Raw genomic sequence first — 144,179 nt, forward strand, 5'->3', positions numbered from 1 at the left:
AATTCTTTTCAGGCTGTAAGTTTCCAACTAACATTTTCACATTTTTCTCCCGTTTTTCTGACTTGGACTCAATGAAATTGCTACTACCTTTTTTCTGACTCCCTGAAAGCTGAAACATTCCTTATGATATGGATAAGGGAAAACAAACAAAAAAAAGGCCTGTCAGATTATTAGTGCCTTTTTCCTCTTTGATTAAGATGCTTTGAGTCTAATGTCTGAATACTTCAAATGGCTGCCATCCAGACTTTAAGGGAACTGGTTTAGAGATTGTTCTTAATCTTAATCTTTGTTTTTCTTCTGTGTCCATAGAAATGGCTCTTATTAAAAATATGTTTGTCTTCATTGTATATAGAGGCCTAGGCCATCTGCAGTGCCACTTCTTGGAATGTGACACAGCTGTTTAACTGAAACGCTTTATTCTCAATACTAAGAAGCTGACTAAAGAAGAGGTATGGGATAACATTTTTAAGTTTGCCTTTTTCTGTTTAGCTCAATTTGTCTTTCCAACAACCCCTAATCTAAATCTGTCTCTACTATGCCAACAAGATCTACAGCTTGGATATCACATACGTGGATTCTGGAGAGCCTGTAAAAAGGATTAACGGCTCACTTCCATTTTGTCTATGCTCTCCATGAAGGAGTCCATCAGTAGACTTATCCCGGGAGGGTATTACCTGTGCACGCAAGGAGTATACCTTTTTGTGGCATAAGTACAAGAATGGGCTCATTCTTGTCTCAACAGTCTCTTTTAAGGATAATGGTTCCTAGTTATGGAGTATATGCCATCAGAGACATTATCAGAAACCTATCTTCTACCTTAGGGATAATTGTTTTAGGGCTCAGCAAAGTTTCCTTATTACTCCAGGTAGTCTTTAGACAATTGGGACATGCTAGATTTCCTGTTGGCTAAACAGGAGGGAGTCTGTGCAGTGTTAACACCACTTGCTTCACCTATTTAAACACCTCAGGAAAAGTTAAAACCTGAGTAGAAAAAATCTCCCGACAAGTGACATGGTTATCTCCACTAATAGCCCCATGCCTGATTGTTTTTTGGGGTTATTAACCTGGATTCCTCAAGCTTTAGATCATTTTTACAGGGATCTCTGAAACTCAGATTTTCACTCCTTTCATTAGGGCTTATTATTTACCTTATACTCTGCTATTCTCTTAGGTGTTATGCTAAAACTCTGGATGAAAGTAGTAATGTCTTGTTATGTAAACCTTGGGAACTCAACCAGATACCTGTGAGTACATGCAGATAACTGATGTTTCAGTCCTCATATGGGTACAATTGCAACCTCAACTGTGCTGTCAGCAAGAAGATGCCAGAGAGATCATCGACCCTGTTTCATCTCATTAGCCCACACTTCAGGAATGAGATATGCCCCAAAGACGGGGCAGGGGAGCTGAAACCACCTTAGCAGAATGGTAATTCATGAGAGAAATCTAACATGACTGACACCGTTTTGCTTCTAACTCCACAGGCTAACTTGATTCTTGCTTATTCTAGCTGGAGGTCAAATTAAATATTAGAGGAATTTATAGTTAAACTTTGAGGAAAGAAAAACTAACCTCCCTCTTTTTTTGAAAAAAAAAAAAAGAAAAGCTCATTCATAAGAAAACGTTAGAATTATGTTAGGGGCTTGAGCTTTGCTAAAGAATAGGCATAGTTAAATAATACCCCACTTTTATTTAGTTTGCTTTTCTGTAAGTTGCTTACTGCCCCAGAGTCATGTAAATAGAGATTGCAAGATTTATAACTTCCCCAACTATTCCTAAAGATATCGCCACTATTGTGAAACCTAAAGAACTGTTCTTTGAGGTGTTTTTCAGACTTAACATTTTTTTAAACCATGAGATGACACCTGGTCCTGAGACCCCGTGCCCATGAACTGACTCAGCTACATGATTTCATTTCCTTTCAATCAATTGCTTCAGTTCCCCAGCCCCCTGACTACCAAAGTACCCTTAAAGAACCCGGAATTCTCCAGGAGGCAGTGTTGACAAATACCTTCTGTCCTTCCATTGGGCTAGCCCTGCAATTATAAAACTCTTTCTTTGCTGCAATGCCTCCTGTTCTCTGTGCATTAGCTTTTCTGGGCGGTGGGCAAGACTCATCCATCAGGCTGTAACAATAATACCAATTGCACTTTTTTAAATGGCTCATTTTTTATTGCTTGAGGACAAACATCTAGTTTGTGTTGATTGTTGTGGTTTCATGAGTGTTTCACACAAAGTGGAGGATCTAGTTGGTGCTCCATAAACATTTATAAAGTAAGCAAGTAGATGAATGTCTCCTAGTTACAATTTCAGAAGTGCTATTTTGTTTCTTTAGAATTTATTTTCAGAAAATTCAACATAAGATACGTGGCTGACAATACAGAGAAATGCTGACATTCCTAATTTTCAATAAACTAATAATGTCTATGAAACTACAAGTAAATATTTTTACCACTATCCTCATATGTAAAAATTCTAAATTTAACCAATGCATTTTAATGTTGTTATTCAGTTGAATGCCCACTCATAGTCAAACATGGCTTTAGTTTCTGAGGATTGAAAGATGAGATAATTACTTTCTTTTTCCTTAAGGAGCTCACAGTCTATCTACAGTGATGTGTACATGAATTAATTCCAAGAATTCAGGAACACAGAAAGTGGTGCAGGAACACATAGAAGGAAATAACATTTGCTATATTGTTGAAGAAGCTAAGGGCAACTCACAGGAAAGATGATGCTTGAGAGCTAGATCTTAAAGAAAAGCAGTTTACATCTGGACAATTAGGAAAAGACATCTAGTTAGTATAAACAATATATTTAGAAGATAAAACCAAAGAAAGAATCAGGAGTGGCTAAAAAATAAATTGTTTTTTTTTGTTGGGGGGGTGGATTTGTGTGTGTGTTTGTGTGTGTGTGTGTGTGTGTAACAGAATAAGGATGAGTCTGCAAAGACAGTTGGGGCACTGATTATGGACAGTGGAATTTCAGTTTCATTCAGTGGGCAATAGGAAGTGATTAGTAGTCTTAAACTTACGTCATTTATTTTCATTCTAGAATTGTAGTTTCTTGACTCATGAACTTTTTGGCTTATGGAAAAGCATCATTCAAACTTGATTGGAAAAGTGACAGATAAGTCATACATCAACAACATTTTTTGACCATATGTTAGCACTGGGATTTGGCTTATAGATATAATTTATTCTAAAACACTATTTTAAAGTTCATATTCTTGGGTGGGGTTAAACATGCTAGGGCCACAGTATTTGCTGAATCGGGAATATAACTAAACTATCAATACCTCAACTTGACAAAATCCGTATCTACCAACTTGTATTCTGCTTCAGACATTAAAATTCTCTGTTGAAAATGGAAATTTGTTGCACACATATACAGTAGAGTAAATTAAATAAAGAGTAATGTAAGGCTGCAGACTCAGATAAATGGTGCATAAATCCAGGTATTAAATTAAATGTTTCACTGGACAATGATGAAGTGTTATACATTTGCTCTTTCTTGATGTATAAAAAATTGATTGGCTAAATTTAAAATCCACAACAAAATTGAATGTTACTCCTTTTGCATAATCCCTGAAACGGTGCTTAAGATACATGACAAAAGTCAGTTGTGATCCTAACTCAAAAAGTAATTTCTCATCTGTGTATTTTACACATGAGCTGTGAGGATGTAAGATGTATGGAAAGGCAGCAAGAACATTTCCAATGCCATAACTGTTTCAATAACGATGTGCTTATTTTCATTGTTATGTCCACTCTGCTGACATGCATGTTATAGGCAATATGGGCCTGGGCAGTCAGTATTTTTGGTATCTTTTTATTTTACAAGAAATATGTGGTAATTATGGGGGTATCCAGTATTTCTTACTGTAAATCTCTAAGAGGTCTCCATAAGTAAGATGCTGACACTAAAGTGAGTACCACAGAACAAAGAACTTGGAGACTTTGATGGGGTGAAGACATAGGCAACCATGGGTCTTCTTGCTCTCCTAGCAACAGGGATCTAAAGTTTGGGTGTAGATAGGACATTTACTTCCTTTCAGTAAAGCAATTTGAGCTCATTTAATAACTTTTTTTTCAAGTTTCTTGTGAAATGAGTAAAAAATATATTAAATAAACATGGAGACAGATGTACTTCTAATAGTAAAGGGTTTCAGACGTCAAAAAATATAAGCCAAATGCCAGAATTAAGTGTTAAGTGTTAGCCCACTACACTACATAACAGAACAAGATCATGTAGATAGGAAACTAACAAGTCTCCATGGGTCTACATTCACAGGAACATACATAAAACAGGACATCAGAAGTAGCAGTGATTGAGAATCATGGGAAACGGGCGTGATGACCTGAGAGTAACTTGAGTAAATTGAACAGTTCCTGGCTGTGTCATATCAACAGAAAACCCATTTACCTTGACACACGTACCAATCAATTTTTTTAACACAGACAACTAGGTAATAAACCTTGAAGATTGCTGTAATCCACGGTGAAGGAAGGCTTCAAGAATCAGGAGCAGCCCCTCAGCTAACTCAGGCATGGTTAGCAAAGCAGTTACTTCCCAGTTGTATGTACCACCCTCTATGTTCTTCACAGCCACCTAGAATAACCACAGACTAGCCAAATAAAACTATGATAAATACCAGATCTTCCTTGTGTCCATTTACAATGGGGCAAGCTGAGTAAAAGCATCAAATGTATAATGCAATTTAGGAGAAAAGGGGAGAATCTTATGAGGATTTAAAGGAAATATCCCATTATAAAATGGTTTTAGTCTGAAAAGCAGAATAAAATATAAACAACTCTAATTGCATTTTTTTAAGATTGACAAATACTTGGCATTTTTAAGCACAATATGACAAAATCAGCAAAGAAATCTTACAGACCAAAAATGGGATTTCAAATTCTGAAACTTTAAGGATTATAAATAAGGAGAAACTAAAAATATGCTAGGGAATCTCTGTGGACCCTGTGGCTCATTTCCTCACATCTTCACTTCCTTCAGATGTGAGCTCCAAGATCATCTCACCTTTGTGGCCTTCCCAAACTCCTTCATAAACCTGGACTCTACTCTGAAGCTGCTTTTTTGTTTTTCCCATCACTTTCTAACATGCAATATACGTATTTGTTTACTTGTATGTTGTTTGTCTTCCCCAAAAGAAGTCGGGGCCTTTTGTGGCCTGTTTACCATTTTTTTTACTCCACCATCAGAACCCTCCATCATGCACTACTGCTGCTCAAAAATTATCTGTAGAATAAAGAAATGAGGGCTAATGAGAGAGAGCCTCTGACCACAGAGGCATTCCTAACTAAAACCATCAGATCTGCAAAGGGGCTAATCTCTGCTTCCAGAGATAAAATAACTTTGCTTGTTTTAAGAAGTCTATTTCAAGAAAGACTGGATTGCAAACAGTCATCTCTCCTACCCCAGTTCTTTAGGAATTACATTTTCATATTAAATTATCTTGAGTCTTTTCTGTGAAATCACATAAACCACACTGAGTTTTTAGTGCATAAAGCCCTAAACTTCATGTCCCTCCAATGAATCTAGGTTTGCTTTTAGAATCTTTACCATAGTAATCTTTACCCGGGATGTACAACATAATCACAATATCTGACAAAATTACAAAAACCTAGAACCACCTTATACCAATTGAAACCAAATCTCTAAGGTAGGAACTGGCTATTTGTAAGCTTTAAGAGTTTAAAAAATTTTTATCTTAGTTGACACATAATAATTGTACATATTTATGGCATACAATGTAATCTTTTGATGCTTGTATACATTGTATAATGAACAAATCAGGTAATTAGCGTAGCCATAACCTAAAACATTTATCATTAATTTGTAGTGAAAACATTCAAAATCTTCTTTTCTAGCTATTTTGAAATATTCATTGCATTATTTTTAACAACAGTCATCCTAGTATGCAACAGGACACCAGGGTTTATTCCTCCTAAGTATAATTTCATATCCATTGACTAATCTCTCATTTTTGTCCCCTATACCCCCTTCCCCAGTCCCTAGTAACTACTGTTCTATTCTCTACTTCTATAATATCAACTTTTTATGTTCCACATGTAACTAAGATCATGCAGTATTTGTCTTTCTGTGTCTGGCTTATTTCAACTAACATTGTGTTTTCCAGGTTCCTCCATTGTAACTTTTCAAAGTTCCACTGGAGCTCCTGATACGAAGTTAGTGTTGGAATCCATTGCCTACCATTTTTTCTTTCCCTCAAAACAGCTAATATTTTTCTGTAACACTCACAAAAGATGGGTTGATCTCCATTCCCTTGTACAGATTTTCCATTATCAGTTTTCTAACATGATTGCTAGGAGGCAATGGAGATGTGATTGCATATACCACAGAAATGTTATTATGTTCATGAAACATCTGGCTTATACAGAGATGCTGTTTAAACAATCTCTGACCTTTCTAACAAGCTTAGAGTGATTCCATATGCTCTAATCTCTCTCCAAAACAGTAGCAATTAAGGTTCTCTTTCATACCAGGTAAAGTGCTCAGTGGAAAGCGTACAACCTGGCTTATAATTTTAATGAAGCTGACATCTCAGGCTATGGCTAGATGACTAGAAGGCAAGGACAGAGAAGATCACATTTCCATGGATACTGAAAGATATATTTCGCATAGTATGGGTACTATGCGAAAGCTGAGAAAGGCAATGGCCCTACTCATCTGGAGGCCATATAGGGGATGAAATCCCTCAGGTGAGGATTCACTCTGTGTGAGATGGTGAGTTCTGCTCTTGCATGGGGCCTCTCTTGCCACCTAGTGAGGCTATCATAGGTAATCACAGATGTAAAACTTCTGTTTTCCCTTCTTATTTTCTCTTTAGGACCCTAGCATGCTCTCCTCAACATGGAAAATATAAAATGATCCCTTCATTTCTTTTCTTCAATAACAGAATCTCATTGTGGATATGTCCTAGATCATCTGAGACACTCAAACACCCATTTTTCCCATTTCTACCTCAGTGGAAGGGAAGGGGTAGTGAGCAAATTTGAGTGTCCTCATTTTACTCCTTAAAAGCCCCTATACTCACCATGTTAAATTCTCAGAGAGTCAAGCTTTGGGCAGTAGATCCTGCTAAGTGTCTAATAATTTATTTTGCAATTCAGTCATATGTTGGCTTACATATTTTGTTTCTTAAGGAGGAATGACCTAATCAGGAAATTCAATAATGCTCTTTAAATCCCTGCCTACTAAAAATGCAGATTCTTGGGCCCAAAATTCAGACAAATTGGAATATCTGGGAATAGAGGCTAAGATTCTCCATCTGTATGAATTCTAATGCACATAAATCTGAACTTCACTGAACTAAGGAAACAGACAAGTGAGACAGCAGAGTATAAGTATACATATAGTTAAATGTGCTCGAAAATAATGTGCTTTTTCAATCTACAAATTCAATGCAATTCCCATGAAAATACCACCATCATTCCTCACAGAACTATAAAAAAAATCCTAAAATTCATATGGAACCAGAAAAGAGCCCACATAGCCAAAAAAAGACTAAGCAAAAGGTACAAATCTGGAGGCATCACATTACCTGACTTCAAACTGTAGTATAAGGCCATAGTCACCAAAACAGCATGGTACTTGAATAAAAATAGGCACATAGACAAATAGAACAGCATAAATAGCCAAGAAATAAAGCCAAATACGTACTGTCAACTGATCTGTGAAGCAAACAAAAACATAAAGTGGGGAAAGGACACCCTATTCAACAAATGGTGCTGGGATAATTGGCTAGCCATATTTAGAGGAATGAAACTGGATCCTCATCTCTCACCTTACACAAAACTCAACTCAAGATGGATCAAAGACTTAAATTTAAGACCTGAAACCATAAAAATTCTAGAACATTGGAAAAACTCTTCTAGACATTGGCTCAGGCAAGGACTTAATGACCAAGAACTCAAAAGCAAATGGAACTAAAACAAAGATAAATAGATGGGACTTAATTAAACTAAAAAGCTTCTGTGCAAAAGAAATAATCAGCAGAGTTAACAGACAACCCACAAAGTGGGGGAAAATCTTCAAAGTCTATACATCCAAAAAGGACCAATATCCATAATCTACAAAGAGTTCAAACAAATCAGCAAGAAAAAAAACAATCCTATCAAAAAGTGAGCTAAGGGTGAGGTGCAGTGATTCACACCTGTAATCGCAGCACCTTAGGAGGCCAAGGCAGGTGGATCTTTTGAGGCCAGGAGTTCAAGAGAAGCCTGGCCAAAATGGCAAAACCCCATCTCTATAAAAAACACAAAAGTTAACTGGGCATGGTAGTGGGTGCCTGTAATCCCAGCTACTCAGGAGGCTGAGGCAGGAGAATTGCTTGACCCCAGGAGGCCAAGGTTGCAGTAAGCTGAAATCACACCACTGCACTCCAGCCTGGGTGAGAGAGCAAGACTCCATCTCAAAAAAAAAAAAAAAAAAAAAGGGCTAATGACATCAAAGGACAATTCTCAAAAGAATATATACAAATGGCCAACAAGCATATGGAAAAATGCTCTACATCACTATTACCAGGGAAACGCAAATCAAAACCACAATGTGATACCACTTTACTCCTGCAAGAATGGCCATAATCAAAAATAAAAAAATAATAGATGTTGGTATGGATGTGGTGAAAAGGAACACTTTCACACTGCTGGCAAGAATGTAAACTAGTAAAATCACTATGGAAAACAGTGTGGCAATTCCTTAAAGAACTAAGGAATCTCCATTTGATCCAGCAATCCCACTACTAGGTGTCTACCCAGATGAAAATAAGTCATTATACAAAAAAATACTTGCACACACGTTTATAGCAACACAATTCACAATTGCAAAACTATGGAACCAGCCCAAATGCCCATCAACTGATGAGTGGATAAAGAAAATGTGGTATATATATACCATGGAATACTACTCAGCCATAAAAAGGAACAAAATAATAGCATTCACAGCAACCGAGATGGGATTGGAGACTATTTTTCTAAGTGAAGTAACTCAGGAATGGAAAACCAAACATTGTATATTCTCACTCATAATTGGGAGCTAAGCTATGAGGACACAAAGGCACAAGAATGATACTGTGTCTGGTGTTGGCTCCTTCTGGTGGATTCTTGGTCTAGCTGACTTCAAGAACAAAGCTGCAGACCTTTGTGGTGAGTGTTACAGCTCTTAAAGGTGGCACAGACCAAAAGAGTGAGCAGCAACAAGATTTATTGTGAAGATCAAAAGAACAAAGCTTCCACAGCATGGAAGGGGACCCAAGTGGGTTGCCACTGCTGGCTGCGGTGGCCAGCTTTTAGTCCCTTATTTGTCCCTGCCCACATCCTGCTGATTGGTCCATTTTACAGAGCGTTGACTGGTCCATTTTACAGAGTGCTGATTGGTGCATTTACAATCCTTTAGCTAGACAGAAATGTTCTCCAAGTCCCCACTCGACCCAGGAAGTCCAGCTGGCTTCATCTGTCAATACAATGGACTTTGGGGACTTGGGGGAAAGGGTGGGAAGGGGGTGAGGGATAAAAGATGACACAGTGGGTACAGTGTACACTGCTTGGGTGATGGGTGCACCCAAATCTCAGAAATCACCTCTAAAGAACTTATTCATGTAATCAAACACCACCTTTTCCACAAAAATCTATTTAAATAAAAAATAATAATAATGTGCTTTTCATAATTGTTGGCAGGACTGGCTATTTGACTTGTGGGCCCAGTGAAAAATTAAAATGTGGAGCCACTTGCTCAAAAACTAAGAATTTCAACACAGTGGTGCTAGAGCATTAAAACAAGTATGTGGCCCTTCTAGGAATGGGGCTCAGTGTGACTGCACAGGTCATACAGCCATGAGCTGGCTCTAATTGTTCTACACTTGCCATTTAGGTTAATTTTGTTAACTGTCTTGTTCAAATCCTTAGCATCCTTACCACATGTTTTGCTGCTTGTTTTATCAGTTGTTAAGAGATGTATGCTACTCCCATCATAATTAGATTGTCTATTTCACCATTTAATTCATTAGTTATCCTGTTAGAGTTTATTAGGTGCAAACAAATTTAAAATTGTTATAAATTTCTTGTGTATTCACCATTTTATCATTATGAAATATTCCTCTTTATCTCTTGTAATATGTTTTGCATTTCACGAATGCATACCTCTGAGATTATTGTCAGTTCAGTTCTAGACCACTGTAATAAAGTGATTATTGCACTAACGGAAGCCACACATTTTCTTTTCATTTCCCAGTGCATATAAAAGTAATAATTAAAGTATACTATAGTATATTCAGTGTGCAATAGCATTATGTCTAAAACAACAATGCACATACCTTAATTTTAAAAAATATTTCATTGCTTAAAAAATGCTAATAATCATCTGAGCCTTAGGAGAGTAATAATATTTTTTGCCAGTGGAGAGTCTTATTTTAAGATGTTGATTGCTGCTGACTGATTAGGGTGGTGGTTGCTGACGGTGGTGGTGGCTGCAGCAATTTCTTAAAATAGAACAAAAATGAAGACTGCCACATCAGTTGACTTTTCTTTTCACAAAAGATTTTTCTGTAGCACATGATGCTCTGTGATAGCATTTTACCCACAGTAAATTTTGTTACAAAATTGGATTCAATCCCCTCAAATTCTGCTGCTCCTTTATCTAAGTATATGTATTACTATAAATCTGTTTTTATCATTTCAACAATGTTCACAGCGTCTTTGTTAGAAGTAGATTCCTTCTCAAGAAACCACTTTCTTTGCTCATTCATAAAAAATAACTCCTCATCCATTTGAGTTTTATTGTGATACTGTAGCAATTCAGTCACATGTTCAGGCTCCACTTGTAGCTCTCTTGTTATTTCCACCACATCTGCAGTTACTTTCTCCATTGAAGGCTTGAACCTCTCAAAGTCATCCATGAGAGTTGGAATCAACTTCTTCCAAATTTGTGTTAATGTTGATATTTTGACCTCCTTCCCTGAAACATACATATTCTTAACAGTATCTAGAATGGTAAGTCATCTCCAGAAGATTTTTAATTTGCTTTACCCACATCCTCAAGAGGAATCACCATATATGGTAGCTACAGCCTTACGAAATGTATTTCTTAAATACTAAGTCTTGACGGTTCAAATTACCCCTTGATTCACAGGTTGTAGAACGGATGTTGGCAGGCATGAAAACAATAACTTTCCTGTACGTCTCCATCAGAGCTCTTGGAAGACCAGGTGCATTATCAATGAGCAATAATACTTTAAAAGGAATCTTTTTTTTCTGAGCTGTAGATCTCAACAGTGGGCCTAAAATATTCAGTAAACCTTGCTATAAACAGACATATTGCCATTCAGACTTGTTATTCTATTTATAGAGCACAGGCAAAGTAGATTTTGCATAATTCTTAAAAGCTCCAAGGTTTTATGGTAAATAAGCATTGGCTTAGATGTAAAGTCACCTACTGCATTAGCCCCTAATGAGAGAGTCAGGTTAAGCTTTGATGTTTTGAAGCCAGGCATTGACTTTTCTTCTCTAGCTATGCAAGTCCAAGATGAGATCCCCTTCCAATAGAAGATCATTTCATCTACATTGAAAATCTGTTGTTCAGTGTAACTACTTTCATCAATTACCTTAGCAAGATATTCTGGATAGCTTGCTACAAATTCTACAAAAGCACATGCTGCTTCACCCTACACTTTTATATTACGGTGACAGCTTCTTTACTTAAACCTCCTGAACCAATCTCTGCCTGCTAGCTTCAAATTTTTATTCTGCTGCTTTCTCAGCTGTCTCAACCTTCACAGAACTTAAGAAATTTGAAGGCTTGCTCTGGATTAGGTTTTGGCTTAAGGAAATATTGTGCCTGGTTTGATGTTCTTTCTATCCAGACCACTGAAACTTTCTCCATATTAGCAATAAGGCTGTTTTGTTTTCTTTTCACTGGAGTTGCACTTTTAATTTCCTTCAAGAACTTTTCCTTTGTATTCATGCTTGGGTAATTGTTTGGCAAAAGAGGCCTGGCTTTGGGCCTGTCTTGCCTTTCAACTTGCCTTCCTCACAAGCTTTATCATTTCTAGTTTTTGATTTAAAGTGAGAGACACGCAACTCTTCCTTTTACTTAGACATGTAAAGCCCATTGGAGGGCTGTTAATTGGCCTAATTTTAATATTGTTGTGCGTCAGGGAATAGGGAAGCCTAAGGGGGGAGGGGGAGAGAGAGAGATGTGGAATGGTTGGTGGGTGGAGCAGTCAGAACACACACAGCATTATAGATTAAGTTTATCATCTAATATGGTCATGGTTCATGGTGCCCCAGAAAAATTCCAATAGGCAACATCAAAGATCACTGCTCATAGATCACCATAACAGACGTAAAATCATGAAAAGACTTGAAATATTGTGAGAATTACCAAAATGTGACACAGAGACATGAAGTTAGTATATGCTGTTGGAAAAATAACACCAATAGATTTGCTGGGCTCTGAGTTACTATAAATCTTCAATTTGTAAAAAAATATACAATATAATATAATAAAAATTTTAAAATGGAGTATCTGTGAAGTACAGTAAAGTGAAGTATCTGTGAAGCACAATAAAATGAGGTATGCTTATACTGGTGATATGGTTTGGAATTGTGTTCCCACCAAATCTCATATCGAACTGTAATCCCCAACACTGGAGGGGGGGCTTGGTGGTAGGTGATTGGATCACAGGGGCCGTTTGTCATGAATGGTTTAGCACCATCCCCTTGGTGCTATTCTTGTGATGGTGAATGAGTTCTGGTGAGATCTGGTCATTTAAAAGTGTGTAGCTCCTCCGCCTTCTCTCTTTCTTTCTCCTACTCCGGCCATGTGAAGTGTGTGCTCTTGCTTTGCCTTCCACCATTATTGGAAGCTTCCTGAGGCCTCCCCAGAAGCAGAAGCTGCTGTTTTCTGTACAGCCTGCAGATCCATGAGCCAATTAAGCCTGTTTTCCTTATAAATTACCCAGTCTCAGGCATTTCTTTATAGCAATAGGAATGGTATAATACAACTGATTTTACTTTGGGCTGCATGTTCATGAAAAATGTTTTCTATGGCCCTATTTTCAACCAATCTATTACCTTATATTTAAGGTGTGTCTACTTAGGAACACAAAAGTTTATTTTACACAAACAGACACCCACCTCCCCCACCCCCACCCCCCATATAGATATATGTGTGTGTATATATATATGTTTATATATATATCTCCAGTCTGACTATACTTGTTCTTAATTGTAGTATTTAGTCTACCCACATCAGATGTAATCATTGATGAATTTGGTTAAAAAATCTAATAGTTTATCACACATTCTATATTACCTTACATGTTCTGTGCTTCTTTTCTTGCCTTTCATTAGATAAATTAAGTACAGTCATTTCCATTTATCCCTTCTATTGGCCTGTTGATTTACTAATTTTTTTTTGTTCAGTGTCTCCCACCCAATATATTAACCATATATTAACCCATATATATTAACCCTATACTCAATCTTCCCTGGGAAGTTGTAAATGCTCACTCTTCCCTGTCTGATTGTTACATTTGGAGGAATAATTTGTCATGCCTGATTTATCTGTCATGGTTCTTTCTGAGTATACAGGATACTTAGAAAGTATAGAACTTGAATAAACACAAGTTCTCCTCTTGTCCTCCAGACTTTCATTTGTCTAGGAGCCTCCTCTTTCCTGATGGGGAAGGCCTGCCCAGTCACTGGTGGAATTCTTGGGAGAGTAAATTGAATTAATAGATTTCTGTGTTAAAGGTATTATTAACAAGAATATTTAACCTTGTCTTTCAGCTTACATTTTATCAGTAATAAAGTTCATATTTTTGACTCATTTAAAAAATATGTTTCAAATTATATGCAACCCAGATTGGGAAGATTAATGATACTGAGAGATAGACACCTCCATAAAGAGTGAATTTACTGTGATCTTCATATGAGCCATTGAATCCAGATTTCAGAAGAAAAGCAAAGAAGGTAGAAGGAATTCCACTACAATGTGGACGTCTGATAGCAGTGACTCTTTGACTCTTCCTCAGGAAGAGCAGCTGTGAATTTTAAGTTTTATTGAGGTGGTATCAATGCTCCATGATGCTATTGCATCTTGTTAGATTTAGACATCACTTCTATGGAAAGAATAGTGTTTATCCTGTCAAACCCAGGTGAATCATAAAGTAGAAACTTCTTGAGTTATTTTTTCAGACTGCTTGTTTCTCCTATACAGACAGCTCATCTCGGTCATGTTACTCCTGCATAATACTTCACAGAGACCATATCCTTTACCTCCCCACATAATTTTGAATGATGAAAGGACAGAGCAACTGTTAGTTTTTGAGAGGTGAGTTAAGTCAGGGAAAATTCTAGAGGGAAAATGACCTAGTTCTAAATGTTGGGGATCATTGTTCTAATATTCCTTCAGACATTCTTTCCCATTTTTATTTGTATTATAATACTCTTTCTAAGGCATTCATTCCTCTCTCTCCCCTTTTCCCTAGGCCAGCTCAGGTTAACAGCCAATAATGTAGAAATACTGGATAGTTTTATATCTAATGTTGTTTTCAGCTATGATGGAAAGCATGCTGTACCAACCACAGTGTAACATATATAACATTTGCATAGACTTAGGACACACCAGAAACTTATGAACACTGCCTAGGATATTTAAAACATCTGATTTTACATTATCCCTGTAAATACATTACCCCTGTAAATACATTACTTTATATATACATAAAGAAAAAATGGCATATTTTAAAGGGTTCTAGGCTCTATGTTTTTGAATTGGATGAATTTTTTAATGAGTTAAATTATAGTAACTTCCAATTGATACATATTCAAATATGTACTTGTCTTTTACCATGTATCTATATCTATTTCATTATCTCTCTATCCCTCTCTCTCTGTATGTTTGCCTGTGTGTATGTGTCAGTTTGTGTTTACGTGTGTGTATACACACATGATGTATATATAATCTAACAATGAATGTGAGAAATAAGAGAATGTTAAATAAGAAACAGATTTTATATATTAGGTATGTGCATAATCCCTTAAGAATGAAGCAGCCACTTGTATGCAGGTATGATACCCATAGTATCATCAGATGTTACTATCAATTGTTTAAATAATGGGAATTGCTTTTCTAGATTTTGAATATATATTTACAGATACTAAAAGTAGATGAAGACAAGTAATTAACAGCACTCTGATAGCTTTAATGATAGAAACAGATGTTCACATTTAAGGCATCAAATCTGAGTGGTTATCATGGAACTGCTGTTTGTGACGGTGTTATGGTCGTCTTTTTCATAGGAGAGAATATTGTAATGCAGATTATTGTGATTGTCTGAAATTATCTCCATGGCTGACAATAGTTATTTTTTTTTCCTTTTTCTACTCTCTTATTTGACAGTTAAATGGAGACTGCATTTAACAAGCACAATTATGTCCTCTCTTGTCTATTATGCAGCATTTAATCAGAATTGCTTAAAGAAAGCCTACAGAGTCATATTCAAGCTCAAGTTCCTCATTTCCACCAAAACCAAAGAAAAACATTCTACCGATTATGTTTCATAACATTTCATGACTAAAAGGTGAGCTGTATGATCACTCTATAAAATGCAATTAGGATTAAGTTTTGTAAAAATAGAATGTAGGAACTTAATCTGAACATTCTGACTCAGGCTTACTTAGTTTGATTTTTTTTTTCCAAATAAAACCCAAAAATCCACTCCATAGAATAGCTTGCTTACTTTTAGGAAATAATAACTTGGTTATATCCAATCTTACACATTTTCAATTTTCACTGGGCCAGAGTATCCCTCCTATAAGTGACCTAAGCATTTTTTTCCATTCCTGAGTTCATGTTTCTAGCAGCAATGGATTTGGGGACTCTATTGTGTGACAGTTCGATTTTAGTTGTCAAGCTTTGAATATACATGTAGATATATGTTTTTGGAAATGCAGAAAAAAAATATAATAAATTTACCAAAATTTAAATTTTGAAGTATTTTTTCATATTAATTATTCATCAACAACCTATTACTTAAAGTTTCATATTATATCTGTATAAACATTGTAAAGTTTGTTTAGACAGTTTCCCCCCTTGCTAGACATTCAATTTGTTTCTAATTTTTCTCTATTATTAATTACACTAAGATTTAATTTTATGCAGAATTTTTCTCTAGCTTTGATTATTCCTTCAGAGGGGAGTTTTACCATTGTTTTAGTGAATTAAAGATTAATAATTCTAAAATCTTATAAGAATTTAATTATAAATTCTTATATCAATTATAAATATAATTTAATCATAAATATAATTTCTTATGTAAATATAAATTCTATTTAATTATAAAAATCTTATAAGAATTTTAGTTTCAAGAACTAAAAATTGTTCTTGAAGAAGTTTTTGAAATCTAGTCTTCCAAATTGTGGGGAAGGGGGCAGAATCAGCAATTTAAAACAGAGGCAATATCTCGTTATTTGAATGTACATTTCCATTCAGTATACTCAATATATTAATTAGCTATTTAAATTTTTCTCTCAGTTATTGCTTTCTCTCTTTTGACAATTGATTATTTCCCATTATAGGTAAAAGGACTTATTTTATAAAAAACATTGACACTACTAATTAAGAGATATTTGTAAATATTTCTCACTGGTAAGTTTGTCTTTTTATTGTACCTTAATATGTGTACTTGTATTTATGGATATTTTCCATTTTTAGTTAGCCAGTTCTACTAAATTTGTATTATGTACTTATTCCATGTTTTCCATTATTAAGTATTCATGCTTTACTGTGTTTTTCTAGAAACATTAAAAATTTTACACTTCATTCATTAAAAAATTTTTAAACTGAGACAAGTATTTCTGCCCACTCTTCCAACCTATTAAAAACAAGCTTTTTATTATAAAAATAAAGATATTGTCACCCAATCTGACTTTGGTAGTTTCAGAAAACACCCCTGACAATATTTCTAATGGTAGATATTTTTAAAATTTCACCCTTCAATATTGTCTGTCACAGATTTAACCACCCATATTATGTCTATAAGCCCCCATGTTTCTATTATAATGGTAAAATACATACTTGTTCCTTACTTAGTTATCTAGGTTTAGAAACAGATGCCACTTTGTGTGAAAAAACAGATGCACCAAACAAATAGATTTTATTCAGACTATTGCAATAAGGTAAATGTTCATTAATGAGAAATATCTGAAAGAAAAGAAACGGGAGCCTGGAGATTAATCGAAGCAGGCATATAAGGGAGGCATTCAGCAATCTTATAGAAGGCATGAGATAAGATGGAAACAGGTTTTATCTTGGACAATATTAGGGCATGGTGGTCTTTTGCAGTGATTAGCTGGTTTCTAAGCACAAAAGCTTTGGGTGATGGGAAGTATTTTTAACTGTTTCTGTTTTCCAAGAACATGGAACTCAGGTGAAGCCCAACACTGGCAGTTACTATATAATGTCATGTGTATAAAAGATGCTTTCAAGTTTTGACTGCTGAATTCTGTAATCATTTGTTCTGTTGAGGTAGAGACATAGACAAACCTGATGATTAATTACAAATAACCCATTTTGATATTTTCATGATTAAAAGATTCACTATTTTTTCTACCCACAAGGTGATAGCCTGCAGAAGTTGTTTTTCAATGAACTATAGCTATTCAGAAAACATCTAAAAATCTTCAAACATCAGGAAATTATTTCCATTGCACTAGTCCAAGAAATTCCCTAGGGGATGCTAAGTACTTTGTTGAAGTACTCAAGTGAAGAAAGTATGTTCAGAATACAGGCTCATTAGTAGGCAAATTGTAAAAGGAGCAGCTAACACACATTTTTTGTTTGTTTGTTTCTCATCATAATGAAATCGTGCCTGAAAAATATAGCCAAGTGACTAATTGTGGCTGAAATTGGGCAATTACTCCTCAAATTAGCCAAATGTAGGTATAATTATTATTTTAATAATACTGATTCTCAGTGGTAATTTGCAAAGGAGGGCCTACATTTGCTGGAGACACAAGAACTCCAGCTACTTAGAGCAAATATAATTTGATGTGTATACACGTGTATATGTATAGACATGTACATAGTATATATATGTGTGTGTGTGTATATATATAGAGAGAGAGAGACAGAGCGAAAGAGAGAGAGAGACAGAGAGAGAGAGAAAGAGAGAGGGAGAGTAGAAAAATAATGGTGTAAAGGGAAGATAATATTTATATGGGATAGGGAAACAATGAAGTAAAGACAAGATCAAGTGCTAACATTATAACATTAAATTTTTTATGAAAATGCCCATGGAAATTGTCAAATAGGGGAAAATAACACTTAAAGTTAAAACAAGTAGTCAGCATATATGAGAATCCAAGTGGATTTCTGAAACCAATCACACCTCTAACAAATTATTTTAAAAAGTCACGTCATTGAAAAATCACTACTCTATTTTCTTATAACTTCTTATGCTTCTAAGTTATCATTATCTCTCACCTAGATTATTAAAATAGCTTTCTAATTAGTCTGCTTTTCCTGTACTTTTGCCTCACAGTAGCCAACGTGATTTTTAAAAACTGTACATCAGAGCAGATCACTTCTTTGCTCAATACTTTAAGAGTAGCCTACCACACTTAGAAAAAACATAAAGACCTTTTCATAGCTTATGAGGTCCTCCGAATTGATCCTTGTTGATCTCAATACCGACACACCGCACTACCTGTAAGTCTCATAACTCCTTGACTTGTTCCTTTTAAGCAGATTAGCCTGCTTTCCCATAATCACATGAAGAAATTTTCTACCCCGGAAAGTTGGCAATCACTATTTGTTTTATAGATAACCTAGTGATTTTCTTCTCTCTTTTATTCAAATGTCATCTTACAATAGAAGCAGAACCTAAAGAGGATATGTTCATGTTCTGAAGATGTCCTTAACGATCTCTTTAGATCAGGGCTCAGCAATCTCAAAACCCTTTCAATGGCTCCCCATTACTTATTACAGGACAAATTCTAAATTTAGCATAATACCTAAAGTCTTCCATTATCTGGTCTGGCCACTTTTGCAACTTCTATGTTTTACCACTCTGTGCTTTGTGCTGTTGGTTATGGATGATATGGAATTACTTTTACTTTATACTTTCACCCACAGCCTTGACCCACCTTCACCCACAGCCTTGTCCCACCTTCCTCCCAATGCCCCACCATTCTATTGTTCAGTGCCTGTTTTTGTAAGGCTGGCAAGCTAAATGTCCACACAAAAAAAACAGTTTCATCGGAACAGCAGACATGCTCACTCACTTACTATTATCTATGACTGCTTTTGCACTACAACAGCAGAGTTGAGTAGTTGCTGCAGAGACTGTATGGTTCACAAAGCCTAAACTATTTACTGTCTGGCCCTTGGCAGACAAATTTGTTGATATATGCTTTAGGTTAGATACAAGAGCCCTCAGACCCAAGTTAGCATATAACATAAATTATAGCAAATTTATTTAGCAATTATAGCCCTTATTGCATACATCACAGGCATCTTGTAAATGTCCTACATGCATTTTTTTTCATTTGACTGAGATAGCAACTCTCTTGGGTAAATATAATAATAATTATTATTATTATTATTTTAAGATGGAGTCTTGCTCTGTCGCCCGGGCTGGAGTGCAGTGGCATGATCTCGGCTCACTGCAAGCTCCGTCTCCCGGGTTCACGCCATTCTCCTGCCTCAGCCTCCCGAGTAGCTGGGACTACAGGCGCCCGCCACCGCGCCCGGCTAATTTTTTTTGTATTTTTAGTAGAGACGGGGTTTCACCGTGGTCTCGATCTCCTGACCTCGTGATCCACCCGCCTCGGCCTCCCAAAGTGCTGGGATTACAGGTGTGAGCCACCGCGCCCAGCCAATTATTTTTATTTTAGAAGTTATGGAACTGAGTTTTAGAAAGACTGTTGTTTTAGTGAACTAAAGATTAAGAATTCTAAATATTATAATATATACTAAAAATTGTTCTTGAAGAAGTTTTTGAAATCTAGTCTTGAATAACTAGATTGAGGTCTGAATAGCAGCTTTCCCACCCTCTGCCCCAAATTAGAATCTAGCTTCATCAGATTAAAACTCTTCACATTATCATATAAGATACTTTATTCAGGAAAATGTGCTTTTGTTTTTGTATTAGATTTTTATTTTGAAATAATTGTAGAGTCACAGGACATTGTACAGGGATATACAGCAGGATGTAATTGAATGTATAGGAAGGCCACATGGATTCACACCACATCTTCCTCAATATAACTCTGAACCCTAAAACTATGCTACAGATACTTTTGAGATTTCAAGATGGCTGGGTTAAAGAGCAAAGCAAAGCAGTATGTCTGGATAACGGGACCTTCTGGAGGCCAGGCTGTAGTGTGCTCTTGGCTACCACTCTCCTAGTGGGCAAACCTGGTACATACAGACCTAACAGACCATTTTAGTGTCTGCCACATTCCTTAAATGGGTGTTGAATGAGAATTACTAGGGTCAGGAACATTTCAGGTCATGTAATCTGCCATTACTATAGCACTATAAGTACCTATTGAGGCCACTGATAGACTCAGGTGCACTATGTTAAGTAAAAACCAAGGTTCTGACACTCAATACCTGACACTTTCTACAGGAAAATTCATTAGTTTTTCTTAAATTATTTTACATGCTCCTGATAAAAGTAATGTTTAATTTTTATTTTGAAATAATTATTGATTCATAGGGCATTGCAGAAAATGTATAGGGAAGTCCCATGTCAACTTCATTCAGTCTTCCCCAAAGTTAATACTTTCTACAACTATACAACTGTACAATATCAAAGCCAACAAGACAATATTAGTGTAATCCATAGTACTTATTCAGATTTTACCAGTACACAGGCACCCCTGTGTTTAGGGGTGTGTACAGTTTATCATATGTGCAGCCTTGTGTCCCACCAACAAAATCAAGATACTCAACTGTACATTTCCACAAGGCTCTCTTGTTTTACCCTTTGTAGACACACCTATCCCCTCCCACCTCACTCCTATCACTTGGCAGCCACTGATCAGTTTTTCTTCTCTATAATTATGTTATTGTATTTCACAAATATTACAAAAATGGAGCCATGCAGTACGCATGTTTTTAAGACTGGGTTCTTTTATTCTCTAAGCATAATTTCCTTTAGGTTTATGCAAGTTCTTAGGTGTGTGATTAGCTCATCCCTTTTTTATTACTGAGTAGTGTTTCATGGTATGTATCAATGTATCATTGTTTAGCCATTCATCCACTGAAGGACATTTGGGTAGTTTCCTTTTTATAGATATTATAAATTAAGCTACTAAGAACATTTATTTACAAGGCCCTGGGTGAAAATTATTTGTCATTTCTCTGCTACAAATGCCCAAGAATGCAATTGCCAGGTCATATGGTAAGTCCATTTTTAGTTTCAAAAGAAACTGACCATTTGTTTCCCAGAGTGACTGTGCTATTTTATTCCCCAAATCAATATATGAGTGACCCACTTGCTCCAAATCCTCACCACTATTTGATATTTTTTATTTTTGCCATTTTGATAAAGTTTTAACAATATTTCATTATGGTTTTAATTTGCTTTTCTTTAATTTCTAAGGAAGTTAAATGTCTCTCATATTTTTATTTGCCATATAATCTTCAGAAAGTGTCTGAGCATGTATTTTATCCACCTTCTGCCTGGATTGTTTTGTTTGTTTCACTGTTGAGTTTTAAGAGTCCTTTGTATTTTATATCTATTGTCAGATATGTGATTTGAAAATATTTCTTGCACCATGCAGCTTATCTTTCCATCTTTTTCTTAAGGTAAAAGGTTTTAATTTTGATAAGTTCCAATTTATCAATCATTCCACTATGGTTCTTGCTTTTGATGCTGAGTCTAAGAACTCATTGCTAAGTTCCGGTTCCCAAACATTTTCTACTATATTATTTTCTTAGAAGTTTTATAGTTTTACACTTTAATCTACAATCCATTTTTGCTTAGCACCATTTAATAAAATTAAAATTGTTTTGGATATTTTGGGGCTTTGCGTTTCTATATAAATTTTAGAATAAGCTTTTCTATGTATACAATAAATATACTGAGATATTGTACTTCTGTAATTCATAAAGTAATTTAGGGAAAATTGACAACTTTACTATGTTGAGTCTTCCAAATCACATCCATATCATGTCTCTTCAAGTAGTTATTTAATTTCTTCCATCAGCATTTTATTATTTTTATCATACAGAATCTGTACATGCCATGTTAGGCTTATATCTCATATATCATTTTTTGGAAAAACTGTAAATGGTATTGTGGGTTTAATTTCTGTTTATACTTGTTCATTTTTGCTATCTAAAAATATGATTGATTTTTGTTGATCATATGTCTTGTGACTTTATTTAACTCACATAAATATATTTGGTTTTCACTTGTGTAGATTCCTCGGGGTTTCCTACATAGAAAATCATGTTGTCTGCCAAGAGAGACCATTTTCTTTCTTTCTTTCTAATCTGCCATGCATTTTTTTTTCTTTCTTATTGTAGTTCCTGAATTTCCAGTACCATGCCAAAAAGAGTGGAGAGAGAGAATAACCATGCCTTGTTCCTGATTTTCAAGAAATGTATTCAGTCTTTCACCATTAAATTCCTCTCTATTCCAGTATAATGAAAACTTTTAATCATAAATGAGTACCGAACTTTGTGAAATGCCTTTTCTGCTTCAGTTGGTATGATCATGTGACTTTTCTACTTTTACCTGTTGTAATGGTGGATTGCAATGATTGATTTTTGAATATAGAACCAGCTTTGCATACCGGGAATAAATGACCCAATATAGTTATGGTGTATTATTGTTTTTATACACTGTTGGATTCAATTTGCTAAAATTTTGTTAATGTTTTGTGTATGCATGTTCATGAGTGATTTTGTTTGCTTGTTTTTTATGCTGAGGTTGGTTTTTTTATTAGAGAACCACTGGCCTCATAAAATGGATTGGAAGTTTTCTCTTTTTCTATATTTTAGAAAAGGTAGTAGGCATTTGTGTTCATTTCTTTCCTAAATGTTTGCTAAATTGATCTGCTAAAACCATCAGGGCATAAAGATTTCCTTTTTTGGAACTCTTTAATTAAAAATTCAATTTTTAAATGGCTATAGAACTACTCACATTATATTACCTTGGGTGACTTTTGATATCATATTTTTTCAAGGAATTCTAAGTTGTTGAATATTAAAATTTAATTTTACATATAATATTTCTTTAGTACCTTTGTGATGGTTGCAGGCTCTGTTTGGATATTCCCTAATTCATTCCTCACATTGTTGAGTTGTATCTCTTTTTTTATCCTTATTGATTTTTCTAGATTTTATGAGCAGCCGTATCTGATGCAAGCAGCCAGTTAGTGTGTATGTTAAGATCACCTAAAACAGGACTTTAGCCTTCAATGAGGATGGTTCTATATAGTTTTGTACCCTATCTGACTGAAAATATGTTACATATGTATGTGTGCGGGTGTGTGTGTGCGCGTATGTGTGTGTGTGTGCGTGTGTGTGTGTGTGCGCGTGTGTGTGTGTGTGTGTTTATGCTGGTAGCTTGAATACGGTTCTTATTTTTCCTATGAACTTTTCTGTTGTGTTTGAATGACTGTATAATGAACACATGTTAATTTCACATTAATAAGGTAATGTTTATTAAAAACAATAGGAATTTTTATTACCTTGAAATGATATATGGTCAAAACTTTTAAAATTAAATGTTCTAAAATAAGGGCTTTAAAAATGTTGAATGCATTGTATTTTTAAGCTGGCATAGGCTTTTCAGTTTCAAAAACACTCTGGCTAACATTTGGGACCTTTTAGCAATCAGGCAGTATGTAATTTGGAAGTGCAATCCTGCTGTATTAAATTCTGATCCTTTTTAATAAGATGCTTCTAGATCAGCTCAATTGTAAATTGTCAAAAAGGTCAGTATTCATTACGTAAGAGAAATATGTGATGTGGTTCAAGGAAGCCAAATGCCAACCTGACCAAGAATCTATTTACCAGTCAAAACCTTAAATCCGCAACATGAGAATCTCTCTGAAGAATTAAGACTTTCTCCCCCAGATGAGATGCCTTCAGGCAAAGCATGAATCAATGATGTGGAATGAATTAAAAATTATCTATGTGACACTTATGAGCATTAGCTAATACAAAAATGTAAGGTCTTTTAATTATCGTGCAGGGCAGTACCAACCTTGCAACTGCCCCATCTTTTGACATTAAATAGCAGATATTTGCCCAAAGATCTTCTTTGTCTCTAAAAAAACCTATAAAACCTCACAATTGTGTATCATAACATCCCTTCTAGACTTCCACAAGGGGTCTCTGTATTGGACTGTATCTGACAATGTTAGAAGAGATTGTGACTCACATAATCCAACTGTACAATAGTTCTATGGTGGAAAATACTAATTATCTTTTTCAAAAATTCTACCCCAGTTAGACTTCAATGTACCATGCTTTGATAATTGAGGGTCATTTTCTAAATTTTATTTTTCATCATAACATACACTAAAGTATACTCTGACTGACTTTTCTCTCTTTTTTTCAGATGGGTGGGGATGATACCACTTCTATAAGTTTTAACACAGTTATAGATTACCACCATTCACCACCACAATCAGCATAAAAATTTTCCATCACCCTCAAAAATCTATGTTATGAGAACATTTTGTAGTCACAAACTCCCCAACCTTTAGCAATCACTGATATGTTCACACCATATTTTGTCTATTTGAAAATGTCATACAAATGAATCACACAGTATGTAATTTTTTAAAAAATTTCTAACTTTTGTGGGTATCACAAATAGTATGTGTATATATTTATGGGTTACATGAGATATTTTGATACAGGCATGCAATGTATAATGAGGGTAAATGGGGTATCCTTCACCTCAAGCATTTATCTTTATGTTACAAACAATCCAATTATACTGTTTTAGTTATTTTAAAATGTATAATTAAGCTATTTTTAACTATAGTCACCCTGTTGTGCTAGCAAATACTAGGTCTTATTCATTCTTTCAATTTTTTGTACCCACTAACCATCACCACTACTCACCCCACACTCCTTTCCAGCCTCTGGTAATTTTCCTTCATTCTCTATCTCAATGATTTCAACTATTTTAATTTTTAGCTCCCACATATAAGTGAAAACAAGCAAAGTTTGTCTTTCTGTGCCTGGCTTATTTCACTTAACATAATGACCTCCAGTTTTATCCATGTTGCTGCAAATGACAGACTTTCACTCCTTTTTATGGCAGAATGGTACTCCTTTGTGTATATATACCACATTTTATTTATTTATTCTTTTGTTCATGGGCACTTAAGATGCTAATATATAGAAGCATAATTGATTTTCATGTGTTGTCTACATTCCTAAACCCACTCATTAGTTCAAGGAATTTAAGGATTCCTGGAGAATTTCTCAATAGGTAATCATGCCATTTTCAAATAAATGTGGTTTTATTTCTTTTTTTCTGATCTATAAATTTTGTAGATATTTTTCTTTCTTTAATCCACTGGATAAACTTTCCTCTACAAAGTTAAATAGGAGTGGTGACAATGACATCCTTTCTTTGTTCCCTATCTTAGGGGGAAAACATTCAGTCTTTCACTATTAAGTACAATACTAGTGACATAAGATCCTGGGGTGTTGCTTCAGCAGCCAGAAACCTCTGTGACCAGTGGTGCCTTTGCCCAAGTTTTGCTTGGGCCCACTGGGCTTGTTCCGCCCACTCAGCCTGGTAGGCTGCACTAGGTTGATGCTCCTAGCTCTGATTTTATGGCTGTCAAGGGTGAGCCAGATGCGGAGCAGTGAGGGATGTGTGAGTGAGCAAGGGCAGAGTCTGACCACTATGCACAGCCAGGTACACCGGCTGCGGTGGGGCAGGAAGCTCCAAGAGCTGACATGGGTGTGGGCTCCCTGTGAGTCTGAAGATGGACCAGGCATACTGCAAGCAGCTGCTACTGTGGGCACCAGGGAACACAGGGCCACCCAGAAGCTTGGTGATGCCAGGAACTATAGAGACCCAAAGAGGGTGTCACAGCTTGGGGAGCTCCTAAGTCCTCAAAGGGCCACAGCTCTTCTCTCCTTCTCATCGCCCCCAGTGTGGCTAGCATGGGGGCATGTTGCAGCCCTGTTTGTGTTACAGCACTTTCAGTCTCACCATTTGGCAGTTCCCGAGTTCTTGTCCCACATCCAGGAAGAATTAGGTAGGCAGACATCTGGAGGGTGCACAAGGCAAAGAGGTGCTTTATTGAGTGACAGCGCAGCTCTCAGGAGACAAAAAGTGGGTACATCCTCTCTGCAGGCAGGTCATCCTATCTGCCTGAACCTGGCTGAGTCTGGGTTTTTAATGGGCTTCAGAAGGGAAGAAGTGTAGGCTGATTGGTCCATGAGCGGCCATGGGTGGGCCTGGAAATAAAGCATCTAAGTTCTAGCTCCAGGCCACAGAACTGGCAGTCTGGCCCACAGGATTCAGCCTTCCCCGGCTTGAAGGTGGGGCTTCACCATGGACACGCCCCTTTCTGCCCAGAGCCTGACTGCCTCTTTCTGCCCTCTAAATGTCATCTATGGTCCCCAGGTTGTTTGTGCCAAGGAGCACCTGCAGGTCCATGCTAAGTTGCCCTCAGCCCCTCCTTGGCCTCCGTCCCATGCTTATCAGTGCCCAAAGTCCAGAAGGAGGTGCGGCGGCAGGGTGCCGGCGTGTCAGTGCTGCCCAGAGCGCATGAACACCCAGCTGGGTTGTGACAGTGCCTGTGCTCAGCCTCAACTTTGCTCTGAAATTCAAACGCGCACTGGGAGCATGGAGGCCAGGCAGCCAGAGCAGGCACTTTCAAGCTTGCAGGGGTCCACTCACGGGTCCACACCCACCGCTGGGTGGCTGCAGCTGTGCCTGGGAGCATGGGCTCCCGCCTCATCAACTTGGAAGGGGGCAGGACGTCCACCTGTTCCTGGTTTCTTCTGGCTCCAAGGAACATGCAGCAGCCCAGGTCTAGCCTCCCCTGCAGCAGCAGCTCCAGATGGGCTGCTGCTGCATCATTAGCTGTAGATTTTCTTGTGAGCACTGCTTTTCAAGTTGATCAAGTTGTCTTCCATTCCCAGTTGGATACCCAGTTTTATCAGAAATGCATGTTGAATTTTGACAAGTTATTTTTCTGATAAATTAACATAATCATGGGCTTTTTAAAAATTTTAGACTGTTAATATGGCAGATAGAATTGGTTGATTTTCAAATATAGAACCAGCCTTACATTCCCAGAATAATCTCTATTTGTCTTTTAAAAATATATTTCTGGAATTGAGTTGTTTCTTGTACTATGTTGTTTTGGTATCAAGGCAATAATAGGCTCATAAATGAGTTGAGAAGTATTCTTGTCTTCTATTTTCTGGACGAGATTTTATAAAGTTTGTTTTTTTCAATAGACAAAGAGATTTCTCTTTTTGGATGTTTCTGCTACAAATGTAATTTCCTTAATAGTTATAGAATGGTTCAGGTTTTTAATTTTATTATTGATCAGTTATGCTAGTTTTGGTTTTTAGCAAATGGTTCCTTTCATCTAAGTTGATGAAGTATATGCTTAAGGTTGTCTGTTGTATTGTCTTATTACTCTTTAATGTTTCCAAAGTATGTAGTGTATCCTCTCCTTTAATACTAATATTTGTTTATCAATTGTGGGACTGCTTTTAATGATAGCTAATTTACAACATCCCTAGGTGATAATCTTCCTGCATTTTGTAAGAGAATCAATATAGAACATTTTGGTAGTACACAATACAACTTCACCCTGCAAAAATGAAACAGAATACAGCCAAACGCTATAAACCAGACTTTGGGGGCAATGAATATTACCAAACCTAAATGTTTTTCTATAATAGTGTATGGTACAAACCAGTGCCAGTTGAAAACTGTGACTGGTACACAAGAAGATCAGGACAGAAGGTAGGAATGAGCATTTGGAAAGCGATTATAGCAATATGATGGTAATTTTATATGTTTTGAATAAATAATAAAATTAGGTTATACTTTAAATGCCTTTTTATATTTTTAGTAATGTTTAAATATTTTATAAAAATATCTATTCAATGCAAAACAATAAAACTATCTTTCAATATATATTCTTTGAGGTAACCACTCCAGAGAAATAGTCCACCAATGTATCACTGTCTTTCTTTAAAAAAAAAAAAAAAAAAACACACAGAAAAGCCAAGCACGGTGGCTCACGCCTATAATCCCAGCACTTTGGGAGGCCGAGGCGGGCGGATCACAAGGTCAGGAAATCGAGACCATCCTGACTAACACGGTGAAACCCTGTCTCTACTAAAAATACAAAAAAAATTAGCTGGGTGAGGTGGTGGACCCCTGTAGTCCCAGCTACTCGGGAGGCTGAGGCAGGAGAATGGCATGAACCTGGGAGGCAGAGCTTGCAGTGAGCCAAGATCGTGTCACTGCCACTCCATCCTGGGTGACAGAGTGAGACTCCATCAAAAAAAACACACACACACACACACACACAGAAAAGTTTCCTGTTTATTCCTCTGCTAGGAAGTCATTTCCATAGTCATAATGGAAATGCTCTCTCTCAGTATCTATAATTTATTCAAAATATTTTTTCTTTCTTACAAAGGTGGACTCCAAATATATTCATTCCTGTCTTAACATATCCTTGTATTGCTAAGCAAATAATGAGGTCTCTGTGTTGTTTGCCTATTGATTTTTAGGAATTGAGCTTCAGTTCAACCATTTTTATCTTCTTTCAGCCATGTTACATCATTTCTGCATCTACCAAATTTTCCTCATATTGATGTCTATCTAGGTCATTGACAATCTTTGCAAATACTAGCATTGATGCTTTCTTTTTATTTAACTTTGGTATTTTTAATTGTAAGCCTGAAATGTGAATATTTGATTCTTCTGCTACCATCTCACCAACTCCACCTATAATTTTCTAATGGCTTGTGTGTGTGTGTGTGTGTGTGTAATCATTGACAATTATTGATTTTTTCATTGCCTTCTGAATTTTTATACTAATGAGAGATTAAAATAAGAATATGGTATCTCTCAGCCAGACAACTTCCAATTTAGAAAAGTTTTAAAACATGCAGTAAACAGGGAGGCATAGAGGCAAGTAATCAGAAATATTAAGCGAAATTGAGAATTTTTTCTTGAAAAGAAGAGTGAATATGATTAATGGTACATAGAATTGATGGAGAGTAAATAGGTAAGAAGCCTATTGAGATTTTGGGGTAATTTCAGTGCCAAAGAAACAATAAACCTTGTCTAACAAGCATCTGACTGATGAGCTTCAAAAGAGAAGCAATATAGAAAAACTGGACAAACTGTAAGGATGGCATAGCCAGGCATGACACTTTAGATGTGACTGAGGAAGATGATAGACCTGGAAGAGTAGCCCAGAAGTTGAAGCCATAGTCGTAAAGAATAATGTACAAGAGGAAAAAGAATCAAAGTCTTTAAACCAACAAAGATCAAAAAAGAAAAAGAAGGACATACTGTAATGGTAAAGGGTTCAATTCAACAAGAAGACCTAGCTATCCTAAACATATGTGCACCCAACATGGGAGCACCCAGATGCACAAAGCAAGTTCTTAGAGACCTTCAAAGAGACTTAGGCTCCCACACAATAATAGTGAGAGACTTCAACACCCCACTGATAGTATTAGACAGGTGATTAAGGCAGGAAATTAACAAATATATTTAGGACCTGAATTCATATTGGACCAAATGGACCTCATAAATACCTACAGAACTCTCCGCCCCAAAACAACAGCATATACATTCTTCTCATTGCCACATATTCTAAAATCAACCACACACTCAGACATAAAATAATCCTCAGCAAATGCAAAAGAACCAAAATCATACCAGCCACTCTCTTGGACCACAGGACAATAAAAATAGAATTCCCAACTAAAAATTGCTCAAAAACATACAATTACATGGACATTAAACTTGCTCCTAAATGACTTTTGAGTAAACAATTAAGCAGAAATCAAGAAGTTTTTGAAACTAATGAGAGCAAATATACAATGTATCAGAATCTCTAGGACACAGCTAAGGGCATATTAAGAGGGAAATTAAACACATACATTAAAAGGTTAGGATGATATCAAGCTAACAAACTAACATCAAAACAAAAATAACTAGAGAAGTAAGAGTAAACCAACCCGAAAGCTGGCAAAAGACAAGAAATAAGCAAAATCAAAACTGAATGGAAGGAGATTGAGACATGAAAAACCATTCAAAAGATCAATGAATTCAGGAGTCTGCTTTTTTAAAAAAATAAAATAAAAAAGAACACTCTTTAAAATAATAAAGAAGCCAAGAAAGAAGATCCAAATACAATTAGAAATAACAAAGAGGATGTTACCACTGACCCGACAGAAATAAAAATAACCATTAGTGACTACGATGCACACCTCTGTGTATACACACTGGAAAATATAGAAGATGTAGATAATTCCTGGACACATACACCATCCCAAGACTGAAATAGAAAAAAAAATTGAATTCCTGAATGATCAATAACACACTTTGAATTTGAATCAGTAATAAATAGCCTACTAAACAAAAAAAAAGTTCTGTGCCAGATGGATGTGTAGCCAAATTCTAACTGATGTCCAAAGAAGAGTTAATACCATTCCTACTGAAAACATTCCAAAAAATGAGGAGTAAGGACTTATTTCTAACTCAGTCTATGAGGCCAGCATCATCCTGATAACAAAATCTGGCAGAGACACAACCAAAAAAAGAAAACTTCAGGCCACTATTCTTGATGAACATTGATGCAAAAATCTTCAACAAAATACTAACGAACCGAATCCAGCAGCATATCAAAAAGCTTATCCACCATGATCATTGGCTTTATCCCTGGGATGCAAGGTTGGTCCAACATATGCAAATTAATAAATGTGATCCATCACATAAACAGAACTAAAGACAAAAATCACATGATTATTTCAATAGATGAAGAAAAGGCTTTCAATAAAATTTAACACACTTCATGTTAAAACAGTAAATTGGAAAAAAGTACCTCAAAATAATAAGAGCCATCTATGACAAATCCACAGCCAACATCATACTGAATAGGCAAAAGCCAGAAGCATTCCCGTTGAAAACCCACACAAGACAAGGATGCCCTCTCTCATCTATTTTACTCAACATCATATTGGAAGTCCTGGCCAGAGCAATCAGGCAAGAGAAATAAATAAAGGGCATCCAAATAGGAAGAGAGGAAGTAAAAATATCCCCATTTACAGATGACATGATTCTACATCTAGAAAACCCCATAGTCTCAGCCCAAAATCTCCTTAAGTTGATGCACAACTTCAGCAAAGTTTCAGGATACAAACTCAATGTACAAATACCACTAACATTCCCATATACCACACATTAAAGCCAATAGCCAAATTAGGAAGGCAATCTCATTCACTATTGCCACAAAAAGAAAAAAAATACCTAGGAATACATTTAACCAGGGAGGTGAAATATCTGTACAATAAGAATTACAAAGCATTGCTCAAAGAAACCAGAGGTGACACAAACAAATGGAAAACCATCCTATGCTCATGGATAGGAAGAATCAACATTGTTAAAATGGCCATACTGCCCAAAGCAATTTATAGAATCAGTGCTATTCCTATCAAACTGCCAATGACATTCTTTATAAAACCAGAAAAAAATTATTTAAAAATGTATATGGAACCAAAAAAGAGCCTAAATAGTTAAGGCAATCCTAAGCAAAAAAATAAACCAGGAGCCACCATGCTACCTGAATTCATAGTACACTACAGTGCTACGGTAACCAAAACAGCATAGCATTGGTGAAAAAAAAACAGACATATGGACCAATGGAACATAATAGAGAGTTCAAAAATAAGACTGCACACATAGAACTATCTGATCTTTGAAAAAGTAAACAAAAACAAGCAATGGGGAAAGGACTCCCTGCTCAATAAATCGTGCTGAGATAACTGCCTGGCCAAACGCAGAAGATTGAAACTGGACCTCTTCCTTACACCGTATACAAAAATCAACTCAACATGGATTAAAGACATAAATGTAAAACCCAAAACTGTAAGAACCCTGGAAGACAACTTAGTCAATACCATTCTGAATATAGAAACTGGCAAAGATTTTATGGCAAAGATTTTATGATGAAGATGCCAAAAGCAATTGCAACAAAAGCAAAAATTGTCAAATGGGATCTGATTAAACTAAGAAGCTGCTACATAGCAAAAGAAACTATCATCAGAGTAAAAAAAACCTACAGAATAGGAGAAAATATTTGCAAACTATGCATCTGACAAAAGTCTAATATCTAGCATCTATAAGGAATGTATACAAATTTACACACACACAAAATAAACAACCTCTTTAAAAAGTAGTCAAAGGACATGGATAGCCACTTTTCAAAAGAAGTCATACATGTGGCCAACAAGCATATGAAAAAAAAACTCAGTATCAGTGATCATTAGAGTCATGCAAATCAAAACCACAATGAGATACCATCTCACACCATTCAGTATGTCTATTACTAAAAACTCAAAAAATAACATACTGGAGAGGTTGCTGAGAAAACAGAATGCTTATACACTGTTGGTGGAAGTATAGATTAGTTTAATCATTCTGGAAGACAGTGTGGCAATTCCTCAAAGAGCTAAAAACAGAACTACCATTCGACCCAGCAATCCCATTACTTGGTATATACCCACACAAATATAAATTGTTCTATCATAAAGACACATGCACACAAATGTTCAGTGCAGCACTGTTCACAATAGCAAAGGCAAGGAATCAACATACATGCTCATCGATGACAGAATGGATAAAGAAAATGTTGTGTATATATACACCATGGAATACTACCCAGGAATAAAAACACATGAGATCATGTCCTTTCCAGGAAAATGGATGGAGCTGGAGGCCATTGTTCTTTTTTTGTTGTTGTTATGTCTTTTTTATTATTATTATTATTATTGTACTTTAAGTTTTAGGGTACATGTGCACAATGTGCAGGTTAGTTACATATGTATACATGTGCCATGCTGGTGTGCTGCACCCATTAACTCCTCATTTAGCATTAGGTATATCTCCTAATGCTATCCCTCCCTCCTCCCCCTACCCCACAACAGTCCCCAGAGTGCGATGTTCCCCTTCCTGTGTCCATGTGTTCTCATTGTTCAATTCCCACCTATGAGTGAGAACATGCGGTGTTTGGTTTTTTGTCCTTGTGATAGTTTGCTGAGAATGATGATTTCCAGTTTCATCCATGTCCCTACAGAGGGCAAGAACTCATCATTTTTTATGGCTGCATAGTATTCCATGGTGTATATGTGCCACATTTTCTTAATCCAGTCTATCATTGTTGGACATTTGGATTGGTTCCAAGGCTTTGCTATTGTGAATAGTGCCGCAATAAACATACATGTGCATGTGTCTTTATAGCAGCATGATTTATAGTCCTTTAGGTATATACCCAGTAATGGGATGGCTGGGTCGAATGGTATTTCTAGTTCTAGATCCCTGAGGAATCGCCACACTGACTTCCACAACGGCTGAACTAGTTTACAGTCCCACCAACAGTGTAAAAGTGTTCCTATTTCTCCACATCCTCTCCAGCACCTGTTGTTTCCTGACTTTTTAATGATTGCCATTCTAACTGGTGTGAGATGCTATCTCATTGTGGTTTTGATTTGCATTTCTCTGATGGCCAGTGATGGTGAGCATTTTTTCATGTGCTTTTTGGCTGCATAAATGTCTTCTTTTGAGAAGTATCTGTTCATGTCCTTTGCCAACTTTTTGATGGGGTTGTTTGTTTTTTTCTTGTAAATTTGTTTGAGTTCATTGCAGATTCTGGATATTAGCCCTTTGTCAGATGAGTAGATTGCAAAAATTTTCTCCCATTTTGTAGGTTGCCTGTTCACTCTGATGGTAGTTTCTTTTGCTGTGCAGAAGCTCTTGAGTTTAATTAGATCCCATTTGTCAATTTTGGCTTTTGTTGCCATTGCTTTTGGTGTTTTAGACATGAAGTCCTTGCCCATGCCTATGTCCTGAATGGTATGCCTAGGTTTTCTTCTAGGGTTTTTATGGTTTTAGGTCTAACATTTAAGTCTTTAATCCATCTTGAATTGATTTTTGTATAAGGTGTAAGGAAGGGATCCAGTCTCAGCTTTCTACATATGGCTAGCCAGTTTTCCCAGTGCCATTTATTAAATAGGGAATCCTTTCCCCATTGTTTGTTTTTGTCAGGTTTGTCAAAGATCAGACAGTTGTAGATATGCGGCATTATTTCTGAGGGCTCTGTTCTGTTCCATTGATCTATATCTCTGTTTTGGTACCAGTACCATGCTGTTTTGGTTACTGTAGCCTTGTAGTATAGTTTGAAGTCAGGTAGCGTGATCTCTCCAGCTTTGTTCTTTTGGCTTAGGATTGACTTGGCGATGCAGGCTCTTTTTTGGTTCCATATGAACTTTAAAGTAGTTTTTTCCAATTCTGTGAAGAAAGTCCTTGGTAGCTTGATGGGCATGGCATTGAATCTATCAATTACCTTGGGCAGTATGGCCATTTTCACGATATTGATTCTTCCTACCCATGAGCATGGAATGTTTCATCCTGATACCAAAGCCAGGCAGAGACACAAACAAAAAAGCAAATTTTAGACCAACATCCTTGATGAACATTGATGCAAAAATCCTCAATAAAATACTGGCAAACTGAATCCAGCAGCACATGAAAAAGCTTATCCACCATGATCAAGTGGACTTCATCCCTGGAATGCAAGGTTGGTTCAATATGCGCAAATCAATAAATGTAATCCAGCATATAAACAGAACGAAAGACAAAAACCACATGATTATCTCAATAGATGCAGAAAAGGCCTTTGACAAAATTCAACAACCCTTCATGCTAAAAACTCTCAATAAATTAGGTATTGATGGGACATATCTCAAAATAATAAGAGCTACCTATGACAAACCCACAGCCAATATCATACTGAATGGGCAAAAACTGGAAGCATTCCCTTTGAAAACTGGCACAAGACAGGGATGCCCTCTCTCACCACTCCTATTCAACATAGTGCTGGAAGTTCTGGCCAGGGCAATTAGGCAGGAGAAGGAAATAATGGGTATTCAATTAGGAAAAGAGGAAGTCAAATTGTCCCTGTTTGCAGACAACATGACTGTATATCTAGAAAACCCCATTGTCTCAGCCCAAAATCTCCTTAAGCTGATAAGCAACTTCAGCAAAGTCTCAGGATACAAAATCAATGTACAAAAATCACAAGCATTCTTATACACCAATAACAGACAGAGAGCCAAATCATGAATGAACTCCCATTCACAATTGCTTCAAAGAGAATAAAATACCTAGGAATCCAACTTACAAGGGACGTGAAGGACCTCTTCAAGGAGAACTACAAACCACTGCTCAATGAAATAAAAAAGGATACAAACAAATGGAAGAACATTCCAGGCCATTGTTCTTAACAAACTAATTCAGGAAGAGAAAACCAAACACCAGATGTTCTCACCTTTAAGTGGGAGCTAAATGATGAAATCACATGAACACAAAGAGGGGAACAATAGACACAAGGGCTTACCTGAGGCTGGATGATGGGAGGAAGGAGAGGATCATAAACAAAATAACTATGGGGGTACTGGGCTTAGAACCCCCATACTGAGTGACAAAATGATTTGTACAACAAACCCCCATGGCACTACTTTACCTATATAAAAAACCTGCACATGTATCCCTGAACCCAAAATAAATGTTTTAGAAAACCAAAAAGCAAAACAAAGTCTAATCAAAAACTTTTCCCCATATCATTCACTGTTATTTTCAACAATCTACGATCTGTGTTTCCCATTCTTCTCCTTTTCAAATGAATTATTTATTAGTTAAGCTGTCTCTGTTCTGCTACTGTATATTAGTTGGGGGAGGGTGGGCAGAACAAGCAATGTCTTTTGAATTCAAAGGTTATTGGACTATGAAGGCACTTTTATGCCTGATGCAGAATAATGTGTATTATTTACAGAACCAGGACCTGAGCTGGATGCTGTTAGTAACAAAATTTTAAGTGCCTCCTTTGTAAACAGAGTATGTTCAATGTGTGAGAGGAAAAGAGAGTGAAATTGGTAGTTGATCACCAGAAAGGCAGATTTTGGCAAAAAACAAAACAAAAACAAACAAACAAAAAAAACACAGTCATTTGCTTACCGAACTTCATTTCATTCTTCTCTTTGAAAAAATATAATTACTAGATTTCCTGGAGGTATGGGAAAATTTGACTTATTTACCAGCCAAACCTCTCACCTCCCAAAAAATCCAGTGAAGTCTTTGGGTCTGTAGTGAATGCTATAGTTTCTGTATCAATGATTCCCAATGACATAATTTCCCTTTTCCACCCAGAGATCACCTGACCACATCTGGAGAAATTTGTGTTTATGAAAACTGGGATGATACTATTGTATTCTAATGGAAAGAATCTTGGGACCCTCATAAACATCATGCAATATACAGGACAGTTGCCACAATAGCATTAGGAGAAATACCTAATGTAAATGATGAGTTAATGGGTGCAGCACTCCAACATGGTATATGTATACATATGTAACAAACCTGCACGTTGTGCACATGTACTAGAACTTAAAGTACAATAAAATAAATAATAAAAAAATAAAGTGAACAATTCCATGGTTTTAGTATATTTACAGAGCTGTGCAGCCATCACCATAATCTAATTTTAAAACATTTTCATCATCCCAAAGAAAGTCCTCTCCCATCACCCCCATCCCCATCCAAAAAAAAAAAAATTATCCATTCAAATGTCAATGGCACCAAGGTTGAGAAACCCTTTACTGAAAAGATGGCATCTTGGTTTGCATGGCTATATGAAACAAAGCACCTCTGCTCACTTGCGTTAGATGTTAAATGTGACACAAGCCTTTCTAGTATTAATATAGCAAAATGTGTTTTTTGAATTATTTTTGCAATACTCTTTCATATGAACAGAATGTTAAATCACTGATCTAAAGCCTTAGAACTTACTACCTCATAGGATTGGTAAGAAGATTAATTATTTTGCTTAGAAAGCATTTAGGACAGTAACTGGTACAAGGTGCAATCTCAGTATGTTTGGTTAAAAATAATGTTTTTGTCTTCCCATTACTTTCTCTTTTGTATGATATAAGTACAGTCATGCACCACATAATAGCATTTCCCTCAACAAATAACGGAACATACAATGGTGGTCCTATAAAGTTACAATAGAGCTGAAAAATTCCTATTGTCTAGTAATGTCATAGCCATTGTAATGTTGTAGCACACTCATTATTCACATATATGTGGTGATGTTGGTGTAAACAAACCTGCTGTACTGCCAGACCTATAAAAGTGTAGCACATTCAGTTAGGATCACTATATAATACTTGGTAATAATAATAAATGACTATGCTATTGGTTTAGGCATTTACTATATTATACTTTTTATCACTATTTTGGAGTGTACTCTTACTTATTTAAAAAAAAAAAAAGTTAACAGTAAAACAGCCTCAGGCAGGGTCTTCAGGAGTTATTCCAGAAGAAGGCATTGAAATTACAGGAGAAGTGCTGTTGCTTCCAAAGAGATTCCAGTAAGACAAGATGTGGAGGTAGAAGACAGTAATATTAATGATATAGGCCTAAGCCAATGTAGGTGTTTATGTCTTAGCTTTTAACAAAAATGTTTAAAAAGTAGAAACAAATTAAAAATATAAAAAGTATATAAAATAAGTATATAAAAATATTTTTGTGCAGCTGTACAATAAATTTGTGTTTTAGTGACATGAGTCACAAATTTTTCAAAATTAAAAATTGTATAAAGTAAAAATGTTACTATAAGCTCAGGTTTATTTACGATTGAAGAAAGAAAATATTTTTATAAATTTAGTGAGTCCTATATATATAGTGTTTATGAAGTCTATAGTAGTGTACAGTAATGCACTGGGCCTTTATATTCACTCACCACTCACTCACTGACTCACCCAGTGTAACTTTCAGTCCTGCAAGCTCTATTCACAGTATGTGCCCTACGTAGTTATACTATTTTTAATCTTCTATACCAATTTTTACTGTATTTTCCTATGTTTATATACATTTAATATACAAATACATAACCATTGTGTTACAGTTGCTTATAGTATTGATACAGTAACATATTGTATAGGATTGTAGCCTAGGAGAAAGAGGCTATACAATAATATGTGTATAGTAGGTATAGCCTCTGCATAGGATAGGTAGGTGCGTAGTAGGCTATACCATCTAGATTTGTGTAAGTACATTCCATGTTGTTCACACAAAGACAAAATCCCCTAAGGATGCATTTCTCAGAATGTATCTCCATCATTAAGCAACATATGACTGGATGGTTATTTTACAATTTCCTTTTGTAGATGAGGAAAATTAGGATACGAAGAGGTTAAATTGGCTATATTTGCAGAGATAGTAAATAATAAAACAGATATAGACCTAGAAAATCTGATTCCCAAGTTCAGGTCTTTGATGCCACACTACAACTTCCTTTCATTGGAAAAGGCAAAGAAGTCCCACAGATGCAGAAATTTTCACTTAAATTAAAAATCTTTTCTTCTCTGTGTCTCAACTGATTATAGAATCGGTTGCCTTTGGAAGCTCAACATTAATGAGAGGTATATTATACATCAATTCAGGTAATTGTAGAAGGGCTCCATGCTATATCCATGCTTCCCATGGAGTGGTAGCCAGAGTAAGCAGAATATAAGATACTGAAATCTCATATTTCATGTAAAGGCTTTCCTGAATAAAATAAGTAACTAAGCTGAGATATAGTTCACCTGCAGGGACTGCTCAGATTCCAGCCTGCTGGGTCACACCAAATGAGTGATTGAAATTTATAGCAAACAGCCTTGTAGCTGAAAATCTGAGAAAAATATCCTGACAGATTCCGTCTTTAGAGTGAGAAAATAAAAAGAGTATATATTCACTGAATTTAGGGAAAAATACCTGTATATAAATCTCTATTCAGTAAAATGTTTGAGAAAATAATGGATCACAGAAAAAATATGACATATAAGAAGAGGAGATCTTTTATGTGTGAGAGGAGTGTGATCTGCCTATAGTGTGAGGCTCTCCATTCTTCCACTCTGTGTCACATGTGCTCAATCCTTTTGATTAGGAAGTGAAGAACTGATACAGAATGTCAGTCATAACTCAGAATAATGAGTTCAGGGAAGAGATGCCTGATACAAAATGGCCAGTCAGAGCCTTTGGATGTTAAGAAATAGACATCACATTTACATAAGGGTTGTTGATTTAGAACCATTTGACTATAGACCTGAAGGAAGCCATCTTGACAGTCATATAGAGAAAGCCTGCATTCATTTAATTTTGTGTTTTGAATGTTGGCTATGTGCAAGGACACTAATCTAGTTCCAGGAGATGGCACAATAGACAAAACAGATTAAATCCAGGCCCCTTTAAAAGCTAACTTTCTAGCAAGGGAGGGAGATTTAAATAAATAACAACTATATAATGTGAAGCCAGTTTGAGATAAATGTCATTTTTTAAACTAAAATATAGCTGAGGTGTCAAGTATAAATTGAGGGAACATAGGTTGGTTAGCATTATCAGGAAAAGACTTCCTGAAGAAGGGGCATCTGAAGAACTAAAGAAACAAAATAGGACAGCAAGCAAGGAAAACATCTGGGGGAAGGCAGAAGGAATCGTGAATGCAAAACTTGAAATGGAAGCATTTGCATTTTTACAGTGTTTGATGAAAAGAATGACAGAGAGTGTGGTTGAAGCACAATGAATAATAATACAGTTGGCTGTCCATATTCATGGGTTCCACATCCATGGATTCGACCAGCCATAAATTAAAAAAAAAATTGTATCTGTACTGAACATATACAGGCTGTTTTCTTGTTATTTTACCCTAAACAATATGTCATCACAACTACTTACAGAGAAGCTACATTGTATTAGATATAAGTAATCTAAAGATGATTTTAAGTATACAGGAAGATGTACATAGGCTATATGCAAATAATAAACCATTTTATATCAGGGACACAAGCATCTGTGAGTTTTGGTATCCATGGCAGATCCTGGAACCAATCTTCCACAGATACTGAGGGATGACTGCATTTGAAGGAAATGAGGTTGTAGAGTAAGCCAAGAGCAAGAGCATGTATGGCCTTTTAGGCTAAATAAGCACTTCCAAGTGAATTATAATGAAAGGCCATGTAATCATTTGGCTGAGTAGGTAATGTGATGAAATTTACAGTTGTGCATAGGGCAAAAGTTTTGATAGGCAAGAATAGAAGCAAAGATGTTAGAAGAGAGGCTCTAAACATGTTAGAAGGCTAATAAAGATTATAGGAGAAAGATGGCCCTGCTTGTATCTAGGGTGGTGGCAGTGGCGATGGAAATAATGCAAAGAATATATTTGGAAAATAAAGATAAAAGAATTTAGCAAAAAATAATAGGAAAAAGAGGAGCAAAGGCAGATCATAAAAGCTGAAAAGAAATAACAATGTGGTACATTTAAATCCAAATATATCAATAACCACATTAAATATTAATGATTTAAACACCCTAATTTAAAAGGCAGAAGTTGTCAGATTGTCTAAGAAAGCAACACACTACTATATGCTATGTATAAGACAATATAAAGACACAGATTAAAAGCAAACAGATGTAAAAATAATATGTACCATGCTAACACAAATAAAAAGAAAGTTGAAGTAGCTATATTACTATAAGACAAAGTAAATTGCAGAACAAGAATGCTGTCAGGAAACAAAGGGAGTCTTTTTATCTAAAAGGCCAATTCAATAGAAGATATAATAATCCAAAATTCATATGAGTCTAAACACAATCTGTATGTTAAATGTAAAGGAGAAAAATTCACTATTGTAATATGAAATGTAAACATCCTTAACTATCTCAATACTTCATAGACAATTAGACTGAAAATAAATGAGAATATAGAAAACTTCAACACAATCAACCTGACAAACTGATATTTATAAAACATTTTATCTAATAGCAGCAGAAAACACATTCTCTTCAAGTAGACACTGAACCTTTACCAAGATGCACCATAAAGTCTATCAAACACAAGCCAATAAATGCCAATGCATTCAAATCACACAGACTATATTATCTGACCACAATAAAATTAAATGAAAATTTAGTCAGTCAATAATCATCATTAACATTATTGTCATCATCACCAACATCATTGTTATCATGACCATTTCTAATATTTGGGGAATTCAATGGGAAATTGTATATTTTAAAACTTGGTAAGCTATATATACCATTATCATAAACCCAGTATATTACTTAATGGAAAAACATTAGAGTCATTTCCATCATCCTGAGAAACATTGCAAAGATGCCTACTATCTTAGCTGCTCCTCAGCACTGTAATAGAGGTATTAGCCAATGCAATTAGACAAGACAAATTGGACACGTAAGAATGCTAAAGAATGCATAAAGCTATCTCTTTTACAAGAGTATAATTGTCTTCTTGGGAAACTCTACATCAACGATTTAAAAAATACTAAATGATATGAGGATGACGTAAAATGACGAGATATAAAAATACCACACTTTGGGAAGTCAAGGCGCAGGGATTGACTGAGCTCAGGAGTTCAAGACCAGACTGGGCAACATGGCAAAACCTTGCCTCTACCAAAAATACAAGAAATTAACCGAGCGTAGTGGGTCATGCCTGTGGTCCCAGCTACTTGGGAGGCTGAGGTGGGAGGATCGTTTGCACCAGGGAGGTAGAGGTTGCAGTCAGCCAAGATTGCACTACTTCACTCCAACCTGGGTGACAGAATGAAGCACCATCTTGTTACCAGGGGTCCTTGCTCCCAGAGCTCCCAAGATGGTGGCAGGCCACTTCAAAAATGGCAGCGGGCCACTTCCAAGATGGTGGCAAGCCTCATGTTCTCTGACCTGGGGTTCTTGGCCTCACGGATTCCAAGGAATGGAATCTTGGGTCATGTGGTGAGTGTTGTAGCTCTATTAGAAGCCCTGGGTCACGGAAGAGAACTGTGGAATCCAGTGACTAGTGTTCAGCTCAATTAAGACGAACCCGGGCATTTAGCCATGCAGGAACAATGGCAAGCCTTTAGCCTGATTGGGAGCAGCAATGGGCACCTTGCTGGATCAGGAGCACAGCAGAGACCCTGCTGGATCCGGAGGGATGGAAGTCAGCTGCGGGTCTGCTACAGCGGCAAATGGCACTGGTGGAGGGCAAACGGCACTGGTGGACAGCAAACGAAAGCTCAGCTTGAGCCATAAAAACACGGACCAGAAGAGAGTGCAGTTGCAAGATTTAATAGAATAAAAACAGAGCTCCCATACAAAGGGAGGGGACCCAAAGAGGGTAGCCGTTGCCGGCTCAAATGCCTGGGTTTATATCCTGATCATTGTTGTCCCTCTGCTGTGCTCTCATGAGATACTGATTGGCTATTTCTTTACCTCCTGTTTTTGCCTAATTAGCATTTCAGTGAGCTCTCTTTACTACCTGATTGGTGAGCTCTCTTTACTAACTGATTGGTCGGGAGTGAGCTAAGTTGCAAGCTCCATGTTTAAAGGTGGATGTGGTCACCTTCCCAGCTAGGCTTAGGGATTCTTAGTGAGCCTAGGAAATCCAGCTAGTCCTGTCTCTCAATCTCAAAAAAAAAAAAATCAGTAAAAATCAATGGCCATAGATCAACTTCCTGCATGACAGGGTGAGCTCTGCTGGTTGACTCCCCAGTGAATTTTGGAAATTTTGGAAACATTTACTTTAAAATTGTTATACAACTGAACTGGTGTCCACTCTCTAAGCACAGTAAGACCAGATAGCCACAGTGAGAATTTGCAGAGTAGGAAGGACACGCTTATTTGTAAGGCACCAAGCAAGGAGGACCAGGCAGCTAATGCTCAAATTCTGACCTCCCAGTGGCTTGCAGGTAAAGGTTTTCAAATGCAGGAGTAAATTTCAGGCAAGAAAAAGTTACAGACAAAATGGTAAATCAATACAGGGAGGTTACAAATTGATTCGGGCCTAAAAAGTGGGATATCTTTCAGCAGGTGCTTATAGATTATAAGTAGATTCAAACATTTTCTTATTTGTAATTGGTAAAGGAAGAGAAACATGGTTTAAAAATTTAGAATCAGCAGAAAACCATTATTAGCTCTGGCTCATGGGTGTGACTCCCTCTAGGGCTCTCAGGAAGAAATTCAGAACAAATAATAGTTCAGAGTTCAGTCCTCCCTTCTTTCTTATCTGAAGTTTATTTGTTGACAGATCCATTTAGTGGGAGTCTAGCTTTCTGAAAAACAGCACAGAGGTGTATGTTCAGATGTTATCATGAGCACATCTCCTGACTCTAACTTTGCTATTGTTTTAGACTACTATTGCTTTCTTGCTTATCAAGTCACTTTACTTCTCATGGCTAACTAGGTGCCTGGAATTTCTCTTGAAGATACTGAAGATTTTCCTTTATTTCCATGCCTTGGGGCAGGAGTACAGGCCCCTAAGAAGGAATCTCCGCTCTGTCTCAAAATAGTCACTTGAAATAGTCCTAAGGGCAAATAACAAATGAACAAACACATATTCAAGAAACTATGAAAATTTGGTAGAGTATGTGAGGGTCTGCCCTCTCCTCTCCTACATCCTCTGCTTCTCTCCCCCATGCTTTTCTTCCCTCCTACATCCCAGCTAGTTAAGGGAGAGAATCAACTCTAGACTGCTGCAACCCAAAAAACAGGGCTCCTTCTACCCTCAGCTCTCAGCCAAAAGGTTTTCTTACTAGGGGCAGGACTTCACATTTTTCATCTTGCCCCTTGTTTTCTGTTGCTGAAACTAAGTCCTGGGTGAGTGTAGTCAAGAGGTGGTGGCTCCCTTCTGCCCAGCCCATGCTCATGGAACAGAAGCTCTGCCTTGGGCTTGGCTCACAGGCAATACTGGCGACACAATTTCCTTCCCTTAGCTCTGTAGACAGAGGTTCCATCCCCAAAGAAGCAAGCCAAAAGGATCCTGTTGCTAAATGTGCAGCTACTACAAGGGGGTGTCACTCAAAAAGAAGCTTGCCATTGTCTCTCCTCCCACTCCCTGCTACAAAGCCCTGGTTCAGAGATTTTAGCTAGAGTGCAGGGAGAACCAGTCAGTAAAACAGCTCCTAACTTATCTTTTAAATAACATATTTCATTTGCAATGAGTGTAGAAAAGTTTAAATCTAAGAAGTTTCTCAAAACAGTGAAGGTTATGGTGAAGAAAATTGGGAGGAAATTTGAGGATCTAATAAAGATGTGGCCTAGACTGTAGGCTAGGTAGTTTGCAAAAAAAAAAAAAAAAAAAAAAATCAGACAGCTAGAAGAGCTCTTCTGAAGTAAGAACAAAATATCAAACACTGACTCAGAAACTATTCCTTGGAAAGAGCCTCCAATTTGAATAGGCTAGTTCATACAGAAATTTTTGCTGCAGGACAGTGTTGTAAATAATACAGCAATTGGCCCATAATGAGTAGAGTTTAACAGCTGGATATGACTAGAAAAAGAGTGGGTGAGAGAGCTCTACCACAGTCATCACAGAGTAATCACGGGTATACTCAAAACTGTACATTTTTGAGGAGCAACATCAGAGACTTAACACTGTGCGAGGGAATTAGTTTTACTAAAATAATTTGGTAGTCACTGAAAAATGAGAAAACTAATAACAAAGACAAGCTTGGGGTGGGGGGAATATACCCAAAGATTTTACAATATGTTATTAAAAATGTCCAGTGTCCAAGAAGATATTATCGGGCATGCAAATAGTAAGACAGCAAATAATGCTTGTGAGATCATTCAGATTTTGGATTTAAAAGGAAAAGATTTCAAAGTAGCTATTATAATTATGTTCACAGAAGTAAAGGAAATCTCGATTAAAGAAGTAAAGGAAGGTATAATTACGATGTCACATCAAATAGAGAATTTCACTAAAGAGAGAAAAATACAATATATAAGCAATCAAACAACTCTAAGGAAAGAAACTAAATAATCCAATTAAAAAATAGGCAAGGGATCTAAATAAATGTGTCAAAAGAAGACATAAAAATGACAATCAAATACATGAAAAAACTGCTTAACCTCACAAATCACTAGGAAAATACAAATTAAAACCACAATGAGGCATCACATCACACCTGTCAGAATGGCTATTATCAAAAAGACAAATGTTAGCAAGTATTAGCAAGGATGTGGAATAAAGGGAACCCTTGTACATTGTGGAAATGTAAATTAGTACAGCCATTGTGGAAAATAGTAGACAGTATGGAGTTTGCTCATAAAACTAAAAATAGAATTACCATGTGATTCAGTAATCCCACCTCTGGATATTTACCTCCCAAATTTAAAATCAGTATGTCAAAAAGTAGTCTGCACTCCCATGTTCACTGCAGGGTATACCATGTACACACACACACACACACACAAACACACACACACACATAAATATATACTGAACATCACAACGGCCAAGTTATGGAATAAACTGAAGTGTCCATCAACAGATAAATGGATAAAGAAAAGATGGTAAAAATACACAGTGAGATATTATTTAGCCTTAGAAAAGAAAGAAATGTTGTCTTTTGTGACAACCTTGATGGAATTGGAGAATATTGTGCTAAATGAAATAATACAGGCACAGAAAGGAAAATAATGCATATTCTCACTTATATGTGAAATCTCAAGCATCAAACTAAAAGGAGGAGAGAATAGAATGGTGATGACCAGAAGATGATGGTCAAAGTGTATAAGATCTCAATTAAACAGAAGGAATAAATTTTATTATTATTTTTTACTCCAAGATCTATTACATAGTATGGTGAGTATAGTAAATAATGATGTATTGTACATTTCAAAACATCTAAGAGAATAAATTTTAAATGTTTTTACCACAAAAAGAAGTATTTTAAAAAGGTGGATATTTTAATTAACTTGATGCAATTATTCCATATTATATTTATAAATCATAAAATTCTTTTTTACCCCAGAAAAAATACAACTATATTCTGTCAATTTACAAGTAAAAAATAAAAATTAAAAAAATGCACAAGAATAAACAATCTCTCAAAAAGAAAAATTACAATAACTGAAATTATAAAAATACATTAGAGTGGCTCAATAATAGATAAGAACTAGCAAAAGTAAAAATTAGCAAACTTGAAGATAGAATGAAAAAGGTTATGTGAGTTGAGAACAAAGAGAAAAAATAATGAAGGAAATAAAGACAGCCTCAGAGAAATATGGGAAATATGGACAACATTAAGCACACCAACATACACATAATATGAATATCAGAGGACTGGAAAGAAAAAAAAGTTATTCAAAGATATGCTAGCTGAAAAGTTCCCCAATTTATTGAAAAAACAATAAATTTAGATATTTAATAAATAATATAAATAATATAAACAAATTTAGATATTTCAAGAAACTCCAAGTAGGATAAGCACATAGAGTCCCACAGACACACCATAGTAAAAATACTCAAAGTTTTACAGATAGCAATCTAAAACAACAAGAGAAAATGCTTCTCACAAGAGATCCCCAGTAAAACTAATGGCTGTCTTCTCAGTAAAAATAGTGGATGCCCAAAGAGAATCAGATAACCTATTCAAAATTCTCAAAGAAAAAAGTATCAATAAAGAACCCTATATCAAGCAAAGCTATTGTTCAAAAATAAAGGTAAGATAAAGGTGTTCCCAAATGAATAAAACTGACAGAATATGGTGCTAATAGACATATCTTACAAGAAGTAGTAAAGGAAGTTCTTCAGGCTGAAAGCAAGTAACTACAAATGGTCACTTGAATTCATATAAACAGCAAAAGCATTGATAAAGTTACTCACATAACTATAATATATACTATTAATACAGATCCTTTTCTTTCTTTTATTAACTAACAGAATTAGCAATTGAATAGAATTATGTTTATAATGCATTTTAGGCTCATAACACATACAAATGTAATGTATACGTAATATGTTTGTGAATAATGGCACAAAGAAGGTGGGCTGGAGAAAAGCCATAATGGGCTAAGGTAATAATGACAGGTTATAATATAATAATTATGAAAATGTATTGTTTGGTTTGTAAAATTAATAGATGTAGTAAGTAGAACAATAATACCCCAAAAGGAGGGTAAAAAGAAATGGAGCTACATAGAAATAATGTTTCTATATATTACTGGAATTAGGATAGCATGAATCTGAAGCTAATTTTGCTAAGTGTATATGGTAAACCCTAGAGAACCTACTCTCAAAATAACTTAAAATACTGTGAAAAATTTACTAATAAAATAAAATTTTATGTTATAAAACATTTACTCAATCAAAAAGAAAGCAGTAAATGAGGAAAAGAAGAAAAACAGACATAGACATATGGAAAACAAAAAAGAAAAATGGGAGATGCAAATTTAACCACATCAATAGTAACATTAAATGTGAATAAACAAGCAAAAAAAAACCCCACAGATTATCAGGTTGGTTAAAAACAGGACTTAACTAAATGTTGTCTACAGGAGACAAACTTTAGATTCAAAGACACAAATAGGTTGAAAATAAAAGAATGAAAAAAGATATTCCAGGCAATAGTAATCACAGATCACAGTAAATGTAGATTAGCTATACTAACATCCAATAAACTTGGACAAAAAATGTTTACTAGAGATAAAGAGAGATATTTTATAACAATGAAAAGTTTAATTCATTAGGAAAATATAATAAATATAAATATGTATGCAATCAATAATGTAACACCAAAATATATGCAACAAAGAAGACAGAAATGAAGGAAGAAACAGACAATTCAACAATAATAGGCTGATGCATCAGTATTCTACTTTCAATGACAAAGTAACAACTAGACAGGAGATTAACAACAAAATAGACTTAAGCCACACTATAAACTATCTAGACCTACTAGACATCAAAAGAACACTCCTTCCTAAATAAACAACAGAATATAAATTCTTCCTCCCCACACACAGAGAACATTCTTTATAATAGATCATATGCTAGGACATAAAACAAATCTTAATAAATTTAAAGAATTGAAATAGTTAAAATATGTACTTCAACTACCAAAGCATGAAGTTAGAAATCAATAGCAAGACAAATTTGGAAAGTTTACAAATATGTGGGAATTAAACAAAACACTCCTGGATAACCAACAGATCAAAAAACAAAATCAAGGCTGGGCATGGTGGCTCATGCCTGTAATCCCAGCACTTTTGAACGCCGAGGAGGGAGGATCATGAAGTCAGGAGTTTGAGACCAGCCTGACCAACATAGTGAAACCCTGTCTCTACTAAAAATACAAAAAATTAGCCGGGCATGTTGGCAGGCACCTGTAATCCCAGCTACTTAGGAGGCTGAGGCAGGAAAATCGCATGAACCTGGGAGGCGTTGGTTGCAGTGAGCTGAGATCACATCATTGCACTCCACCCTGGGCAACAATGCAAGACTCCATCTCAAAAATAAAATAAAATAAAATAAATAAATAAAATAAAATAAACTATAAAAAGGAAAATAAAAAAATTTTTGAAAGAGTAAAAAGACATGACATCAGAATTTATGGGATATTGCTAAAGCAGTGCTGAGGGTTAAGTGTATAGCTTCAATAGCCTTAAAAACTTAAAAAGAGCTGAAAAAGAAAAAAATCTGAAATCTAACTTTCCACCTTAGACAGTAGTAAAAGCTAACTTTCCACCTTAGACAGTAGTAAAAGATGGCAAACTAAACCTTAAGCAGAAAGAATGAAGACAATTAATAAACATTAGAGTGGATATTAATGAACTAGGGAATAAAAAAAGAATAGATAAAATATATAAAACCAAAAGGTGGTTTTTGGAAAGTTTGACCAAATTAACAAGGCTTTACCTATGTGACCAAGGAAAACAAGATAGAAGATGCAAATTAATACAATAAGAAAATGAAAAAGGAGACAGTACTACAGACTTTATAGAAATAGAAAGGATTATAAACACTATGAACAACTGTATACCAACATATTAGATAACTTAGATGAAATAGATAATTTCTAAAAGACACACTCTACCCAAATTGATTCAAGTAGGCAGACAATCTGAATAAACCTATAACAAAAGAAGAAATTGAATCAGTGATCCAATGACTATGAATAAAATTTCAAACACAAAAGCCTTCATTGCTTAATTCTACCAAACATTCAAAAAGAAAGTAATACCAATTCTTTACCAACTTTTCCAGAAATATTGAAGAAGGCACTTCTCAATTCATTCTATAAGGCCAATATTAACCTGATACCAAAACCAGACAGAGGCATCATATGTGTCATATAAGTAAAGCAAACTACAAGCCAATATTTCTTATAAATATATACACAGAAATCCTCAAAACAAACACAAAGCACTACCAAACCAAATTCAGTAACATACAAAAAGAACAATATAACATAGACAAGTAGGACTTAACCCAGAGATGCAAGCTTGGTGTAACATGAAAATTAATTAATGTAATACATCTTATCAACAGACTAAAAAGCCAGAATTGCATGATAGTATCAATAGGTAAAGAAAAAAATGTCTCATAAAATCCAACACCCTTACTTTTTCATGATAAAACCACAAAAAAACTAGGAATAGAACTTGTTTTAGTCAGGGCTTTCCATGGAAACAGAATAGAAAATATAAATTAATTAGTTTGTATTTAATTTCTTTATATATACAGATTATAAACCATATTCATATAAATATAAGCCAAGACCATAAGAAATCTGTTTTGTTTTTTCAAAAAATAATGCTAGGAAAACTGGATGCTCACATGCAAAAAAATTAATATAAACCCATACCTTATGCCACATACAAAAATTAACTCAAGATAATTTAAATATCCAAATATCAGAGCTAAAACTATTTTTAAAAAGCATATGGGTAAACCTCCATAACTTTGTATTTGGCAAAGAATTATTCGATGTAATCCAATATGCCCAAACAATAAAATAAAAAATAGCCTAATTGGATTTTTTTAAAAATTAAAAACTTCTATGCTTCAAAGCATATCATCAAGACAGTGAAAAGAGAGATGGGCACTGTTTCTCATGCTTGAAATCCAAGTGACTCAGATGACTGAGGTGGGAGGCTTGGTTGAGGCCAGGAGTTTAAGGCTGCAGTGAGCCATGATCCAGCCACTGCATTCCAGCCTGGGTGACAGAGGAAGACCCTGTCTCTGAACAGAAAACAAAACAAAACAAAAATAATGTGAAGACAACTCACAGAATGAAATGTCTTTGCAATTATGTATCTGGTGAAGGACTTGTTTCTAGAATACATAAAGAACACTTACAACTCAATGATAAAAATACAAATGAACTAATTTAAAAATACACAAAAGCTCTTAATATATTTTTTCCAAAGAAAATATACAAATGACCAAGATAACTGAAAATATATGTCCACACAAAAACTTGTTCACAAATGTTGATAGTAATATAATTCATGATAGCCTAAAAGTGGAAAAAATTCAGTTGTTCATCACTGGAAAAATGGATAAACAAATCGTGGTATATCTATACAATGGAATATTGTTTGGTCATAAAAATGAAATACTGATACATGCTATAACATCAATGCATTTTGAAAGCATCATGCTAAGTGAAAGTATACAGTTACAAAATTTCTCGTATATGATTTTATTAATTTGAAAGTTCACAATAGAGAAATTTATAGAGATAGAAAGTAGATTAATAATTTCTTAGAGCTGAGTAGGAGATCTAAGGGTTAGGGGAAATAGTTTAAAAATATAAACTTTTTCTGGAGATGATGAAAGTGTTTTAAAATTGTGGCAGTAGTCACATATATCTGTCAATATACAAAAAACACTGAACTACGCATTTTAAAGGGGAAAATTTTATGTTATATAAAGTATAGCTCAATATATCTGTTTCAAAATTACATTCATGGGAGGAAGGGTAGAGCAAGATGGAGGAATAGAAGGCTCCCCACTGATTGTTCCACTGGCAAGCACACCAATTTAACAAATGTCTACACAAAAAAGTACCTCATTTGAACCAAAAACCAGGTAAATGCTCACAGTACCTAGTTTTAATTTTATATCACTGAAATGGGCAGTTATAGGTAGAAAAATAAACAGTCTTGAATTGCCAATGCTAACCCTTCCTCATACCCCAGCAGCATGGTGCAGACAGTGTGCTGGGGAGAGGGAGAGCACAGTAAATGTGAGGCAGTGAACTCAGGACTGCCCTGTAATAGCAGAAAACAAAACTGAACCAAACTTAGCTGATGCCTGCCCATGGAGGCAGAATTTGAATCATCCGTAGCCAGAGGGGAATAGTCATCATAGTGGTCCAAACTTCATTTACACCAAGCTTCCCCACTATTTTCTAAAGTGCTCTGGGACTCTAAATTAACTTGGAAGACAGTCTAGGCCAAAAGACTGCAACTCCTAGGCAAGTCCTAGTGCTAAACTGGGCCAAGAGCCAGTAAACTGGGAAGGCAAACAGCTTACTGAGACACCAGCTGGAGCAGCTAAGGTAATACTGGCATCGCCCTTTCATAGCCCCAGGCTTCACAACTGGTAGCTCCTCTTGAGGAGATGAGAAGAAAGAGTGGGGAGGACTTTGTCTTGCATCTTGGATACCAGCTCAGCCTTAACAAGATAGGGCACCAGTCAAAGTCATGAGCCCCCTGTCCAAGCCCTAGCTCCTGGGCAACATTTTGAGACATGCTCTGGACCAGAAGAGAACCTGCTTCCTTGAAGAGAAAAACCCAGTTCTGGCAGGATTCATCACCAGCTAACTGAAGAGCCCTTGAGCCCTGAATCACTAGCAGCAATAACCACCTAATACCTCAAGGGCCTTAGGTGAGACTCTAAGAGACTTGCTGGCTTGACATAAGACTCAGCAAATTCCCAGCTGTGGTGTCAATAGGGCAAGACTTCTTCCACTTGAGAAAAATGAAGGAAAAAGTAAAGAGTACTCTGTCTTGTACCTCAGATACCAGCTTGGCCATAGGGTTGTAAAACATTAAGTGGGCTCTTGGGATCCCCAATTCCAGGACTTCATTCTTTGATGGCATTTCTGGACCTGCTCTGAGCCAGACAGGAGCCCACAAACCTGAAAGTTGAGACTCAGCCCAGGCAGTATTCACCACAAGCTCACCGAAGAGCCATTGAGTCTTAACGGAATATTGGCAGGAGACTGGTAGTACTTCTCAAAGGCCTGTGGTGGTGGTGGCCACAGGATGAGTCCCCTCTGCCTTCAAAAAAGGAGAGAAGGATGAGAAGGATTGCACCTTGCAGTGTGAGTGCCAGCTCAGCTGCAGTACAATAGAACACCAGGTAGAGTTTTTAGGTTTTTGACTTTAGTCTCTGGCTCCCAGATGACACCTCTGGATGTGGCCAGACCCTGGGTACACATTGCCCTGAAAAGAAGGACACAGGCCTGGCTGGCTTCACCATTTACTGATTGCAGAGCCCTAGGGCCTACAGCAAACATAGGTGACAGCCAGGGAGTTGTTAAAGCAGGCTTTGGATAAAACACAGCGCTGTGTGGACTTCAGGTCTGACTCAGCACAGTCTGAGTTGTGGTGTCCGTAGGAATGCTTGTGTCAGTCCACCACAGCTCTAGTGCCTAAGAAAGACAGAGAAACTCCGCCAGGCATGGTGGCTTATGCCTGTAATCCCAGCACTTTGGGAGGCCGAGGAGGGTGGATCACCTGAGGTTGAGAGTTCAAGACCAGCCTGACCAACATGGAGAAACCCCATCTCTATTAAATATACAAAATTAGCCAAGTGTGGCAGCACATGCCTATAATCCCAGCTACTCAGGAGGCTGAGGCAGGAAAATTGCTTGAACCCAGAAGGCAGAGGTTGTGGTGAGCTGAGATCACGCCATTGCACTCCAGCCTGAGCAAAAAGAGCAAAACTCCATCTCAAAAAAAAAAAAAAAAAAAAATTGAAGGGGAGAGACATTCCATTTGTTTGGGAAAAAAAATAAGAATAAGAAAAGAGAACAAGAGTCTCTGCCTGGCAATCTAGAGTATTCTTCTGAATCTTTTCCAAGACCATCAAGAAGGTGCCTCTATGAATCTGCAAGAACCACAGAATTACTGGGCTTGGGTGCCCCTTAGAGCAGATATAGCTTAAATCACAACACCCAAATCATCTCAAATATCTGGAAAACCTTCCCAAGAAGGACAGGTACAAATAAGCCCAAACTGAGAAGACAACAATAAATACCTCACTCTTCAATTCACAGGCACAGACGAATATCAACAAGTGTAAAAGCCATTCAGGAAAACATGACCTCAGCAAATGAACTAAATTAGGTACCAGGGACCAATCCTGGAGAAACAGAGGTATGTGACCTTTCAGATAGAGAATTTAAAAGTCACTGTTTTGAGGAAAATCAAAGAAATGCAAGATAACACAGAGAAGAAAGAATTTTATCTGACAAATTTAACACAGACATTGAAATAAATGAAAAGAATCAAGCAGATACTCAAGCTGAAAAATGCAATTGACATACTGAAGAATGCATCAGTCTTTTAATAGCAGAATTCATCAAGCAGAAGAAAGAATTAGTGAGCGTGAAGACAGGTTATTTGAAAATACACAGTCAGAGAAGAAAAATTGATAAGAATAAAATCAATACAACACACCTACAGGATCTAGATAATAGCCTCAAAAGGGCAAATCTAAAAGTTAATAGCCTTATCAAGGAGGTAGAGAAAGAGATAGGGGTGGAAGGTTTATTCAAAAGGATAATAACAGATAATTTTCTATGCCTAGAGAAAGTTATCAATATACAAGTACAAAAAGGTTAGGGTAACCTAAACCCAAAGGCTCATGGTAACCTCAAACCAAAAAACATTCGACAAATATACAAAAGCTAAAAAGCAAGAAATTAAATCACATCACCAGAGAAAGTCACCTTCACTAAAAAGAAGGCAAGAAGGAAAGAAGGAAGAAGAGACCAAAAAAAAAAAAAAAGAAAACAAATAACAACATGGCAGAAGTAAGCCCTTACTTAACAATATAACATTGAATGTAAATTGATTAAATTTTTCAATAAAAAGGCATAGAGTGGGTGACTGGATTTTATAAAAATGATCCAATGAACTGTTGCCTATAAGAAACACACTTTAGGCCAGCATGGTGGCTGACACCTATAATCCCAGTTCTTTGGGAGGCCGAGGTGGGTGGATCTCCTGAGGTCAGCAGTTCAAGACCAACTATGGCCAATATGGTGAAACCCCATCTATACTAAAAATACAAAATTAGCTGGGCATGGTGGCACTTGCCTGTAATCCCAGCTACTCAGGAGGCTGAGGCAGAAGAATCACTTGAACCCGGAGGCAGAAGTTGGAGTGAGCAGGGATCACGCTACTGCACTCCAGCCTGGTGGACTGAGCAAAAGTCTGTCTCAAAAAACAAACAAACAATCAAACAAAAAAAGCACACTTTGCCTATAAAGACACACATAGACTAAAAACAAAAGGATGGAAAAGATATTCTATGCCAATGTAAAACAAAGAACAACAGGAGTAGCTATACTTATATTAGACAAAATTGATTTCAAGACAAAAACTATAAGAAGAGATGACGAAGGTCACTATATAACAATAAAGGGGTTAATTCAGCAAAAGGATTTAACAAATTTACATGTAATTGCACCCAACACTAGATCACCCAGATATATAAGCAAATATTGTTAGAGCTAAAGAGAGAGATCAGCCTCCATATAATAATAGCAAGAGACTTCAATATCTCACTTTCAGCATTGGATAGATCTTGCAGACATAAAATCAACAAAGAAACATTGGACTTACTCTGCACTATAGGCCAAATGGACCTAATATATATTTACAGAACATTTCATCTAACGGTGGAAGAACACATACTCTTTTCCTCAGCACATGGATCATTCTCAAAGATAGACCACATTTTAGTTCACAAAATGCCTTAAAACTTTCAAAAAATTTGAAATAATATCAAGCATCTTCTCTGACCACAATGGCATAAAACTATAAAACAATATCAAGAGGAATTTGGGAAACTACACAAACACATGAAAACAAAGCAAGAGACTCTTTCATGACCAGTAGGTTAATGACAAAATTAAGAAAGAAATTGAAAAGTTTCTTGAAACAAATAAAAATTGGAACACAACATACCAAAACCTATGGGATACAGTGAAAGCAGTACTAATAGGGAAGTTAATAGTTGTAAGAGCCTATGTCAAAAAAGAAAAACTTCAAATAAACAACCTAGTGTTCCATCTTAATGAACTAGTGAAGCAAGAGCAAACTAAACCCCCTATTAATAGAAAAAAAGAAATAATACAGATCAGAGAAGAAATAAATACATTTGAAATAAAGAAAGCAATGGAAAAGATTAATGAAATGAAAAGTTGGCTTTTTGAAAAGATAAAAAAAACTGAGAAAACTTTAGTCAGACTAAGAAAAACAGAGAGAAAACCCAAGTAAATCAAAATTACAGATGAAAAAGGAGACATTACAACCAGTAATTACAATTAATATTACAAGTAATAGTGAAGAAATTTAAAGAATCATTAGTTGCTACTATGAGAAACTTTATGCCAATAAATTGGAAACTCTAGAAGAAATGGACAAATTCCTAGATATACATAACCTGCCAAGATTGAACAATACAGAAATTTAAAACCTGAACAAGATTGAAGCCATAATGAAAAGTCTCCCAGTAAAATAAAGTCTGGGGCCTGATGGCTTCACTGCTGACTTCTAAGAAACATTTAAGGAAAAACAAATACCAATACTATTCAAATTGTTTCAAAAAACAGAGGAAGAGGGAATGCTTCCAAAATCATTCTACAAGGCTAGTATTATCCTATAGTAAAACCAGACAAAGACACATCAAAAGAAGAAGAAGGAGAGTAAAAGAAAGAAGAAAAGAAAGAAAGAAAGAGGGAGACGGAGAGAGAGAGAGAGAGAGAGAGGAGAGAGAAAGAAAGAAAGAAAGAAAGAAAGAAAGAAAGAAAGAAAGAAAGAAAGAAAGAAAGAAAGAAAGGAAAGAAAGAAAGAAAAAAAAGAAAGAAAGGGAGAGGAAAGAAAGAAAGGCAGAGAGAAAGAAAAAGAAACAAAGAAGGAAAGAAAGAGAAAGAAAAAAGAAAGAAAGACTACAAGCCAATATTTCTGATGGATTTTGATGTAAAATCATCAATGAAATACTAGCAAACCAAATTCAACAATATATTAAGAAGATTACTCATCATGAACAAGTGGGATTTCTCTCTGGGATGCAAAGATGGTTCAACATGGGGAAATCAATCATTGTGATACATTGTAGCAACAGAATGAAGGACAAAAAACATATGATAATTTCAATTGATGCTAAAAAGGCATTTGATTAAATTCAATATCACTTTATAATAAGAATCTTCAAAAAACTGTTTATAGAAGAAACATACCTCAGCATAACAACATCCAGATATGACAGAGCAAAAGCTGGTTTCATGCTGAATGAGGAAAAATGGAAAGCCTTTCCTCTAAGATCTGGAACACAACAAGGATGCCTAATATTACCACTGTTACTCAACAGAATTTGGAAGTCCCAGCTAGAGCAATCAAATAAGAGAAATAAATAAATTGCATCCAAATTAGAAAGGAAGAATTCAAATTCTCCTTGTTGGCAGGTGATATGATCTTATATTTGTAAAAACTAAAGACTCCATCAAAAAACTATTAAAACTGATAAATTCAGTAAAGTAGCAAAATACAAAATCAACATACAGGATACAGTAGTGTTTCTATATGTCAACAGTGAACAATCTGAAAAAGACATAAAAAATTAATCTCATTTATGGTAGCCACAAATAAAATTAAATATCATGGAATTAACTTAATTCCAAGATAAGTTGAAAATTCTCTATAATTAAAACTATAAAACAGTGATCAACAAAATTGAAGAGGACTCAAAGAAATGGAAATATATTATTCTATGTTTATGGTTTGGAAGAATCCATCTTGTTAAAATGTCCATACTACCCAAAGCAAGCCATAGATTCAATGCAATCCCTATCAATATATCAATGATAATTTCCACAGAAATAGAAAAAAATGATCCCAATATTTATATGGAACCACAAAAGACCCAAAATAGCTAAAACTATCTTAAGCCAAAAGAGTAAAACTGGAGGAATCTCACTACCTGACTTCATATATACTACAGAGCTATAGTGACCCAAACAGCATAGTATTGGCATAGAAATAGACACATAGACCAATGGAACAGCAGAGAGAACCTAGAAGCAAATCCACACACCTACAGTGAACTGATTTTTTAACAAAGGTGCCAAAAGCATACACTGAGGAAAAGAGAATCTTTTCAATAAATGGTACTAAGAAAACTGGATATCCATATGCAGAAGAATGAAACTAGATCCCTATCTCTTGCCATGTACAAAAATAAAATCTAAATGGATTAACGACTTAAATCTAAGACTTCAAACTATGAAATTACTACAACAAAACATTGGGAAATATTCCCAGGACATTGGTCAGGGCAAAAATTTCTTGAATGTGTAAGTAAATGTGGTACTTATACACAATGGAGTCCTTATTTTTCAGCCATAAAAACAAATGAAATCCTGTCATTTGCAACATGGGTGGAACTGAAGATCATTATGCTAAGCGAAATAACCCAGGCGCAGAAAGACGAGCAAAGGCAACAAAAGGAAAAATGAACAAATAGGATCACGTTGATGTGGGATTTTTTTGTCCCTTAGTTCAGCTAAAATCCAGGTTCTTGTCACATGACCAGGAAAAATTAGGCATGCAGACACATGGAAATGTGAGGAGAGCTGAATCTATTAAAAGAAAACTCTCAGCAATAAAAAGGGGGGATCGGTCAACAAGCTCCCACCTCACAGACTGAGTACCAGGCCATCACACACACCAGCTGAAGAGGTCAGGCTCCTTCCCACCTGCATAAGGCAAGTATTTCTGGTAGCTCCACAACATTCTCCCAGGGCACAGGCAGGCCCCCAGTCTATTGTGGGCATGTCCAGACAAGACCCTGGGCAGTTTCCCTCATTTGCACAAAATCAACTGATACAAACACTTGTGGGGTGGATTGGAGATTCTCTGGGGATCCTCCCTTATCTGCCTCCTGCGTCTATCAACATCAAGTTAAAAAGCTTCTGCACAAGCAAAGAAAACAACCAACAAAGACACAACCCACAAAATGGGAGAAAATATTTGAAAACTAACCTTCTGACAAGGAATTAATAACCACGATATATACAAAGCTAAACAACTGTATGGAAAAAAATCTAATAATCCGATTAAAAATGGACAAATGATTTGAATAGACATTTTTCAAAAGAACACATACTATTGGCAAACAGGCATATGAGAAGGTGCTCAATCTCATTGATCATCAGAAGAATGCAAATCAAAACTACAATGCAATATTATCTCACCCAGTTAAAATGGCTTATATCCAAAAGATAAGCAATAACAAATGCTGTCGATGTAGCAAAAAGGGAACCCTCTTACACTGTTAATGGGAGTGTAAATTAGTACTTCCAACATGAAGAACAGTTAGGAGATTCCTTGAAAAACTAAAAATAGGACTGTTATATGATTCAGCAATCCCACTGCTGGGTATATACCCAAAATAAAGGAAATCTGTATATCGAAGAGACAGCTGCATTGCTGTTTGTTGCAGCACTTTTTGCAATAGCAAAATGTGGATACAATCTAAGTGACCATAACAGAAGAATGGATAAAGAAAATGTGGTACTTATACACAATAGAGTACTATTCAGCCATAAAAACAAATGAAATCCTGTCATTTGCAACATGTATGGAACCGAAGGTCACTATGCTAAGTGAAATAAGCCAGGCACAGAAAGTCAAGCATCACACGCTCTCACTTATTTGTGGGATCTAAAAAGTCAAAATAACTGAACTCATGGAGATAGGAGTAGAAGTATAGTTACCAGAAGCTGGGAAGGGTAGTGTGGGCTAGAGGTTGGAGGAGTGGTGTGGTGGTGGTAGGAATGGTTAATGCTTTAAAAAAAGAGTAGAAGAATGAATAAGACCTAATATTTGTTAGCACAACAGGGTGACTATACTCAATAATAATTTAATTGTACATTTTAAAATAACTAAAAGAGTATAACTGGATTATCTGTAACACAAAGGATAAATGCTTGAGTGGTGGGTACCCCATGTTCAATGTTCACATGACATAATTATTATGCATTGCATGCCTGTATTAAACAACTCATGTATCCCATAAACAGATACATCTGCTATGTGTCCACAAAAATTGAAATAAAAAATTAAAATGACATATATAGGAACACAAAATAATAAATTAGAGAACACTTTACAATAGCAACAAATGTGTTGCATTTTCAACATATGCAAATCAATCATTATGATACATCATATTAACAGAAGGAAGGACAAAAACCATATGATCATTTCAATTGATGCTGAAAAAGCATTTGATTAAATTCAACATCACTTTGTGAGAAAAATCCTCAAAAAACTGGGTATGGAAGGAATGTACCATAAAATATTAAACACTTAGCAATTATCTCAAGAAAATTTTTTATAAACTTATCATAACATTTTGAAAACATTTTTTAAACGTATAGCTAGGCTTCAATAAATGAAAGGTAACCCCTGTTCTTGGATAGGATAATTCAATATTATTAAGATATAACTGCTCCCTAAAATAATTAATAAATATTACACAATATCATTCAAAATATCAAAATGATTTATTATGAAATTAGACAAGTTGATGCCATAATTCACATAGAAAAAAATCTAAGTATATCCAATAAAACCTTTAAAAATAAATGGAGGCAGACTAATTTTGCAAGATATTAAAATATACTCTAAAGCCTCTGTAATTAAAAACCTGTGAAGCCGGGTGTGGTGGCTGATGCCTGTAATCCCAGCACTTTGGGAGGCCGAGGCAGGTGAATCATGAGGTCAGGAGATGGAGACCAGCCTGACCAACATGGTGAAACCCCAATCTCTACTAAAAATACAAAAGTTTGCCAGGTGTGATAGCGCATGCCTGTAATCCCAGCTACTCAGAGAGCTGAGGCAGGAGAATCACTTGAACCCGGGAGTCTGAGATTGCAGTGAGCCGAGATTGTACCACTACCCTCCAGCCTGGGCAATAGAGCAAGAGTCCGTCTCAAAAAACAAACAAACAAACAAAAAAGTGTGATACTGGTTCATGAATAAAAGATATATTATTGAAATAGAATAGAAAAAAAAACAGAAACACAGCTGTGTGAATATGAAATTTAGTATATGAATACAGTGGCATCATAAATCACTGTAGCAAAGATAGACTATTTTAGTGAATAAAAATACAAGGACAAGAGTGTATTACATTTGGAAATAAAAAAGATAAAATTAGATTTATACCTTACACCATTTTCAAAAATAAATTTCAACTGAATCAATGATCTAAATGTAAAACATCCAATTCTACAAGTATTAGAAGTATACCTGTCTTAATTACTTTCTAAACTTAGTATAGGGAAAGGCTCTCTAAATATGGCTCAAAATCTGGGGCAATTTTTCAAAAAAACTGCTGATTTTATATTCATAAAATTTCTAAAAATTCATGGCAAAAACACTTTATAAAAAAGTAAAACAAAGTAAAAGACAGTTGATAAACTGGCATAAAATATTCTACAGACAAAGGACTAGTATCTCCAATATGTTAAAAAATACTTTTTAAATTGAGAAAAAGGGATTCAAATACCCAATAGAAAAAGAGAGAAAAATGATAAAAATTCCCTCAGAAGAGTATTAAAATGACTACCAAAACATATGAAAAATTTTCCAACTCTTACAGTGAGATAAATGCAAACTAAAATTCTGTATCAGATTGACATTTAATAAATGTATGTCATCATATTCTGCTGCCAAAGCTAGAGCAAGCAAATCCTTTCATAGAATCCTGGTGGGAATTTAAACTTGTACAATCCTTCTGGAAGGAAATTTGGAAAAACCTAACAAAACTACATATACTACTTTATTTTGGTCCTCCAATTCCACTTACAAGAACCTTCTCTGGGGCTAGACTTCCAATAATATGAACTATATAAGCACAATGCTCATAGCAGCACTGGTTTGTAATTGCAAAACAATGGGGGTAAACTAAATGTCCATAGATAAGATAGCAATTTAATAAAATATGGTTAGTTTATACATTGAAGTACTAAGCAGTTGTAAAAAAAATAAGAAACTCTTTGAACTAATATTAAGGATCATATTAAAAGTTGTATTTTAGTATTAACTTATACTAAGGATGGCTACTGACTGGAAGCAATCCTTAGGTTCTAGAGACTACTGGATATCACTGTGTATTCACTGAGAAAAGTTGAGAGCCTGAGTCATACATGCAAATAAAGTGTAAATGAAGTCTTCCAACAACTGGAATAAGCTTGCAAGAGGATTATTCTGCAATCAAGCCCACAGATGAGATGTGGCCTGCATCTTGACTACAGCTTTATGCAACCTTAAGCAGAGGAGCCAGATAAGCAGAGAAAAGTCTCGCCATCTCTCACAACTGTGAGATATAATGGGTGTTGTTTTAAGTCTCTATACTTGTGGTAATTTGTTTCATAGCCATAAAAAACCAATACAGTGATATAATGAAAAAGTTGCAACTTTACACAGGATATCACCTGAAACAAGTGATCAACATTTATACCAGCAGTTATGAGATGTGGATATCATGTACACTCTGTTCTACCGGGAAGGAAACATCATCACTTTTGTTGTAATATTGCCAACTGAATAACTTTAATGTAATTACAGGTAAACTACAGATAAATATAAATTGAGAGACAGTTTACAAAATAACTCTTAAAAATTATTAAGGTTCTGGAAGACAAAAACAGACTGAGGAAGTGCCGGAGTCCGTAGGAGATTGAAGGACACCTAATACTAAATGCAAAGTGCTATACCAGATTGGATACCAGGAAGGAAAAGATTATTAGTAGGAAAATTAGCAAAATTTGCATAAACTCTATGATTAATTAATAGCATTATTTCAATGTTGTGATAAGTTTATGGTATTGATAAGTGTACTATAGCTATGTCAGATATTAACATTAGTGTATAAAGAATAATGGGAATTATTTTTAACATGTTTACATCTTTCATGTAAAATTATTTGAAAATAAAAAATTAAAGAAAAACAAGACAGTGCATGTCATAATCTTAATAAAACAAAGGAACCAGAATTAGTAGAAGCACACAAGGAGAATTTCAAACAGGGATGACTGATACAGAAAAAAGAAAGGAAGTCATAACCATAAAAAGAACTTGATATAGAAAAAGAAATAACATATATGTAACTTTATAAATTAAAATGATTATTACATAGTTTAAAGCCATCATATTAGATAAAAATTATAATGAATTTAATTGAAGAGGAAGTTATAGAGTGTGTCAAATGGAAGGGGGACAATAATTGTATGTTTCAAAATAGCTAAAGAGAACATTTGGAAAGTTCCCAAAACAAAGAAATGATAAATGTCTGAGATGATGGATATACTAATTACACTGATTTGATCATTATACATTGTGTGCATGTATCAAAATATTACATGTACCTGATAAATATCTACAAAGATTATGTATCAACTAAAAATAAAAAATTATAGAAGTGAAGAGACATGAAGCACATAGAAGAACCAATATCTTTCTGAGTTTGAAGTAAAAAAAAAACCTGAAAAAAGCTCAGTAACATTTTAGAATTCCAAAGGTAAAGACAAATTCCTAATATCTCCAAAAGAGAAAAAAAGATTACTATTTAGAAAGAAATTAAAAGTTAAAATCACATTGGCATTAGACCTCTTATAAGACATGTTTAGGAAATTAGAAAAAATTATAGAAGACACTGGAAGAAACATTTAACGTTCCAAAGTAAAATCACTTTAGATCTATCATTGTACACATTTAAGCCAACATTGAAATAAAGATAATTTGAGGATATTTAAGAACTATTTTTGTATCTAGAGGTCGTCTGTGTTATGTTTAGTAAAAAAAAAATTGCAAAATAGAAAATGTGTTTGGAAATACAAATAGATGAGAACATAAAATCAGTAATGGAAAAAAAACAACAGCATTGATTTTAGTTGGCTCAATAATTTTTGACAAAGAACCTAGAAAGTAAGGGTAATTACTTCACCATGAAAGAGTGAGCATACACAAAGCAAAAATTACAATGTTAGAAATACATTAAAATACATAATTAATCATGATAACATCCAAATAAACAGATTTAGTTCAATACACACAAGATTTACAAAAGCAATGATTAATATCCTCATGAGAATATGAAAATATATTAATTATCTGTTGAGAAACGTGCAGGAGAAGAAAAATTAAAATCTGGTAAAGCTGTTTTTTTAAATTTTACTTTATTTTATTTTTTTTTTAGACGGAGTCTCGCTTCGTCACCCAGGCTGGAATGCATTGGCAGGATCTCGGCTCACTGCAAACTCTATCTCCTGGATTCATGGCATTCTCCTTCCTCAGCCTCTCAAGTAGCTGGGACTACAGGCACCCACCACCACACCAGGCTAATTTTTTAGATTTTTAGTAGAGACGGGGTTTCACCGTGTTAGCCAGAATGGTCTGGATCTCCTGACCTGGTGATCCTCCCGCCTTGGCCTCTCAAAGTGCTGGGATTACAGGTGTGAGCCACTGACTGCCTCTACATACTGAGAAACGGTAAACATCAATCCATGTGTGTTAAAGTTAACGTTACCAGGATAATAGAAATGCTTGTGATATATTACTGCAAATATTTATATTTTTACTACACATAAAATTTTGTAAACAATAGTTGAACAATCTGGAAAAGGCAGGATGATATTATAATGTCAAATATTCACTCAGCCTTACCTATAGCCAGTGTAAGCATTTGCAGACATTATCTCTGATGACTTCTTATCTTTGAGTAAAATATTTTGGTGGTCTCTTACCCATCTTAATAGCAGCAGGGTCCATGGAGATCAATCAAAGCTTCAGGCTATCATGATTGCCAGAAATTCAAATCAGCTTAAAATAGCACCCAACCAGGAAGAGCTTCACTTTCTTCCAGACCTGAGATTTTCTTCCAAGCATCAGTGTCTCAGGCAGAGCAAGTAAGGCATAGTGGATGTATAAACTTTATTACTTATGTATGCTAATTATTCATGTTACAGGAGATTGAACCATTTTGGACTTGCTGCATTCTCTCTCACTTACAAACTCAGGGCCACACTTCTGTGATCTCACTTGTAGTTTTGTGTTTAGATATTAGTTTTTGTATTTTCCTTCAGAATTTTTGAAATCAAAAACTTATGCAAAAGTTGTAATTCTAGTCAAAGAACATTTTTCCTGAACTATCTATGTGGTAATGACCTGATTCCCCATTATCCTCAAACACTTTATTGTATGTTTTTTACAAACAAGAATATCCTCCTACATAGCGAAAATAAAAAGAATTGGTATCACAAATTAACATTAACCATATGTTCCATCTAATCTTCATGCCTTTCTCAAGTTTTACTAGTTGTCCATTAATTTATGTAAAGTAATAATTTCTTTATAATTCATGATTACTCGTTTTACTTAATTAATATGTCTCTTTAGTTCTCTTCAAACTGGAACAATTCCTCAGCCTTTCCTTGTTTTTCCATGCTTTAACCCTTTTGGAAATTACAGGCCAGTTGTTTTTTAAGAATGTTGCCCAATTTTGGTTTCTAATTATGGGTTGCCTTATGATGAAACTCAAGTTCTGTATTGATGTAGTTTGTCTGTGTCCCCACCCAAATCTCATCTTCAATTGTAGCGCCCATAATTCCCACGTGTTGTGGAAGAGATCTGGTGAGAGATAATTGAATCATGGGGGTGGTTTCCCCCATACTGCTTTCATGGTAGTGAATCAGTCTCTTGAGATCTGATGGTTTTATAAGGGATTTCCCCTTTCACTTGGCTCTCATTTTCTCTTGCCTGCCACCATGTAAGGAGTTCCTTTGCTGTTATTTCATCTTCCTCCATAATTGTGAGGCCTCCCCAGCTATGTGGAACTGTGAGTCCATTAAACCTCCTTCTTTTATAAATTACCCAGTCTGGGGTATGTCTTTATTAGCAGAGTGAGAACAAACTAATAAATATATATTTGGCAGAAATTCGGCAAATGTGATGTATTCTTCTCATTGTATCCTGTCTGGTAACAAAGATTTAAATTTGTACTGTTATGAATGATTTCTACTTGGATCACTGTTACCTGCCAGGATTCATGGATTTATTTTCTTCAGTAGACTATAATTCATTACTATTATTTTGATAAATATATTGTCTATAATTTGTTCAGTGGAAGGTTATTTAAAGTGATTCTTGTGTCTTTTTGAAATGTCTCTATTACTCACTGAACACATTCTTACTTTCTGGTGTAAAAGGTGTCGAAAGTGCATTTTGTAATTTCTCTTTGGCTGTCTTGAAATCAGATATTTTTCCAGAGCCATGTTTCCTTTTAATGATGACTGTTATTTAGAAGCCAAGATTTAGATGCTATGTGTGCTCATTGCTACTAACGTGTCACTACTCCAAGATCAACAGAGTCATTTTTGTCTCTATTTATTTCTCTACCTATATACATGAGTTCCCAATAATAACTTCAATTCCAATCCCATACCTTAGCAAGTAGTTTAGCTTTTGCCATTTCTACATGTTTTTTGTTGGTAATAGTACCTTGTTTTTGATGACAGTTGAAAAATAAAGCTGCTGTCATCCTTATAACATATGTAAAATTCCCCAATATGTACCTATTCAATTATATTTCCTTGTGGCCTCTGATTCACCATATTGGGCCACTCCTCAGCATGGACAATTTCCTTACCCCGTTAGTGCTCTGGCACCACGCACCAGGTCAGCCCTTCAATGTGAACACTCTCCTTAGTTTCTTGGATTTTGACACACCACAGTAGAGGTGCGGAAGCCCTCCTCATCCTGCTCACTCTCTGACACCTTACATCAAGCTGCCTGCCAAGGGTATACTTCTCACTATGATCAAGCTCTGACATCTTGCTTTGGGTCATTGTTTTCACCAACTGTCAACTGGAGATACCTACCTTGATCACTCCCACCTAAAGGATTTAGGATTGAATTGTTCAAGAGGTAACAATGAGAGAACACTCATTTGATTTTTAAATGTAAAAAAATATTATTTTAATGTAAAATATGTATCAAGATAACTGCAGATTTGCATGCAAACTTGAGAACAACTACAAAATACCAGTGTACATTTTACATGGTTACACAATTACACAAATGGTAACATTTTGTAAAAGTATAGTGCAACATCACAAACAGAATACTGACATCAATATATTAAACTAATCTTATTCAGTTTCCCAGTTTTAGTTTATTCATTGTATGTGTCTCCATGGATGCTTAGCTCTGTTGAATTTTATCACTAATGCAAGTTTGTGTATTCCCCATCACAGCTAAGATACCGTAGAGTTCCATTGCCACGAGGATCCCATAGTCACCCTTTTATAACTGTACTCAAATTCTTCCTGCTTTTTCCCACTTTATCCCCAACACATAGCAATCACTATTCTTTAATTCTAAAATTTTGTCATTTCAGAATATTGTATAAATGGCATCTTGCAATAAATAACTTTTTGAAATTTGCTTTCTTTGCTCAGTATAATTCCAAATAGATCACCCAACTTGTTGCTTATATCAATAGTTCATTCCTTTTCCTTAATGAGTAGTGTTCCATGGTATGGTTGTTATCACTACACAGTATATATTATACAACAAACTTTTACTTATATAATATTCAAACACAGACATGAATATTAGTTTATAACTTTGAGTAGCATTTAGTTTTGAGGAAAAGGAGTATCTAGGAGGTTCCATGAAGGGATCTTCTCAAATTCTCAAAGAGTAATGTTTTATTTCTCACTCTATTTCTTGGTTATATAAGAGGGCTCACTGTGAAAATTCATAAAGCTGCGTCACTATCATTTGTTCACTTTGCTTATGCACCAATACTTTAATATAGTGAAAATATAAAGTAAATATGAAAGGAAAATTAAAATATTCAATAACTTTAAATTCTTTATATAAAATAGAAATGACATTCAAAGTTAAAATTAAATGTCTTAATTAAGCAAACCAGATGCAATACTCCTGGAACACTTTATTACTTAATGTATAAAGAATATTTGTAAGCCAATTATAATAAAATGTCATTTTAATCACAATAACTAATAAGAAAATGCAGCAAAACATAGTCATTTCTTTCTAAAAGAACAACCAAAACCACAGTAGCTAGCAACATAGCAATAAGAAATGCATAAGTAGAAAACTTGACAACTTTGCTAAAGGACATAAAATACAACTTAAAGTAATTGAGAGACAAACTATATTTTACTTAAAGTAATTGAGAGACAAACTATATTTTGAATAAGCACCAACAGGAACAAAGAAGTTATCCTCCAGAGCTTGCTATGGAATAGAAAGAAGAGTATAGAGAAATGTATAATTACATTTATGTGAAAAAATAAAGATAAGATTAGATGTATATGAGCACAGGCATAATTGCAGAGGAAAAGGACTGTAAAGGCAAACACCAGGCTCCTACAAGTCCTTATCTCTGCTCCAGAGAATTTCAGAGAATATATTTGTATGTGTGTAGACAGGGATGTGGAAAAAGTATTATTAGATATTGTTATGAATTGATGGGAATATATTACTTAGAATAAAGGGAAGGTAAAATATACAAATATGCACTCATACAGAAAAATTCATACAGTTAAATATATGAATGAATATGTTTAAACATATATGCTATATATTTTTAATTAAAGATATACAGCATTTTCTGAATAACAAATATGTCTATTTTTTATGTGAGAAAGGGAAATAAATACATTCAGGTAAGACACCAGGTATCAAGGAAAATGAAAACGCTGAGCAACTAGAGATGGAATCTTGAGAAAGAAAAGTAAAAGAATCTCAGCAGACACAAATAAGATTGAAATTACTTTTACCTTAGTCCTGATATCCCTGGATATGTACAGATTCTTCACATGCCTATACAAAACACATATGACTGATTCCCAAATTAATCAGGGTCAAAAACGAATCCAAAGAAGAAATATTTACTAATAGTTCCTACAAATTTAGCCTATAAATCACACTATTTGAAGATTTGAGATCTACGAAAAATATAGTTTAAACTCTGTGTATCAGTAATGGGCAGTTTCTAAACTTCAAACTGATAGAGGAGAAAGGAATGTGAAGATCAGAAGACTCTTACCGAATCCCGCAGATACATGAGAATTCTCTGTGTTGAAAAGGGCAGCATTTGAGTGGAGGTGGTGTGCATGGTAAGCTGTTGATGGAAGGACCATAGCAAATGTATAAAGAATTCTCAAAACTCAACAGTAAAAGAATCAATCCAACTTGTAAAATGGTAAAAGATATGAATGGACATTTCACTGAGGAGGATATATAGATAGCAAGTAAGCATATGAAAAGATGTTCAGACAATTATTGATTAGGGAAAAACAGATTGAAGCCGCCGTTAGATATCAAAACATTCAGATCAGAATGACTAAAAAAAGTGGCAGCACAAAATGCTGGTAAAGATGCAGAGAACTAGATCACTCAGATATTAATGCTGGGAATGGAAAATGGTACACCTGCCCTGGAAGACAGTTTGGCAGTTTGTTGTAAAACTAAACATATAATTGTCATACAACTTAGGGATTGAACTCTTGGACAATTGTCCCAGAAAAATGAAAATTTATGCTCACATGTAAACCTAAACCTTTTATAGGGGCTTTATTTCTAATAGCTAAAAACTAGAAAGAGTCCACATATCCTTCAACAGGTGAATGATTAAACAAACTGTGGTATGTCCAAACCATGTAAGATTTTCTTTTCGTCAACACTTTCAACACCTAATGCTGGCAAGAATGTGGAGCTACAGGAACTCTCATTCATTGCTGGTGGGAATGCAATATGGTACAGTCACTTTGGAAGACAGTTTGGCAGGTTTTTACAAAACTAAACCTACTCTTACCATACAATCCAGCAATCTTACTCTTGTCATTTAGTCAAAAGAGTTGAAAACTTAGGTCCACACAAAAATCTGCACACAGATGTTTATAATAGCTTTATTCATAACTGTTAAAACTTGAAGCAACAAAAATGTCCTTCGGTAATAAATGGATAAGTAAACCATGGTACATCGAGACAAAGGGATATTATTCTCTGACGATAAAAGAGCCGTCAAGTCATAAAAAGACATGGATGAACATCTAATATGATAGTGAAGTAAGCGAATCTAAAAAGGCTACATACCATATGATTCCAGCTATAGGACATTCTGGAAAAGATAAAACTATGGAAATAGTACAAAGATTAGTGGAGCCAGAGGTTGGGAGGAGAAAGGGATGAAGAAGGGGATCACAGGAGTTTTAAGGAAGTGAAAGTATTCTGTATGCTGAAGACAAGTCATTATACATTTGACCAAATCTATAAATGAACAACATCAAGAGTGAACCCTAATGTAAACTGTGGACTTGGAGTGATAATGATGTGTCAATATAAGTTCATCAATTGTAATAACTACACCACTTTGATGCAAGATGTTGATAGTGGGGGAGGTTGTGCATATTTGGGAGCCAGGAATATTTAGATGGTACAGTAAAAGCACATTTTTCACAATCTGATTTATGTAAAGCAATATGAAAAAAACAATCTTTAAGATCAATAACTATGAGAGGCCAATTTTTAGGTATTAAAGCAGGGGCAGGCATGCCGGGTTGGATGGCTCCCATAGGTTTAATTGCAGTCACTGCAATGGCCATCACTGCAATGGCCACCTCTGCCAGAATGGCTTTACATCAATCTATTCAAACAGCTCATTTTGTTAATGATTGGCAAGCCAATTCCACCCAAATGTGGGATTCTCAACAAAGCATTGATCAAAAATTGGCTAATCAAATTAATGATTTAAGACAGTCTGTTATTTGGCTTGGAGATTGGGTAGTGACTCTCGAACATCATATGCAAATGCAGTGCGATTGGAATACTTTGGATTTCTGTATCACCCGTATTCCTATAACAAGAGTGATCATTCATGGGAAATCATCAAAGGACACCTTCTGGGTAGGGAAGATAATTTATCATTGGACATAACTAAATTAAAGAAACAAATTTTTGAAGCCTCTCAAGCTCACCTATTCATTGTGCCTGGAGCTGAGGCTTTAGATCAGGTGGCAGAAAATCTTTATGGATTAAACCCCACCACTTGGATTAAGTCTATTGGGGGCTCCACTGTAGTAAATTTTGGAATTATGTTTCTCTGTTTAATCGGCTTGTTTTTAGTGTGCTGGACCAGTCAAAAAATCCTGCATCAAAATCGAGAGAACAAACAAGCCTTCATCGCCATGGCACATTTATATAAAAAGAAGGGGAGAGATGTTGCGGGACTATTCAAACTGAAGTTAACCCCATCAATAATAATGCAAATTAGAATACTGGGATGTACATAGAATTTAAACTCCAAGGGAAATATATAGAAATAATTGGAATAAGGAAAATTACAGCCACAAGGAAAACATCCCCACAAGGAATACTGGAAATAATTTTTATCTTAACTGGATGTTAGTTACATGTGTGTAGACATAACTGAAAATGTACTGAACTCTGCAGTTAAAATAATTGAACTTATGATATTACTGAAATAAGAAGTTACTCAATGCAAAATAAAAATGCATCCCTAGATTGTCTTTCTCTACCTTTCTGCCTTCGTTCCTGTCTCCTACTCTGCTCCTTGTCATTTTCCTCCCCAATAAACCATCTGCTTCTGCATCATTTTCTTGAATTCTCCTGTATTTGATGAGTCAAGGCTGAAGCAAAAACCTGTTGCCTTGCTTTGTTTTTCTGAACAACCAAAAATGTTTTTATTTTTCCCTTGTCCTTGAATGCTACTGAGGTTGTTTATGGATTTTAAAGAATTTGGAAGCTATTATATTTTAACCACCATTGTTGTCAATGAGACAAGTATCTGATGCCAATTTTATCTTTACTCATGAAATTTTTGCCCTCTCTCTGCTTATTTTTTATCCTTTAAGTTCTGAAATATCACTACTATGTCTAGATTTTTCTTTCTGTTAACCATGTTTTAACTCTGCAGATACAAGTCTTTCCTTAACTTTAGTAATATATAATTTATATTATTTATCTATTATGTCTTTCACTTAAAGTTTCTAAATGGCTTTCATTTTCCACATTATGTTTTCCATTACATTTTTAATTGGAGAAAAAAGGGAAGTTTAGACTTTCATAATTATGCTTTTTCTTATGACAAAACAGAATGGTTCATAGAAATGTATATTTTATAAACATTTTTAAAAAGTCATGACAGCTACCCACATCTGAACCTGTATCACTAACACAACCATAAACATATCTCAGGAAGCTCCTGGTAGCATTCAGGTTTTCCAAACCCTCACTAGACATTTCTACATAATTCCTTTCTGATCACCAAGATATTTTCTATCATAGTGTCTACAACTTATGAGAACTGATGTCAGTATTTAAATTCAAGAGTTCAAGATCAACAAACAACACTTTTATTTAGAAATGAACTCATCAATTTTTGGTTACAAAGAAACATGTCTTGTGATGGGTTTTCCCTTGTTTATTGTTTGCCTGTACTATTTTATATATATATATATGCTTTTATTTATATATATATGCTTTAATTCATTCTTTGTATTCTTTTTTTTTTTATTTTTTAATTAATTAATTTATTTATTTTGGAGACAGGGTCTCACACGTGTTGCACAGGCTAGAGTGCAGTGGCGTGATCCGGGCTCACTGCAGTGTTGACTCTCCAGGCCCAGGTGATTCTCCTACTTCAGCTTCCGGAGTAACTGGGACTACAGGCCTCTGCTACCATGCCCAGCTAATTTTTTTTTGTATTTTTTTGTAGAGGTGGGCTTTCTCCATGTTGCTCAGGCCGGTCTCAAAATCCTGGGCTCAAGCTATCTGCCCACCTCAGCCTCCCAAATTGCTGGGATTACAGGCATAAGCCACTCTGTCTGACCAACTAAGCTTTTTATAAGGGAGCCTGCAGTTTACAACTAAATCTCAATTAAAATTGCTGTCATCTGTTATATTTATATTATTTTAAATTTTAAACTTTGATTGGAAATGAGATTTTTATGATAAAATAATGAACTCTGAGCAACATATTGATTAATCAATGACTAATATACTAAAAATGAGTTTCTTAATAACAAACATTGAGAAGAAAGTTAGAAAAACACCATCTAAATGTTTGATGGGATTCTAAATATTTGCAGGCCCTGTTTTTCTCAAAGTTCACATTTTTCAATAAATCTTTTTTTTAATTAAGTTTTTTTTTCTTTCAACCATTGCTTTTGGGACTTAATAGATTTACCTAATTCTTGCAAAGCTTGATCATGATATTTCACTTCTTTCTATTTAAGACTTCATAAAAAATTGAGATGTTGTAGTGGACAATAATTATTGTAGATAATAAAACAGAGACCGTGCTGGCTGTTCACCAAACTGGGTTCCTCTTCTTCCTGGACACCTACATGGCTTCCAAGGAACGGTTCCAATTAGAAGTGGCCATGAGACTGAGTTCTGGTGCATGGAATGTGTGCAGATGTGATGTGTACACTTCTGGGTCTGTCCTCCTATGAGCCTCCTAGGAGTGATTATCCACGTGCTTTCTTTCCTCTTCTTCCAGATTAATGCAAATAAGTTCAGGCCCCTTGGAAACATTTGAAAATGGCAGAGTCACAAGATGGAGGGAACCTGGGTCCCAAAACATTACTGCTTGAAAGAACACTTCCAACAAGTCAGGAATACCCATTTAAATGATCCAAGAATAAACTTTTTTTTGTGTTAAAGATTTTTGGGCCTATAATCCCAGTACTTTGGGATGCCTCTGTGGAAGGATCAGTTGAGTCCAGGGGTTTGAGATGAGCCTGGCCATCATAGGCAGACTCTGTCTTTACAAATTTTAAAAAACGAGTCAAGTACAGTGGAGGACACCTGTGGTCCCAGCTACTTGGGAGAAGATCACTTGGGCCTGAGAGGTCAAGGCTGCAGTGAGCCTTGATTGTACCACTGCACTCCAGCCTGGGCAACAGAGAGAGACCCTGTTTAAAAAAAAAAAAGATTTTTTAATATACATGCATTATACACATATAATTGTATGTATCATATACAATACAAATATATAAAAATATACATTATTATATAATTTCAAAAACTATTCTAAATATGTAATTGCAAAAATACAGAAAGAAAGCTATATTTAGATATATAAAAGTTTTCTTATTTGGGGCAAATACGTGGAGACATGTCCTCCCCTCTTACCATGATAGGTAAAGGTGGATAGATAATTCTTTTTTTTTTTTTTCTTTTATTATTATTATTATTATTATTATACTTTAGGTTTTATGGTACATGTGCGCAATGTGCAGGTAACTTACATATGTATACATGTGCCATGCTGGTGCGCTGCACCCACCAACTCGTCATCTAGCATTAGGTATATCTCCCAATGCTATCCCTCCCCCCTCCCCCCACCCCACAACAGTCCCCAGAGAGTGATGTTCCCCTTCCTGTGTCCATGTGTTCTCATTGTTCAATTCTCACCTATGAGTGAGAATATGCGGTGTTTGGTTTTTTGTTCTTGCGATAGTTTACTGAGAATGATGATTTCCAATTTCATCCATGTCCCTACAAAGGACGTGAACTCATCATTTTTTATGGCTGCATAGTATTCCATGGTGTATATGTGCCACATTTTCTTAATCCAGTCTATCATTGTTGGACATTTGGGTTGGTTCCAAGTCTTTGCTATTGTGAATAATGCCGCAATAAACATACGTGTGCATGTGTCTTTATAGCAGCATGATTTATAGTCCTTTGGGTATATACCCAGTAATGGGATGGCTGGGTCGAATGGAATTTCTAGTTCTAGATCCCTGAGGAATCGCCACACTGACTTCCACAAGGGTTGAACTAGTTTACAGTCCCACCAACAGTGTAAAAGTGTTCCTATTTCTCCACATCCTCTCCAGCACCTGTTGTTTCCTGACTTTTTAATGATTGCCATTCTAACTGGTGTGAGATGGTATCTCATTGTGGTTTTGATTTGCATTTCTCTGATGGCCAGTGATGGTGAGCATTTTTTCATGTGTTTTTTGGCTGCATAAATGTCTTCTTTTGAGAAGTGTCTGTTCATGTCCTTCGCCCACTTTTTGATGGGGTTGTTTGTTTTTTTCTTGTAAATTTGTTGGAGTTCATTGTAGATTCTGGATATTAGCCCTTTGTCAGATGAGTAGGTTGCGAAAATTTTCTCCCATTTTGTAGGTTGCCTGTTCACTCTGATGGTAGTTTCTTTTGCTGTGCAGAAGCTCTTGAGTTTAATTAGATCCCATTTGTCAATTTTGGCTTTTGTTGCCATTGCTTTTGGTGTTTTAGACATGAAGTCCTTGCCCATGCCTATGTCCTGAATGGTAATGCCTAGGTTTTCTTCTAGGGTTTTTATGGTTTTAGGTCTAACATTTAAGTCTTTAATCCATCTTGAATTGATTTTTGTATAAGGTGTAAGGAAGGGATCCAGTTTCAGCTTTCTACATATGGCTAGCCAGTTTTCCCAGCACCATTTATTAAATAGGGAATCCTTTCCCCATTTCTTGTTTTTGTCAGGTTTGTCAAAGATCAGATACTTGTAGATATGTGGCATTATTTCTGACGGCTCTGTTCTGTTCCATTGATCTATATCTCTGTTTTGGTACCAGTACCATGCTGTTTTGGTTACTGTAGCCTTGTAGTATAGTTTGAAGTCAGGTAGTGTGATGCCTCCAGCTTTGTTCTTTTGGCTTAGGATTGACTTGGCGATGCGGGCTCTTTTTTGGTTCCATATGAACTTTAAAGTAGTTTTTTTCCAATTCTGTGAAGAAAGTCATTGGTAGCTTGATGGGGATGGCATTGAATCTGTAAATTACCTTGGGAAGGATGGCCATTTTCATGATATTGATTCTTCCTACCCATGAGCATGGAATGTTCTTCCATTTGTTTGTATCCTCTTTTATTTCCTTGAGCAGTGGTTTGTAGTTCTCCTTGAAGAGGTCTTTCACATCCCTTGTAAGTTGGATTCCTAGGTATTTTATTCTCTTTGAAGCAATTGTGAATGGGAGTTCACTCATGATTTGTCTCTCTGTTTGTCTGTTATTGATGTATAAGAATGCTTGTGATTTTTGCACATTGATTTTGTATCCTGAGACTTTGCTGAAGTTGCTTATCAGCTTAAGGAGATTTTGGGCTGAGACAATGGGGTTTTCTAGATATACTATCATGTCATCTGCAAACAGGGACAATTTGACTTCCTCTTTTCCTAATTGAATACCCTTGATTTCCTTCTCCTGCCTAATTGCCCTGGCCAGAACTTCCAACACTACGTTGAATAGAAGTGGTGAGAGAGGGCATCCCTGTCTTGTGCCAGTTTTCAAAGGGAATGCTTCCAGTTTTTGCCCATTCAGTATGATATTGGCTGTGGGTTTGTCATAAATAGCTCTTATTATTTTGAGATACGTCCCATCAATTCCTAATTTATTGAGAGTTTTTAGCATGAAGGGTTGTTGAATTTTGTCAAAGGCCTTTTCTGCATCTATTGAGATAATCATGTGGTTTTTGTCTTTCGTTCTGTTTATATGCTGGATTACATTTATTGATTTGCGTATATTGAACCAGCCTTGCATCCCAGGGATGAAGCCCACTTGATCATGTTGGATAAGCTTTTTGATGTGCTGCTGGATTCTGTTTGCCAGTATTTTATTGAGGATTTTTGCATCAATGTTCATCAAGGATATTGGTCTAAAATTCTCTTTTTTTGTTGTGTCTCTGCCAGGCTTTGGTATCAGGATGATGCTGGCCTCATAAAATGAGTTAGGGAGGATTCCCTCTTTTTCTACTGATTGGAATAGTTTCAGAAGGAAGGGTACCAGCTCCTCCTTGTACCTCTGGTAGAATTCGGCTGTGAATCCATCTGGACCTGGACTTTTTTTGGTTGGTAAGCTATTGATTATTGCCACAATTTCAGCTCCTGTTATTGGTCTATTCAGAGATTCAACTTCTTCCTGGTTTAGTCTTGGGAGGGTGTATGTGTTGAGGAATTTATCCATTTCTTCTAGATTTTCTAGTTTATTTGCATAGAGGTGTTTGTAATATTCTCTGATGGTAGTTTGTATTTCTGTGGGATCGGTGGTGATATCCCCTTTATCATTTTTTATTGCATCTATTTGATTCTTCTCTCTTTTTTTCTTTATTAATCTTGCTAGCGGTCTATCAATTTTGTTGATCCTTTCAAAAAACCAGCTCCTGGATTCATTTATTTTTTGAAGGGTTTTTTGTGTCTCTATTTCCTTCAGTTCTGCTCTGATTTTAGTTATTTCTTGCCTTCTGCTAGCTTTTGAATGTGTTTGCTCTTGCTTTTCTAGTTCTTTTAATTGTGATGTTAGGGTGTCAATTTTGGATCTTTCCTGCTTTCTCTTGTGGGCATTTAGTGCTATAAATTTCCCTCTACACACTGCTTTGAATGCATCCCAGAGATTCTGGTATGTTGTGTCTTGGTTCTCGTTGGTTTCAAAGAACATCTTTATTTCTGCCTTCATTTCGTTATGTACCCAGTAGTCATTCAGGAGCAGGTTGTTCAGTTTCCACGTAGTTGAGCGGTTTTGAGTGAGATTCTTAATCCTGAGTTCTAGCTTGATTGCACTGTGATCTGAGAGACAGTTTGTTACAATTTCTGTTCTTTTACATTTATTGAGGAGAGCTTTACTTCCAAGTATATGGTCAATTTTGGAATAGGTGTGGTGTGGTGCTGAAAAAAATGTATATTCTGTTGATTTGGGGTGGAGAGTTCTGTAGATGTCTATTAGGTCCGCTTGGTGCAGAGCTGAGTTCAATTCCTGGGTATCCTTGTTGACTTTCTGTCTCGTTGATCTGTCTAATGTTGATAGTGGGGTGTTAAAGTCTCCCATTATTAATGTGTGGGAGTCTAAGTCTCTTTGTAGGTCACTCAGGACTTGCTTTATGAATCTGGGTGCTCCTGTATTGGGTGCATATATATTTAGGATAGTTAGCTCTTCTTGTTGAATTAATCCCTTTACCATTATGTAATGGCCTTCTTTGTCTCTTTTGATCTTTGTTGGTTTAAAGTCTGTTTTATCAGAGACTGGGATTGCAACCCCTGCCTTTTTTTGTTTTCCATTTGCTTGGTAGATCTTCCTCCATCCTTTTATTTTGAGCCTATGTGTGTCTCTGCACGTGAGATGGGTTTCCTGAATACAGCACACTGATGGGTCTTGAGTCTTTATCCAGTTTGCCAGTCTGTGTCTTTTAATTGGAGCATTTAGTCCATTTACATTTAAAGTTAATATTGTTATGTGTGAATTTGATCCTGTCATTATGATATTAGCTGGATATTTTGCTCATTAGTTGATGCAGTCTCTTCCTGGTCTCGATGTTCTTTACATTTCGGTATGATTTTGCAGTGGCTGGTACCGGTTGTGCCTTTCCATGTTTAGCGCTTCCTTCAGGAGCTCTTTTAGGGCAGGCCTGGTGGTGACAAAATCTCTCAGCATTTGCTTGTCTGTAAAGTATTTTATTTCTCCTTCACTTATGAAGCTTAGTTTGGCAGGATATGAAATTCTGGGTTGAAAATTCTTTTCTTTAAGAATGTTGAATATTGGCCCCCACTCTCTTCTGGCTTGTAGGGTTTCTGCCGAGAGATCCGCTGTTAGTCTGATGGGCTTCCCTTTGATGGTAACCCGACCTTTCTCTCTGGCTGCCCTTAACATTTTTTCCTTCATTTCAACTTTGGTGAATCTGACAATTATGTGTCTTGGAGTTGCTCTTCTCGAGGAGTATCTTTGTGGCGTTCTCTGTATTTCCTGAATCTGAATGTTGGCCTGCCTTGCTAGATTGGGGAAGTTCTCCTGGATAATATCCTGCAGAGTGTTTTCCAACTTGTTTCCATTCTCCCCGTCACTTTCAGGTACACCAATCAGACGTAGATTTGGTCTTTTCACATAGTCCCACATTTCTTGGAGGCTTTGCTCGTTTCTTTTTATTCTTTTTTCTCTAAACTTCCCTTCTCGCTTCATTTCATTCATTTCATCTTCCAGGGCTGATACCCTTTCTTCCATTTGATCGCATCGGCTCCTGAGGCTTCTGCATTCTTCACGTAGTTCTCGAGCCTTGGTTTTCAGCTCCATCAGCTCCTTTAAGCACTTCTCTGTATTGGTTATTCTAGTTATACATTCTTCTAAATTTTTTTCAAAGTTTTCAACTTCTTTGCCTTTGGTTTGAATATCCTCCCGTAGCTCAGAGTAATTTGATCGTCTGAAGCCTTCTTCTCTCAGCTTGTCAAAGTCATTCTCCGTCCAGCTTTGTTCCGTTGCTGGTGAGGAACTGCATTCCTTTGGAGGAGGAGAGGTACTCTGGTTTTTAGAGTTTGCAGTTTTTCTGCTCTGTTTTTTCCCCATCTTTGTGGTTTTATCTACTTTTGGTCTTTGATGATGGTGATGTACAGATGGGTTTTTGGTGTGGATGTCCTTTCTGTTAGTTTTCCTTCTAACAGACAGAACCCTCAGCTGCAGGTCTGTTGGAGTACCTGGCCGGCCGTGTGAGGTGTCAGTCTGCCCCTGCTGGGGGGTGCCTCCCAGTTAGGCTGCTCGGGGGTCAGGGGTCAGGGACCCACTTGAGGAGGCAGTCAGCCCGTTCTCAGATCTCCAGCTGTGTGCTGGGAGAACCACTGCTCTCCTCACAGCTGTCAGACAGGGACATTTAAGTCTGCAGAGGTTACTGCTGTCTTTTTGTTTGTCTGTGTCCTGCCCCCAGAGGTGGAGCCTACAGAGGCAGGCAGGCCTCCTTGAGCTGTGGTGGGCTCCACCCAGTTCAAGCTTCCAGGCTGCTTTGTTTACCTAAGCGAGCCTGGGCAATGGCGGGCGCCCCTCCCCCGGCCTCGCTGCCGACTTGCTGTTTGATCTCAGACTGCTGTGCTAGCAATCAGCGAGACAAGACTCCGTGGGCGTAGGACCCTCTGAGCCAGGTGCGGGCTATACTCTCCTGGGGCACCGTTTCCTAAGCCCGTCGGAAAAGCACAGTATTCGGGTGGGAGTGGCCCGATTTTCCAGGTGCTGTCTGTCACCCCTGCAAGGGGAACTCCCTGACCCCTTGCGCTTCCCGAGTGAGGCAATGCCTCGCCCCTGCTTCGGCTGGCGCACGGTGCGCTCACCCACTGACCTGAGCCCACTGTCTGGCACTCCCTAGTGAGATGAACACGGTACCTCAGATGGAAATGCAGAAATCACCCGTCTTCTGCGTCACTCACGCTGGGAGCTGTAGACCGGAGCTGTTCCTATTCGGCCATCTTGGCTCCTCCCCCCTGTATTCTTAATAATAGCACCGTGAAGTGGAAAGGCTGGATTTTAGATTCCATTTTCTTATATTATCTGATATCACAAAACTGCATTTTAAGAACAGTACTGTAGAAACAATAAGTACCTTGTTTCTTGGCTTCAATTATTTTATCCAAACAAACGTGATTTGTCAACAGAAGAGATTTTATTTCAGTTTTACTTTTGCCTCTATGCTTGTCTTAATAAAATGGCTAATTTCTTATTTTATTCCTGTGCAAATTTCATTTTCCTTTTAGTTTACAAACATACTGCATATGGTTATTAATTGTGTTTACCCAACAACTTGTGCTTTTGTTATTCATCAGTGGCATCAGCAGAATCTCTTAACATTAGTTAGAAATTAAGACCAAAGCAAGCATGGGTTAACCTGTTGTATAAAAGAAATTTAGTTGAACTAATTTAAGCCGAGTTGTATTTCAGTGCTCTAAAGCAGCCTCTTATAGTTTGCTTGCTGATTTGCTCTAATTTGCTACTGCTCCCTCTGTGTGTGTGTTTATGCTTTTTTCTTTAGTTAAATGCCTTCAATTCAGAGGTGCTACTTGTATTATAATACGAAGAAGATGAAGAATGCATTGCCAGAAGTAGATCAAAGTGGTTAATTGCAAACTAACTTCAGTATTTTGTCCCTGTTTGTAGAGAGAGGAAAACAGGTGGCATGTGGTTCTCTGCCAGAATATTGCTATATAATATTGTGCTCTTTGAAAATAATACCTGTAAGTAAGTCATTTCAATATAATTTCAGTGTTTACAGATGTCTCTTTTGAAGAAGCTTTGGAATATTTTACATTTGCCAACTGATGTTTAACCCTTTCTCATGCTAATTAAATTGGATGATTTAGCCAGGAGGATACTAGTAATCAAACCAGACAGGAGCCAGACGAGCTGGGTTTTAATAGTGGTCATTGTATCTTACCTGTGTAGTGAATATTGTGACTATTTGAAAACCACTGTGACTGAATATTTTGTTATTTAAATATACTTTTTTTCTCTTTTTTTCCACTCTTTATTTTCTTTTTCACCTCTCTCTGTTACTAGCAGCAAATCCATATGGGTGTGCAGCAACCTCAATTCTTGCCCTTTAGTAGAAAGAATTTGACCAATGAGGCATAGGTCGAAGAAGAGACAGAGGCAAATTTTACAACAGGAATAAAAGTTTATTAAAAAGCTTTATAGCAGGAACAAAAGGAAGGAAAGTATACTTGGAAGAAGGCCAAATGGGTGACTTGAAAGACAAGGGCACGGTTTGACAATTTGACTTGGGGTTTTACATGTTGGCATGGTTCTGGTGTCTTGTGTCCCTTCTCCCCTGATTCTTCCCTGGGGGTGGGCTGTCCCCATGCACAGTGGCCTGCTAGCACTTGGGAGGGGAGCATGCACAATCTGTTTACTAGAGTTGTACGCATGCTCACATGAGGCATTTTTCTGTTACCAGTTGAATGTAACCCTAGAGCTCACCATTATCAATAATTATAGCACTCCAGTGTAAAACATCCCAGACTCCCACCATTGTCTCTTTATTTCATTCAGTCTCCAATACTAACTTCCACCAGGACCACCATTGACCCTATCACAATTTTTCTATGTAATGCTCACCGCCCCCACAACATAGTTTGGGTTAGATAGTCCACTATCAGAACCATCATTTTCAGTCTTGCTCCTTTGCCATTTTTATATCCCTATTTATTTTCTTGTAAACCCCAATCGTGCCTAAATCCATTCTTGTTTCTCCATTCCTGGAGGTAGCTGGAGAAAAACACACAAACACACTGATTAATCACACCTAAAACATATGACACCAAATTTTAAATGAACCTGCAGTGTTCAGGTTCAACTTTCAAAAGGCAATTTAATGTTTACAGGACAGGGAAGGGATTGAAGGTTTGTGGGGAAGGGGATAGCAGCACTGCTGATTTAGAGAAGATAATCCTACAAAGCCTCACTGAGAAGGTGACATCTGAGCAAAGCTCTGAAGTGACCCATATGGACACTAGGAGAGAGAGTAAAGAACAAATACAGAACCAGTGCAGGGCCAAGGGACAGGGTATCTCCTGGCAAGTTCAAAATTTCACAAGACTAGAGAGGCTGAAGTTGAGTGAGTGAGAAGAGACTTGATGGTAATAAGAGGAGAAATGATCAGCAAGGTGATTGGGAACCAGATTCCAGAAATATATATAAGAAATATTAGAGTTTTGAATTTAATCCCAGTGAGAAGAGAAGTTATTGTGAGGTTGAAGACTGACATGATCTGAATTTACATTTTAAACTGACAGCTCTGGCTGCTGTGTTGGGATAAGACTGTTGTAATCAAGAGAAGAAATAGAGTGATAAATTCGGAGATTATTGCAATAGTTTAGGTGAAAGACTGATGGATTAGAACAGGCTGACAGAGATGGGCCAACACTTCCACCACACAGTGAACACAATTCTACTTTATCTTGTCTTGTCAATCTATAGAACTTGCTGTGGTCATTGCCCGTCTCTTCCTCTCTCCCTCTTTTCAGGTTTATTTCCTTCAGCATATAAACAAGTTGTAGCATCCTCTTCTTAATCAAATAATTCTACCAATGAAAACAAATAAAAGCACTTTTTATCAGAGAGAGATTGTCATCTCTCTTCTCCCTTTTACGTAAAACTCCCTGAAAAGAGGCCCTTCCGTTTCCACTTTGCTCTTGTGGCTCCTGCACACAAACAACTCTTGCTTTTTTTTCACATTTTTCTGAATAAACTACAGTCACGAACTTTGAAACCTCCATGTTGCCAGTCCCAGTGGGAGACCTCTCAGCAGCTGAGTTCTTCCCTGCTGCCTTTTTTCCCCCATTTTTAAAAAATCTTAAGTATATAATTTTTAAGCTCAATATTTGTAACAACCTTTTCAACAATAAGTAGCAATTGACTATCACACCCTGATGACCACTTCCAATGCTTTTAGCTGTTTCTTCTATTTTTCCATTTGTTTCTAAATGCCGTGATCTTTTCCTATGTCTTGGCTATGAAATTGGTCCAATAGGCCCATCCAACTGATATTTACGTGTTTTTAAAATAAACATAGAACTTGACCCTCTTCATCTTAAAACTTGAAACATTTGTCTCATATGAATTCTTTCCTCAGGAAACTGACCCTCAGCCAAGGGACTGAAACTCGCCAGATCCTCACATCCAGACAATGAGATGCCAGATCCTTTATTTGTCTTCCTTACCCCTTCCTAGTTTCTATTTTCCTGCATGGTACACTCCTCCCCCACTGTATAAACTTCCAATTTTAATTGGTAGAGGAGAGGAATTTGAGACTTATCTTCTGTTCTTTTGGTTGATATAACACTAATGAAACACTTTCTTCTCTAGCAAGAATTGTTGTCTCAGTGATTGGCTTTCTCTGTGGCAAGCAATGGGTCCTAGAGCAAACCTCTGGCATTTTGGTAACAATTATCCATGCCACACTCACAAAAGCCCAATTTCTTCTATGCTATCTTCCCAATATCATCATATGTTTTGGTTAATTAATATTTACTGACATTAATCTGGGATTTAAAACTTAATCACACCTGAGTCATTTTCTATTTTTCTCTGGTGTCCCTTATATTGTCTCTTTTTCTCTTTTCTTTATTTGATCAGTTTTCCACATATCTATTATTAATGCATTCCTAAGTTTTCTGCCAGTGTGTTAAATTTCCTCAAAACATGATTAAAACATATTGGGAAAATCTGCCATTTCTAATATTGTTTCCTGGATACTTTCCTAGAGTCCTTTTGGCCCTAATCTGGATTATATACTCTGAAACATGATGTTGTTCTTGAGCATTCCTCCACATCTTCCCGAAGATTTCTATAACCTCTCTGATGTATGGATCCTCTGTGTTCAGTATTCTATATCTTCCTTAGTGGTGGTTTACACTCTAGCTTCAGTGGAGTATATTATCCAGAAGTTTCGAGAAACAGAGTGCATTGATTTTTTTTTTTTAAGGCCTGGTATGTCTGACAAGGCTTATGATGCATCCTTTGTGGGTTATTGCTAACCAGGACTTGGCTAACCTGGTGATATGGTTTGGCTGTGTCCGCTCTCAAATCTCATCTTGAATTGTAGCTCCCATAATTCCCACATGTTGCAGGAAGGACCTGGTGGGAGATAATTGAATCGTGGGGGCGATTTTCCCCATACTATTTTCATGGTAATGAACAAGTCTCAGGAGATCTGGTGGTTTTATAAGGAGAAACCCCTTTTGCTTGGTTTTCATTCTCTCTCTTTGCCAGCCACCATGTAAAACATCCCTTTGCTCTTCCTTCATCTTCTGCCATGATTGTGAGGCATCCCCATCCCCATTAAACCTCCTTTTCTTTATAAATTACCCAGTCTCAAATATGTGTTTATCAGCAGCGTGAAAACAGATTAATACACCCAGAATAATATTTTCCTCTCATCTCTCATATACCAGATTAGAACGGGCTGAGAAAAAGTCTTGTGTGAGATTTGGAAGTGGTAGTGAAAAAGCAGTCATTCCAGCCTATGGGTAATGCAGAACATTGGATACCACTGCAGCTCTTGCACCTTGTAATTCATCTCCTGGCTTACCTTGCAGCTGGGCCTCCAACTCTGCCAGCTCCCACCTGATCTCTTCCTTCAGCTTCTTGGACCCCTGGGCCAGGTGCAAATGCAGCTCTGAGGTATTGAGTACCAGTGTCTTTTGCAGATTACCTTCATCATCATTAGACACAGTGGGAGACAATGAGGGTTCTAGTTTCTCTCCTGCTCTTCTTTGCTTCCTATCCAGTTTTTTTTTTCTGTCCGTCCTGCAGACCTACTGTAGCTTCAGGCCCACCACAGACACAGGAGCAACAGAACTCCATGAATTTCTGTACCAGCTCCCACAGTATGGTGTATCTCTTTATTTATATCACTCAAGCGGTTCTACTTCCTTGATCAAACATACTCACATACAAGTTCATAGCTTGACTGGATTCTAGCTTGGAATTCCTAGTAAGAAAATTCTAGGTTAAAAATCTCAGTCAGGTTTTCTAAAGCCTGAACCAATGACCACGTGAGAATTCTGATGTTTTTCTGGTTCTTGGATTCCTATTTCTGTAAGCCTAATATAATATATTTCTCCACAATGTCTTTAAATATTACAATTTTTTTTTTTTTTTTTTTTTTTCTGAGACAGTCTCGCTCTGTCACCCAGGCTGGAGTACAGTGGCATGATCTCGGCTCACTGCAACCTCTGCCTCCCAGGTTCAAATGATTCCCAAGTAGCTGTGATTACAGACACCTGCCATCATGCCTGGCTAATTTTTGTATTTTTGTAGAGACAGTGTTTCACCATGTTGGCCAGGCTGGTCTTGAACTCCAAAGTGCTGGGATTACAGGCACGAGCCACCACGCCTGGCCTATTGTGATTTTTTAACGTTTGTATTTTTTGTGTATTTAACCACTCTGCAATGCTTTCTTAATCTATAATTCAATTTTCCTTAATTTTTTCCCCATTTATTGCACTAGCCATCCATATTCTCACAGGTGCCTTTTGGCTATAACTCCTGAGCTATTTTGAATTCTGTGGTGCTAAACAGCCTGCTTCTGGTCTTCTCCTCTGCTTAGATGGTAATATAGTTTGCATATTTGTTCCCACCAAAATCTAAACAGCCTGCTTCTGGTCTTCTCCTCTGCTTAGATGGTAATATAGTTTGCATATTTGTTCCCACCAAAATCTAAACAGCCTGCTTCTGGTCTTCTCCTCTGCTTAGATGGTAATGAGAGACAGGACTAGCTGGATTTCCTAGGCTGACTAAGAATCCTTAAGCCTAGCTGGGAAGGTGACTGCATCCACCTTTAAACACGGGGCTTGCAACTAGCTCACACCCGACCAATCGGAGAGGTCACTAAAATGCTAACTAGGCAAAAGCAGGAGGTAAAGAAATAGCCAATCATCTATTGCCTGAGAGCACAGCAGGAGGGACAAGGATCAGGATATAAACCCAGGCATTGGAGCCCACAAGGGCAACCCCCTTTGGGTCCCCTCCTCTTTTATGGGAGCTCTGTTTTCACTCTATTAAATCTCACAACTTCACTCTTCTGGTCTGTGTTTGTTACGGCTGGAGCTGAGCTTTTGCTTGCCGTCCACCACTGTTGGACGCCACTGTTTTGCTGCCGTCGCAGACCCGCCGCTGACTTCCAACCCTCCTGATCCAGCAAGGTGTCTGCTGTGCTCCTGATCCAGTGAGGCGCCCATTGCTGGTCCTGATCGGGCTAAAGTCTTGCCATTGTTTCTGCATGGCTAAGTGCCTGGGTTTGTCCTAATTGAGCTGAACACTAGTTACTAGGTTCCACGATTCCGTGACCCACGACTTCTAATAGAGCTATAACACTCACCACATGGCCCAAGATTCCATTCCTTGGAATCCCTGAGGCCAAGAACCCCAGGTCAGAGAACACAAGGCTTGCCACCATCTTGGAAGTGGCCTGCCGCCATTTTGGAAATGGCCCACCACCATCTTGGGAGCTCTGGGAGCAAAGACCCCCAGTAATAGTAATATAGTTTGTATATTTGTTCCCACCAAAATCTTATGTTGAATTGTAATCCTTGGTATTGGAGGTAGGGCCTGGTGGGAAATAATTGGATCATGGGGATGGATTTCTCATGAATGGTTTACCACTCTCCTGTTGGTGCCATTCTCATGATAGTGAGTTCTCATGACATCTGCCTTTTTAAAAGTGTGTGTCACTTCCCTCTCTCTCTCTTGCTCCTGCTTTAACCATGAAATGTGCCTGCTCTCCCTTTGCCTTCTGCCATGATTATAAGCTTTCTGAGGCTTTGCAAGAAGCTGAGCACATGCTAGAACTGTGCTTCCCATAATGCCTGAAGAACCGTGAGCCAATTAAACCTCTTTTCTTTACAAATTACCCAGTCTCAGGTATTTCTTTATAGCAATGCCAGAATGGCCTAATATAGGAAATTGGTACTGAGGAGTGGGGCATTGCCATAAAGATACCTGAAAATTCTGAAAATGTGAAAGCAGCTTTGGTACTGGGTAACAGGCAGAGGTTGGAAGAATTTGGAGTGCTCAGAAGAAGAAAAGATGAGGGAAAGTTTGGAACATCTTAGAAATTGGTTAAATGATTTTAACCAAAAAGCTTATAGCAACACGGACATTGAAGTCCAGGCTGTGTAGGTCTCATGTGGAAATGAGGAACTTATTGGGAACTGGAACAAAGGTCACTTTTGTTATGCCTTAGCAAAGAACTTGGCTGCATTTTGCCTCTGCCCTAGGGCTCTGTGGAAATTTGAACTTCAGAACGATGATTTAGGGTATATAGCAGAAGAAATTTCTAAGTAGCAAAATGTTCAAGAGATGCTTCTAACAACCTACACTCAAATGTGGGAGCAAATAAATAACTGAAAGTTGGAATTTATAGTGAAACAGGAAGCAGAGTGCATAAGTTTGGAAAATTTGCAGCCTGGCCATGTGGCAAAGAAAGAAAACCTCTGGCAGAGGAATTCAAGCAGGACACATTGCATAATAAAGGGGAGCCAAGTGCTAATACCCAAGACAATGGGAAAAGGCCTCAAAGGCATTTCTGAGACCTTAATGGCAGCCCCTCCCATCACAGGCCTAGGAAGGAGGAATCATTTTGTGAGCTAGTCCCAAGACCGAAGCTGCCCTGTGCAGCCTCAGGACATTGCTCCGCACATACTAGCCAGTCTGACTCCAGCCTCCACTCCAAGAGCCCGAGATACTGCTCATGTTGCCACTTTGGAGAGCTCAAGTCACTGTACGCCTTGTTGGCTCCCACATAGTGTTAAGCCCTGCAGCTGCACAGAGTGCTAGAGTGGTGGAGACTTGGCTCCCTCCACCTAGATTTCAGAAGATGTATGGAATAGCCTGGGTGCCAAGGCAGATTGGGCCCTCACAGAGAACCTCTACTATGGCAGTGTGGAAGGGAAATGTGGGGTTGGAAGGCACACACAGTCTCCAATGGGGCACTGCCTATTGGAACTGTGGGAAGTGGCCACCATCCTCCAGACCACAGAATGGTAGATCCACTGGAAGCTTTGCACCCTGCACCTGGAAAAGTTGCAGGCACTCAACACCATCCCGTGAGAGCAGCCTCAGGGCCGAACCATGAAAAGCCACAGAGGCAGAGCTGCCCAAGTCCTTGGGAGTGTACTGCTTTCACTACTGTGCCGTGGGTATGCAACATGGAGTCAAAGAAGATTATTTTGGAGCTTTAAGGTTTAATGACTGCCTTACTGTGTTTCTAACCTGCATGAGGCCTGTAGTCCCTTTCTTTTGGCCGGTTTCTCCCTCTTGGGATAAGAATGTCTACCTGATGTCTACACCCACATTGTATCTTGGAATTAAATAACTTGTTTTGATTTTATTGGCTCATAGGTGGATGGAACTCATTTTTTTTATGTGCGTCCATGTGAAGAGACCACCAAACAGGCTTTGTGTGAGCAATAAAGCTTTTTAATCACCTGGGTGCAGGCGGACTGAGTCCAAAAATGACTCAGCAAAGGGAGATGGAGTTGGGGCAGTTTTATGGGATTTGGGTAGGTAGTGGGAAATTACAGTTAAAGGTTTTTCTCTTGTGGGCAGGGGCGGGGGTCACAAGGTGCTTGGTGGGGAGCTCCTGAGGTTTATTGTCCAGGAGAAGGAAAGTAACAAGGTCAATTGATCAGTTAGGGTGGGGCAGGAACAAATCACAATGGTGGAATGTCATCAGTTAAGGTAGGAATTGGGTATTTTCACTTCCTTTGTGGTTCTTCAGTTGCCTCAGGCCATCTGGATGTATATGTGCAGGTCACAGGGGATATGATGGCTTAGCTTGGGCTCAGAGGCCTGACAATTTTCAGATAAGACTTTGGATTTAGGAATCAGTATTTTTTAGTTAATGTTGGAATGAGTTAAGACTTTGGTGGGACTATTGAGAAGGGATGATTATATTTTGAAATGTGAAGACATGAGATTTGGGAGAGGCCAGGGATGGAATGACAGAATTAGTATATTTGTCCCTGCCAAATCTCTTGTTGCATTGTAATCCCCAGTATTGGAGATGGGGCCTGTTGGAAAGTAATTGGATCATGGGAGTGGATTTCTCATGCATGGTTTAGCACCATCCTTTTGGTGGTATCCTCACAACAGTGAGTTCTTGTGAGACCTGGGTGTTTAAAAGTGTGTGACACCTCCCTCCCTCTCTCTCTTGCTCCTGCTTCTGTCATGTGACATGCCTGCTTCTCCTTCACGATCTGCCATGATTGTAAGCTTCCTGAGGCCTCCCTAGAAGCTGAGCAGATGCCAGCACCATCTTTCCTGTAAAGCCTGCAGAACTGTGAACCAATTAAAACATTTTTTTCTTTATAAAGTCCATAGTGTCAGGTATGTTTGTATAGCAATGCAAGAATGGCCTAATACACATGGATTGTAGTTTTCTCCAAACCTTACATCTCTCCTTCTGACATGCTAGGTTGTCTTTTACCTTTCTGCTTTCTATATCCTACTAGTTTGTTATATTTCTTTCATCTGCCATTGTTTCATCCTTGGAATTTGTGTCTGTTTTGATGCCTCTACTCCCATTAAAGAAGAGTTTCTGAAAAACAAGCAATAAACGTAAATAGCCTATATTTCTCCTATGTCTAGTCCACATGGGCCCTGTTTTCCTAGAGTATTTGCAACATTGGGTTTCCAGGGTGCAATTCACCAACTGATCTCCTCCTATCATATTGGCCATTCTCAGTCCACTTTGTTGAATTTCCCTGCAATTTACGTTTCTTTTTCTTTCTAAGCTCCTCTATGGTGACCTCACTCAGTTCTGTGACTTTTAATACCAGCTATATGACAATGACATGAAATTTACATTTCTAGCCTAATCTTACCCTAGAGTCTCAGACTAATATATTCCAAATCTCCACTTGGATATTTCAAAGGCTTTTCAATTCTAATATTTCACAAATTGATCTTTTATTTATTTCTCTTTATAATCTGATCTTTTATTTATTTCTCTTTATAATCTGATCCTTCCAAAATAGCAACCCCCTATCCAATTGCTCAGAACATGAAAGTAGGCATCTGAGTCCTCATTCTCTGGGATACCTCACATCCAATCCATAGCAAATCCCACTAGCTCTAACTTCAAGGTATATGTCAAATACAAATGGCAGACCTGAGCACTTTTTATCACATCAGTGGTTTCCACGTAAACTGCTAGGGCTCCTTACCTGGATCCTTGTAACAGCATTTTAACAGGTTTCACTGTTCTATTACTGCTTACCTAGGGTCTGTCTGCTACAGAGAAGCCAGAGTGATATTTTAAGCACCTAAGTCAGATCATGTCACTCCCTTGCTCATAGTCCTCCAACATTTTCTGATTGCACTTTGACAAAATGTGGCTCTTACCATAAACTACAAAAATATCCCATTGCTCAAGTATGCCAAAGTCTTTCACACCTCAGGGCCTTTGTACTTGCTGGGAAAAGTGCACTTTATATCGTAGTACATACCATACACTGTACTTACAACGTACATAGAGTACATTTTCCTCATATACTTTCATGTTTCAGTCACTGATATTTTTTAAGCCACTCTTCAATTGTAACCTCTTCAAAAAAGTCTTCCATATTCCATGTACCTAAAATAATAGGCTTTGACACTCAGTTTCATCCTGTGACAACATTCCTTTAAAGCACTTACCACTAGCTGATGTTACACTTCATATTTCATTTATTTGTTGTTGCCTGCCTCCCTTACTATGATATAAATAAGTGTTTGAGGTCAGGGGTGTTAGCTTGTCAATGCTAATAATATCCCCAGCTCTGGAACTGTGCCTGATACATAGTAGAGATCCTGTAAATATTCCGTTAATAAACAAACATTGAATAACCAAAAAAGTGAGGCACCATTCCAAGTGGTGCGTTAAAAATACTGAATGAGACAGATGAAGTCCCCCTCTCATGACTCATACTCTAATGGCCAGTCATTCTCAGTAGCATGTACAATGTTTATAAATTAACTTTTTATGTGAACCTATCTCTTTGGCTTGAAAATGATGTCCTTGAGATCAACTGTGTTTTGTTCATCTTGTTATCCTGTACGCAACCTACCTGGTACCTGGAACATAAAATCTTTTAAACCTGTTTTCATTTATCTTATATATTTCAGTTTGTTTATTGGTATTTGTAGTAGAATATCTAGCTTATCACAAGCTTTCCAATTTTATTTTAAAATTCTTAGTAAGCAACTACTATCCCATAATTCAGGCTTAGAACTTCAGTGGCAAATGGTTAATATCCCCATTTACAACTAGGAAACCACATGAGAATGTTGAAGTAACTTTCCCAAGGTTATCCAATGAATCATTGCCAAAGCTAGAATTAAATCTCATAACTCATTCTTGTTTAGGAAGCACTTTTATTCTTCGTTTTAAGATACACTGGGAGACACTGTGTATCACCATCATTTTTCATTGGAGAGTGTAGAATAAACAAGGTCTAAATCAACTTCATAATAGAGGTCTTTATTTCATTTTGGAGTTTTAGTGAAATATGGCTAAGGATCATTAAATGTTACAGATGGGTTTAAACTGAGATTAGCTTATCGATCATTAATCAGCTAGTGAATTATTAAATAATTAATTCCACATATTGGAAAAAATTGTTGTTAAATTATTCAAAGTTCATGATATCCCCTATGAAAGATCTCTTTAATGAATTATAAAAATAAAAAAGTCAACATCTGTATAATTGTATTACCTTGCATTGATTATTGCTTATACAGAAATCAATTAAAATAAGAATTCATTTACAAGGTCAGAATGCTCTTCTCTTATCAATGTGCAATTAGCTTCCCCTACCAAAGTCAAATGAGATATTAGCAGAAAGCCATAAGCATAATTAATATTGTTGTAAGGATAATTACTAAAATAGTACCTAAATTGAATTTGGGCTTATTAAAATCAGCTAATACTACTTTACTTTTGAATGACTCCCCATTTTTAAACATATTATATGTTTCTTCTTTTGTTCTAGTATATATTAATAATTTATGCCTCCTTACCAGGCTGAATGATTCTTGTCTTGTTCCTCCTACAGTGGACAGAATGAACTTTTTAACAATTTGAATCTTATCATATCTTTCTGATTAAAATATAAATCTAGTAGATTTCCGTTTTATTTCCAGTGAAGTCCAAACCCCTTCTCATGGTCTATCTATAATGTCCTATGTGATGTGGTACCTGTGATTCACCACAACTCCATCCCCCACACTGTATTATTCATTATGGACCAGCCTTGCTGGACTTCTTTGTGAGTATAAAGACCCCAAGCCTGAAAACTATTGAACAAGCTGTTCCCTTGATCTGGAATGCTTTTCACTTATCTTTGCATTACTCTTTTTTATGGTTCAGGTCTCATCAGGAATGACATATCAATAGCATACTATCTAAAATAGCATTTTCTATCCCTATTACCCAATTTTTGTTATAGGTCAGCCTTGTGCTGTGTTCATTCTTATTTTCATACGTGTGTTCCTTATCTACCTTTGCCAGAACATGCATTCTATGAAGGCAGTGACTTAAAGCTTTTGTTCTTTATCTCCAGAATGATGGACTATAGTAGGTGCTCATTAAAGGTTTTGTTTGAATGAGTGAAAACTATTTTCCCAGTGCTGCTGTGCTTATAAGATTGGTAAGAAAATGGACTCCAAATTATTACCTCTCTTTAATATTATATGAATGCAACTTCAGCCCTTGATGTTAAATTCATTATATGTTTATCCTTATTTTGAAAAGGGACTGTTTACATAAATTATCTTAACGTGGGACTTTTGTAATTTTATAATTCAATATGTACACCAAGGTAGTATGCAACCAAGGACAAAATTTAATATATTTCAAGCCCTCTTCTAATTTGATTTAAATTATATTGCAGCAAGCAGTATATTTTGAAATATGTAATGCAGGCTTATCCTAGTATCAATATAGGTGTTTTTTTTTGTATGTGTAGTTATTGTTTGCTTACTTATTTTAAAGTACTGGAGTTAAGAATGAGGGAAAATGAGAATACTTGCTTATCCCTATATTTCTTCAAAGTCTAAATAACCCTCAGAAAACACTGTTCCACAATTCAATGTGATATTCACGGCAAGAGGGACGTGTTTCAGTCTTACATAGGTCAGAATCCTTTCTCTGAAATATAGCACTTTCTGTGCTCTGAAATATAGCACAGAATCAGAACTGGCAGTTCTGATTCTACTACTATGAACAATTCTTTTTTTTTATAATAGTGAGAACTATTATCATAAGAGGCAGGAAGTTGAGATTGCATTTAAGCATTACAGTTCTGTCAAAAATTTTTTTAAATTCTAAATTTATCCAGTAAGATAAATCAGATATTTCTCTAAAAATTTATCATCTATTTATTTAAAAATTAAAACAATGCTTAACATTTTTACGATCCTATGGAGTATTTAGAGGAAATAATGCCATTAACTTAATTTACTCTAAACACAGAATAAACTGTATAAATTAAATCATCCAAGTTTAAATAAAATATCTCCAGAGGCCCTCTCTCTTAGAAAAATCTAAAAATTTATTCAGAGATTATTTTCATTATAAAATTTAACGGGAAGGTTAATGCAGCATCAAATATGATGTAGTATCTCAAGTTGATATTCATAGAACCAGAGCAAACTAGTCCTCTTTCGGGGCAGTTGCTTACATTTTGTCCATTTTATGTATAGCTCATGAAAGAGCAGTACTACTCAAAGTGATTCCTGGACCAGCAGCATCAATATCACCTGGGAACTTGTTAAAAATGCATATTCTCAGGCCCCACACTAGACATACCAAATCAGAAGATCCGAGTGTAGGCCATAGCAATCTGTATATAACAAGCCTTTAAAAGGGTGATCCTGGTGCAGACTAAAGTTTGAGATCCATAGTCATATACAGATCAATGCCTGACAATTTCTCAAAGTGTTTTCCAGACTTACAAAATGCTAACCTATTCTATCTCATGAAGAATGTGATAATTGGTCAGATTGTACTCATTGAAGAGTTAACATCTTCCTTCCAATTTCTGTTCACTGATATATCTTTTCGTGACTTTTAATTTAACTGAGGTTTGTATCCTAAGTTAAATTCTGCCTGTGCTATAAACTTTCCTCTTACATATTCAAAATTTTCTTGTGTTTGCAACCACATGGGATCAAAATACATTCAGTGGGTAAATATTGTTTAGCCTAAAAAAATTAACAAGCCTATATAATATTTTCCTTATCTCCTATACCCCTAAAACTAAAAGTGTTGAATGCCATGTAAAATTACACATAGAATATTTACTGGAAATGAACACAACACATTCAAATACCACCACTACAACTTATGGTAATATGTCATATAAAAGCACGAGGTTCCAAAAAGCTCATTTGTTGTCCTGAGGGAGTGTTTTCTGACTTGTGGTACCAATTGTGAGTTCTCACACTTGTCACTTCAAAAATTGATTTAAAAAAATGGACCCCCAAGCATAATTGTGAAGATTCTGATGTAAGTGAACTCTATAATAGCTTCTCTAATTGGTGCAGTTAAACCCTATTTATCTTAGTGTTGCAATCTTCTAAAAGAGTCAGGGCATATTTTATAGTTGATTCCATAAAGAAACACACACACACACACACTCAAAGAATTAAACAGAATGTTGTATTTGCAATAAAAATAGGACTAAGATGGTGGCTGATTTGATTGTAAAACAAATAAAAGTGCTAACTGTGTTACAAGCAGGGGATTTTATTGAAAAATTAATGATTTCTGTTAAACAAAAGTAATGTTTAGAATACATGGAAGATTGGTTTACATTTTAAAATAAGACATAATTATTCACAGATGATATCAGCAAAATAATCCTTATTCTTGTTAGCAATTACAATAAGAGAGACTCTAAATGTGTCATGGAATGTCTGGGGTGCATTTTACCTGTGTAGATGAAAAGGTTGTATTAGAATGCTAGGAAACATAAATTAGCTCTCCTAAAATATTGTAATGTTTTAGGTGGGGGTAAGTAAAAGCTTTCTTCTGAGACTTCAACCTTCAAATAAGACAAATAAGACAAATAAGAAGACTTATTTTTCTTCTTACTAATCTCCATTTCGATCTCCATTACTAATCTCCATTTCGAATTATTTTACTTTCTTATTTCATTGAATGACTGCGTGACAACTATATGTTACTGTATTCTCACACAAAGTGTAAAGCCAGCCCTCCCACTCTATACTCTTCGTTCTAAACTCAGCTCACTTAACAGCACCTCTCACCACACAATGAGGCAAGATGGGATCATAAGCAAACTTTTTGTTCTTCATGCTCACATTTCACATTTAATTTACCAAGTCTTGCCAATCATTTCTTCAGATTAATCTTCAAGTGTGTTGCCCTGTCTCTACTCTCACTGCCATGTTTTTTTTACTTCAAGCTTTATGGTAGTGAATGCTTATTTTCCTCTAAAGTGCTAGAATCGTCCATATTCGCTATATGTATGGCCTTCAGAATAAAATCTTTATACACCTTCTACCGTCATGGTGGCTTCTGGTGATAACAATCTGGCTCCTGGGGTAGTTGTATGATGACACAGAAGACAGACTTTCACGAGAGAGTGCTATTTTCCTTCCTTTTACTTTTCTTACTGGTTAAAGTGTGACCAAATAGCAAGAGCTGCAACTAGCACCATAGCACAAGAGATGATGGGGAATGGTAGTTGGGCAGCCAAAGAGACAAAGCCTGTGGCCTTGACAATGTGAACAGCCATTTCGTCCCTCTACTGTCAAACAAAAATTAATGATTTCCATTAAACAAAAGTAATCTTTAGAATATGTGAAAGATTGATCTATATTTTAAAATCAGTCATAATTATTCACAGATGATATCAGCAAAATGACCATGTTTCATGTTAGCAGTCCCAATAAGGGAGACTCTAAATGTGTCATTGAATGTCTGGGCTGCATTGTACCTGTGTAGATGGACGTGTTGGATAATAATGCTAGCAAGCATTGATGACCACGAGAGAAAAATATTGATTAATACAATTATTTTGTGTAATTTTGTTATTGAAACCACACCTAAGTCCGCCCAAAATATACCCTTAATTTTTGCTTGACAATTTTTGAATGTTCTCTTATCTGATCCAGTATTACTTGATTCCAAAACAGACTTCATATAGCTGCCATGTAAAATGTCTGAAACTCAAATCCACTTACATTTACTCAACTGCCCATAAGATGAAGATAAAATATATAGCCTGGTATATGGGGGATTCATGATTAGTCCTAGTCCTCTCTGTACAGCTCATTTCCTGCCTTTCTTGCATTCTGGCTGTATTTTCCAGAATTTGCTACATAGATTTTTTTATTGAGTGCCTGCTAAGGGTCTGCCCTAACAAGCGCCTCATTTCTCTCCCAGCCCCATGGACCACAACTTGCTTCTTTGTCTCTTGAAAAGCCTTCTCTCCTTCTCTGTTCAATAAGGGCTTACATTTTGCCTTATATGTGAAGCCCTTCCCTGCTCTTTTCCTAATCCATCATCTTCTGTCCTTCCCATATAACACTGTGCATATTTTAATTGGTTTTCATGCTATATCACTTTCTTTGACTAGCTGACTTTCTCATTAGACTGTAATCCTCTTTGTAGCAGGATTATAACTTCCAAATTCCTAGTATTTGGAAGGTTGCAAAGAACATAGTAATGATAAAAAAACACTTGTGAAAAAAATTAATAAATTAGTGTCAGAACTAAAAAGATGTTATATATCATCCTTCCCTTCCTTCTTTTACTAGATGAGAAAAATATGGAGAAGTTTTTAAAAATCAAAATCATGCAACTCTTTATTAACAAAATTATGATTAAGTCTGGTGTTGTCTGGCTCACTAATCAATGGTAATATCCCCACTTCATGTTGCTTTTTTTAATCCCTGAACTATCTTAGTTATAAGTCTATTTTGTCTTTTCATTTTCTCTCACTATATGTGTTCATCTAATATTAAACTAATGTTTATTTTCTCAGTCTTCTAAAGATTGAATTTGTTTTCTGAAAACAGAACACTGTAAGAAGACAAAGCCTGAGAGAAAGGTTAATGGATAGAATTAACTGTGCAAAATCCTCATAACCCTTAGTACCTTACAAGAAAAGATAAACTGCAACATCCTGAATTTTTCTAGTAAAAAATCTGCAATTTCACATTATATTTTTTACCATAATAAGTGAATTGTATTACTAATTGAGAGGGTTACTAGCAGACACAATTGAAAGTCATATCTGATATATTTCAGTGATGTTGAAAATGTTCATAAGGGGAAAAGTGATGTCTTTATGTTATCTTTGTTAAACATTTGGACACTGGCTTCTTGAAGAAGGTATCGGCCACAAAGTTGCCACCTTCATTGTAAAAGAATCATAGGAATCAATCAATCTTTTGGATCACATGTTTAGAAAGCTAGCAAGGGAAAGTTAATAATTCCTAACTGCATATAAAGAATAACAAGAAAAAGTTAAAATAACTAATTTTTAAAATTTATAATTGACATATATTAGTGAATATTTGTGGGTTACAGTGTGTTTCACTGCATGTATACATTGTATAATCACCAAATCAGGGTAATTAGCATATGCGTCACTTTAAACTTTTTTTTTTTGTAGTAATAATATACAAAATTTTCTCTTCTAGCTACTTGAAATATACACTACATTATATTTGCAGGGAAATACCAATCTAAAGTACAGTGAGCTATCACCTCACCCCAGTTAGAATGGCTATTATCAAAAAAGACCACCCAAAAAATTCTGGAGATGATGTGGAAAAGGAAACCTTCATACACTGTTGGTAGGAATGTAAATTAGTACAGCCACTTTGAAAAACAGTAAGAAACTTCCTCAAACAATTAAAAATAAAACTAGCATATAATCCAGCAATCTCATGACTGGGTATATAGCCAAAAAAAATTATATCAGTATGTTGAAGAGATATCTCTACTCCCATGTTTATTGTAGCACTATTCACAATAGCCAAGATATGGATCAACCTAAATGCCCATCCACAGATGAATGGATGAAGAAAATGTATATATACACACAATGGAATATTATTCAGCCATAACACAGAAGGAAATCCTGTTATGTGTGGCAACATGGATGAATCTGGAGGATATTATGTAAAGTGAAATAAACCAGGCAAAGAAGAACAAAACACCTCATGATCTCACTAATATAAAAAATCTTAAAAAGTGGATTTCATAGAAATAGAGAGTAGAATAGTGGTTTTGAGAGATGGGGGAAAATAGTGGTTAGAGGAGAATGGGAGAAGTTGGTCAATGCGTACAAAGTTACGGTGGGACAAGAAGGGTCAGTTCTGATGTTCGTTTCACAGCAGGGTGAGAAAAGCAGTAACAATGCAGTGGAGCTGTCATTTCTAAGCTCCTCTAAATTAATTTTATTTCTGGCCTTTAATCACCATTTTTTCATGTTTTGGCTGAGTTGAACATATTCCAAGGATAAGGAAAATATTTAGCAATCATGTTTAGGTAGTTGTAGATTGGAGAAAGATACTTTTTGGCAGACTTCTTGGGAGACAGATGGGTAATACATTTATTTAATTATTGTTTTATGTAATACACCTTGAATCTTACCTCAAACCTTACTTAAATTATTCAAACTCAATAAAAAACTTCTGCTATCCACATTGTACAAGTAAGGAAACTGTCATATAAGAGGCCACTTATCAAAAACAATAACATTAGCAATTTTGGGCCATTTGCAGTACCAAGAAATCAACTAAGATGCTTAAAGTGTGATCTCATTTTCTCTTTACAGAAGCCATACAAAGAAGATTTTCTCATCACTGGTTAACAAATACTATATATAGTTAAACAATCTTCAAAATTTTATATAGATACAAAACTGAGTGACTAGAAATAAAGCCCACAACTTTCCCTCTGACTTCAAAATCATGGCACAATTCTCCTTAGGAGAAAAAAAAAATAGTGCATCCATATAGATTGTAAAGCCCTATCAGTCACAGCTTTGCCTACGCTGAGATGGTGAAACACTTGAGTCTGCCTCCCAGCTTGAAGAATTGGCCTGCTAGTGCTAAATACTACTGCTGCTGCCTCCTCCTGGCCAATTCAGCAGGAAGATCAAGGGCAAGGGAATTTGTAAAGTTGTCCACAAAAGTCAGTCTCCCAGGACCCACAATGAGATAGATATTAATGGACAGTGAATCTGGACGAACAACAAATGAAAATATGTATCCAGAAAATAGCTTATTCATTTAAGTAGTTAAGAGATGGTCTGTAACTAGAAATAGCTACACAACAGGCTTAGAGAACAGGCTGTTCAGATTGATTCAGGCAGACAAGAGAAGAAAAGAGAACAATTTTTCACAAACAAAGGGCACTAATGGAACATCCAAAATAGACCTTGGGAGAAATTTGAGGCATAGTAATACATATATGTATACATGGAGAGAGAGAGAAAGAGATAGAGGAACCTGGTAGATGGCAAAATAGTATGGATTCATAGTTGAATATGGGAATATTTTTCCTTTAGTACTCAGAAATCATGGCATTTGGGTCCTCGAAAAAGGAATTATATACAAATACACTTCTTGGCTATGCAGTAAATATGTTTCAAAGAGAAAGAAACTATTTTATTGCTTTTCAAATTTTACAATCTACCAAAAAAAAAGCAAAAGATTTAATTATGGTTGTAAAATAGAAAGTAAATGTTAACCTCCTAACACATGACAAGAGAGAAATAAGAAATGAAAGAAAGCTAGAGAAAATAGTAAGATAAACCAAAAATTTTCAGGGAATAACACTCTCCTTGTGAGTGACAGAACAAAGAATGGATGTCTATACATGCTGTAACCACTTGAAGAGCTGACCAGTAGGTATAAGGAAACTAATACTTGTCTACATTGGGAAGAAGGAGGATGATATGTTGATAGTGATAGAAATATATTAAATCTTATCATCATAATATTAGAATATTAACCAAAAACATCTGAAATAGATAACTGAGTAGGTGTTAATAAAATACATCATTTAGAAATACCAACCTCATATTAGTTTTCTAACTCTAGGTAAATAATTTACTACACACTAATTAATGTATGGAAAACCTTCTTGATATTGATCTTGTCAACTATTTTTTTATTATTATACCAATAGCACGGACTGCAAAAGTAAATACAGACAAGTACAACTCCATCCATAAAAAGCTTCTGCACAGCAAAGAAAACAATCAAGAGTGAAAAGGCAACCTATGGAATGAGAGAAAAATTTTTGCAAATTGTATGTCTGGTAAGAGGTTAATATACAAAATACATAAGAAAATAAAACAACTTAATAGCGAAACAACAAAAACAAGATAACTCAATTAAAAAATGGACAAGGAACATGAATAGACATTTCTCAATAGTAGATATACAAATGACCAACAGGTACGTGAAAACATTAATCATCAGGGAATTGCAAATCAAAACCACAGTAATACATCACCTCACATTTGTTAGGATGGCTATTAGATTAAATTAAATTAAACACAGAACAAACACATACTCATTTCTGAGTATATATCCAAAGAAAATAAAATCTGGAGCTCTGAGAAATATCTGCACTCCCATATTCACTGTAGTATTATTCACAAAAGGGGAGATGTTGGTCATAGGATATAAAGTTTTCAGTTAAGAAAAATGAATAAATTGTAGAGATCTACTGTATAGCATGGTGACTCTAGTTAACAATACTGTATGGTATACTTGAAATTTCGAGGGTAGATATTAAGCGTTCTCACCACAAAGAAAGTAACTCTATGAGGTGATGGATATATTAATTAGCTTGACTGAGGTGATCATTCGGCAATGTATATTATGTACATATATTAAAACATCAAATGGTACACTTTAAAAATATATAATTCCTATTTGTGTATTATGCCTCCATAAGCTGATTTAAAACAAAACAAAACAAAACAAAAAACTAACAATTTAAAAATTCTGGAAGTCAGAATTCCAAGCAACTCAACTGGGTTCTCTGCTCAGGATTTCACAATGCTAGAGAATCCATTCTGTGGGAAAATCAGCCTCCAGGCTTATTCGGTTGTTGACAGAATTCAGTTCCATATCATGATAGAACTGAAGTTCAGATTTCCACACTTGTTGCTGGCCACAGGATGCCCTCTGCCCCTGTAAGCCACCTCTATTCTTTCTATGGCCATCTCCATCTCCAAATCAGCCATGGTGCCTCAAGTCCTCCTTGTGTTAGGATCACTAAATTTCTCTTCTGTCTTCCCCTTCTGTCTTCCATTTCTGCCTTCCTCTTCACATTCCTCTTGCTACAAGTCAGTATTTTCCACTTGTAAGGGGTTTGTAGTATTACATTAGGCTCATATGCCTTAAGGTCAATTGTGGCATATAATATAACACAATCACAGGAGTGATATCTCATGACATTCACAGGTTCCAGGGATTCGAGATGTGGAATTTTGGGGCTATTCCTGGAAATTTTCCCTACTGCAGAATTCACTACTAGAGACTCCAAAAACAAGTAGTTGAAGATTTATCTTTTTTAATGAGGAGCATGACTAGAGCTCAGATGGGTAAAATATCCCGAGAATTTAATTTTCCATTTTAAAGATGGCAAAAATGAATACAGTAGTAAAACAATACATTATTCAATTAGTTTTTGGAAAAATTATGTATATTTGGTAAAAGCATGTTTAGGTCTCTATTTTACACAACAGACAAAATGAAACATGAAAATAAAATATATTAGAGAAAAACAAAACATATTTCTAATATATAAGATGACTTTAAAAGACATATTTTACTTTGTTAAATATTAACCTTTTAAAATAACTATCATAAATAAAGTTTAAAGATTTCAAACTAATCAAGATAAATCTTGCAACTTACAAAAAGCCATTGATATACAGTAAATATAGTGTAAAAATTTTTAAATATATTAAAATGACTTATAGCTCATTAGAATTACAGCTAAATATATTAATGGGCATTTCAAAGTGGGAAATAGAAATAGCTTATAAATTTATGAAAGCATGTTAACCTTATGATCCACCTAAAAAATAGGAATTAAAAATAAAATATAATTCTCATTAGCAATTTAAAAGTATAGACAATATGCAATTTTAGGAAAGCCTGAATTATCCTTTCTTATTAGATTGATTCCTCTTCATTTGTGCCCTCAGGGAATCTTGAGTCTTTACATTGCATTATTATTGAAATAGCAATTTTATATTTGTAAGTAATACTATGATTAATAGCTGTCTTCTCTGACAGTTAATTGTCAGGGCTTAGCATAGTGTCTGAATTATAAAAATATTCACTAAATCTATGTTTGAATGGATTAAAAAAACTATTGATGAGAATATGGAATAGTGTATAATCTCATACAGTCTTGCCAGAAGAAGAAAATTGCTATAGTATAATATTTTTTGAAATAATTTAGAAATATTTGCCAAAATTATAATGAACAAACATTTGACCAAGTTGTTTCATTTTCTTAATGTGTAGTCTACATAAATGCTATTTCACAGACACAAACATGTACAACTTCATATTCAAATTACAAAATTGTTCATACTATGCAAAGGAAATAAAGTGATGTAAATGTTCAGCAATGTGGCATTGGTTAAGTAAATGATACTATTTTCACAACATGGAATACTTTAGCAGTTAGAAATAATGTAGATGTAAATATGCTGACATGGAATGGTTTTCAAGACTCATTGTTAACAATTAAATACAAAGAGCAAACCAAACAAGAAGAGCAAAAGAAAAGAATATGATCACATTTACACAAAACCAACGTAAAACTAAAAGCATTCATTTTTCTATTGACATGTTAATGGATGTGCTAATGTGAAGAATAATGTGTAGGTGAATCAGACCAAAATGACAGCTTGATCACATACTGGAGCCTCTTTCTTCATTCTCAACTCTCTAGAAATGAAAGGAAAAACATTTAATAATTAATTTCAGATTATACTGAAATATAAAATAAGCACAGATGAAAACATATCAGTAGTTTCTAAAAGACAGACAGCACATGCCAAAATACTGTAGAATGAATTTATAGAAAGAACTGCATGAAAATTTAAAACAGAAACTTAGAGGTAAATATTGGCAAACAACAGAGTGTATGGTGGAGTTAAGCAAGGTATGTAAAACATTTTCTGTTGATGCTTACAATATTTGAAAGAGACACCAGACCCCAACTACTCCATGGACACATGGAAACAGGAGATGTCAGATTGTCCTCTTGAGTCAGAGAAGCAGAGCGGTGACCTACATTTGAAATTCCCATGCTCAAAGTACTGGCACTAGCCAGGCAGAAGTCTTGCATTTCTCCCACAGACCCTGAAATGGGGTTAGCACTCACAGAATTAATTGTAAATTCCAAGATGAACCCCCACATGAAAGTCAACAAATATTTGAGGAAACCTCTGAAGGGTTGTTTGGGGAAATGGAAAAACAGATCCTAAAACTTATATAAAACTTTAAAGAACAAAGAATACTCTAAATAACTTTGTAAGAACTAAGTTGAAGGACTTACTTCCAATTTCAAAGTACTATAAAGATACACTAATCAGAAAATGTGGTACTTTTTAGGATAGACATATAGATCAATGAAACAGAATACAGAATTCAGAAATAGACTCACACACGTTTTGTTGATTGATTTTTGACAAATGTGCCAAAGCATTACAGTGGGAAAATGATAGTCTCTTTAACAAATAGCGCTGCAACAATTGAATATTCATATACATATATAAAAAAACTAAAAGTCGAAAATAGACCTAAATAAAAAGTCCAAAATTATAATATTGCTAGAATGCATAAGAAAAAACTTTTGTGACCTTGAATTAGGCAACTCACAATTCACACAAGGAAAAAATAGTAAATTAACTTTCATCAAAGCTAAGAATACCTAATTTTCAAAAGACACAATAAGAAGAATAACTGGGAGATAATACTTGCAAATCACATATCTGAATAAAGACTTACATACAGAATATTTTTTAAATTCTCAAGATTTGATAATAAGAAAGCAAGTAATTCAATCTTAAAATGAGCAACTTGGACAAAAATGTCACCAAAGAAGTTACACACAGATGTCAAATAAGTACTTGAAAACATGTCAACATCATTACTCTTTAATAAAAAATACTTATAAAACTACAGTGAGATACCACTACATGCCTATTAGAATGAGTAAAATTAAAGAGACTAAAAAAAAAAAAATCAAAGGTTGGCAAAGATACAGAAAAACAGGAATTCTCACACACTGCTGGCAGAAAAGTGAAAAGATATAATAACCTAGAAAGCCAGTATGAAAGTTTTCTACCAAGTTTAGTGTACATTTACTATATGATCCAGCCAGTTCATTCCTAGGTATTACCCAAGAATAATAAAAGCATATGTTTGCACAAATACTTCTTCACACAAACATTCATAGCAGCTTTATTTGCAATAGCAAAAAACCAAAATAAAATCAAATTCATATCAAGAGATTAGTGCATAATAAAATGTGTTTCCATAAAAGGAAACACTACTGAGCAATAAAAAGGAGTGAATTATTGATAAAAGTGATATCATAGATAGATATCAAATTAACTGTATTAAGTGAAAGAAACTAGAAGAAGAATAGAATGCAGAGTGTATCATATCATTCACATAGAATTCCAGAAAAAACAAACTAATCAATAATGACAGAAAGCAAATAGTGGTTGCCTTGGGATCCTGGGCAGAGAGAGGTTTTGGAGGGAGTTATTAAAACAGAAAATTAGAAATAATTTGTGGGTAATGGATATAGTCATTATCTTGCTTGTAATAATTTAAGCATGTATATATACATTTAAAAACTTTACACACATGTAAACTAGCTTTGTCTTCATTAGTTATACTATGTCTGTTTATATAATTATGTCATGAAGGCTAAAATAATTGGAATAAGTGTTAGAAAATAAATAATAAAAGTGATTATTTCTTGCATGCCCTTTATATTATGCCAAACAAGCCATAGCAGTAGCAGTAATATTTGTAATAAGACTAGGATTGGTAATAGCAAACGGAATGAAGTAATGTAACAATAGTATGAATGGTAGAAGTGCTACACAAAAGAGCTCAATAGGTATGACAAACTAACAGCGTAGAGGTCCAGTCTAAATGAAATACTACTGGAGTCAGCAGAAAGTTTAAAGAGTATAATTAATGAGTGATTTTAATGCTTTTAGAAAACAGGTGCATTCTCAGTTTTCCTACTTTACGTGTTTAAGATAACAGTTGAACTTCCAGAGCCATTTGATACTAATGTATTTTTTACCTCTTATGCCCACTAATTTTGAAGTGTAAATTATTGCTCTTTGAGTTAACTGTCACAGTGTTGAATTTAAAAAATTTTGTTTTAAGAGGCCGGGCGCGGTGGCTCACGCCTGTAATCGCAGCACTTTGGGAGGCCGAGGTGGGAGGATCACGAGGTCAGGAGATTGAGACTATCCTGGCTAACACGGTGAAACCCTGTCTCTACTAAAAAATACAAAAAATTAGCTGGGCGTGATGGCGGGCGGCTGTAGTCCCAGCTACTCAGGAGGCTGAGGCAGGAGAATAGCGTGAACCCGGGAGGCGGAGCTTGCAGTGAGCCAAGATCGTGCCACTGCACTCCAGCCTGGGCAACAGAGAGAGACTCCGTCTCAAAAAAAATGAAATAAAATTAAATTAAAATTAAAAAATTTTTGATGTAAGATATAACCTAGGTACAAACTAAAGCTTTTCTTTTCTTTATTTATTTACCAAATATATTTAGTGTTTGCTATATGCAATATACTATCTCATTGTATTTCTTTATCTTCTATTATTGTCTCACCCTATCTTCCCTGAATTCATGTAGTCTATTTCGAGCTCCTTCATGGTTCCATAATGTAGCTGAGCTTGTGTATGGGTACACAGTGAACAGAGGAAACGTAAGTGAATGAACAGAACAAACAAGTGTCCTGCCTTAATTCTTACCTTTTAGTAAAGTAGATGGAAATTAAGAAAATTAATATATGTATATTTCAGAGTGTTTGCTGATGATAAGTCCAATAAAGAATGATTGAACAGTAGGAAAAAAGAGAGTGATAAGTGGGGTTTTTTTTAGATAGACTTTTTAGGAGTGGTACCCTTGGAGAAGGTGATCTTTAAGGCAAGACAATAAAAAAGATAGGGGAAAAGAACATTCCAGAAAGAGACATTCACAATGCAGATGCTCTCAAATGGACCTTGTTTAGCTGTTGAGAAATAGAAAAGAGGACAGTGTGGGAAGAGCTGAATGAGTAAAAAAGGAGAAAGATTTGGAAATGAGGTTGGAAATCTAGACAGAGTCAAATGACATAAGGCCCTGAAGCCCATTGAGGATTCAGTTTTATTTTAAATGTGACAAAAATCTTTTCAAAAGTAAATGCTCATAAATGATGGAGAACATATTCTGAATGCATGACTGCAAAACTCTTTGAAAATAAAAATGAGGAAACATGATGTACCAGAAATTATGATGGTTCCTTGAAAAACAAAGTAATAGATGTGTCAAATACATTCTAGGAATTTCAACAAAATGCATATTCAGTGGACTGTTGAAAACTATGAAAGCAGAAAAACACTGGCTTTCAACGAGCAAGTTGTAAATAGGAGGAAGAAGGAGCTCTAGAGCAACCAAGAGGGCTGCTCGTGGAGAAGGACAGCCTGAGGAGCCAGAGGAGAAAGTCACTGCAGGCGCCTCTGAACCTTCTCTCCAGCTGTGGGATATCATTCAATTCTTTTTCCAGAGCTCAAGTAACCCTGGTGCTCAAATTGCTCAAGGACACACAGGAATAGGAAATGATGGACCAATTTCACCTATGAGCAAAAATTCAAAAAATTAAAAATAAGCAGATTCAATACAGAGATATATTAAAATATATAATTTTACGACCAATAAGATTTATTTAAGAGAATAAGAATAGGTCAAGAACACAATATCTATCAACATATTTCAGTGAATGTGAGAAATACATTTTAAAATGTATATATTTGTGAATTATGATGAATAATGAATTTATGTGGAATTTTAAAGATGGTTTAAAATTCATGTTTAATATTATTGAAAACACAAAAGAGTAGAAGTGTTTATCTTGATTGAAAATATATTTATAGGCTGGACATGGTGGCTCATGCCTGTAATCCCAGCACTTTGGGAGGCCGAGGCGGGCAGATCACTTGAAGTCAGGAATCCGAGACTAGCCTGGCCAACATAGTGAAACCCCGTCTCTACTAAAAATACAAAAATTAGCCAGGCATGGTGGTTCATGCCTGTAATCCCAGCTACTCGGGAGGTTGAGGCAAGAGAATTGCTTGAACCTGGGAGGCAGATGTTGCCGTGAGCCAAGATCGCGCCACTGCACTCCAGCCTGGGCGATAGAGTGAGACTCTGTCTCCAAAAAAAAAAAAAAAAAGAAAATATGTTTATATTAGAAATAGATATGTGTGTATATATATATACACATATATATGAAAGCTTTAATGAAAATTACACTGTGTTTTGAAATTTAGATGCTTTCTCTATAAAATCAGAAATAAGACAAGAATGTCCAGCATACTGTCACTATTTCATTCAATAACATATTGAACCTTCAATAACATATTGAACTTTGAAAAGAAATAAGACAATGAGGAAGAGACGATAATAGGAATGAGAAAGAGGCAAAAATTTTTTATAGATGATATCATTATCTTCATAGAAACTGTAAGTAAATAGTTGACAAATTATTAAAACTAACATAAAAGAGCTACAATCTGTCAGATATAATAAAGCATAATCAATTGCTATCTATAAATTTATAAAATGGAAGAAAGAAGGTTATATTAAGAAAAGCAGAGAGAGAGAGAGGTGGCGAGAGAGAGGGAAAGAAAGAGAGAACAAAAGAACTACAAAGTACCAAACGAAATATGTGAAAAAACAGAATGGATAAAATTATAAAACTCTACTAGAGACCTTAAAATAAAATAAAGAAATGAGAAGATAAATCACATACTTGAATGGCATACTTAATATTATAAAGCCATCAATTTTCAAAAAAAGCACCTATAAATTCAACAACAATCAAGTCCCAAATGGAATTTTGTTAAAAATTGACAATGTGATTCTAAAAGTTACCTGAAATAGTAACTATGGAAACATAGAGATAATTTTAATCAATAAATGGTAGGCCACTTGCAAAAGATTTGGAAAATATTGCTCCCTGTGATAGAGTGCAGGGTTACGTGTGAGGACAGACAGGCTAAGGGGTGGCATAGTCTTTTAGTCTCTTAATAAAACATACCTTTGAGTTTGCATTGATGTTGCTTCATTTATAAGAATAAAATATGTAAAACAGGAGGAATGAAAGCTTGGTGTTCAGCAGTCCCTCTTGTACAGTGATTCAGGATCTTCAAAGGTGTTCTTGCTGATGGCTAAAAAACTCTTTCTTTTAGACATTCTTTTCTCAAGCCTAACCTAACTCCTTGATGAATGGAAGCATTAAACATAAGGATTAACATTGTATTTATTTATTTTTCTACAAGATATTATTTTTCCCAACATTGTTCTTTGAAACATGGCCTTGAATTTATCATTTTAAACAGACAGATTATATTTTTGAATCAATATCAACATACAATTAATTTCAAATGTTAATCAGATAACATTTTAAAAAACCATAAATGCCTAACATAAATGTCCTATGGAACTATCTGTTCTGCTGTGTCCTTACTGATATATGTGCCATAAAAGGCAAATGTCTTTGGTGAAAATTTCAGGCAATACATTGTTCACCACCCTCTTTACAACATCTTCATTCCAATATACACAACTGTGTAAACCACACTATTGTGAAATACAACACCTTCATTATAATATAAACTATATTTTATAAGCCATTTCATCTTTCTTTGCCTATTCAAATTTTATTGTCCAATTTTACAAGTGTATATTGTTTAAAAATGCAAATGAGTCATGATGCTGTTTGTTTGTTTTTTTTTTCAGAAAATAGTTCAATATTCATTGCCTTGTGGACATTGTGTATTGTGTTTAACGGTAGAACCTACAGTAAAAATGCTTATAAAAACATCAATAAAAAATGGTAGAGTAAGAAACACCAACTTCTCATTCATAAAAGCAATGAAAAAGTGGCAAACACTGTTAAGACCAACTTTACAGAAATCTGGAAACTAACACAAGCTGCTAACAGCCAGTAGAGTCTATTCAAGAAAATTAGCTGGATTTCACTAAAAGTAGAAAGTTTTGTGGCATTTTAACTTAACTCTAGCCTCACTCCCTGCCTACCTACTCAGCACAGTTCACCCATACTTTGAAAATAATAGCCCACACTCCTGGTGTTGGAGGGAACAAAGTTAACATGATTTACAAAGAATTGTACTTACTGTATTATTAATTATGTCTGGTGGCACCCTATAAGACTGGGTCAAACACTTACCTTTAGGTCTACTAACTCACAACTCACCCAGTGCTAAAGCTGCTACCTGAAAGGCATTTATCAAAAGTTTGTACAGACAAATGTTTTAGTTACTAATGTCCAAGGCAATAGATAGCACCTGGCGCAGGCTACAGACTAACCAATCAGCTTGGGAGGAAGAACTGATGAATGAAATGCTTTGTCGAGTAAAAGCTTGGAAAATATTGAGCATATTCCCGGGAATACAGAAGGCCACACACATGCCTAGGGTGGTGACGTGAATGCATGTGAGTCACTCAAATGCCTCAACCACTCACCTTTGGCTGATCTTGAAGCTGTGCACAAAAATAAAGCAGTCAATAGAGACTGTCCCTGAGGAAGCAGAGACACTGGACTGGCTAGACAAATAATTAAAATCAGCTATTTTAAATATACTTAAAAATCTAAAACAAATTTCCAAAAACTAAAGGAAAGCATGAGAAGAACGTCTCACCAAATAGAGAATACAGTCATGTGCTGCTGCATATCGAAGTTTCAGTTAATGATAGACCACATATACAATGGTGGCTTCATAAGAATATAATACCATATTGTAACTGTATGTTTCTATGTCTCAAAATAGACTCACCATTGTGTTAAAATTTCCTGAAGTATTCAGTATGGTAACCTACTGTATAGGTTTGTACCCTAGGAGCAATAAACTATACCATATAGCCTAAGTGTATGGTAGGCTATGCCATGTAAGTTTGTGTAAATACACACTATGATGTTTGCACAATGAGGAAATTACCTAACAATACATTTTTCAGAATGTATCCCTATCATTAAGTGACACATAACTGTATAAATAAAAATAAAGAATTGTAAAAACAAACCAAATAGAAATTCTGGTGTTGAAAAGTACAATAACTGAAATTTAAAAATTCACTAGAGAGAATCAGCAGCAGGTATGAGTTTGTAGAAGAAAGAATCAGCAAACTGAAGATTCATCAATTTATGAAGTTTGATAAATGGAAAGAAACAAATGCCTTCTTTCAGATAACTTCTGAAGGACCTTCATGAAGTTGTTTCACGGTTAACATTTTTTTAACAAGTAGGAGTATACCCTAAAATAAGAATAAAATGTATAGTATAGAACATACATAAACCAGTAACATGATCACTTATCATTACCAAGTATTATGTACTGTACATAATCGTATGTGCTACACTTTTTATATGACTGGCAGCACAGTGGGTTTGTTTACACCAGCATCACCACAAACTCGTAAGTAATGCAATGTCCTATGACATTATAATGGCAAGGACACCTCTAGATGATAGGAATTTTTTAGTTCCATTATAATCTTAAGGGACCATCATCCTATATGTGGTCTATTGTTGACCAAAATGTTATAATGTGACACAAGATTTTATGTTACAGTTCAATTTCTCTCCGTGTTCATTTTTTCTTTCACACAGGGATTGTTCTTGAGTGTACTCCCTAATAATCTTCCTGCACAAAAATCTGCACTTCAAGATCTGTTTATAAATATATCAACCTAAGACATCTCTTTCCAGCAAACCCCAGGGTTTCTGGTAGGTAGGAAACTGATAGTCTCTGCCATAACTGAAGCAAGACAATTATTAAAATGTATCTGGTGGTAAATTAGGTTGAGTTATGTGTTAAAGAGATTGCATTGGTTGATGCGATATCTCAGTCATTTGAGAACTACAGGATAAGTAGTCAATAGAAGGACTAGAGAAGGGGATGCCTATTGGTAGGTGCTATCAATGCATTGTTTAATAGGAGATGACAGCTCCACGTGTGTTGTTGCCCACGAAGACCTTCCAATGGGACAAGATGTAAAAAGGTAGAAGACTGTGATATTGAAGATGCAGACCCTTTACAGGCCTAGGCTAATGTGTGTATTTGTGTCTTAGCTTTTAAAAAAATTTTTTTAAGTAAAAATTCTAAGAAAATTACAAATAGAAAAAAAACTTATAGAACAAGAGTATAAAGAAAGAAAATATTTTTGTATGGCTGTACAATTTGGGTTTTAAGCTAAGTGCTATTACAAAAAACTCAAAAAGTTTAAGAAATTAAAAGCTTTATGAAGTAAAAACTTACAGTAAGTGAAAGCTAATGTATTATTAAAGAAATATATTTTAATAAATTTAGCATAGCCTAAGTGTGTAATGTTTGTGTATAGTAATGTCCTAGGCCTTCACATTCACTTACCACTCTCTCACTATGTCATCCAAAGCAACTTTGTTCAGCAAGCTCTATTATTGGTAAATTCCCTATAAAGGTGTGCTGTTTTAAAAAATATTTTATACCATATTTTTACTGTACCCTTTCTATGTTTAGATACTATGTTAAAATTGCCTGCAGTATTCAGTACAGCAATATTCTGTAAAAGACGTAGCCTAGGAGCAACAGGCCATACCATATAGTCCAGGTGTGTAGTAGGCTATGTATCTAGGTTTGTATAAGTACACTCGCTGATGTTTACACAATTATGAAATTGCCTAATGATAAATTTCTCGGAACATATGTATCCCCATCGTTAAGTGATGCATGACTATAGTTGCAACAGAGATGTTAGCTGATCCCTCCAAGATAATTGGAGCAGGGCTGTCCCTTTAAAATTGTTCCTAACTAAATCAAAGGTCCAAGACATTTTATTGAAACATCGCCAGTCATTGGATGATGGTTGTTCCAGAGAAACTTTTTAACCTTGAGCAAGACAGCAACCTAAAGCAGAGGACAATTCTCTTAAAGGGAAGTATTTGTTGCTCTGAGCAGGGAACACTGCAACCATCTAAGGAAATGAGTAGCTCAACCTTAAAGTAAGGGTCTGGGAAGCACAACACAGCATCCACTATAATAAATTCTTTAGGGGAAGAAAAATCCTAAATGAATGGATGCCTATGTAAAAGTTTTCAGAGTAAAAATAACATAGTATTTAGATATTAATTATGAGTTAAACTTTCCCTATGTGATATGGTTGAGAAATAGGCAATGACATACCAATAAAACTTCTGGGCACCAAAGCTTGGTGGAGCTTCCTGGTTGATGAATACATTGATGTACCAGGGGAGTAACATACCCAGATTCCACAGGGAGAGGTCATGCAGCTCTGCATTTGGAACCCTCCCAGATCTCACCCTATGTATCTCTCTTTGGCCATTCTTGACTTTGTATTTTCTATAATAAAACTGTAATAATAAATGTAGCACTTTCCTGAGTTCTGTGAGTCATTTTCGTGAATTATCTAACTTGAAGAGGATCATGGGAACCCCCTGGATTTGTAGCCAATTGGTCAGATGAGTGGGTGGTTTGGGGACTTCACTTGTGGATGGCATCTAAATTAAGGAAAGACTTGTTGAGGACTGTGTCTTTTAACTTGTGGCATCTGTGCTAATTTTGGGAGGCTAGCGCCAGAACTGAATTGCAATAAACCAGTTGGAGTGGGTGTCAAAAAAAATGCCATACTTAAAATACTTTCAAAGGAGCCAATGTCTTTTCTCCCTGTTCACTGCTCTGTCCCCAAAACCAAGAGCAGTGCCTGTTACAACACAATAATCTCTCAATATTTTTCAAATTAATCAGTTACATTCTTCTTACTGTACATCGTCTTCTGGAACTGAATTGATTCCTCTGGTCTTCCTGTTCTAGACGTCTGAATTGTTTTCTAGGTCAGCTCCTTCCTCCCTTTTCTTCCCACTTTTTCTTGGATCTTATGCTGTTTCTTTCTTGGATTTCACTTTTTTATTTCTTGAAGTCCATCATCAGCTTTTTTCTTTTGATTTTAACTTTGCTTTGTTTTGGTGTAAGATACATAGTAGACTTCAGGAAGAGTTTATTAGGAGTTAACTCCCTTCATGACATAAAACCTATTTTTCTAAATACTTGAATAGTCTGGCATTTAGTGTAAAATGTAGTTTAAAATAACATTCCCTGAGAATTGTGATGTCATTGACCCACCATCTTGCGGTAATTTTTACTGATGTGTAGTCAAACATCAATCTGGTTCTTTGTTGACAATCTGTTACGTCATTCCGAAAAAGAAAAAAATCTTTAGCACTTTCTCTATATTTTAGATTTGAAAATTGTATAAGGGAGAATATATTCTAGAGTGCTCATTGTCTTGACAAACTTACTTGGGGATATTATGACCAGGAATAGACAAGCAGATGACTCTACAACACGCTGAAATAAGAAATGCTTTCTTGTATGTGACAGATCTTCTGTCACATACAACTTCTGGGAGTTCTAAATCTCCCAAGGAAGATCATCTACTCAAGAAAAATATCTGGTTTTGGATGAAGTGCAAATACCACAGATTCTAATTTCTTTGTGTAGGAGGCTGAAGGGCTGGGAAAGAACTTGGAAAAGGAGGTTCGACAAAATTGTTCCGTGTATATTCCTTTGATTAATCTCTGTAGCTGCTTACTTGTGGTACTTGCTGTTTTCTGGACTTGTGGACACAGAGTTTGGAACCTCTCTGCAGCTAGGAAACACTGTCCCACATCACCTACAGCCTTCCTCTGGAGTATGTGCTGGGTCTGGCTTCCTCTATTCTTGTTTATTTTTTAGTATTAGCCTATGCTTTTCTTCATATAATTGTAAGATATCTTCTCTAATGATGAAAAACCACCCTTCTCCCATTTCTCAAGAGGTGTGTATGCACATACCCATGTGTACATATTATATCTCATGTTAATTAGATTAAATTAAACATAGCTAAACATTTTCTAATTTGTAGAAATTAGAGTGCATAGCTAAATATTTTCTGATTTTATCTCTTGAACTAGAAATTCAGAAAACTCTATTTCTGGTTGTAATTTTCTGATATACAAGTTATTTCCCATTCTTACATTTATCTCATATTTCATATTTCCTTATTAATATTTAATAGTTTATTTTGTTTATGGCTGTAATGTAGCAGAAAGAAAAATATGTTTCTATCTAAGAGTCTATAAGGGTACAACAAAAATATGAACCAGTAATTTTTTTTTAAGTCAGAAAACTTTTTTATTTCATCTTTGATTGGAATTATTACCTTTAGACTTGTTGAATGTCAAATGCTTCAATGCATCCTGCTTTTGTTATATATTTAATCATTTATTGATACATTTTTATGTGGCCTAAGACCTTTTACTTTCAATGCCATTGAGCCATTTGTATTGTATAATAACTAACAATAATAACAGACATTTGCAAAATATTTTAATAGCTGACATTATATACTAACAGATTAATACTAGATATCCACATAATAAAGTTATATATAAGATCTGAAAAATGTTTAGACTATTGAAAACAATATCATATTGTATATGGTTAAACAATAAAAATAGAAATGAGTCTAATTCCATATTTCTAAATCAAAGGGTTGCCTTATTTTTATAACAGGCTTTCAAAATATACCCTAAATATTTTCTTCTCTCAAGTATACTTACAGGTTCCATGTTATAGCATATCAACTCTACAACCTTCTACAACTTCTGCCTTATCTTGTTTCAAAACCCTTAATTTCTACTTTTCCATGAAATAGCCATTTTTTGACCATTTTCTGAGGTACAGGGATAGCTATCTCTCAAACAAATGTTGCTGCTATCAACCCATCAAGGCAAGAACAGTCAGTGTAATTTAGTTTGTCACTACATTTTGAAATTTTTTACAGGAGTTAAAAGGCATCACACATTATAAATTTATGTTAATGGGGACATAAAACATGAAGATGTAATTGTGACATCAATAAAACAAAGGGAGATTGAACTGTAAAGGAGTAGAGTTCCTGTATGGAACTGAAGCTAAATTAGTATCAATATAAAAGAAATTGTTATAACTTCAGGATTTTTTAATGTAATTCTCATAATAACCACATTGAAAATATCTATAGAACAACAAAAATAAACTGATTGGATAATCGAAAAAGGTCACTACAAAGAAATCAACTAAACTCAAAGGAAGGCAGTAAGGGAGGAAATGGAGGAGGAGAAGCTATAAGACAAGGAGAAAAGAAATAATAAAATGGCAATAGTAAGTACAACCCCACCAGTAATTACTTTAAATGCAAATGGATTAAACTTTCCAATCAAAAGACATGGATTGGGAAAATACATTTTTTAAAGGATACAACTATATGCTGTCTACAAAAGACTCACTTTAGATATAAGAACACACATAGGTTAAAAGTGAAAGGACAGAAAAAGATATTCTATGCAAATAGTTACCAAAAAAAAGCAGGGTGGCTATACTAATACTATAAATATTATATAAAGTGGGCTTTCAGTTAAACATGGTTGCCAGATACATTATATAAGACAAAAAGTGAATTTACCAAGAAGATATAACAATGATAAAATATTAATCTATGTGGCAACCACTGAGCTTTTAACTATATGAAACAAACATTGACAACATGGAAGGAAGAAATAGACAGCTGGAAAATAATAGTACAAGTAATTATAAAACATATAATACCCCACTTCAATACCCCACTTTCAACAATCAGACAAAGAACAATAAAGTTATACAGACACTCCAACCAGCAATGACAGATTACATTTTTTTCAAAAGTACATTGAACATTTTACAGGATAGGCCATATATTAGTCACAAATAAGTTTTAATAAATTTCAAAAACACTTGAATTCACACAGCATCTTTTCTGATCTCAGTGGAGTGAAACTAGAAATCAATAGCAGGAGGAAAACTAGAAAATCCAGAAATTAAACCACATACTCTTTAAAAACCAATAGTTCAGAGAAGAAACCACAAGGAAAACTTAGTATATCTTGAAACAAATGTAAATGAAATCACAACATACAAAAACTTATGCAATGCAGCAAAAGCAGTACTAATAGAAAAATTATAGCTACAAATACCAGCATATCATATTCAAACTTTAAAAAAAAAGAATGATAAAAAAAATTCTTGAAAAAAAAAAGAAAAAAATTACCTTACCTAGGGAAACAAGGATAACAATCACAGGAAAATTCTTACATATTCTTCATTATAAGATGCAAGACAGTTTTAGTTGACAGTGGACTTAGTTGTCTATTGTAAACTCTAGTGCAACTACAAAAAAAAAGGAAAATAGAAAAAAAGTATGACTATATACTAAAAAATAGAGAAAAAATATGTAAAATGCTCAAATAAACAATGAAAGGCAGAAAAAGAGGGAAGACAAAGGTAAGAACAATGAACAAAGCCAATATACAAAAAATAATAACAAATATGGTAGATATTAATCCAACCACATTGTCAATACACTGATACAAAGTCAATAATGATTTTGAATATCAAATATCTAAATTCACCAGTTGAAAGAAAGATTGTCACAGTGAATTAAAAAAAGACCTGGCCGGGCATGGTGGCTCATGCCTATAATCCCAGCACTTTGGGAGGCCAAGGTGGGTGGATCACGAGGCCAGGAGATGGAGACCATCCTGGCTAACAAGGTGAAACCCCGTCTCTACTAAAAATACAAAAATTAGCCAGGCGTGGTGGCGGGCGCCTGTAGTCCCAGCTACTGGGGAGGCTGAGGCAGGAGAATGGTGTCAACCCGGAGGTGGAGCTTGCAGTGAGCCGAGATTGCACCATTGCACTCCAGTGTGGGCAACAGAGCAAGACTCCGTCAAAAAATAAATAAATAAATAAAGACCTAACCACTTTGGGAGGCTGACCCGTGCAGATCATGAGGTCAGGAGCTCGAGACCATCCTGGCTAACACAGTGAAACCCCATCTCTACTAAAAATATAAAAATTTAGCTGAGGTGGTGGCGGGTGCCTGTAGTCCCAGCTACTCCAGAGGCTGAGGCAGGAGAATGGCATGAACCTGGGAGGCAGAGCTTGCAGTGAGCCAAGATCGCGCCACTGCACTCTATCTTGTGTGACAGAGCGAGACTCTGTCTCAAAAAAAAAAAAAAAAGAAAAAAAAACCTAACCTAACTACTTATTGTCTACAAGAATCAGACTTTAAATATGAAGACACATGTAAATTAAAGACAAATGCATGGAGAATTATACATCATGCAACCACTTATCAAAAGAAAGTGAAAGTAACTATAAACATTCTAAACAGAAAATAATCAAAGTAAGGAAATTTATCAGATTAAGTGGTGCATAATAATGATAAAGGAGTCAGTTCTCCAGGAAGACATAATAATCCTTAATGTAAATGCATGTAACAACAGAGCATCAAAATATATAAGGCAAAAACTGATAGAACAGCAAAGATAAATAAAAAAATCCACTATTGTTGTTGCAGACTTCAGCACCCTTCTAACAGATGTAGCCAGATTCAGCAGGCAGAAAACCTGTTAAGGACATGGTTGAACTCAATAGCACTCATAAACAACTAGATATAAAATACTATCCAAAAACAGAAGAATATGCCTCCTCAAGCTCGCATGGAACATTTACCAAGACAGACCACATTCTAAACATAAGACATACTTTAACATTTTAAGAATAGGAATTATACAACATCTGTTCTCAGACCACAATAAAATTATACTAAAATTTAATAACAAAAAAGAGATCAAATGTTCTAAAATACTGAAGATTAAACAACACACTTCTAAATAACACATGGATCAAAGAAGAAATCTCAAGATTTTTAAAAACTTTGATCTAAGAAAAAACAAAAATATAACTTTTGGGGAATGCAGTAAAATTAGTGCATAGAGAGAAATTTATAACATTGAATGCATATATTAGAAAAGAAGAAAGATCTAAAAATAGTCATTTAAGCTTTTACTTTAGGAAACTAGAAGAAGAGCAAATAAAATCCAATGTAAGCAGAAAATAAATAATAGAAAGTAGAGTATAAATACAATTGAAAACAGAAAATCAATACAGGAAATCAAAACAAAAAACTGTTTATTTGAAATTATTAATAAAAATCAATAAAACCAATAAGCCTCAAGTCCAGATAACAACAACAAAAAAAAAAACACAGAAGACACAAATTATTAATATCAGAAATGAAAGTGAGGACATAACTAAAGACCTCATGGACATTAAGAGGATAATAAAAGGTACTGGGAACATCTCTAGGCCCACAGATTTGATAAGTTATGTAAAATGGATCAAATCCTTGCAATCAGCGAAAACTCACACAAAAATAAATAAATAATCTAAATAGGCCTATATCTATTAAATTAATGGAATCAACAATTAATAATCTTCCAAAACAGAAAGCTAGGCCTGAATGGATTCACTGTGAATTCTACGAAACCTTTAGAAAAGAAGTTTTCTACAATCTCTTCTAGAAGATAAAAACAGAGACTAACTCCTTCTAGAAAGCCAGCATTACCAAAATACCTCAAACACATAAACACATCACAAAAAAAGAAAATGACAGACTGATATCTCTCAACAAAATAGGTTTAAAAATATTCAATGAAATATTAGCAACTTAAATCTATCAGTGTATAAACAGGCTAATGAAGAAAAATCACATAACTATATCAAAAATCACATAACTATATCATATACCTAAATCAACTATATCATGGAGAAAAAGAATTTGACAAAATCCAATATTCATTTATGATAAAACTCCCAGTAAGCAAGTAAGAGGGGATTTCCACAACGTGATAAAGAATGTCTGCAAAACCCTGTAACTAACATCATCTTTAATGATGAAAAGTAGAAGCTTTCCTGCTAAGATCAAGAATAAGGCAAGGATGTCTCCTCTCACCATTGCTCTTCTTCATCATACTAAAGTTCATGCTAATGCAATAAAAAAGTAAAGGAAATAAAATATATTCATATTGGGAAGGAAGAAATAAAACCTCATTGTTTACAGATGACATCATCATGATCATCTTTGTAGAAAATCTGAAAGAGCTGACAGAAAACCTCCTGGAGCTAATAAGGAATTACAGTAAGGCTGTAGGACACAAGATTATATGCAGAAGTCAATTGCTTTCCTGTACAGTAGCAATGAAAATGGACAATTTGAAATTAGAAACACAATATTACATGAGAACCCAAAAAAATGACATACTTGGTTATAAATCTAATAAAATGTGTACAGGATCTATATGCAGAAAACTACAAAACTTTATTGAATAAAGTCAAAGGAAAATTAAATAAATTGAGAGATATTTTGTGTTTATCAAAAAGAAGAATAAATATTGTCAAGATATCAGTTCTTCCCAACATGATCTGTAGATTCAATGCAATTCTATTCAAAATCCTAACAAGTTATTTTTTCAATATCAACAAACTATAAAATTCATATGGAAAGGCAAAAGACACAGAATTGACAAGACAATATTAAAGAACAAAGTTGGAGGACTGACACTACCTGATTCTAAGACTTTTTAAGAAAGTGCAGTAATCAGAACAGTGAGATATTTGAATAGACAGATGAATGGCCCCGAATAGGGACCTCAGAAGTAACCCAATAAAAAATAGGCTACATATCTTAACAGACAGTTCCTCAAAGAAGATATACAGATGGCATGTAAGCATATTTAAAAAATTTCTACATATGTTATAAGGGAAACGCAAATTAGAATAGCAATTAGATACTTCTATATACCTAGTAGCATGACCACAATCTGGATCACTGGTAACACCAAATACTGGTTAGAATGTGGAGCAACAAAAATGTTCATTTATTGCTAGTGGGAATACAAAATGATGCAGCCACTTCGGAAGACAGTGTGACATATTTTTTTTTCCAACTGAATTTGTTTTTACCATATAGTACAGCAATTGCACTCCTTGGTATTCACCCAAAAGAGTTTAAAATTGATGTCCAGCTGGGCATGGTGGCTCACTCCTATAACCTCAGCATTTTGGAGGCTGAGGTGGGCGGATCATTTGAGATCAGGAGTTTAAGATCTGAGACCAGCCTGACCAACATGGTGGAACCCTGTCTCTCCTTAAAAAAAAAAAAAAAAAAAAAGAAAGAAAAAATTAGCCAGGCCTAGTGACAGGTGCCTGTAATCCAAGCTACTCAGGAGGTTGAGGCAGGAGAATCTGCTCGAACTCGGGAGGCAGAGGTTGCAGTGAGCTGAGATCGCACCACTGCACTCTAGCCTGGGAGACAGGGTGAGACACTGTCTCACAAAAATTTAAAAAAATTAAATTAAATTGACATCTAAACAAAAACCTGTACACAGATTTTTATTGCAGTTTTATTCATAATTTTCCAAACTTGGGAGCAACCAACATGTCCTTCAAAAAGTGACTGAATAAACTGTGGTAGATATAGACAATGGAATATTATTCAGTGCTAAAAAAAAAAAAGGCTATCAAGCCATGAAAAGACATAGCAGAAACTTGAATGTCTAGTACTAAGTGCAATAAGATCACCTAAAGGGCTACATGCTATGTGAGTCTGCTACATGACATTCAGAAAAAGACAAAACTATGGCTAAAGTTAAAAGATCAGTGGTTGCTCAGGGTTGGGTGAGGGAGGGACGAAAAGGCAGAACACAGGATTTTTAGGGCAGTGAAAATACTCTGTATTATATCATAATGATGGACACATGTCATTACACATTTGTCCAAACTCATAGAATGTACAGCAGCAAGAGTGAACACTAATGTAAACTTTGGACTCTGGCTGATAATGACACATCAATGTAGGTTCATCAATTATAATGAATGTACCACCCTAATGGTGGATATTGGTTATATGGAGGCAATGCATGTGTGAAAGCTAGGATTATATGGGAAAATATTGTTACCTTCCTCTCAATTTTGCTGTTGACCTAAACTGTTTTTAACAAATAACATGTTTTGAAAAATGTATATTGCACAGTCTAAGCTAAATATGAAAAAATTTTAAGGCATTTTTAATAAAAGAGTAGATACACTAGTCACATAAGATGCTCAATTAAGATCCAAAAGACAGACAAAATGTGGGAAAAAGTAATGATTAACAAATGCAGTGAATATAAAACAGTGATAAAAGTGGTAGATAATAATCCATTTCAATGACTGTATAACATTTTTATAAGATTTAAAATGTGAATAGTCTAAAAACACCTATTAAAACACAGAGATTGTTAGAGTGGATAAAACAATGTATTCACTAGAGGAGCTCAACAGTAGATTTAAGCTGCCAAAAGAAACAGTCAGCTTTAGAATAGTTCAATGAAAATGATACATTCTGAAGAACAGAAAAAAAAATGGAGAAAAATGAGCAGAGACTCAGAGAAATATGGAACATCATTAAGCACACCAAAATACGCATAATAGGAGTACCAGAAAGTAACATAAACAAATAGTTGATGAAATAATGGCTGGGAATTTCTCATATGTGATAAAAAAAAAGTCTACACATCCAAAAAGCCAAACAAACTCCAAGTAGGATAAATGCAAAGAGAATTAAACCCAGACATATCATAATAAAATCTCTGAAACACAAAGACAGGGTTTTGAAAGTAGTAAAAGGAAAATGACTCATCACATTATAAGGATCCCTGATGATAATAAAAACCAATTTCTCATCAGAAACGCTGGAAACCAAAGACAGGTAATAATATATGCAAAAGGCTGACAGAAAAAGTCTGCCAACAAAGAATTCTATATTCAGAGGAAAGTAGGTGAAATACAGACATTTACAGACACACACACACACACACACACACACACACACACAATATCCCAACCAAGCAAAAACAAAAACCTGAGAGAATTTATTTGCTGTCTGAGCCACTTTACAAGATACTACTAAAGAAAGTTCCTCAGGTTGAGAGAAGGTTACCCCAGAGAGTAATTTGAAGCCACATAAAAAAACCAAGAGTGCCAGTAAAGGTACTTATATGGGTAATTATAGACAAACATATAATTTCATATTTCTACTTTACTTCCCTTACTTGATTAAAAAAGCAAATGTATAAAATATATATCTATACTTGCATTGTTGACACTTTTGCATATAGAAATACAATATGTTTGACAATGTCATCAGAAAGGGTCATTTGTAAGCAATGTTCCGTGGAGAAAAAGAAATAACACCAGATAGTAACTTGAATCCAAAGAAACAAATAAAGAGAACCAGAAACAATGATATGGCTAATATAAACCTATAAATATATACTGCAAATACATACATGTTCTTCTTTTTTCCCTAGCTTCTTTAAAAGGCATACAATTGTATGAAATCAGTATATCGTGTACGTATTATATATGTGTGCAGAAGTAAAATGTATAAAATAGCACAAAAAAGGGAGGAGATTATACATACAGCACGTAGGAGGAAAGTTTCTATCTCATTGGAATTAAGTTAGTATAAGTCTGAAGTAGGTTCTAATATATATATGTATAATATCTAATATAATATATATGTGTGTATATATGTATATATGTATATATGTATGTGTGTGTCTATATATAGACATATATATAAGATACATATGTAATATAATATATATGTGTGTATATATGTATATATGTATGTGTGTGTCTATATATATATATATATATATAGACACACACATACATATGGTAAGCCCTAGAGAAATCTCTAATAAAATAACCAAAAAAACCCACAGTAAAAAAATTATTAAAAGTATTAAAAAATTATAAAAAATTATTTAAAAAGTATTTAAAAATTATTAAAAGTATTAAAATGAAATAGTCTATTAATTAATAAAAGGAAATAAGGATGGGATAGACATGAAACATATACAGAAAGAAAATGGCAGAGGTAAATCTAACTGTACAATAATAACTAAATAATAATGGATTAATCAGCCCAGTCAAAATGCAGAGATTGTCAGATCATAGTAAAAAAATAACATTTACCTATTTGGTGTCCTCAGGAGACACAATTTAGGTTCAAAGAAACAAACGAGTTGAAGATAAATGGATGGAAAATATACATCATGTAAACTGAAACCATAACAGGGATGGTGTGGCTAAATTAATATTAGACAAAATGGATGTTTAAATAATTACTAAAGAAACACATTCTATATAGATAGAAAGATTCAATCCATCAAGAATATATAACAATCCTAAAAATATGCACCTAACAATAGACTCCCAACTATGAAGTAAAACTAAAGGGAGATATAGACAATTCAACAATAATAAAGACTTCATACTCCACTCTAGGTAGTGGATAGGACAACTAGACAAAAGATGAGCAAGAAAATAAAAGGCCTGAAACAGGCATGAATTGAGCATACAATCAAAACAAACAAACAAACATACAAACAAAAAAAACAGAACACATATGCTTCTCAAGCACACATGGAATATTCTCCAGCGTAGGCCATATGCTAGGCCATAGAAAAGCCTCAGTAAAATTAAAGGCATTGAATTAATATGAAATATGTTCTTCACTCAAAATAAAATGTAATTCCTACTCACTAAGGAGTGGTTTGAATTTTCAGAGATTCAAAAATATGTGAAAAGTAAAGAATACATTTCTAAATAACCAATGGGTCAAGGAAGAAATCACAAGGTAAATCACATTAAATTGCTTTAAGATAAATGAAAATAAAACACATCACACCAAAACCTATGGAATGCAGTTAAGTGACTGTAGTGAAATTTAGAGCTACAAACTTATATTTAAAAAGAAGATAGATCTCACATCAATAATGGACTCTTCTACTTCAACACACTGAAAGAACAAATTGAAACTAAAATGAGCAGAAGGGAGGAAATGGTAAAGATTAGAGTGGAAATCAATGTCATAGACAAGAGAAAAACAATGCAAAATATAAAACCAAAAAGTTCTATGAAAAGAAAAAAATCAGCAAATCTTTAGCTATACAGATTTTTAAAAAACAAAGAAAACTTCAATCTCTGAAATTAAGAAACCATCACTACTGATCTTAGAGAAATGGAAAGCGTTTTTTTTTAGGAGAGACAGGGTTCCACCATGTTATTTATTTTCCGTGTTCACAGAAAATTATTTAAAGTTTTTCAGTTCAAAAAGATTTTGTTGATTTCTATGATGGGCAGATCAACAAAATCTTTCAAGAATAAAAATATTTTGTCTTAGTATACAATTCCAATAACTTTAATCTCCACCAAACCTTCAGGCTTATGGGTGGTGATAACTCTGCTGAGACTAGTTCCAAGTTCATGAGTTAACACAGGAGGTCTCCCAATACCACCCATACTTTTATAATTAAAATTTGGTAAATATGCTATCCTTAAATCCTAATGGATTATGCCTTAGGTTTCAAATTTGGGATTCTGATTTAGATATGAAACTGGCACTATGTGTGAGACTGATACTTTTTCAGTATTCATTAATAATAAATAAAATAGATGAAAACAAAATAAAAAATAATAAAATAAAAACAAAGTAGTATGAACAAATATATGTCAATAATTAGACAACTTAGATGAAATGGAGAAATTCACAAGTAGACACAAACTACTAAACCTTACTTTAAAAGAAATATAGACTCTGAATAGATGCACAAGTAGTAAACGATTTATATTAGTAATTTGAAAGCTCCTGTACAAATAAAACAAGGTCCAGATAGCTTCACTGGTGAAATTTTATAATCATTTAAAGATAAATTAATACCATTTGTTCACAAACTCTTCCAAAAATATGGAAGAGAAGCAGCCAATCTCAACTCACTCTACGAAACCACTATTACCCTGACATCAAAATCAGATAAGGCCATAACGAAACATGTCTAAAAATCTATCTTATAAATACTAATGCAAAAATTCTTAAGTTGCAAAATACTACACGCCGAATCCAGTAACATGTAAAAAGAATTATTCACCCCGGAAAAGTGGGATTTATTCCAGGAAAAAAGAGTTGATGTCCAGGGGCAATGGCTCATGCCTGTAATCCCAGCACTGTGGTAGGCTAAGGCGGGTGGATCACCTGAGGTCAGGAGTTCCAGACCAGCCTGGCCAACATGGTGAAACCTTGTCTCTACCAAAAATACAAAAATTAGCCGGGTGCGGTGGCAAGCACCTGTAATCCCAGCCACTCAGGAGGCTGAGGCAGGAGAATCACTTGAACTCGGGAGGCGGAGGTTGCATTGAGCCAAGATCACACCACTGCACTCTAGCCTGGGCGTCAGAGCTAGAGTGCACAAGCACTCCTGTGGCCGCCACCACTAGGACTGTGTTGGGTTGGATCTGAAGCCAGCACAGCACTGAGTCTTGCCCAAGACCTGCTGTAACCACTCCCTGGCTACAGCTCAAAAAAAAAAGTTGATTTAGCATATTAAATCAAACAATAAAATAAATAATATTAATACAATAAGAGACAAAATCTGGTAGGAATACAAAGTATAGTGGTTTTGGAAAACATTATTCTAAATTCTCAAAAAGTCAAACACAGAGTTATTCATTATTTCTACTTACAGGTTATTTCCCTTGCTGGCTTCAGATAAGACTCAGAACATTCCCAGCTGTGATGGCTATGGGGTGAGACTCCTTCTACTTGAGAAAAGTGGAGGGAAAAGTAAAGGGGCCTTTGTCTTGTACCTTAGATACCAGCTCAGCCACAGTGGGTAGAGCACCAAGCAGGTTCTTGGGGTCCCCAGTTCCGTGACTTGGCTCCTGGATGGCATTTCTGGACCTTCTCTGGGCCAGAGGGGAACCTGCTGCCCTGAAAAGTGAGTCCAGGTCAGGCAGCATTCACCACAAGCTGACTGAACAGCCTTTGGACCTTGAGGGAACATTAGTCATAGTCTGGCAGTATACCCTATTGACCTGTGGTGACAGTGGCCATGGGGTGAGGATCCTCTGCCTTTGGAAGTAGGAAAGAAGAGTGGGAAGGACTAAGTCTTGCTTGAGTGCCAGGTCAGCTGCAGTATAATAGAACATCAGGTAGATTTCCAAAGTTTTTGAATCTAGTCCCTAGCTTGAGGATGGCACCTCTGAACATGCCTGGGGCCTGGGAGAACTTGCCACACTAAAGGGAAGGACACAAGCTTGTTTGGCTTTGCCACCTACCAATGGTAGAGCCCCAGGACCTTGCGTGAGCATAGGCTGTAGCCAGGGAGTGGTTACAGCAGGTCTTGGGCAAGACTTAGTGCTGTGCTAGCTTCAGATCCAACCCAACACAGTCCTAGTCGTGGCGGCCACAGGAGTGCTTGTGCCACTCCACCCCCAGCTCCAGATTGCTCAGAACAGACAGAGAGACTCCATTCATGTGGGAGAAAGTAAAGTAAGAGAGTAAGAGTCTCTGCCTCGTAATCCAGATATTTCTTCTGGATCTTGTCCAAGACCATCAAGGAGGTGACTCTATGAGTTTGCAAGAACCACACACAGTATTACTAGGCTTGGGGTTCCCCCTAAAGCAGATACAGCTTAGATCACAACGCCCACATTCTTTCAAATATCTGGAAAGCCTTCCCAAGAAGGAGGGTTGCACAAAAGCCCAGACTGAGAAGACAACAATAAATATCTAATTCTTTAATACCCAGGCACAGATAAACATCTGCAAGTGTCAAGACCATCCAGGAAAACATAATGTTCACCAAATGAACTAAATAAGGCACCAGGGACCAATCCTGGAGAAATAGAGATACACATCCATTCAGACAGAGAATTCAAAATAGCTGTTTTGGGGAAAGTCAAAGAAATTCAACATAACAAAGAGAAGAAATTCAGAATTCAATCAGATAAATTTAACAGAGATTGAAATAATTAAAAATAAGCTGAAATTCTGAAGCTGAAAAAATGCAATGGGCATACTGAAGAATGCATCAGAGTCTTTTTTCTTTTTCTTTTTCTTTTTTTTTTTTTTCAGATAGAGTCTCTCTCTGTTGCCCAGGCTGGAGTGCAATGACATGATCTCAGCTCACTGCAACCTCTGCCTCCTGGGTTCAAGCAATTCTCCTGCCTCAGCTTCCTGAGTAGCTGGGATTGCAGGTGCCTGCCACCACACCCAGCTAATTTTTTTGTATTTTTAGTAGAGACAGGGTTTCACCATGTTGGTCAGGCTGGCCTCAAACTCCTGATCTCAGGTGATCCACCCACCTCGACCTCCCAAAGTGCTGGGATTACAGGTGTGAGCCACCACACCTGGCCACATCAGAGTCTTTTAATAGCAGAATTCATCAAGCAGAAGGAAGAATTAGTCAGCTTGAAGGCAGGCTATTTGAAAATACACAGAGAGGAGAAAATAATAAAGAATAAAAAGCAATTAAGCATGCCTACAAGATCTAGAAATAGCCTCAAAAGGGCAAATCTAAGCGTTATTGGCCTTCAAGAGGAGGTAGAGAAAGAGATAGAGGTGGAAAGTTAATGCTAAGAAATAACAACAGACCTTCCCAAACTTAGAGAAAGATACCAATGTCCAAGAACAAGAACATTATAGAACACCAAGATTTAACACAAAGACCACCTTAAGACACTTAATCAAACTTCCAAAGGTCAAGGATGAAGAAAGGATCCCAAAAGCAACAAGAGAAAAGAAACGAGTAACATGCAATGGAGCTCCAATATGTCTGGTAGCAGACTTTCGGTGGAAACTTTACAAACCAGGAGAGAGGAAAGTGCTGATGGGGAGAAAAAAACTTTTAACGTAGAATAGTACATCTGGCAAAAATGTCCTTCAAACATGAAAGAGAAATATTTTCCCAGACTAAAAAAGCTGAGGGATTTCATCAACACCTGACCTGTCCTACAAGAAATGCTTTAGGGAGTACTTCAATCAGAAAGAAAAGGATGTTAATGAGCAACAAGAAATCATCTGAAGGTGTAAAACTTACCAGTAATAGTAGGTACACAGAAAAAAAAAAAAGAATTTATAGCACTGTAATTATAATGTATCAACTACTCTTTTTTTCCTCCTTGAAAATACAGTTTATTATACACATATTTGCATATTCCATAATATATTCAGACCTTTATGATTTAATTTTCAAAGAATATCAATAACTATATATGTATGTATAAATATATACATATCTTCTTTTTCATAAAGTCTTTTTTTTCTTTTTATTATTATTATTATTATTATTATTATTATTATTATTATTATACTTTAGGCTCTATGGTACATGTGCGCAATGTGCAGGCGATTCCTCAGGGATCTAGAACTAGAAATTCCATTTGACCCAGCCATCCCATTACTGGGTATATACCCAAAGGACTATAAATCATGCTGCTATAAAGACACGTGGACACGTATGTTTATTGCAGCATTATTCACAATAGCAAAGACTTGGAACCAACCCAAATGTCCAACAATGATAGACTGGATTAAGAAAATGTGGCACATATACACCATGGAATACTATGCAGCCATAAAAAATGATGAGTTCATGTCCTTTGTAGGGACATGGATGAAACTGGAAATCATCATTCTCAGTAAACTATCGCAAGAACAAAAAACCAAACACCGCATATTCTCACTCATAGGTGGGAATTGAACAATGAGAACACATGGACACAGGAAGGGGAACATCACACTTTGGGGACTGTTGTGGGGTGGGGGGAGGGGGGAGGGATAGCATTGGGAGATACACCTAATGCTAGATGACAAGTTGGTGGGTGCAGCGCACCAGCATGGCACATGTATACATATGTAACTTACCTGCACGTTGTGCACATGTATCAACTACTCTTAAGTAGAAAGATTAAATGATGTATCAATCAAATGTAACTACTACAACAGATTTTCAAGACATAGACAAGTACAATAAGATATGAAAAGAAACAATAAAAGGTTAAAACACAAAGGGATGAAGTTAAGGCATAGAATATGTTTTCTTTTTGCTTGCTTGCTTGTTTGTTTGTGCAAACAGTGTTGTTATCAGCTTAAAATAATAGATTATAAAATAAGATTTGCAAGCCTCATAGTAACCTCAAACCAAAAAACATATAATGAATGCACATGAAATAAAGCAAGAAACTAAGTCATATCACCAGAGAAAAATTACCTTCACTAAAAGGAAACCCTACCCAACCTGTGTACGCCAAAATCCACGCATCCTCAACCTGCATAGACAAAAAGTTGGTCCTCCATATTATACGTAGATTTCACATCCTGCAAATGCTATAATTTCTTTCTTGCTTGCTTGCTTGCTTGCATGCATGCTTTCAGAGACAGGCTCTCACTCTGTTGTCCTGGCTGGAGTGCAGTGGCATGATCTCAGCTCACTATTGCCTCGAACTACTGGGGCTCAAGCCATCCTCTATCCTCAGCCTTCGGAGTAGCAAGGACTACACCACACACCCAGCTAATTTTTTATATTTTGTAGAGATAGGGTCTCACTATGTTGTCTAGGCTGGGCTCAAATAACTGGACTCATGGGATCCCTCCACTACGCAAAGCGCTGGAATTACAGGCATAAGTCATCTTGGCCGTCCCATGCTGTATTTTTAATCTCCGTTTGGTTAAAAATAAATCCGGTGTATAAGTGGGCCTGTGAAATTCAAACCCAGGTTGTTCAAGGGTCAAATGCATATAAATTGTATCTCAATAAATCTGTTACACAAAGTCTCCACCTCTTTGTCATTTGTCTTAAATACAAAATAGAACATTTATACTGTTCGTATGACCATTTTGCTTATTCAGTTTTCTCTCTCATAGGTGTTAGGGTAGCTTTTCAGAAAGTTAAGTCACTTAAATTTGAGATTTTATATTTAACAATAAGAGTAAGATTGATATGTTCCTGCTTATAAATCCTTTCTCTATGCAAAAATAGCAGTGTACAATTCATACATGTAACAGAATGCCAAAAAAGTATGTTTCCTCCTTAATCATACTTTTACGCAGCTGGTCTCATAGTTGAAATACATACATGACAAGGGCTCCAACAATTTAAAGAGAGCAATAGATTTCTAAAGGAGTTACTAGGATTAAAAAAAAAAAGGTTCAGAAACCATCTCGTTATTCCTCTCCTTACATAAAAGAAGGATAGAGTTTCAGGGGATGCTTTGAATAGAATTCAAAGGACGAGATGGCACTGTGTCATCTAGTCTCAACAGAAACCTGATCTTTCCTCTGTCCAGTTTAATACATACATGTATATAATATCTTAAAAGTTTTAAATATTGTCATTTTATACAGTGTTTTAATTTTATTGCTTTAAATTTTGACAACTTAGATTTAAGTGAAGTAAAGAATTTTTTCTTGAATTGATTATGCAAAAATGGAAATTGATTATGCAATTTCCATTGATGGCAGTTAGACAATGTGTCGTAATTCAGTTTCTTAGTGTTGAATATAAATTTTAAATAAAGAAAACATTTCATGCAGTATTATAGAGGGAGTAGCAGTTGGTAGAGTAGGTGCTCCCTAAATCCCTTTCCATATCTATTATTCTATTACATATTTATTTTCAAAGCATTTATTCTAGCAACTTTGTTTTTGTCTATTTTATTATTTTTTATTTTGTTTTTGTCTGTTTTATTTATTTATTATTAATGAATACTGAAAAAGTATTAGTCTCTCACATAGTGTTAGTTTCATATCATCTAAATCAGAATCCCAAATTTGAAACCTAAGGATAATCCATTAAGATTTAAGGATAGCATATTTACCAAATTTTAATTATAAAATATGGGTGGTATTGGGAGACCTTCTGTGTTAACTCATGAACTTGAAATTAGTCGCAGCAGAGTTGTCACCACCCATAAGCCTGAAGGTTTGGTAGAGATTGAAGTTATTGAAATTGTATACTAAGACAAAATATTTTTATTCTTGAAAGCTTTTTTGTTGATCTGCCTATCATAGAAATCAACAAAATCTTTTTGAACTGAAAAATTTTAAATAATTTTCTGTGAACACCGGCAATAAATATTTTGTTCTGTGTCAGTGTAAAATTAAAACAATTTAAAAGTACTTCTACAATGGTATAAAGTTCAGTAACAATTATTCCTTTTTATATATATTTTAAAACTGAGAACATTTATGTGTATGGTTGGATTAGATGGCACTTGACAATACAATGTCACTCAGTTCTCTAAAGTTCTTCTGAGTTATAATTACATATTGCATAAAGATATATCATCAAAAAGATTTTAATCAGCTGATGACTCAATTAGGTGCTCTCCAACTACTCAATTTGCTGAAAGCAAAGTATTGAAAATTATAGGTCTTGCAGAAATGTTTGTGACACAGTCATAAGTCATTTTTGTCAGTTTCTAGAAATTAATACATTGTGGATTAAGCGAGACTTATCAAAGAAGTATAATTTTCACTTAGAGAAACCTTATAAATGGAACTGAAACTGGGTGAATTTGGGACCAAAATAACTATTTGATATTAGAAATATCATAGTTTCTGCCCAGTTTTAATTTTGTAAGTAAACTAAAATTGTTTAAAACAGATGTAACAAGAAATGACAAATGTGACACCTAATAATAATTACATATATGTTAATAATTTTAATTCATGGTTGAAAATAATATTTGCAATAAAAAATAAAACCTTATATAAGCTAATCCTAAATAGATGTAGTTGCTTTCCAAATTTCTGGACTATAAATTCCAGGTGGAATATTAGAAATATTCTGATACTATAGATGCTTTTGTGCATACATTCTGCTTTTATGACAGAAACTTATTTTGTGTAAATTAATAATAGAGAGCAAATAAGGCTTTGAGTCCTTAGTTAGTGTGGGGCTTATTAAAGGTGTATTAATGGTTGCTGTTATTTATAGTAGTATCTTTAGTCTCACTAATCAAGGAAGGGCTTGGGAAGCATAGAGAAAGAAATTGGCAAAGGTTTAAAAAGACTAGTTTACTTGCATCCAAGTAAGCATGAATATGAATTTGTAATCTCCAAGGCAATGCAATGCACTACAATACAAATTAGATAAGGCTTGCCTTTGTTTTGTATATTGCTAAAAGCATGAGGTGAAAAGAGAGATAAGGGAGAGCTAGCCTGAGACATTTCCAAAATGAGCACTCTGGAACATCTCAATTTTAAGAAAAGCTACATATTTAAACTGAAGATTTGTAAATTGAAAGTGTTGAAACAATCAATGCTTATATGCCCCTTACAACACCTTAGTGTTTCCCTAAGGGCTAACATCCCAATGTTTGAAGACAGCTGCTGAAGATATATCTTTATTCAGTAAAGGAGCTATATGTAAGTTATGCTCAACAATATGAATACACATATGTACATAGCCCCATGTTGGTATTAGTAGTGTTCAAATTCACAGAACCTAAAAGATGACATGTCCTCCTTCTGATTTTTGTATAATTAGTTAAATATTTTAATATTTTATCAATATTTATTTACATATAAATAAATGTAAAAGATAATCTTGTCTATTTTCTCCTGTTCTTTCTCAGTTTGACATGCACTGATCTCAACTAAGATTTGTCTGTAACACTAAGTCTGATAGTCTGCAAACTACATTGCCCGTGCTCACCTTACAGCTAGTTACCAGACTTTGCCAGTAGGAAAAAACACAGTAGACCAGAAAATAGGAAGAGAAGAAAAGCTAGTTTCTCCTTCCTTTTCTTGCTTCTAGAGGCACCTATAAAAGTAGTGGCAGTGGCTTCCTGAAGTTACTAATCTCTAGATAGCTCTCTTGTTTATTTCTTCTCCTCCAAAACCCTTTTTCCCCCTTATTTCCTTCCAATGTCATTTATATAACTAATTCTCTTTAGTAAATAAAAAATAGGAGCTTTATTTTATTATTTTCTCTAACTGAATCCTGTATGTTAAGGGAATGAATAGAAAATTGAATAGCAAACACAAGTCTATATAAGTAAGGAAAATGGTAAGCGGAACAGAACCTCTACATCATAGTTTACCTTAAGCTTCACTAAGAATTTAAAATTTACCATTCTGGGAAAGATAATGCCCAAAGTCATGACTGAGCCCTGGAAAATGTAGAGTCCACCACCTATAGGACACCTGAAAACTGATGTACCATCTTCTTATAAGCTACTTATGTATGATTGAGTGGTCACTCTCTTTTGAACTTTTTTTAAAAATTAAATAAATTATTTTAAAATTATTATAGATTCACATAATTATAAGGCACAATACAAAGAGATCTCATGTATACTTTATGCAGTGATAATATTTTGTGAAACTATAGTATAGTACCATAATGAGGATATGGACATTGATACAATGATACTATACTCTGATCTTGTTCAGATTTTGCCAATTTTACTTGTTGTGTGCATCTGCACGGGTATTTAGTTCTATAAAATTTTGTCACATGTATATGTTTATATGTTTAACAACATAGTCATAATATAGAATATTTCCATCATCATGAGGACTCTTTATGCTGCCGTTTTTAAATGATACTCACTTTCCTCCCACGCCTATCTTCTCCTTTAACCTCTAGCAACCACTAATCTGCTCTCCATTTTCATAATTTTGCCATTTCAAGAATGTATTTCAATGGAATCATACAGTCATATAGAATCATATAGTAGATAGCTTTTTTGACTTAGTCTAATCCCCTGCGGTTCATTCAAGTGGTTGCACGTAGCAATAGTACACTCCTTTTTATTGCTGAGTAGTATTCCATGGAGTGGAGGTATCACAATTTGTTTAACCACTTACCTGTTGATGGGCATCTAGTTTGTTTCTGAGTTTTGGCTCTTACAAATAAAGCTGCAATAAATATTCATGTAACTGCCGAACCACACACCAATCAAAATGGCTAAAATAAAATATAGAAAACACAATGTTGGACAGAATGTAAAGAAACTGATCATTCATACATTGACAATGAGACTGTAAAATGATACAGCCATTCTGGAAAACAGCTTAACAGTTTTCCTTTTTAAACTTTTAAAAATTATACTTTAAGCTGACTTTAGGTTGATGCCAACCACAGTCCCTCCTATATTATGGACTCATAGTTTTGCCATTCTTTCTGTTCTTCACAGTCCAACAGAGTGAGTGATGTCCTGTGAGCCAACCTCTAACACGTTTTCAACAATACTGACATGATAGAAAGGAAATTGCTTGCAATGTGAATATACATTAACAAAGCGGTTTTCACGATGTCTTTGAGAAATCTTTGTACATTACTGTAGCCATTGTAAATACACAACAGAAGAAAATGCTAAACCTCGTAAAACATGGGCTATTCATTATAAAATGCTTTTGTGGCACAATGTTAGTGTGTATTTGAAAATGTTTTTAGGACACAAAAGGAAAATGCTTTGCATCTGATGAAACAGAGAAGGTTATTAATGGAGAATGAGGAATACAGAAAACAACAGCTTAAGGAAAAGCAATGCAAAATGCAAAATTAGTTTAAATGCTTTAAACTAATTTTGTCTGCCTCCTTCAACATGAATATTGTAGCAAAAATACAGTTAGCTAAAAGCAAACTCCACACTAAACATATTAAAAATATAACCTATAAAATAAATTTTTAAAAATCAAAATCTTATCATACAAAAATTTATGAATTTATATAAAGAGCCTTGTTGCCACAATTACTATTTTTTTAATTTACACTTTAATGAATGGTGAGAAGCCATATAAACTGAGTCACTTATCCTAATGAAAGATGTAAAGATAAATGACTTAAAAAGGTAAAAATAAACACATAAGTAAATGCATGTCATAAGAGGCAAGGATTAATTCAATTTAAAATAAATTTTGAGATGAAAGTCTAAGGTATCAACTGGTGGAAAGAAAATTGAAACATATACATATTTTTTCTTATTGCAAAATACATAGCTTTCCTAGAAAAATTTAACACTGGATATAAGAAAAAGGCTAACATCGTATTTCCAACAAAAATATTAAGAATTTACAAGTTTTGTCCCATGCTCTTTAAATAATGTCATAGTATAGAGTTATTAATATTTCCCTAGATCAATATATAAAACAATATTGAATAGCTACATAAAATGTCATTAATAGACTACATTATATTTTTTATTTTATTGTATTTTATTATTATTTTCCCTTTACTTGTTCTAAAAAAAAACGGGATATGTGTGCAGAACGTGCAGGTTTGTTACACACGTATACATGTGCCATGGTGGTTTGCTGCACTCTTAAGTTCCCTCTCCTCACCCCCCATCCCCCAACAGGCCCTGCTGTGTGTTGTTCCCGTCTCTGTGTCCATGTGTTCTCAGTGTTCAACTCCCACTTGCCAGTGAGAACATGCAGTGTTTGGTTTTCTGTTCCTGTGTTAGTTTGCTCAGGATGATGGCTTCCAGCTTCATCCATGTCCCTGCAAAGCACATGAACTCAGCTTTTTACGGCTGCATAGTATTCCATGGTGTGTAAGTACCACATTTTCTCTATCCAGTCTATCATTGATGGGCATTTGGGTTGGTTCCATGTCTTTGCTATTGTAAATAGTGCTGCATTAAACATATGTGTGCATGTGTCTTTATAGTAGAATAATTTATATTCCTTTGGGTATATACCCAGTAATGGGATTGCTTGGTCAAATGGTATTTCTGGTACTAGATCCTTGAGGAATTGCCATACTGTCTTCCACAATGGTTGAACTAGTTAACATTCCCACCAACAGTGTAAAATTATTCCTAAAATTAAATAAGCCTGAGTTCATACTTTATTGTATTTAAGATGTTTTGAAACCATATGATCATCTAAGTAGATGCAGAAAAATCACTCAATAAAACCCAAACACCCTTTCATGATAAAAACCCTCAACCAAATAGCCATAGATGGAACGTACCTCAAAATAATAAGAGACACATATGAAAAACCAACAGCCAACATCATAATGAATGAAGTTGAAAATATTTCCCCTAAGAACTGTAACAAAACAAGGATGCCCACTTTCTCTACTCCTATTCAACATAATACTAGAAGTCCTAGCCAGAGGAATCAGATAAGAGAAAAAAAAATGAAAGGCATCCAAATTGGAAAAGAAGAAACCAAATTATCTGCTGACAACATGATTATATATCTAGAAAACCCTAAAGACTGATCTAGAAGACTGCTAGACCTTATTAGTGACTTCGGTAAAGTCTCAGGATACAAAATCAACATAAAAAGTCAGTAAAATTTCTATACACCAGTAAAGTTCAAGCATAGAAACAAATTAACAACTCCATTTACAATAGCCACAAAAAAATACCTAGAATACATTTAATCAAAGAGGTGAATGATCTCTACAAGGAGAATTACAAAACACTGATGAAAGAAATTGTAGACAACACGAGTAAATGGAAAAATATCCCACACTCACGGATAAAAAGAATCGATTATCATTAAAATGAACATATTAACCAAAGAAATCTACAGATTCAACCCAATTCCTATCAAACTACCAATGTCATTTTTCACAGAATTAGAAAAAACAATCTTAAAGTTTCTATGGAAGCCCCCTGGCCCAAAAGCCTGAATAGCCAAAGCAATCCTAAGGAAAAAACTAAACAAACAAACAAACAAACAGAAATCTGGAGACATCATATTGCTTGGCTTCAAATTATACTACAACACTATAATAGCTGAAATAACATGGAACTGGTACAAAAATAGACATAGATCAGCAAAACAGAATAAAGAACCCAGAAATAAAGCTACATACTTTCAACAAACTGATTTTTTAACAAGCTAACAAAAATAAACAATGGGAAAACGACACTCTATTCAATAATTGGTGCTGGAAAAACTAGCTAGCCATATGCAGAAGAATGAAACTGGACTTCTGTCTCTCACCATATAAAAATTAACTCAAGATGGATTACATACCTAAATGTAAGACCTAGAATTACAAAAATCCTCAAAGAAAACCTGGAATAAACTCTGGACATTAGCCTATACAAAAAATGTATGACAAAGACCCCAAAAGCAATTGCAATGAAAACAAAAATAGACAAATAGGACTTAAACTAAAAAGCTTCTACACATGACAGGAAATAACCAACAGAATAAACAGATAACCTACAGAATGGGGGAATATATTTACAAATATGTCTCCAACAAAACATTAATATCCAGAATCTACAAGATGCTCAAACAACTCAGCAACAAAAAAACAACTCCATTATAAATTGGCAGATTAGAAAAACATTGCAGTGGCCAGATTTTAAACACACACACACACACACACACAAACACACACACACACACACACCATACATATTTGGCCATTTGTTTAATTATTGGTTGGGAAAAATTTCCAGTAGAAATAAAGGGCAATATCATTTTTTCATAATTAAAATTTTAAGATATATTGCTAATTTCTTTACAGAAATGTTGTAGTTTACATTCCAAGTGGAAGCATACATTCCTGCTAGTTTATTCACATCCAAACAATCGTTGAGTATTATCATTCTTTACTAATCTACTAATGTGGTAGAAAAAATTATTTCAGTTTTCATCTCCTTCATATCATTGAACTTAAAAAACTTTTTACATGATAATTGATCGTTTTTATTTCTCTTTTTACAAAACTTCTTTAAATATCATTTCTTTGAAATGTCTTCATTAAGGTGTTTATATTTTCCAATTTCTGAAGGTTTCTCATATACTAGTTCATGTATTTGGTAAATATTAATTATAATTAATTATTTTTAAAAGTCAAGTTTTAATTTTGCCTTTTTTGCTTTACTTATTGCATTATCTAATTATAAAAAGTAGAATTAGAGACTGAACAATATCCTCCTCTTAGGACAATTATCAGAAATTGACAATATAAAATGCAAAAGTCATCTTAAAATATTATTTTATTATTCTTTCTCCTTATCTGTAAATATTGGTAGCTTACTGATGTGAGATAAACAAAAATCAGGACTTTTGAATTACACGGGTGTTATCACTAATATAACATTTCTTAATTATGTGAATTGGGACAAATGTTTTAGTCTCTAGCTAATAGGTTTAGAATGATATTTGACACATAAGGTAAGTGTAAAGATTGGCGAATTGGATGAAAAAGTAGACTTTTGAATATAATATTCAATTTCTAGAAAATTCCACATTTCCTTTACTTGTATAGGATTTCTGTCAACAATTCACTAACACCAAAATTATTAAGCACCTGTTTTGTGCAAGTCACTGGTAAAAGAAGTTATTCCACTAACGAATTTAACCTTAAATATTCAAGGTGGCAGTGGTGGGGAGGAAAGAAAGGTAATAAGTGTACTAATTAATTCATTTTTCAATGACAGCTCATGTACTGAGAGGTATTGAGAAGTATAACAAAAATAAATGGGTAATAATTTTTTAAAAAATGAACAAAGCCATCAAGAAATTTGAGACTATCTTAAATGACCATACCTAAAACTAATTGGTGTTCCCGAGGAAGAAGAAAAATCTAAAAGTTTGGGAAACATATTTGTGAAATAATCATGGAAAACTTCCCTGGCCTGGCTAGAGATCTAGACATCTGTCAATGAGAAGAGTTAAACCCTTACATCCAAATACAAGAAGCTCAAAGCACACCTGGGATATTCATTGCAAAAAGATCATCACCTAGGCACATAGTCACCAGGTTATCCAAAGTCAAGACGAAGGAAAGAGTCTTAAGAGCTGTGAGCCAAAAGCATCAAGCAACCTATTAAGGAAAACCTATCAGATTAACAGCAGATTTCTCAGCAGAAACCCTACAAGCTAGAAAGGATTTGTGTCCTATATTTAGCATCCTTAAATAAAACAATTATCAACTTAGTATCCAATGAAACTAAAATTCATAAACAAAGGAAAGATACAGTCTTTTTCAGACATACACTGAGAGAATTTGCCACTACCAAGCCAGCACTATAGGAAATGCTAAAAGAAGCTCTAAATCTTGAAATAAATACTCAAAATACACCAAAATAGAATCTCCTTAAAGCATAAGTCTCACAGGACCTATAAAACAATAACACAATGAATAAAATCAAGATATGCAGGCAACAAATAGCACAATGAATAGAATAGTACCTCACATCTCGATACTAATGCTGAATGTAAATGCTCCACTTAAAAGATACAGAATGGCAGAATGGATAAGAATTCACCAACCAAGTATCTGCTGTATTCAAGAGACTCACCTGACACATAAAGACTCACAAAAACTTAAGCTAAAGGGGAGGAAAAAGATATGGACACAAAAGCAAGCAGGAGTAGACAGAAAGTCAACAAAGAAACAATGGACTTAAACTATCTCTAGAACAAATGGACTTAACAGGTATTTACAGAACATTCTACCCAACAACTGAAGAATATACATTCTATTCATCAGCACATGGAACATCCTCCAAGATAGACCATATGATAGGCCACAAAACAAGTCTCAACAAATTTAAGAAAATCTAAATTATAGCAAGTACTCTCTCAGACCACAGTGGAATAAAATTGGAAATCAACTCCAGAAGGAATCCTCAAAACCGTGCAAATACATGGAAGCTGAATAACCTGCTCCTGAATGATCACTGGGTGAACAATAAAATATAGATTGAAATTTAAAAATTATTTGAACTAAACAAAGAACTTATCAAAACTTATCATAACCTCTGGGATACAGTAAGGGTGTTGCTAAGAGGAAATTTCATAGCATTAAATGCCTACATCAAAAAGTCTGAAAGAGTACTAATAGACAATCTAAGGTCACACCATAAAGAGCTAGAGAAACAAGAACTAACCAAATCCAAACCCAGCAGAAGAAAATAAATAATCAAGATCAGAGCAGAACTAAATTAAATTGAAACAAAAAATACAAAAGATAAGTGAAACAAAGAGCTGATTCTTAGAAAAGACACATAAAATTGATATACCATTAGGGAAATTAACCAAGAAAAGAAGAGAGAAAATTTAAATAAGCTCAATTAGAAACAAAATGGGAGATACTACGACTGATACCACAGAAATACAAAAGATAACTCAAGGTTACTATGAACAACTTTACACACATAAACTAGAAAACCTAAAGGAGATGAGTAAATTCCTGGAAATATACAACCCTCCTAGATTAAACTGGGGAGAAATAGAAACTCTGAACAGACCAATAGCAAGCAGTGAGATTGAAATGGTAACTAAAAAGTTACCACCAAAAAAAGTCCAGTACCAGACAAATTAACAGCTGAATTCTATCAGACATTTGAAGAAGAATTGGTACCAATCCTATTGACACTATTCCAAAAGATAGAGAAAGAGGGAATCCTCCCTAAATCATTCTATGAAGCCAGCAACACCCTAATACCAAAACCAGGAAGGAAATAACAACAAAGAAAACTACAGATCAATATCCCTGATGAACATAGATGCAAAAATCCTCAACAAAATACTAGCTAACTGAATCCAACAGCATATTTAAAAGATAGTCAACAAAGAACAAGTAGGCTTCATATCAGGAATGCAGGGCTGGTTTAACATATGCAAGTCAATCAATGTGATACACCACATAAACAAAATTAAAAATGAAAATCACATGATCATCTCAATAGACACAGAAAAAGAATTTGACAAAATCCAGCATCCATTTATGATTAAAATCCTCAACAAAATTGGCATAGAAGCGAAATACCTTAGGGTAATAAAAGCCATATATGACAAACCCACAGCCAACATTATACTGAATGGGAAAAAGTTGAAAACATTCCCCCTGAGAACTAGAACAAGACAAGGATGCCCACTTTCACTTCTTCTGTTCAACATAGTAGGGGAACTTTTAGCCAGAGCAATCAGGCAAGAGAAAGAAATAAAGGGCACCCAAATCAGTAACAAGGAAGTCAAACTGTCACTGTTCACCAATGATATTATTGTACACCTAGAAAGCCCTAAAGACTCATCCAAAAACCTCCTAGAACCGGTAAATCAATTCAGCAAAGTTTAGGAATACAAAATTAAAGTACACAAATCATTTGCCCTGCCATACACAAACAGCAACCAAGATGAAAATCAAATCAAGAACTCAACATTTTTTACAATAGCTACAGAAAAATTAAATACTTAGGAATATACTTAACCAAGAAGGTAAAAGACCTCTACAAGGAAAACTATGAAACACCACTGAAGGAAATCATAGATGACACAAACTAATGGAAACACATCCCATGCTCACGGTTGGGTAGAATCAATATTTTGAAAATGACCATGCTGCCAAAATCAATCTACAAATTCAATGCAATTCCCATCAAAATACCACCATCATTCTTCACAGAACTAGAAAACAACCATAAAATTCATATGGAACCAAAAAAGAGCCTGCATGGCAAAAGCAAGAGTGAGCAAAGAGAACAAATCTGAAGGCATTATATTACCAAACTTCAAACTATACTCTAACGCCATAGTCACCAAAACAGCATGGTACTGGTATAAAACAGGCATATAGACCAATGAAACAGAGTAGAGAGCCCAGAAACAAAGCCAAAGAGTTAGTCAACTGATCTTCGAGAAAGCAAACAACAACAGAAAGTGGGGAAAGGACACCCCATTCAACAAACGGTTCTGGGAAAATTGGCATGCCACATTTAGAAGAATGAAACTGGATCCTCATCTCTCACCTTTTACAAAAATCAACTCAGGATGGATCAAAGGCTTAAATCTGAGACCTAAAACCTTAAAAATTCTAGAAGACAACATTGGAGAAAACCCTTCTACACATTGGCTCAGGCAAAGACTTCATGACCAAGAACCCAAAAGCAAACACAACAAAAACAAAGATAAACAGATGGGACCTAATTAAACTACAAAACCTCTGCACAGCAAGAGAAATAATCAGTAAACAGACAACCCATAGAGTGGGAGAAAATCTTCACAATCTATACAACCAACAAAGAACTAATATATCTGGAATCTACAAGGAACTCAAAGGAATCAGCAAGAAAAACCAAACAATTCTATCAGAAAGTGGGCTAGGACATGAATAGACAAGTCTCAAAAGAAGACATAGAAATGGTCAACAAACATATGAAAAAACAGTCAACATCACTAATGATCAGGGAAATGCAAATCAAAATCACAATGTGATACCACCTTACTTCTTCAGGAATGGCCATAATAAAAAAAAAAAAAATAGATGTTGGCATGGATGCAGTTAAAAGGGAACACTTTTACACTGTTAGTAGGACTATAAACTAGTATAACCACTATGAAAAACAGCATGGAGATTCCTCAAAGAATTAAAAGTAGATCTACCATTTGATCCAGCAATCTCACTCCTAGGTATCTTCCCAGAGGATACGAAGTCATTATATGAAATATACATGAAAATATATGAAAAATATGCTTTCATACACATGTGTATAGCAGCACAGTTTGCAATTTCAAAATATGGAACCAGCCCAAATGACCATCAATTAGTGAGTGGATAAAAAATATGTATATATACATATATATATGTATACAGTATATATATACATATGGTATATAGTGTGTATGTGTGTGTGTGTGTATATATATATATATATATCTCATGGAATACTACTCAGCCATAAAAAGGAACAAAATAATGGCATTTGCAGCAACCTGAATGGAATTGGAGAACACTATTCTAGGTGAAGCAACTCAGGAATGGAAAACCAAACATTGTATATTCTCACTTATAAGTGGGAGCTAAGCTATCAGGATGCAAAAGCATAAGAAAGATACAACGGACTTTGGGGACTTGGGGGAAAGGGTGGGGGCAGTGAGGGATAAAATACTACACACTGGGTACAATGTACACTGCTTGGGTGTTGGGTACACCAATATCTCAGAAATCACCACTAAAGAATATATTCATGTAACCAAACACCACCAGTTCCCCAAAAACCTATTGAAATTTAAAAATATATATTTGCTGAAAATAATATAATCTAAAATAAAAGAAGTGATTGATATTGTCAAATAAATAAATGAAAAATAAATGGGTAATATATGGAGACGACTTGGAGTGGAGAGAGCTCTAAGTAGAGTAGTAAAGTTCTCTCTCAGTGATGCTCCACTTTCGCTAAGAAAGAGAAATGGTATGAAAAGACTAAGCAACCTCAGCCCAAGCAAACAGATGATCTAGTGACCTAAGACCTGAAACCATAAAAATAACCAAAAAAAATCAGTTCTTAAAAAAAAAGAAAGAAAATAATTTGACTGGAAAAAGTGAACAAACACAAAATTTAATGGGAATGAGGATTGACTTTTTGCAATCTAAATATCAACAATCAGGTGTGGATGGGTAAATCTTGGTTCATTGCATATGATGAAATATCATGCAGTCATTAAAAGTAATGGCATACCATCAGTGATAGACTGGATTAAAAAAATGTGGTACATACACACCATGGAATACTATGCAGCCATAAAAAGGAACAAGATCATGTTCTTTGCAGGTACACAGATGGAGTTTGGAAATCATTATTCCTAGCAAACTAACACAGGAAGAGAAAACCAAATGTCACATATTCTCACTTATAAGTGGGAGCTAAATTATGAGAACATATGGACACATGGTGGGGAACAACACACACTCTTGGCTGTCAGAGGGTGGAGGGTTGGAGGAGGGAGAGGATCAGGAAGAATAGCTAGTGGATGCTGGGCTTAACACCTGGGTGATGGGATGATCTGTGCAGCAAACCACCATGGCAAACATTTACCTATGTAATAAACCTGCACATCCTGCATACGTAACTCTAAACTTAAAATCAACATTGGAAAAAATAATAATAAGTGAAAATAGATGTAGGGTATATAGGAACTCTGTATTATCTCTTCAATTTTTCTATTGTCTAGAAATATTTTAAAATTCAATTTTTTTAAAAAAATGGCATAGAATATTGAATAACATGGAAAATATTTATGACAATTTTGCATAAAAGGAGAAGTAAAAATTTTTAAAACATTATAATCTCAACTATGAGAAAATATAAATACTAAAAATATAAAACCATATTGAAGGTTTTAAAAAAAGAAAATTCAAATGGAATCTTATTGAAAATTGAATTACAGCAATAATAAATGACTCGAGATACTTATACTGAATGCTGAGAAAAATAACAATTTGAAACCAGTAAGAGATAACATAAAAGAAGTGGAGAATAAGACTATCAAATTTCAGAATAATTAATCCTAAAATTTTTTAAAGTTCAGAAAATATATAAAAGAAAAAGGAAATACATAATAGTATATTATTGAA

This window comes from Pongo pygmaeus, chromosome 8 (genome assembly GCF_028885625.2).
Source record: "Pongo pygmaeus isolate AG05252 chromosome 8, NHGRI_mPonPyg2-v2.0_pri, whole genome shotgun sequence".
Taxonomy (NCBI): Eukaryota; Metazoa; Chordata; class Mammalia; order Primates; family Hominidae; genus Pongo; species Pongo pygmaeus.